We start from the raw sequence: 121,896 nt of genomic DNA on the forward strand, positions 1-121,896 counted from the left end.
GTAGATCTTGATTTGTTTTGTTCAAAACTGAAAGTAAATTAATTCTGAGATGTTCAAAGTTCAGTAGTGTTAGGCCCTGGGAAAAGATTTCCAGTGGATTTGGCACCCCATCTTTTAAGTTATCATCTTCCTGTCCAGGAGGAAAAGCTGTTGGTGTACATATTTGGGAAGATGCACAGAACTTTGGCCCAAATTACTTGATTTCCTTTTTCTATATTTGCAGAGTGGTGCCTAAGATAGGATGTTGTCTGATCTCCGAGGCAGAAAAGTGTCTTTGCCATAAATCAGGTTGGAAAGAATAAAAAGAGCTCACTCACTATGCTGCGTCAGTGCTTTGCCAAGTAGGGCTGTTCTGAGTTCCTATAAAATGTAACTTGTTCCAAACATTTAATTGCAGCTGCTCAATAATCTCAGAGTTAAAAGTTACAACTTCTTTTGTGTTCTGTGTTTTGAGCCCAACTAGTTGATTCTTGGTCTTTTTCCATGACAGGTGAAATTGCTGCTTTTTCTATCAATTAGGTAGAAATACTGGGAGAACTTGTAGGAAGTATATTACTAAGAAAGGACATTTTTATCAAATTCTGCCACCTTTGGAAGGCTTGGTATAATGTGCATAAAAAGGGGTGCAGATTTTACAGTATAGTAAAATGTGAGTGCCTTTGTGCTCCCAGGTATGTGAATGCCTCAGGGAATCATCAGCATGGATAATTTAACTTGTTTCACTGGATGGTTGCCCAAGGACATCACCTCTGACTTTTGTCATATTTTATTTAAAACAAATATACTGTAGGTATCTGAGACTTCTTGAAATAACCTAATGGAGTCTCATGCATTATTGAGATAAAGTAGGATGTCATCTTTGAAACAGCAATTTTTTTTATGTTCTTCATCAGTGCTTGTGATGCTCTGAATCTCTGAAAAATCTGATAGCTTTTACAAGAAGGTCAATGGCTAGAGCAAACAAAAGAAGTGAGTAAGGAAACTCTCTTGCTTGGTGCCACTCTTTAAAGAGAAAGTGTCTGATTGGGAGCCATTCAAATAAAGGAATGCACATGGAGAATGGTAGAACAGCTTGATGGAGGTTTTACATTGATGTCCAAAATTAAATTTATTCAGCACTACAAAAATACGGTTCCAAAAAACCCTATCAGAGATAGTTGACTTTGCCTTATATTTTGGATTAATTATACTGGTTGGTATGATACATAATCTTTAAGATTTTTTAAAAAATCTTTTATCAGAGCTATTGTACAGCTGCACTGCCTTCCTAACAGGAATCGGACAGTGTTTTCCTCTTTAAGGAAGTAGGAGAACATTTGAAATATTGACAGTACTAGGAGCTCCTAAAAAGACTGAAAGATCTTGCTGCCAAGCCCTGGAAATTAGTCATATGGAGGGTTCCTTGTAACATTTTGCATTTTGTCTGTTGACACTTCTGCTTCAAGCTCTATTTTCTATTCTTCTGTAACCTGCAGGATTTCTAAATTCTCCCAGAAATTACATATTTATTTTTTTGTAGGAATTCCTGAGGGGAAATTAAAAAAAAAATTGTAGAACTTAAAGAAAAAAAGTCTGTTCCTAGAGTTGTAATTTATTGTCCAACATCCTAATTGCAGGCATAATGGCTGAGGCATTACTGAGTTGATATTTTTTTGAAAGCATTTATTTCCAAACATAAAAAAACCAGTTGTTGGGTGCATTGAAAGAGCAGCTTGTGCCCTAAATGTGATGTCAAGTTACAACTATGCAGGAGATTTGCAAAAGCTCCAAAGGATTTAGGAACACAAGTCCCATTTAAAATCAATGGGATGTGGGCCTGTTGTACACTAGCAACTTTTGCTGGCATAGCAATGTTGGTTAAGCATGTTGGATTTTATTGCGGGGGAGGGGTTACAACACTTTTATACGCAGATGCAGTTATATTGGCAAGAGTTCTTTTTATTGTATAGTTTCTTTTTGAGAGGAATTGATATAAGCTATACTGGCAAAAGCACTTTTTTTCCAGTATAAACTGTGTTTACACTAGGAGGACTTGCCAGTTAACAGTGATACCAGCATAGCTATAGCAGCAAACCTTTTCCAGACCTTACTTTGCATTCCCAAATCCATTACACTTTAAAAAAAAAAAAAATCTTCCCCTACATTTTTTCAGCCTGAGTTTGTCTGTCTCTTGTGATCAGTTGTTGTTCATGTGATTTTTAGTTTCTTTTGCAAAGTCAAATTCTTTATTGAAAAGGCTATTTTGGTTTGTCATATATGTAATGGGTCGCCCCTCTAAAGTTTTTCTTAGAGGCTTCCCACAAAGCCTGTGTGGAGGCTATCACTGGGCATTGATCGCCATAGAATGAGTTTGACACTCCTGCTATAGAGTATGTAGAAAGTGGAGACTACACTCACTCAGACCCATTAAAAGTTAGACTGTCCGATGACTGTTACAGGATACATTCTTACTAATTAACACACAACTAGTGAGATTAAGCAATGCCATATAACTAATAAGAAAAGTAATTATCTGAATATATTTAATGCATCAAATGATGCACAGAAAGAAGTCTTAAGACTTTCTCTAAGTTTTGCAATGTTACTGCCTGTGTATTGGAAGTCTAGTGATATGTGGTGGTTTTTCCTTAAAGCCCCAAGCCCTGAAGTTGTGAGACGCTGTGAGAATTTCAGCTGTTGTTTTTTTTTAAAAAAATCAAGTTTCTAGTCCTCAATTGTGGAAAGAAGCTTGAGCACAAAAAATCATAAAATCACAGGACTGGAAGGGACATTCAGAGGTCATCTAATCCAGTCACCTGCACTCATGGCAGGAGTAAATATTATGTAGACCATCCCTGACAGATTACTTTCTCTTAAAAATCTTCGATGATGGAGATTCCATAATCTCCCAAGGCAATTTATTCCATCCTGACAGTAGGAAGTTTTTCCTAATGTCCAACCTAAACCTCCTTTGCTGCAATTTAAGTCCATTGCTTCTTGTCCTATCCTCAGAGCTTAAGAACAATTTTTCTCCCTCCTCCTTGTAATAACAATTTTCAAGTACATAAAAGGTTATCATGATCCCTCTCAGTCTTCTCTTTTCCAGACTAAACAAACCCAGTGTTTTCAATCTTCCTTCATAGGTCATTTTTTCTAGACCTTTAATCCTTTTTGTTGCTTTTCTCTGGACTTTCTTCAATTTGTCCACATCTTTCCTGAAATGTGGCACCCAGAACTGGACACAATACGCCAGTTGAGGCCTAATCAGTACAGAGAAGAGTGGAAGAATTAAATCTCGTGTCTTGCTTACTCCTGCTAATACATCCCAGAATGATATTTGGTTTTTTTGCAACAGCGTTACACTGTTGACTCGTATTTAGCTTGTGGTCCACTATGATCCCCAGATCCTTTCCCCCAGTACTCGTTCCTAAGCAGTCATTTCTCATTTTGTATGTGTGCAACTGATTGTTCCGTCCTAAGTGGAGTACTTCGCATTTGTCCTTATTGAATTTCATCCTGTTTACTTCAGACCATTTCTCCAGTTTGTCCAGATCATTTTGCCTATCTTCCAAAGCACTTGCAACCCCTCCCAGCTCAGTATTGTCCACAAACTTAAGGCTTGAAAAGGCATGAATACTTAAGGCTTGAAAACCAGAAAGCAAAGAAAGAAAATCCAAAGTTTATTATTTCTTAAATCTCATGATTTTGAAGCCAATATCTTGATGGGGTGGGGGCTTGACTCACAAATTTTGAATGCTTGGGTTGACGATATATACTACTGTAGTTTGTGTTTGTTCATTGTATCTATCTGAAATATTTCAATAGTCTCCTATTTACCATGCTCTTCATGATAGATCTGCTATCTAGGCCAATTATATATTCACATGATGCAAGGAAAAACGACAAGATCATAGCATTAATATTCCTTTGTCTTACACTGTACCTCTTTCCTGGGGACCAGACACATGTTTATCAATTCTAGTGGGAAACCATAAAAGCTATTGAGTTTCAAGCCAATATCTGATAACAAGAACAGCAATAGATTATTTATTATCAGATGGTTTCAGACCATGTTTGTGGGAGAGTCTTGCTTTCAATTTGGCGTGGATCTCAGTATGCAATTGCAAAGCACATTGGCAAAAGGCCCCATTGTTTAAACGTTCATTAAAGGGTAATGAAGCATTGCATCAATTAATGCAAATGTTGGTCAAAGTATGCTTTCAGAAACTCAGATTAAAATCTTTGGAAGAAATCTTGAAGTGGTCTGACCCAGTTGCTTACTAGAAGAGGAGAGTTCTACAGAAAATGTGGGTGGAGACTCAACAGCAGCAAAAATGAAGTTCAGTTTGATAGCATCCCTAGATAAATCTTATGTATAATATATTTGAGTTGCAGTTGTAAAAATGTGGTCTTTTAGTTTCCACGCTGCTGGGGAAAAAAATCAATTGAACTTGTTAAGTGGTCACAAGTTTCTACCAGGAAATTACTACAACTGGTATTCCCTCCCCATACCTACAGCATGGGAGTTAATTAAATAGAATTCCTGAAAATATGGCATTTTGTCCAGACACAATTTAAATAGCTATATTTCAAAGTACTCACAGGTGTGAATCTCACTTGATACTTTTAACCTCTCTACAATATGAACCAACTTCAACCCTGGTCATGAAGTCAGAGTTACACCAGGGACAAATTTGTCCCTATATGCATTTAAAAGTTCACGTTGCACATAAATAGGAATGTGTCATATAATTAAATATTGGATCGTTTTCTATAAGGACCTTTTAACAATCATTATTGCATTTTTCATTGTTGTATCATAAATAATTCTTATTTATACTCTCTGATCAACTAAATCTGATGGGTAATTCCCCAGCGTAAACTGGGAGACATCTTATTTTCAGACAAAAGGAAAAGGAGTACTTGTGGCACCTTAGAGACTAACAAATTTATTAGAGCATAAGCTTTCGTGAGCTACAGCTCACTTCATCGGATGCATTGGTGGAGACCATAATAACTTCACGAAATGAGATTAAAGCAGTGTTTCTCACATGTGGCCACCAGAGGCTTTTCTTGTGGCCACAGCTGCCAGGGCGGTGACTGGGGGGAGCGGGACGCAAAGCATTGGCCCCTCCCCTGGGTCTCCAAGTAGGAGCTACAAACACCAGAGGACCAGACAGCCAGTGTAAGTTCCCCACCTTCCCGTGGGCAGCGGGGCTCAGACTCCTGGCTTCAGCCCTGGGATGGCAGGGGGCAAGCTTCGGTGGCCACATGGTGGCAGGCTCCGGCCACTTTGCTTCAAGCTCTTCACCCCCCTCATCGACTCTGGCCCCTGCTGCCTCCCCCAGCCTCTGACCTATCCACCCCATCATCCCTAGCCCCCAATGCCTCCCTACCCACCTCCCCATCCAAGGCTTAATTTGTCCCCCAGCTTGCCAGGGCTAAGTAAGACTGTTGTGAAAAATGATATTTTTATGTTTGTTAATCACTTTTCACTGCTTCCCAGATAGCTAACAAGTCTGCTGTTGTGTAAAGAGATATTAATAAACGTACAAATATCACTTTTCACAGAAGAAGACTTACTAGCTAGCAATTCTATTTTTAAAAACAAAAACAAAAACAAAACAAAACAGAAACCAAAAAAGCAAAAGAAACAACAACAACAAAGACAAGAACATGCAAAACACCTTATTTGTGTTTCTAGTCTGTTTAGGTCCAGTAAAGAATAGAAACAACTGTATGTTGTTGTTATTGAGTCCGCAAAAAAACAACCCTACATAAATAAATTACAATTATTTGGACAGGTATATGTACATATTTATTTGTTTTTCCTAAAGTTAATTTAGTTTTTCAGAAAAATTGTCATAGTGGCCACCAGCAAGAGATGCTGGCTGCACTCTGAGGCCACCAAAGTTTTGTTGTGAGAACCCCTGAATTAAAGCAATTTTATGTGGACTCCCTTAAACCATAATTCTGTTTCCAAAACATAGCTGTTGCTCCAGTTCCCATTGTAGTCAATGGCAAAACTCTCAATGGCAAAGACTTCAATAGACACGGTTTGTTTTGTCTGCAGGGATTTTTGAGGCAAATCTCATGGAAGGTTATTCTATTAACTTTGGTGACATCACCAGGAAAGAGACTGATGAATGCAGCTTCCTAATTTGTGTGCTGTAACTGACAGTAGTAGATCACAGAAATTACCTTTGCACCTAGATTTTTCTCTACATTCACCTGGTTTTGGAATCATTAGAGTTTCATCTGTTAATGAAGAAAAGTGGCTCCTCATTCAAATAAATAATTTTTGTCTTGGAAAAGACTCTGAAGTAGAAATCGTTTCAGCGGCTCTTTTCATCCTGACAATCAAATACCAAAAGTTTTGCTTTCACCTATGTTAACTCCAGCAAATCTATATAACTACAAAACAAACAACTGTAGAAGTGTATCTCTTACATTACAATTGATTACAGGACTCTCTTGTGTAGGATGATGCATTCTTTCTCTAATAGTGTATAAAGTAAGGCACTTAATCTAGATTTGATTCTAGGGGTACAGGGAAAAGGAGGACTTGTGGCCCCTTAGAGACTAACAAATTTATTTGAGCATAAGATTTCATGAGCATCCGATGAAGTGAGCTGTAGCTCACGAAAGCTTATGCTCAAATAAATTTGTTAGTCTCTCTAAGGTGCCACAAGTTCTCCTTTTCTTTTTGCGAATACAGATTAATATGGTTGCTACTCTGAAACCTGTCATTATGGAGGAGTACAGGGTAACCCTCTTGTCTTTGTAACCCTCAAAATGTTTATCTCCTTAAAGTAATGATAAAGGTAGAATATATTCCACTTTGAAAAAGCTTTTTAATTTTTGTCATCCTACGCAGGTCTGCATACAAAATCCTTGAATGTGCACTATGAGTTCAGAGCCTTCAGAGAGCTTCTGGGATATTTATACTTTCTTCACTCAAGATAGTAGTTTTAGGTGAGTTAAAATTTGGTATGCAGGTGCTTCCATGAATAGGAAAAGTACACAACATGTCTGACATTTTCCTGTAAATGCAGATACAGTAGAACTCGGAGAGCAGCACCCAGGGGAGGCAGTAAGGCCCCTCCCATCCCCTATGCTGAGATGTGGAAGCTGGGCACATATGCAAAATTCAGTGGGTTTTTTTTTTCCATAAAGCCACAGATGCCAGCCACATCATTTTGCAAGAATCTCAGCTTTCATTTTTTAAACTAAGTTTCTAGCTTTCATGGTTGTGAAGAAAAGCTTGAAAACGTGGCTCAAGTTTATCTTAAAGGCTCAAAAAACCAAAAGGTAAATAAGAACTCAGACCGTGTTACTTTTTAAAATTTCCATGATTTTAATCCACTGGTGATTTGTAGGGCCTGACTCATGATTTTGGAATGTTTGAGGCTGGCAATCCTGCCAAACGTTAGGTAGTGGGGGTTTGTGATGAACTCCTTTAAACAGAGTGAGATGGAGTATCTTCCTGGGGGGAGGAGGGTGCAAAGAAAGGAGGATGTTTTAGGTAGGCAAGGGTTCTGAAAGAATGTAACTGGCAGCTCAGTAGAGAGGGGTGGGGGCTGGATTATTATGTGAGTGGAAAGTAGGGGAAATTGTACTGAACTTTTGACATATTACTTTTTTTGTTTGTTTCTGTTTATCTTGTTTTGTCTTGCTTTTTACATGGTAAACATTTCAGAACAGGATTATCTTCTAGTCTGTGTGTAGATACCACACACACACCTCTACCACAAGGAGGCACCAACTTCAACTAGGGTCTTTAGGTGCTGCCAGAATACAAACAGGAACTAGTTTCAGAGTAACAGCCGTGTTAGTCTGTATTCGCAAAAGAAAAGGAAAAGGAGTACTTGTGGCACCTTAGAGACTAACAAATTTATTTGAGCATAAGCTTTTGTGAGCTGCTAATTCTATTCAAAAGGAGTGGGGGACTGTGATGGGGTGTTCTCCCCACACCAGCCCTGAAAGGGTTAAGAAAGCTGAGAAAGGGCCAATTAGTGTGATAGGCTGCCCACCAGGGGATTAGGCTGGAGAAGCAACTCCTGATTGGAAGGTTAGCTGAGCAGGTGTGAGCTGGACTAGTGTAAAGCCAGAAAGCTGGCAACAGAAGGGATGCATTGAGTAAGTCTGCAGACACCCTCTGTGCATGACAGAGGAAAGGAAAGAGTAGAACCTCTAGGAGCCTGTCCCTGAGGGAAGGAGGTACTAAGAAGAGTGGAGAAGAGACCCTGTGGGAGGCAGAGTAGGAAGCAACCCAGGGAGAGAGTAGCAAGGTTGGGGATTCAGCAGACTTTTGCTGAATGTTGTAGGGTCCCTGGGCTGGAACCTGGAGTAGTGAGCATGCCTGAATTCCCCTACCCAGCACTGCTGGAGTGGCATAGCCTAGGCAGCGGCTCCAGTGAGGGCTCTGTACCCCAGAAGGGGAAACCACATAATGACCTGGCCAGAAGGCCAAGTCATACAGAGGACCTGCAGCTCATGGAGTGAGAAAAGGGCTGCAGAGAGAAAGGACAGTGAGTTGAGAGCCTGCAAGGTGAGTTGTTGGATGTGGAAGAGAGCCAATACCCAGAACAGCCAGGAAGAGGTGCTGCCTCCAGTGAATGAGTATCCCATGATATCTTGGGGTTTCCTTCCTTCCCTCTCTAATGTCCGGAGAGTGGCTGGCTACAGGCTCCCTCACTGCAGCCATTTCTGTTGCGGCTTCCTGGCTTTTTACTAGCTCAGCTCACACTTGCTCAGCTGAACTTCATCTTCCAATCAGGAGTTGCTTCTCCAGCCTAATCTTCTCATGTGTGGCGTATCACACTAAGTGGCCCTTTCTCAGCTTCCTTAACCCTTTCAGGGCTGATGTGGGGTGAACATCCCATCACAGGGACATTTAATTTACTCTACTAAACAAAGGTTTAGTTAACAGAAGGACTTCTTAATGGAAGCAATAGACATAGGAGGAAACAACCTAAATGCAGAGAATGGGGATTGTTTGCAAAATATTTAAATATCTCCATCCCATAGACACATGGATTTTCTGTATATATCCAATATGTATAATCACACACTATATTACTGTGTTAGAAGTCTAGGCTGGAATTTTTAAGAACCCAAATTCCATTGAAGTTCAATGTCATTTGTGCCTCAACCTCCCTTAGGTGCTGCTGAAAATCCCACCCCTAGTAATTATTGCCTGCAAACAGATATGCTAGCCTTGACCTGCAGCAACAAGAGAAGTAATTATTAATTATTATTGCAGTAGCTTCCAAAACTCCTGTCAGAATTGGGTCTCTATTACGCTAGCTGTTGCACAAACAGATAGGCAGACAGTCTTTGCTCTGAAGAGTGTAGAGTACTTTTGCAGTGGCTGATGCTAGTCTTTCTCTTTGCAGTACTGGAGCCCTAGCGTTTGCATATGAATATAACATATGTAATATTTAATGGATACCTGTTCTGGTTATTTTTTTAGTATACTTCCTCTTCCTTGGATCAGTTCTTTAGTGTACACAATAGTTTATTTTTGAGCTCTAAAAGGGAGAATGACAAGGCATGAATGCAATTATTTCCATCTGATAGCCACATTAATAATAAAGAACAAACTCATTTGTTATTGGATTTTCCCCTAAGAGTACAGAAAAAGAAAAGCTCCACTCATTTGTCTACTGCTCTGTTGTGGATATGGGGCCAAATATAGTCTTTATTTTTAAGTCAGTGGATTTACTCCAGGGATTAATCTGGTCCATTGAGTATATTACATAAAATAGTAATTCATGTTATTTGCACAGTCACACATGGTGCATTAAAAGAATATCAGAATCTAATTACAGATGCCTCCATATTCTTTTTTTGGTAAGACATCGACATAGCAGTGAAACAAGTTTTTGTAATACCGAATCACAGTGCAGTTAATATAATCATAATGCAATTTTATGATCTTCTGTCATGTCCCTCATGGCTCATTTACAGAGATTAATGCAATTTTTCAACATATAATTCACAGAGCAACTTCTTGGTCTAAAATTACATTGATTCCTGCACACAAAATAATTTCATTCAGATAAGACTTTTTTTTGATGAATCACATGCAAGTGTAAACCAGTTGGAGGCCCTGATTCAGGAAAGCATTTAAATACATGCTGTGACAGGGTTGGGCCAGATGCCTATAAGAGAGTAATCCTATTGGGATCCGGGAAGTGGGCGGGTGAAGCCCGTCCACTGCTAAAGGACCCCCCCAGCCTAAAAGGGGATCCACAGGACCTAGATGCCAAAAAATTCCAGGGGACAACTAATGAAATAACAGGGACAGAAGTGTGGTCAAAGGGTCAAACAAAGGGAACCGGACGGGGACACCGAGCAGAGAACCCCGTACAGCGCCCACTGCTCCTCAAAGGCATCAAGGGAGTCGGAGGACGCTGCCCAGAGGAACTCTGCCCAGATACGTGAACGGACCGAGGATCGGAAATAGGCCCCACAGTCACAGAAGACTCCATTGGCCAATCTCCTCACTCTGGTTTTATAGATGGCCATTTTAGCTAGGGCCAGGAGGAGGTTGACCAGTAGATCCTGTGACTTTGTGGGGCCATGGATAGGGAGTGCATAAATAAGAAGGTGAGGGGAAAAGTGCAGCATAATAAAATATTGGTGAGGAGCCGGAATAGGGGCTGCAGCCTGGCACACTCCAGGTATGCGTGTGCCAGGGTTTCCCTCACACTGCAAAAGAGGCAGGTGTCTGGGATTGAGGTGAACCGCACCAAGAACACGCCCATGCTCATGGCTCCATGAAGGAGCCACCAACTGACATCCCCAGCGGGCCTCGAGACTAAGGTGGAATATAGGCTGGCCCACTGGGGCTCCTCACCCTCCAAAGGTGGCGGACCTGTGCTCCACCGGATGGCCTGAAGCGCGGGTGGGAGGGAGCTCGCCTGCCACCAATCCCCTTTCACCAAGCCAGAGCTCTTGACCCAGTTGACCCATGTGGTGGAGGCTGCCGAATAGATGGCCTGGCAAGCCAACACCCGCGCCAAGGCACCCGGGTCCTGGACCACGAGGAGCACGTCATCAGCATACGCCGACAGGACCAGCCGCAGCTCCGGCTCCCGCAGCACCAAACCTTTCAACCTCCTTTGGAGAAGAGGAAGGGCTTGATCACCAGAGCGTACAGCTGGCCCGAGAGGGGGCACCCCTACCATACTCCTCGCCCGAAGCTGACCGGTTCAGTCAGGGTCCAGTTGAACCCGACCAGACACCCTGCGGAGGCGTACAGCACCCGGAGAAAACCCACAAACTGGGGTCCGAAGCCAAACACTTGCAGAGTGCTCAGGAGATACCCGTGATCCACCTTGTCGAATGCCTTCTGATCTGAGGACAGGAGGGCGAACGACAGACCATCTCTACACCCGAGTTCCAAAAGGTCCCGGACTAGATATAGGTTGTCGAAGATGCTGCGGCCCGGGACGGTGTAGGTCTGGTCTGGGTGGACCACGTCCGCCAGCACAGACCCTAGCCGCAGCGAGATTGCTTTTGCCATGACTTTGTAGTCTGAGGAGCGAGACGGGATGCCAATTTTGTAAATCACAGAGGTCTCCCTTCTTAGGCAATAAGGCAAGCACGGCTCGCCTGCACGAAAGGGGGAGGACCCCCCTCTGCAAAGACTCGGCCCAGACGGTGACTAGGTCTGGGCCAAGGACGTCCCAGAACACGTGGTAGAACTCCACCGTCAGCCTGTCCATGCTCGGAGATTTATTGGTGGGCATGCGACGGAGGGCTTCCGAGAACTCGGCCAGAGTGAGAGGCAGCTCTAGCTGGTCTCGGTCGCCCGCACGGACCGTTGGGAGCTCCTCCCAGAGCACTCTGCAAGTGTTAGAATTGGTCGGATCCGGGGAGAAAAGGCGTGCGTAAAAGGCCCTGGCCCTCCCGCACATCTCCGCCAGATCTGTGAGTGGGGTGCCATCCTCCGCGAGGAGGCAGGTGAATGCTTCTTAGCCCCCCTCTTTTTCTCCAGGGCGTAGAAGAAGCTGGAGCCGCAATCCATCTCCCAAAGGAGGCAGATGCGGGATCGAACAAAGGCACCCCGGACCTGGTGGTCCTCGAGGGTCCGGAGCTCCTCCCACCTCTCCCGGCATGCCCCGCAGAGGGATGGATCCTCTGGGCTGGCAGCCAGATGCCTCTCCAGCTCTAAGATCTCCCGTTCCAACTGCCCTCCGTCGGCTGGCACCCCGGTTGTAGTCGCGGCAGAAGAGCCGGGTGCGCACCTTCCCCAGGTCCCACCACCGCCGCGCCAAGGGAAAGGCATACCACTGCCCTCACCAGGCCAGCCAGAACTCCCGGAAGGATGCCACGAAGACTTAAGGAGCTTGGCTTGTTTAGCCTAACTAAAAGAAGGTTGAGGGGAGATATGATTCCTCTCTATAAATATATCAGAGGGATAAATATAGGAGAGGGAGAGGAATTATTTAAGCTCAGCACCAATGTGGACACAAGAACAAATGGGTATAAACTGGCCACCAGGAAGTTTAGACTTGAAATCAGACGAAGGTTTTTAACCATCAGAGGAGTGAAGTTTTGGAATAACCTTCCAAGGGAAGCAGTGGGGGCAAAAGATCAATCTGGTTTTAAGATTCTACTTGATAGGTTTATGGAGGAGATGGTATGATGGGATAATGGGATTTTGGTAAGTAATTGATCTTTAAATATTCAGGGTAAATAGGCCAAATCCCCATAGATGGGATATTAGATGGATGGGATCTGATTTACTATAGAAAACTCTTTCCTGGGTATCTGGCTGGTGAATCTTGCCCATGTGCTCAGGGTTTGGCTGATTGCCATGTTTTTTGTCGGGAGGGAGTTTTCCTCCAGGGCAGATTGGAGAGGCCCTGGAGGTTTTTTTGCCTACCTCTGTAGCATGGGGCATGGTTGACTGGAGGGAGGCTTCTCTGCTCCTTGAAGTTTTGAACCATGATTTGAGGACTTCAATAGCTCAGACATGGGTGAGGTTTTTTATAGGAGTGGTGGGTGACATTCTGTGGCCTGCGCTGTGCAGGAGGTCGGACTAGATGATCAGAGTGGTCCCTTCTGACCTTAGTATCTATGAATCTATGAAGCCCACATCCTCAAACAAGCTGTTGTTAAAGTGCCAATAGGCCGCCCGAATGCTGGAGGAGTGGGCCCGTGAAAAGTGGAAACAGGATAAGTAGATGCGATCCAACTGGGAGTGGCGCGACCGATGGACCTCCACCCGGACAAAGGTGAACGTCGAGACGTCATCCGGGTGGTGGTCGCGCCAGATGTCCCCCAGGGAGTGATGGTCGACTATCCCCCGGAGGACATCCGCGGCAGCCGGGCACCACTCCTCGAGGGTCGTATTAAAGTCCCCGCCCAGGACCAGGCACTCGCGAGGATCCAAGGCACCAAGGAAGGCGGACGCCTGCTGAAAGAAACGCAGCCGCTCCGGACCCGATGTCAGGGCATAGCCGTTGACAAGATTAACCACGAGCCCCTCCATACGGACCCGGAGATGCAGCAGGCGGCCCGGCACAGCCTCGGCGACCCCCAGCACCTTGGGCCGTAGGTCGGGGGAGAACAGGGTCACCACTCCAGCTGTGAGACGGCTAAAGTCGACCCTGTCCCCCAAATCCAGCCGCCAGCTGTCTTCGGCGGCTGGAACCGTATGGGTCTCCTGCAGGAAAACCACAGCGTACCCCCACTCGCGAAGGAAGGAGAGCACCTGGGACCTGCGGACACCCATCCTACAGCTGCGGGTGTTCAACGGTGCGATGGTAAGAGGTGTCATAAGGATGGCTGGGGGGGATCCTCGTCGGCAGGAACGCTCGCGGCTCCCAATGGGCCGCGCAACAGTCCGTGACCTACCCCATAGGTGAGTAAGGAGTCACGGAAGAGGCGGACCTGCCGGTAGGCCGCACCACCCTGCTTCCCGGTCCTTTTGCCCTCCCCCATGAGGGCCCTCGTGGCCTGGAGGATAAGATGGAAGTCCCCCCCATCGCTGAAGAACGAGCTGCACCTTGTTACGGGAGCCACGAACATCCTCGAGGAACTCTCATAGCGTATGGGGGGCCAGGGTCACTAGCCCCTGGTCTTGCTCCGGAGGGACCGCCTACACAGCCCCGTGGCCCACCGAGAAGGGGCAGGCAAGGGGCGGACCCCCGATGTGGCACCTGATGGACTGGCACCACATGGCCCCCCTCAAATCCTGGCTCAATTGGGGGTGGCGGAGGGAAGATAGCAGCCCCTGGTGAGTCGGGACTGGGAAATACAGAGGCCGCTCCCTGGGGCCTATCCTCTGGAGGCGAGGAGGTGGTGGACCCACGGCTGGCAATGATATCACGGGAGGTGGAGGGAAAGAGACGCGGTCGACAACAAGGGCAGGGCAGGGATCCAGAGTAGGAGCAGGACAGGGGCTGGAAGCAGAAGCAGGGAAATGGGCAAAGGCAGGATCCTGGGCTCCAGGAGTCAAGCAGCTGGAGATTGGCCCCCCTTGGTGGAACTCAAGGAACTGGGGGCCCTCCACGATGCCGGGCTCTGGCACTACGGCCGGCGGAATAGCCACAGCATCTCCAGTGGGGTCCCCGCCTGAGAAGGAGGTCTGTTGCCCCACGCCCACAAGGGACAGTCTGTGGGGCCCGGGTCCCAGCTGCACGGCACCGGCCGTCACCTCAATGGGCTTGGCAGCTGACAGCAGGGTGCCCCCCATGGCTGGGCAGATGGAGGAGCCCAGGAAACCCTTGGGGGCAGGAGCAGAAGCAGCAGTTAGGGAGGAGGAGCATGGAGAAGGGGGGGCCCGGGTGAGGTCACTCAGATTGAGGCCCGCTGGGAGAGGGTTGTCCTCCCCCTGGGTGACCGGAGTAAGACCCAGGGCCTCCATCTCCTCGTAGATGGAGGGGAGCTCCCCTTCCACCACCCCAGAGGTCTCCCCGCCAATGCCCGAAGTGACGCTCGCCTCGGGGCTCACAGGGGCTCCGGATGGTAACAGGGCAGGAGGGGCTCCAGCGGGGGCCTTGAAGGGAAGGGGCTCCAGTGGAGGGACGGTACTGCCCTCCCGTGCTGCCACACCCTCCCCAGCCAGCACTGGGGGATAGAATGTGCCGGTGGGCAAAGCAGAGGGCTCGGCATCGGTGCCCCCTTTTCTGGTCTTCGGGGGGGCTTCCGCATCAGTGGAAAGGAGCAGAGCTCAAGCCTTCCGCTTGCCCCGCTTCCCCAGGACTAGAGCCCAGCCCTCCATGGCATCATCAGGGGGCCGGCTAAGAGGGGTCGGGTCGGGAGGCAGGGGCGATGGCTCAGGGACTGTGGGAGACAGCGGTGGAGCAGCATGAGGGAGGAAAAATCCCCCTGGGGTGGGCCCTCTCCCATGCTCGGTGTAATCCCTGACCCACCCTCCTCTAGATGCCCTGCTGGATTGCAGGCAGCAGAGGTGGGCCCTCCCGCTCGTCTGGGCGTGCTGGGGCGGGAGCACCCCTTGGGCCCGAGCGGGAGCAGTGGTGGACTGAGTGGGAGGAGGGGCAGCTCCGGGTACCGGGCAACCAGGGGTGCCGGGGATGATGGGGCCAGTGCCCCACCAGGGCTAGGGGGTCCCGGATGCCCCTCCTTGCCAGGCCAAGAGGCAGTCCCTCTGGACGTGTCCCCCATCGCCCGGCAGAGGTAGCACTGGGCCTCCCCCGGGGAATAGTGCACCCAGTAACGGACTTCCTGGTAGGGGACCAAAAAGGACCCCTCAAGCGCCTCTCCGTCACGCGTTGCTGGCGGCAGTTGAAGTTGCACTTGCCAGCGGAACGAGAGGACGTGACGGAGGGCGGAGTCCTTGCAGGCCAGAGAGAGGGCTCAGAACGAAAAGGAGCTTCCCCAGGGTCGAGAGGGCGGGTAATAGGGCGGCATTGGGAAGGAAGGGAAGGTCTAAGGTCAGGACGAGGCGGACACCCAAGTCGTCCAGCAGCTCCAGGGGGACGAACACGCCCCCCACTGCCAGGCCCTTCTCCACCGCCTCCTGGGCGGCAGCCTCCGATGCTAAAAAGAAGACAATGACCTTTCCATACATTTTGGAGACCGCCACAATGGCTGTGGGCCCCAACGCCCGCACATAGGGCTCCACGGGGGGCGAGGCGGGCACCAGGAGGCAACGGATGCCATGCTTCCTGGTCATGGTGGGAAAGGGGCCCCGGCCGCTATAGATGGTAGTGGAGGTGGTGGGCGGGAGGGATGATGTAGCAGCAGGCGGGGGGGGCCGCCACCACCTGGGCGTACGCCCTGGGGGCCGAGGGAGCAACACCTGCAGAGCTGGTGGAGGAAGCAGCGGGAAGGGACGCGGGGGCGGGGCTGTGGCAGTGGGGGCAGTCCCTGCCATGGAGGGCCGGGTCTTTTTGGTAGGGCCCTTCCCCTTCTTCTTCCCTGGCCCTTCCTGCCAGCTGGGGGCTCCCCCAGAATCCGAGGGGGCGAGAGGCATGGCAGCAGCAGAGGTCACCCCAGTGCCCGCCACTGCTGGCGCCCCAGCGGAGACAGGTGGTGTAGCAGCGGCAGGTGAGGTAGAGGCTTGAGGTGGTGATGGAGGGGCAGGCGGGGGAAGGGTGTCTGGGGCTGCTGGAGGGGCCCCACCCGTCGTGTCCCCTGCCATAAGAAGCAGGAAGGGAGGGGAAAACACGAGAGAGAGGAGGGGAGGCAGGTCGACCACTCCTCCCCACTAGGCTGCAGGCAGGGGAGGAGGGTGCCCAAAAAGGGGGGGCCGGACGGGGGGTCTCAAGGGCTCGTAGGGGACAGTCACCGACTCAGGATAGGAATCCGGCTCCTCTAGCTGCACTAGGGGAGGGAGGTCACAAGAACATTAGGGGGGTGCCATGAAATAGGGGCAAACTCAAATGGGGGAAGAGCGCAGGGGCAGGGGGCCAATCAGGGAAGGGGTACCACGTGAGGAGGGGGGAGAACCAGGCCGGAGGCAGGACAGGGCAAACAAACAAAAGCTGCAGAGGGAAAAGGGCGGGGCAGGCAAAACAAAACTGAAGCCAGCGAAGTGCTGGAATAAAGGGGAGGGCAAAAAGGCTGCAAGGGGCAAAATGGGGCAGGTGGCAGGGGACAAAGCTGGGGCTCACTAAAGGGGTCCAGTCCAGGGGGGTGGGGGGGGCACGTGTGCCCACGTGCGCTTTCAAAGAGTCAGTTTGGGTGCTGCTTCAGGCTCAAAAAGTGGTGAAAGGGCGCGGCCAGCCAAGCAAGCAGCGGAGTCCCAGAGGCAGGAGCTGAGGCAGATGGTATACAGCCAGTGGGGGTGGTACTGGTGGGGGTTAGGGGTGACAGGGGTTAGGATGGATCGGGGTGCAGCTCCACGCCACACCCCCTGTGTCCCTGGAAACACACTCAAGACCCCCACCACAAGAGCACAGTTTGAAAATTATTCAGTCTTAAAGCCCCCTCCATGGTGGTCTGCAAAGTCTCTAGGTGCTCCCCTGCTGGTAGATGGTCCTCTCCTTCTCCTTCTCGGGACTTCAGCAGCTCCAGGCAGCAGCAGCTCCAGGAACTCCAGGTGGTAGTCAAGGCAGGCAGAAAGGACCCCTCTCAGGTGGTGGTGGTCACAGCAGCAAAGGCTGGGGTCCCTCACTCCCCCCCCCTTCTGGGGAGTGGGCCAGCAGTTGGAACAGTAGCAGCACCCGGGGATGGGGGGGCCCAGCAGCCGGCCAGCAACCAGGTAGCAGAGAACGGGGGAAGGGGTGGTGTCTGGCCCAGCAAGAGGAGCAGCAGGGGGAGCCCAGGGCCTAGCAGCAGTACCAGCGGCAGCCCCCTCCCTCCTTCTTCCTCCAGGCCAGAGGGATGCAGGAGTGTAATAGAAGGGTGAGATGTTGGTCCCAAGGTAAGCAGGTCCCTTTTCCCTGGGTAAGGTAACAGGGAAGATTCCAGAACAATCAGGAACCTTCTGGAGACAAGACAGGCTGATTAGAACACCTGCAGGCAATCAAGAAGCTGCTAGAATCAATTAAGGCAGCTAATCAGGGCACCTGGGTTTAAAAAGGAACTCACTTCAGTTTGTGGTGTGCGTGTGAGGAGCTGGGAGCAAGAGGCACTAGGAGCTGAGAGTGAGAACGCGGACTGTTGGAGGACTGAGAAGTACAAGCATTATCAGACACCAGGAGGAAGGTCCTATGGTGAGGATAAAGAAGGTGTTGGGAGGAGGCCATGGGGAAGTACCCCAGGGAGTTGTAGTTGTTGCACAGCTGTTCCAGGAGGCACTCTAGACAGCTGCATTCCACAGGGCCCTGGCCTGGACCACAGAGTAGAGGGCGTTCCCCCCCCCCCCCCCCAAATCCTCCCAACTCCTGGTCAGACATAGGAGGAGTTGACCTGGACTGTGAATTCAGAAAAACGGCCAAGTTGAGGGCTGCTGTGAAGCTCCAAGGTGAGCAAATCTGCCAATAAGTGCAAGACCCTCCAAGGTAGAGTAGGAACTTAAGCATTGTGACAAAGTTGTCCTTATTCAGAAAAGTATGTAAGCATTACTTCAGTAGGATTTAAACATATATTTTAAATTAATTGCAATTAATAGTGAGATTTAAAAAAATCACTATTAATCACACCTAAAAAAATAGAATACCAATTTAAATGTATTATAAATATTTTGGGTGGTTTTTTCTGTATTTTCAAAAATGATTTTTATTTACAATGCAGAATACAAAGTGCAGAATGCTCACTTTTTATATTATTTTTATTACAAATATCTCACTGTAAAAAAGTGCAATGTACAAGTTGAAGCCTGAGGGGGATATCTATTTAGCATATCTGGCACATAAATACCTTGCAAAACCAGCTACAACAGTGCCATGCGAATGCATGTTCTCACTTTCATTGTAGATTAGAAGCAGGCAGCATTATCTCCCTTAAATGTAAACAACATTGTTTGTCTTAGCAATTGGCTGAACAAGAAGTAGAACTGAATGGACTTGTCAGCTGTAAAGTTTTACATTTTGTTTTTGAATGCACTTATTTAAAAAATAATTCTACATTGCACTACTGTACTTGTATGAGATTAATTGAAAAATATTATCTATCTTTTTTTCTTTTTTACATTCTGAAGCAGTTCCCGATTATCATTCACATTTTTCTGTTAGAATTCTTTCTCCCAATTAATTTGACTCATACTTGTTTTCAGCTTTATGAAATTGGCCCTTTTAAAGCACCAAGTGTATATATTACTGGTTTGGACTTATTTGTAATATGCAGACAGAAATAGTAATCAAATCATGATTACTTTTGCTTTGTGCATAGAACTCCCCTATGTTGCATGCAACATTTTTTGAGTTAGAAAATTATCTATATTTAGAAATTCCAAAAACATTTTAGTACTGGCAGCATGAGACTGCCAGCATTTCACTCTTATTGAAATCCCCCATGATAACACTTTTTTACTTGAATATTATAAATAAGTCCGTCAGGAGCCAGTTATTCTCTTCTCTAGTGTGATTTGGTGGTCTGTGACAGACACTGACGAGTAATCCCATCATGTGCTTTATCTGTTGGAAGGCTGATCCATAAGCATTCACGATCATTTGCTTCTCAGCTGTCATTACTTGGAAACTGGTAATGCCATCTTTCCTTTTTGCCCACTCAATCCTTTCTAAATATGCTAAAATCACCAGTTATAACCTTCCAATCATGGGAATCTTCCTACCAGGTTTCAGTAATACCAAGTAGGTTGAACATATGTTCATAAATGGAAACTTTCAGTTCCTCTTGTTTGTTACCTAGGCTTCTAGCATAGGCAATTAAAATATTTCTCTTCTTCACATCTGTTGGTGCTTTGATTACTTTTGTTCTCAACCTCTTGATTTCTGTGCTAAATGAGTACTCATTTGTTCCCTTTGTTCATCCTTCCCTTTCGTTAACATAGTTTAGTGCTCTCCTAACTAGTTTAACCAGCCAATCCTGTAAAAGGTTGGCTTCCATTCTACTGAGATGGAGGCCATCCCATCCCCAATCTTCTACAAAACCAAGCCCTTCTACCTTACACTACTTACCTAGACATTGGTTCACCTCAAGAATCCTTTCTTTCCTTGTGGGATAGGAGGATCTCTAAGAAGATCGCTTGGACGTTCTGCTCCCTCAGCATTCTTCCAGGTTCTCTGAAGTTGTCTCCAATCTGTGAAGTATCCTGTGAAACAGTGATAGTGCCAGGGGCTGCAGAGCGCTTTTAAGCAGTGTGTGTATAGGGGCATAGATTTGCATCACCTCCTGCTTTACCCTCCTCTTCCCTTCTCAGGCACACCCCACCCCACACCAGCAGCCTGATCACCCTCCCAGCCCATGAATCTCCCTCCAAATATGGGTGGTGGTGATGAGTCCTTGTGCACCAGATCATAATTCCAGTCTTTCAAATTTGCCAGGCCAATTCTGAGTGCTGCTGTAACACCAAGCACTAGGTAGCAATGCCACTCACTCAAATTTGGCCTGGCTGCCACACCATCATGACCGAGTCCATGTAGCTGAGCCAAATTTGACTGAGTGCTGTTGCAACCTAGCACCCGGTGTTGAAGCACCATTAGGATGTGGTCAGGCTAAAAAGTGGTTGGGCTATGGTCCATTTGGTGCCCCTTGGCTCTGTGGCCTATGGTTAGTGCTGATATGTGTCATCACCAGTGGATCCTTGCCCTCCAACTTCAGAAGCCTATCCAGTCTTACAATCACATCTCGTGTCTTAGCCCTGGGAAGATAGCACTTTCCTTGGCAGGTTGGAGATTATGCCTGCAAGGGCTGGGGGGGAAGATGCCAGCGAAAGGCGGACACTCAGGCCTAAGAATAGTAAACTAAGTTTTATTGAAGGAAGGAAGAAAGAACTTGCGCTCCAATCTGCTCAGGGAGCCCCTAGGATGCGCGGAGGGGCTGCAGGGGACTCTGGCCATTAGGGACAGCTGACCAGGCAGGACTCCGCTGGGGGCGGGAGGAGGAAGTCCTCTGCGGCACTATATTCTCTGTGCTTATCTCAGGGTTACATGGGGTCAACAGCCAGTTACATTCTTACATGTATGATTTATGCTTATTACATAAATTGAATTGTTTACAGGCAAAAATATGCTGAGCTATGTTACAATATCTTTTGGCAGGGTCTGTTGGACAAAGTTCATTGAAACTGCCTGCATCCTCCGCTTACATCCAGTCACATACTCAGTCCACCACTTAGCTCCTCACCAATCTTCTACAACCTTGCCCCTACAGAGATCTTTGTGGGCATGCTTAATAGTCTTGTGCGTTGGGCTGAGCAGCCATCCATAGCTCTGTCCTGTGCACCTCTCCATCTATTTGACCAGCTGTATCTTCGGAGAGATCTTCCTCAGTTTCCATGCTCAGGCTTTGGTAACTACTGGAAACTTCGAACAGTGTGGAATCCCTCTTGATCCTCTCTGGTGGTCAGAGCCAGCCCATACTAGTCTGCCTCCAGCTGTGGAGAAAGCTGCTTTGTCCTCTTGCCTCTGATAGTTATGAACTCTGATAGTTAAAGCCTCCTCTCTGGTTTCTTTGTTTCCTTGGTGGCTCCATAGTAACAGTTCAAGCTTTTCTTCCAGCACAACCACCAACTTGCACTTCAAATCACACCTGAAAAGCAAGGCTCTCAAACTCCCTCCAGAACTCCCGTGTTTGCCATTCCTATTTGCCTAACAATCAGTGGCACCATTGCTCTTCACAGAGCATGGTGTATGTGCTGATGAGTTCTTTGATGGCTGCCGAGTCCGATGCATGAGTGACAGTCCTGTCCATAGGTAGAGCACACTCACACACTAGCAGTGCTCTGAATCCGAGCAGCAGATTCTTTCCTCCTATGACACCGGTCATCATAAAACTTGAACCAGTTTGCCTTGCTCCATCTACTAGCTGACTGTGCCAACCAGAGCGGCATTCTGCATTTTTTTTTTCCCAGTCATCCACAGAGATTCCAAAGAATACTAAATCATCTTTGCAATCATCCTGAAATCAAGGCAGCGGTCTGCCTCTCTTTCTAGACCCTTTGTGATCTACAGAATACAGCACACTCTTTGGGATCCTGTAATCCAGCATTCCGGTATTGCCTAAAAATGCCCATAAGGTAAATATCTGCCCCATTTTACATATGGGAGATCTGAGTCTCAAAGAGATTAGTGATTTACCCAGGATCAATCAGCAAGTGTCGGAACCAGGATTAGATGCTGGAAAAATTGAGACAGAGTCCCTAAATCTGATCCTTTGGTTGCACAGAAAGTGGTGGTAGTGGTGCAGTCAGTGGTCCTCTTTGTCTCTCATTTCTGAGTGTTTTTTTTTCCTGAGAGACCACAGGTCTGTGCATGTGGAGGGGGTCAGAACCAGGTATTATGTACTTTTTTACATGATAAGGCTACTGGGAATACACCGAGTACCTTCTGACTTCGCCTAGCATCTCCTAGAATAAGCTCAGCAGGATTGGACCCTTTAAGCAAAAACAATTCACAAGCTTTATATTTAAAAATCAATTGTGTTTGAACATCTTAATTAAGATTGGTTATAAAATTTGAAGTTATCAGATCAGAGGAAGAAGTCAGTTTCCTTATCATAAATTTGACCTTTAAAAAACTGCAGTTTTAAAGCAGCGCCATCTATTAGGGGAAGTAATTATCTCTTTTCTCTAATGTAGCTTTAAAGTCACAGCCGTACACTTCATATACACCAGTCCTTTTCTTTGCCACTGACTTTAGTGGGAATAGGGTTGGGAAAGTGTACAAATCTCCTAAACAGATAAAAGTATAAAATGTTGCTCCATTAAGATTAGCAGGTGTCCATTTAAAAGCACTCAGTTTTAAAAAATATTTAAATTTGGTGCACAGAAATTGTATTTATTCATTCAGCACATGCTTTCTTTCATGAAGTTAGTGCTATGTTATGTTTTACTCTTTGGGACACAGGGAGTTAATTCTTTCAGCAGCAATATTCCTTTACCAGGTATTCATTTTATGTAATACTGTATATATATTCATTAGGTTTTCAGAATGTAAAATATTAATGCCAGTCATGTCAGTTATACTCCAAAAACTGATTGTTGCTGCCATGTGGGGCAAATTCTACTTCATCTCACCTTACCATAATTGTGGAAGGCCCTGAACACAGCTGTTGTTGCTGTCAGTGAAGTTCCATTGCATAGCAGATGACAGTCAGTCAAAACTGAGGAAACTCCTTGCAGAGGGTACATATCCTCTGTGTACCATGCAGCTTTGTTCTGGGCTTCCTGCATCCTAGTACACAGGAAAGTTTTTTGCAAAGGGGAAGCAGCCCCTGAAAGGGGCCAATGGATCTGTTTCTTCTTTACCCCATTCCTCACACAAAGGGGGAACACCATAGAGATGGGGCTACTATAGCCACACGAGGCTGCTGTAGCAGCCATAGAGCAGCTCCCTTTCTGAACTCCTCCTCCACTCTAATGCCTGTGAACATTTCAAATGTCCTATGTAAATTAAGCATGGTAGAATCAAAACAATGGAAGCCCTATTCACAAACAGGAGGATCCCACAGAAAGGGAAAATCATCATGCGGTCATCCTGTCTCTTGAAACAAAGTAATTGAATTATGGAAGACATAAGCAAAAATAGAAGCCATCCTTGGTATCCATCACTAGACTGACATAAGGGAACAGAGCTCATGCAAGCTGAGAAAGGTGAGTCTTTTAACCAAGTGGGCGTCAGTCTCTGGAAACTGAATGTAGGTGAGAAACCTGCTTAGGCCAAGATTTTCCACCTAGGAAGCCAGTGCCTTATACTTCTGTGGAAGGTCCTGACTGAGAGAAAGTCAGCCGTGGCTGGGAAGAAGGAAGATTGGTGAGAGAGACATTCTTGAACAAAGCCTGTAATTTGCTAGATTAAGTTTTAGATGCATGTTTTCACTTTGATATGCTTTTAATCCTTTCTAACTTTATTCCTTTTACTTGGCATCAAGTCAAGTCAATCAACTATGTCCTATGGTTTAATTTTTTTTTTACTACAAACAAATTCAGTGGGTTGTATTTACCCCAGTTAATACTCTGATGTGCTTTTGTGTCTTCAGCTCAACAAATGAACCTTATTATTTCTCTGAACTGTCTAGGAGAGGGCTGGATGCTATAGCAAGCACAGTTTTGGAAAACTTCAGGTCTGAGAGTGCATTGGGGACATACCAGTTGTAATCAAGGTTGGTGGAAGCCAGAATGGGCATCTGGGGCTGTTGGCAGGCTGCTGGGGTCAGAGCTGCTGAACTAAGCCTGCCTGGCACACAGACGCTTCAGAGTGTGACCTGTACGCTTGTGAGTTGGTTGTGAGCATCTCAGGCTGGGAGCTACAGCATTGTAAGGCAGCCAGGGTTACAGAGCAAGCGGTGATACAACCCCTCATTGGTCTGGATTGCCTCCTGAACTGCATAAGAAATGCCTCACAATCAGGAATGGATTTTATCCTCCATAGTACCCTGGTGAGGTAGGGAAGTACTCTTTTTATTCTCACTTTACAGATGGGCAAGTCGCTGTTACTCAGCTCCCTAAGGTTACACAGGAAGTCTGTAGCAGAGCTGGGAATTGGATCCCACTCTTCCAACTCCCTAACCACTAACCATCCTTTCTCTCAATGTAAAAGTCATTTCAGAAAAGAACTGTGGTAACCTGAAGTACTGATATATTCGGAAACACAAGGTGGCTTTCTGTAGAACTCTTGAAAAATGAGTTATCAAAGTCCCAGGCCAAGAGGGACCATTGTGATCATCTCATCTGACCTCCTGTAAAACCAAGACTCTAGAACTTCCCCAAAATAATTCCTACAGCAGGTCTTTTAGAGAAATATCTAACCTTGATGTTAAAAATTGCTAGTGACGGAGAATCCACCACAACCCTTGGTAAATACCCTCACTGTTAAAAATGCACACCATTATTTCCAGTCTGATTTTTGTCGAGCTTTAGCTTCCAGCTGCTGGATCATGTTGTACCTTTCTCTGCCAGACTGAAGAGCCCATTATCAAATATTTGTTCTGTATGGAGGTACTTATAGCCAGTAATTATGTCACCTCTTAACCTTCTCTGTCAAGCTAAACAGATTGAGCTCTTTGAGGCTGTCACTATAAGGCATGTTTCAGAGTAGCAGCTGTGTTAGTCTGTATTCGCAAAAAGAAAAGGAATACTTGTGGCACCTTAGAGACTAACAAATTTATTTGAGTATAAGCTTTCATGAGCTACAGCTCACTTCATCAGATGCATCCGATGGAGTGAGCTGTAGCTCATGAAAGCTTATGCTCAAATAAATTTGTTAGTCTCTAAGGTACTATAAGGCATGGTTTCTAATCCTTTAATCATTCTTGTGGCTTTTTCTGAACCCTCTTCAATTTAGCAACATCCTTCTTAAACACTTCTAGCAGTGGTTGCACCAGTGCCAAATAACCTTTTTACTCCTATTCAAGGTTCCCCTGTTTATCCATCCAAGCATCGCATTAATCCTTTTGGCCACAGCATAGCACTGGGAACTCATGTTCAGCTGATTATATGCCACAACTCCCAAAACAATTTCAGAGTTGCTTCTTTCGAGGGATAGGGCCCCCCATCCTGTAATTATGCCTACATACTTTGATGTAACAGGCAGGATGCATCCTTCAGTTTTGGATAGAAAACCCCACTGACCTCAAAATCTTTGCTTCCCTCCTGTAAACTGAACAACAGCTGGACAGACTGGCTGTCCATCCAGGAAGCCCTTCTTTTGTTAACACTAAGATCATTTGGAAAACAGGCACAATCTTTAACTGTCTCTCTCTGGGCATGTACACTGCAATTAAAAACCCACAGCTGGACTATGCCAGCTGACTTAGGCTTGTGGGGCTAGGGCTAAGGGGCTGTTTAATTGCGATGTGGCTGTTCAGGCTTATGTGCAGCCCAGGCTCTGAGACCCTTGCAGGGTCCCACCTGCAAGCCTGATGGCATGGGCCACCACAGGTTTTATTGCAATGTAGACATACCCTTTCAGTCCATGAACAGAGAAGCCTACCTGCATTATGAGAAGACTACAGTCATTGTTACATCTTGAACTGAAGAATCTACCTATTTCTTGAAAGCCCAGCCAAACATGAACAGTCAAGAGCAGTACTGGAATCAACAAACTACTTGTTTGTTTAAATATAAGATTATCTGCAGAATCTGGGCCTTAATTTCTAATTTTAGTGTTCATTTTTGATTGTCACTGTCAGTCCATAAATACTAAATGGGATAAATTTATCTTACCTTAAAAGGAACCATGTTTGGACAAAAAAGTTTCTTCTCATGGTAGAAGAATAGAATTAAGCAAGGTTAATGCTTTGTAATCATGCCTGAATAACTATATGTACTATATTTGTTAAATTTGCTTATTAGTTTTGATAAATATTGAGCATCCCAAGTTAGACTTTAGACATTCAGTTCTTGTTGTTTCCTGTCATGAAACTATTTGTTACTTTCCATACCTTGCTTTTGTTTTTGAATTGTATTTTGGTTAATAAAACTGGTAAGTACAGAGGAAGTCTTGAGTCTTTAGATTGAGTAACATGAATTTCAGATGAACTCTTGACAAAAACATTTGGTCAAATTAAAATGTTAGTGATTGCATCTCACATCTGTATACGTCACAAACTTATTGAAGAAGTTATCTCTATAATAAAAATGGCTGTTTTTGCTTTTAGAATTACGATGCTGGCAATTTTTTTTTTAAAGTCCCTTTAAAGATCTCCTGTCCCTTTCTAACTGGAATACTGTAATCCCAGTAGACGGTCCTAATTTCAGTTTGGATAACTACATGTTGCCTATCTAAATTCTCCCTGCAATGTCAAATGGGTATGGTATTCTTCACTTCCTGTCCTAAACTTCTGTGTGTTTGATGGCCTGATCTGTGAGGCTACAGGTTATAACGTAACCTGGACCCTATTGTTCATCAGCACACACAGAGTTCTATAGAAATGCAGTGTCGGAACAGAAGCAGCTATTCTCCAAATTTATTTTAGGTACACAGAGGGATGTTGTAGGGTGGGAGATTGCAAATGGGACTAACAAGCAGTGTCTTACTTGTACTGAAACTGGGACAACAGCATTTTTGTTTCAGTATAATTGCCTGGGGCAAAATGAGGACATTCTTCCAGATCACTCTAGGGCCTCTTCAGAGTGCTCAGATACTATGATTAATATGTCATAACTGCACAGATATATCTGTGCATATAGTTGGGTCTGTGATTATTCTGCATAAATAATTGCAAAAGTTCTGTAGTGTTATTTAGCCTTACTTGTCTTGTCTCAAGTCGTCAGAAAACTGAATTTTTGTTCCACTGGAAATTGACATTCAGAATCTTTTTCATTCTGAATTGGCACCAAAAGTCAAACTCTTACAATTTTTGTTCCACGGGAAATTTTGTTTTGGGTTATTTAAATATTTAGTTTTGATGTCAAATCAGTGTTTTCAAAGCATTTTTCTTATCAATAACTATTGAAATATTAAATATAAAATCAATATCCTAAAAAGTCAAAAAATAAGCAGAATGGTGTTGTCTAAACAAATTCGCCTTATTGAAATAAACATTTCAATATTATTGAAACAGTCTAAACAATTAATTTAAAAAAAAAATTTCCACTCAAAAAGTGTCTAAATCAAAACCTTCCTATTTAGATTTCAATTAAACTGTTTTCCAATGGAAAACATGTTCTACCAGAATTTTTTTTCAACTATCTCTACTCTGAAATATTACGGTGGGTAGGTGTTTTTGCTTTGGATCCTGCTTGCTGGCATCTGTCTACAGAACTATTCTTCAGACTAAGCAACTGACTATTTTATAATACTTTTTTTTTTTTAATGTGGGCATATTTTGGAGTTGCATATAAATTCCCTCCTTCTCTTATGTGCTTTGTCACTCCTAGCCTGAAACGAAAAATCATATGCAGAAATATATTCAACTGTTATTTTGAAAGAACTTAAATTGGGTCACCTGGAATAAATTTTAAAGACTGTGCACAGACCTTGTATACAGAAATACCACTATTACATCACAGAATCAGGTCTCCTGCTTACCATATACTTAAAAATAGCATAATTAATATAAAGTACATATATCTATTGAGATGATTCTGTACCCAGCTGAGGTCAATGGCTTGTCTGAGTTTTCAAATAAAAACACTACTGATATGAAAGAGTTTTCAGAGTTATCAACAGATAGAAAATGTAATAGAATAGTCATTAATCTAAATCACACTAATTGAAGGAACAATAATTATTAGCTAGATATAAAATTAATCGTAAAGCAATTTAGTGATATGCTAATATAAGCAAAATTAAAAATGACTTTGATGGGAGGACTCAGTGTGGGAAGTTAAGTAAGTGTATGTCTTTGCAGGATTGGGACCCTAGCAATAGGGAAAGAGATGGCATGTTTGTTTGTCCTGACATGAATAAGGGCTGCAGGATGAGGACCCCAAACTTGTAAGTGTGTACCCTCCTTTACTCTGTCTAATGTTAAGAATCGGTGTTATTGCAATTTACTAACTCCATTCCCTCTACATCAGCCAAGTTCAAGGTTCCTCCCAACACTCTACAACACTTTCTTGCATAGAGCTGGAGAATTCTTAGTGGTGGGTGATGAGATAAGCAGTTTCTTTCCTGGTGGAAGAATCTATTGCAAAATTACACTAGGCCATTCCCTTAAGAAATTAAAATCAAAATATTAAGTTGAAGAGATGCCCCTAACCAGAGGTGAAAGTAAGCCGGTACAGTACCCAGCCAACATTAAAGCTTTAAGCACTGTACTGGCAGGGCCACTGAAGGGGAGGGCAAAAGGGGCAGCTGCCCCGGGATCCGGCAATTTAAAAGGCCCCTGGGCTCCCTGCAGTGGCCGGAACCCCGGGCCCTTTAAATCACTGCCAGAGCCTCGGTTGTCATGAGCTGGGCCGTGCTTACGCGCTGGCTGGGGGACTCTAGCCCCAGCCCTACCCCTTCCCCCAAGGCCCCGCCCCTTCTGGGGACCCAGAGTTGCCTCCCTCCACCTTGCCCAGGAGCCCGGTTGCCCTGTGTACTGGTAAGTCCTTTGTTACTTTCACCCATGCTCCTAACTTAAATTTACTGGGGCATTTTAAAGAAGGTATGGTCACACATCCTGTTTTACCACATTTCTCTGTATTTTGGCAATCGTTCATCTTTCTTCATCATGTGTTTTTGGCAGGTGAACAACTCAGGCTGCGGTGTGGAAAAGGCCGAGGATTTACAGGATGTGAAGTGACACCAGCGCTCTGGGAACAGTTTGAACTTGGAGCACACCCGCCAAGTCTGCGCTGCTGCAGGGCTTCTCGAGAAAGACAAGCGGCTGCTTCCAGGGAAGCACGCATTCAGAGTCAAACACCTCCCTTTTGGGAGGTCAGTAGCTGAGAGTCCAGATCAGCCAAGTGCATCTCCGCTGACGCCAATACATGCAGGCTACAGGAAAATGACCTGCAATGACCTGTGGCTCTGGCTGCACAGGCAGGCAAGTGACCCCTGCCTCACTGCTTCTTCTGCTGTCTGAAGCGCAAAGGGAGCAGGTGGGACTTGGAAGAGCAGCAGCAAGCAGAGGAGATGGAAACAGGCAAGGGGGGGCTAGTCCTAGCCAAACAGCAGCAGCCCCAGTTCCCAGCACCACAAAGCCCCATCCTGCTCCTGTTGTGCCCAGCTTCTCCCTCCAGCTGCCTCATGGGCACAGCCTCTAGCTATACCAGACCGCTACCCTGCAGGTGCCTCATCCGGGAAGCTGGGCCCTGCTGTGCTCTGCCCCAGCCACCCCCACAGCATCTCCCTCAGACATAGCCCCCAGCCCTTGCCCAGTCACCTCTACACCCCTAGCTTCCCTTGGCTGCCGCTACCCCGATTATCCCTTTCACCTGCCCAGTCACCCCGGCTTTCCTTTGTTGTCACCCCTACAACACCAGCTTTCCTTAGCTATCCCCATCATCTGCCCAGCCACTCCCACAACCTCAGCTTCCCCAAGTGAACTCAGTCCCTCTTAAAGTCTTCAGCTGTCCTGGCTGCTCTACATTACCCAGACAGCCCAGGCCCACCTACTCCCAGCATTCGGCATCCACCCAGTTGCTGTAGTAGAATCCTACTATTACACTGCCATGTTGTTTGTTTACGTCTCCTTGTCCTACCCTTGCTACTGCGTGGGGCAGAGTGTATCAAGATGAATATTATGGTATCATAAATATAAAGGGAAGGGTAAACACCTTTAAATCCCTCCTGGCCAGAGGCAAAACTCTTTCACCTGTAAAGGATTAAGAAGCTAAAACAACCTTGCTGGCACCTGACCAAAATGACCAATGAGGAGACAAGATGCTCTCAAAGCTGGAGGGGGGGGGAAAACAAAGGGTTTTCTCTGTCTGTGTGTTGCTTTTGCCGGGACCAGAGCAGGAATGCAGGTCAGAACTCCTCCTGTAAAGGGCTAATAAGCAATCTAGTTAGATATGTGTTAGATTCTGTTTTGTTTAAATGGCTGATAAAATAAGTTGTGCTGAATGGAATGTATATTCCTGTTTTTGTGTCTTTTTGTAACTTAAGGTTTTGCCTAGAGGGATTCTCTGTTTTGAATCTGATTACCCTGTAAGGTATTTACCATCCTGATTTTACAGAGGTGATTCTTTTACTTCCATTAAAATTCTTCTTTGTTCTTAAGATCCAAGGGTTTGGGGTCTGTGTTCACCAATGCAAATTGGTGAGGATTTTTATCAAGCTTTCCCCAGGAAAGAGGGTGTAGGGTTTGGGAGGATTTTGGGGGGGAAAAGACATTTCCAAGCGGGCTCTTTCTCTGTTATATATGTGTTAGATGCTTGGTGGTGGCAGCAATAAAGTCCAGGGGCAAAAGGTAAAATAGTTTGTACCTTGGAAGTTTTAACCTAAGCTGGTTAAAAATAAGCTTAGGGGGTTTTTATGCAGGTCCCCACATCTGTGCCCTAGAGTTCAGAGTGGAGAAGGAACCTTGACGTATGGTAATTTACAAACTATAGGCAAATAATTCAATGAGTTAAAGAATTAAATAAGTTCATGGAGGACAGGTCCATCAATGGGTACTAGCCAAGATGGTCAGGGACAGAACTTCATGCTCTGGGTGTCCTTAAACCTCTGACTGCCAGAAGCTGGGAGTGGGTGACAGGGGTTGAATCACTTGATAAATTGTTGTTTTGTTCATTTCCTCTGAAGCATCGGGCATCACCCACTGTCAGAGAACATAATACTGGACCATTGGTCTGACCTTGTATGGCCATTTTTATGAGTTAACTTGCATATTTGCAAATAATTTGCATGAATAATTGTCAGACACGATGCTGGGAAAAATTTAGCTGCTATAGAACCCCAGCTCTTGTGGGGTGGCAGGAGATGCAGAAATTCATTGTAATATGTTAAACACCTCTTCATTCTTTCCCTCCCAAAAATGGTGGGTGCTAGTGCAGAACAGGCTTTATCTAAAATGTTCTTGCTGGAGTCTTGCCAAATTGCATGGCAGGGGGAATACACACCACCACTACCCAGTATACTATTGCATGACTGATATGGTGTCTCATCCCCTCCTCTCTGAAAATGCTTTTTTGGATACTGCATCCCCAAAATACTATTTTGGCAGGATTCCCTTCCTTCCCCCAAATGCTGTAGGTTCTCCCACACACAGAATACTGTTTGACAGTGATGGAAAGAAAAGCAAATCTAATATCCTTATTTTTTCCACTTCTCTAATGCATTAGTGCAGCAGCTCTCCTCATACACAGGCTTCTTGGGGAGTGCGTATGTGGTTTCCAGAGCAATGAATGCTGATGTCGTCATGCTGGTGCGTGTCAGCAGCAAGTCCCAGGATGTATAAGCACACTCTGTCTGTATAGGAATTAGCATATGAAAAGAAACCGTAAAACTGGTGAATTACAAATTGGATTTAAAAACAAATTTCACTTTTGAGATTTCTAAGTAACAAAACTAAGGGGGAAAACATTTTTAAAAATATGGTTTTAAAATCTATCTCCCTTTAACAAAAATAAAACTCTTCAGAATAATTACTAAATGCCTGATTCCTAATAATAAACACATCTATACCATTGGGAGCAATAGTACATTGTAAGCTGTAAAAGTGTTGGTTGGTATTTAAAAAAATAAATAATCCCCCTGCATACATTTTTCCTCCTTTTACACCACAAGTGCAATTTATCCTCTGAAAACTGTCTGCTTAGGCAATATTCCTACATCACCATGCAAACTTAACACCATCCCTGTCTGCAGTGGTTTTGAAGATATGGGGTAAAATCCTGGCTCCAGTGAGGGCAGTTGGAGAGTGGTGCAAGATCAGGGAACTGGTACTGCAAAAATCCTTCTACCCTCTGCTATGCAGGTGAGCTTAATTAGGGGCTATGACTCCTGCTTGAGCTGTTGAACCAGGACATGATCTGCAAGAGTAGATTTCCAGCTGCTCGAGGGCCTCAGGGGGAGGGATTCTCTTTCCACCCCCCCCCCCACTTCCATTTAACTCTTGTGTATATATAACCAGTGCCCAACATGCCTGCTTGGACTGACTGCTGGGCAGAGGATTCAGAGTCTTAATGAGAACTTTGGGAGATATACAGGCTTGTTACATGTGCATATGTATGCAGCCCAGTTAACATCCTCTGGAAACTTGGTGGTTCATTGTCTTAAAAAAAAAAATTAAAACCAAAACATAGTCAGCGTATGCAAATCCTCGTATCTCAGCCAGTGTTTGCCAGCACACTCAAACCCCTCCTCATTTAGAAAATTAAGAAAAAAAATTTCAAAACAATGACATTATTCTATTTTCCACTTTTGGAAGCTTGCCAAATACCTTATCCTGTTTGTAAACTGTGGCAGTTTACCTTTTAACGTAAGCATCAGATGTTTTTTGCACTTGTATAACAAAAAATGCCTTAAATTTAGAAATTCAAACCTGGCATATTGTTGCTTCCAAGTAAGTATGGAAAACTTTACTGCACTAGTTCAAACATGGCTTGAAATAGTCATTAATGTTTGAAAATGACATACTGAATGTGCACAATATTTCTTTCCTTAACAAAAAGAACCTTGCACCATACTGAGTTCAGCTGGAAAAGTTTGAAAACAGATGAAAAGGGCGCAGATGGCAAGTTGTCCTTCTCACACCTAACTAGAGCCTCACTGCCCCATCCCTTATTGGTATAAATTATGTGATTTTTAATGTATGAACATTGGATTCCACACTTAGTTTAAAACCTGAGTAATATGCTCTCCAAAGAACCTTATACATATCCTCTTTAATGCACCCAGTTGTGAAAAGGACAGGAAGAGCTTGTGCAGTTGCCATTGGATGAAGAATTCCTTCCGTTAGAAAGGTGTCTGTTTTAGGTCTCTTGGGTTATGTCTATGCTGAAGTTCTGTAGGCTTAGCTATGCTGGTTAGAGGCTGATTTTTTTTTTAAATGACATGCCTATGCTGCCAAAAGCCCTAGTGTGGACGTGGTTCTACTAGCAAAAAATGTTTTTGCTGTTATAGTTTGAGCTCACCAAACCAACATAAGCTATACTACCAAAGCACTGTTTGGTCAGTATAACTGCATGTACACTAGGAGGATTTTGCCAGCATAGCTATACTGGCAAAGCTTTTAAGTCTAGACAAGGTCTTCGTTCGTGTGAAAATTAAAGTTGGTGTGAGGAGAAGAGTGAATTGGTCAACATTTTAGATTGATTGATTGGCTGGTACCTACCCCAGGCCCTAAAAAGGTTCTGGACCCCTCATTGCTTATTGAAAGAAATGATCAATACATAGGTCAACTTTCCTCCAACAGTTAACGGTGTCCCTTTTGGGCACCAGTTCCGTGAGACCAGTAGGACAGTTCTGAGGACTACTGATTGGTGGGTCTCAGAGTTCACTCCAATATCTGCACCAGGACTCCTATTTGGCAGTGAGCCATAGACCAGGTATTACAGATTATTTCTGGGCGCTCACTGTTACTTGGGCAATATACCGGTCACAGAAACTAATGAAGAATAGCACCTTGCAAACCTCCCGAAGACACTGATGAGGCTGTCTGACTGTGGTCTTAGAGCAACTAAGGAAAAAGTGAATTTTTCAATGATTCAGTTATGGCCATACTATTAATATAATTTGCAAAACACGAAGACAAAGTTGAAGCTATCCTTAAATCACCCCAACCTCAAAATGTGTCACAATGACATGCCTTTCTGAAGCTGACACATTTTTACTACAGATTCTTGTCTAACATAGTGAAATCGTTACATCCTGTAAACAAACTATTAAACAGTGGACAGAAATGTACCCTGCACCAACGCTTTTGATGAGACCAAGAAGTTTTTTAGCATCTGAAAGTATCCTTACATACTACAACATCTCTTTCCCCTGGGGAGTAGGTGCAGTAATTTCACATGTGATGGAAGATCATACTGAAGACCAACTATTTAAAAGTTTTCTTTTTAGGGCTGTGAAGCAATTAAAATTAAAGTGATTAACTGTACAATTAATCGCCCTGTTAAACAATACCATTTATATAAATATTTTGATGTTTTCCACATTTTCAAATATTGATTTCAATTACAACATAGAATACAAAGTGTACAGTGCTCACTTCATATTTATTTATGATTACAACTATTTGAATACAAATATTACTGTAAAAATAGTATTTTTCAATTCACCCAATACAAATACTGTAGTGCAATCTCTTTATCATGAAAGTTGAACTTACAAATCTAGAATTATGTACAAAAAATAACTGCGTTTGAAAATAAAACAAATGTAAAACTTTAAAGCCTACAAATCCACTCAGACTTGCTTTTTGTTCAGCCAATTGCTCGGACAAATAAGCTTGTTTACATATGCATAAGATAATGCTGCCCGCTTCATGTTTACAATGTCACCTGAAAGTGAGAACGGGTGATCATGTGGTACTCTTGTAGCTGGCGTTGCAAGATATTTGTGCCAGATGTGCTAAAGATTCAAATGTCCCTTCATGCTTTAATCATTCCAGGGGACATGCATCTATGCTGCTGCTGATGTGTTCTGCTCGATAACTATCCAAAGCAGTTAAGACCGATGCATGTTCATTTTCATCATTTGAGTCAGATGCCACCAGCAGAAGAATGATTTTCTTTTTTGGTGGTTTGGGTTCATCTCTCTCAGATTTTGGAAGTCACTTCAGATTCTTAAATCTTGGGTTGAGGGCTGTAGCTATCTTTAGAAATTTCACAAATTTAGAAATTGGTACCTTCTTGGCATTTTGTGAAATGTGCAGGGAAGTGTTCTTAAAACGAACAACGTGCTGGGTCATTATCCAAGACTGCTATTACATGAAATATATGGCAGAATGCGGGTAAAACACTGAGCAGGAGACCTACAATTCTTCCCTCAAGGAGTTCAGTCACAAGTTTAATTAACTCATTGTTTTTTTAATTAGTGTCATCAGCATGGAAGCATGTCCTCTGGAATGGTGGCCAAGGCATGAAGGGGCATAAGACTGTTTAGCATATCTGGCACGTATATACCTGGCAATGCTGGCTACAAAAGTGCCATGTGAACATCTGTTTTCACTTTCAGGTGACATTGTAAACAAGAAGTGGGCAGCATTATCTCCCATAAATGTAAAGAAACTTGTTTCTCTTAGCGATTGCCTGAACAAGAAGTACGACTGAGTAGAATTGCAGGCACTAAAGTTTTGCATTGTTTTGTTTTTGAGTGCAGTTATGTAACAACCAAAAAACTACATTTGTAAGTTGCGATTTCACTATAAAGAGATTGTGCTACAATGCTTGTATGAGGTGAATTTGAAATCTAATATTTTTATTACAAATATTTGCACTGTAAAAATAAGAAATAGTAAAGTGAGCACTCTATACTTTGTGTTGTAATTGAAAGCAATATATTTGAAAATGTAGAAAAACATCCAAAATATGTCAAATTTGAATTGGTATTCTATTGTTTAACAGTATGATTAAAACTGCTATTAATCACAATTAATTTTTTTAATCGTGATTCAGTTTTTTTAGTTAATCGTGCGAGTTAACTGAGATTAATCGACAGCCCTAAAAATCATATATCTGCAAATGGCTTTTTTGTGTCTCTCTGCATGTGTATTATTAATTTTGTGTTTCTATATGTGTGTACTTGTACTGATTGCATTTGATATTCAAATGGGCCCTGTGTTTGTTTGGAAAATTGGTAAACCTCTTTGGTAACACCTGTATACGCTAACTTTTGCACAATGATTCTCCTGCAGTTTTCCCCTAGACTTGTGAGATGTTAATTCTATCTGAACTTTGTATAAAGAGAGGGGTGGGAGAGGAAAGTGGTCTGCAAATCTGTGTACCTTGATCAAAGACTATTGGGCTATAACTTTGGTATTATCTACATAGGAATATTTACCAGTATAATTATATCAGTATAGTTATACCAGTATAACTCCCTGGGTGGAGACTCTTATGTTGCTTTAGACGTGGTATAAAATAAAGTGGAAAAAGGCATTCTGACTCCAGAATGTGTGTGTCTAGGGAGGGAGATATGGCGATATAAATTATAGCAGTATAGTTATTCCAATAAATTTCCCCATTCAAGCCCTGAATCTTTGATTCATTGTCTGCAGACAAAAAGTGTTAGGCTAGATACAACTTGCAGTTTTCCCTATTACTGTGAGGCATTTTTCAAAAGTCCCTGTCAGTGGAGGGCAGTGAGAACTTGTATACAGAACTTGGCTTTTCAAGCATTTAACTCCATCTGATATTAAATATTTTTTCCTGCCCACTTCCTCCCCCTGTACCACTCTCACCCAGCTATCAAATTTCCCTTTATTTTCTCCAGTGACAAGTCCAGTCCCCACCTTCTCCCAAGACTACAAGCTATAGAATATGCAAATACTCTATGTATATTTCACTGTGTTATTAGATAAGTCGAACATATGGTTAGATGAATATTCATGCACCTGCACTGAATACACTATGTGATCACAATCATGGGTGGTGTGTATAAGAGGTCAGAGGAGACTAAGTCTCCCGAAAAGCCTGTCTATGCAGGGGGGAAATGCAGCAAAAGCAGCACGGGTCACCCCTCCGGAGGCACACCGGCCAACTGCCACCTTCAGAGCACCAGAAGCAAAGCTCCATAGATGTGGTGGGAGGTGGCCACCAGCTCCCAGACCATGGCCCTGTCTGTGCTCTGCCTCCATTGTGCCTCTTCCCCTGAAGCCGCCCCCCACCCACTTCTTCCTCTTCTCCAACTCTGCCTCCCCCCAGTTGCTCATCTAAGGCAGGAAAAAGTGATTGGGGCCATGGCAGAGTGAGGGCGGGGCCTCAGGGGGAAGAGGCTGAGCAGGGGTGTGGACTCCGGGACAGAACCATGGTCCAGGTGCAGGTGGTCCCCCTCCCACTTCTAGGGAGCTTCCAGCATTCGTGTGTGAGACTCCCCAAAGAAAGACTCATGTGCCGCCTATGATCACAATATACATTTGTATGTATATTGAGCCATTTAGCCCTGGGAGGAGATTGTCAGACTGAAATGTTGTTCATCAGGCAGGGGATATCGAGGGATATTTGTGTAGCTCCCCCTCTTCGCCTGGTTACCTCCTTTAACCGGTAGCAGGTTTAGATGGATAGGTCTGGATTCTTTTGGATCCTGCCGCCCACTCAGTGGGGTGTATTTTCTTTCTTTTTTTCCCTATGAAATTATTTGGCGGTGCCTCCACCCCCTTCGCTCCTTCCTGGCAGAGTCACCAGGGCAGCTTGGGCAGAAAATTCTAACTCCAGAGTAATCCCCACTTACTTGCCAGATAGTTGGAGACTTCCGAGAAATAACACAAACAAACACAATTATATTAAACAGGAGACAAATACAACATAACAGGGTAAAACAGCTGATCTCTGCTGGCAGGGATCCTCCTCAGGCCGGAATCAGGCTGCGTAAGTCCCAGGATGTCCCCTCACCACAAAGGGGTGCAGGGCTCAAGGTGTAGGTTACACAGCTACACTAACATCCAAACGGTAGCCTCCTAGACCAGCCTCCAGTCCCGCACTCAGCAGGCAGCTTCCCTGGACTAGCAGACAGAGCAGAGCTGACCATGTGGTGACTGATGACCTAGGGAGCTGGAGGGCGAACTCAGCCTGGCTGGGAAGTTTTCCAGCAAATGCTACAAATTAGGAATCATCAGTGGGGAAGGAAAAAACCCAGCTGAGGGATCTGCTGTCAGGTCCCTAGAGGCCTGTTCTCAGAGGGAACCCTGCATGCAGGCCTGGGACTCATCAACTCCCTACACAGCCAGTCCTTCCCTTTCACTCGCTGGCTCCAAGATGACTCCAAAATGGCTTCTCCCTGGGAGGGCCTCTCAGTCCCAACTGGTTAATGGGTGGACTCTGAGTCTGCCTTGGGTCCCCCTCCCTACCAGGGACAGTGCGCCTATCCCTGAGCCGCCAGGAGACGGGCCCAAGAATCTAAGTAATCTTTTCTTTCTCTTCCTCTTCATTTTTTAAAAAAATATGGTTTATCATTTGTATTGCAGTAGTACACAAAACCCTCAGTCAGGGATAAGGGCCCGTTATAATAGGTATTGTACACACATATAATAGAGATGTTCCCGCCTCCGAGTTTACCCTTCCAAGGTCCCCCATCCTGCAAACACTTACGCAACTTACACTGACACAACTTTACCCTGACTTTTCAAAGTGGAAAAATTAAACACATGAATAAATGTTCATAGGACTGGGTCTTAAGTATGAGATGAGACCCAACTCTTGGATACAACAAACCGATGAGAAGAGTGCAAGCTCATAGTAAGTTGATTATGATTAGCGTAAAAGTACAGGTCAAAAGCAGCAGTCACAACTATCTATTGCCAAAAGTTCTGTAGGGATTATAAGAGAGGTGATTTTGGAAGTGTAATCAGAAGGTAGGTGGTGTGACAAAACTCTGTCCTTGCCTCTGTGGGTCCCGCGTTTCCTGGCAGATTTTGCTAGCCTCAGAGGCTCACTGTGACCCTCCACGTAACCCTTCTTTCTCTAGAAACAAGGGTCACAGTCTACTGAACCATTTTCATCATAAGCCAGCGAGGGAGGTGAGGAGAAGTTATCCTTCCTTCCACAGTCTCTGTTGTCTCCCAGTCTCAGTGATTAATCGGGGGCAAAGGGAGGGAGGGGGAGCCCGGGCCCACCCTCTACTCCGGGCTCCAGCCCAGGGACCCTAATAGTATCAGCTATGGTAGCTGATCTTTTAGAAACATGACATGTACAATTCTCTGGGCTACTTCCCCCACAGCAGCCCTCACTTCCTCAAGCTCCACTTCACCCTTACCTCAGGGCCTCCTTCCTTGTGCCTGATATGGTGTGTACTACTCAGCCTCTCCAACCGCGCAACTTCTTCCCACAGCCCCTGACATGCACACCCACCTGACTGACTGGGAGGTTTTTAACTAGTTTCAGCCAGCCCCTGATTGGCTTCAGGTGTCCCAATCAACCTAGCCTTCTCCCTGCCTTCTGGAAAGATCTTAATTGGCCCCAGGTGTCTTAACTGACCTGGAGCAACTGCCATTTCACTTATCCTGGTACCAGGGATTTGTTTAGCCTGGAGCGAATCTCTCTCTCTCCCATGACTCTTCCATAGCCTTCTAGCTTGGAGGGAGGTGGGAAGCTGCTACTCCTGCTGCTGGGCCCTAAGCTCTCCCTGCTGCTCCAGCTGCTCCCCTGGCTGGGCCAGACACCCACCCCCACCCCGTTCTCTGCTACCTGGTTGCTGGACCCCCCACTCTTGGGTGCTGCTACTGCTGCAACTGCAGCCCCGGGGGGGGGGGGCTGCTAGCCCACTCCCCAGAGAGGAGTGAGGGACCCCAGCCACTGCTGTTGTGGACACCGCCACCATCACCACCATCTGAGAGGAGTCCTTTCTGCCTGCCTGGACCACCACCTGGAGTTCCTGGAGCTGCTGCTGTGGAGTCTGTTGCCTGGAGCTGCTGGAGCCCGAGGAGGAGAAGAAGAGGACCATCTGCCAGTGGGGGAGCACCTAGAGACTTTGCAGACCACCGTGGAGGGGGCCCTAAGACTGAGTAATTTTCAAACTGTGCTCTTGTGGTGTGGGTTTTGACTGTGTTTGTAGGGACACGGGGTGTGGTGTGGAGCTGCCCCCCATCCATCTGTGTGTGTCCCCCAACCCCCACCACTACTACCACCACCGCTGCCCCCTCCACCACCCCCACTGGCTGTATACCATCTGCCTCAGCTCCTGCCTCTGGACTCAGCTGCTTGCTTGGCTTGCCACACCCTATTTCCACCCTTTGGGCCAGAAACAGCAGCCAGCCTAAAGAGACATTGTGCAAGCGCACATGGGCACATGTGCCCCCCCCGGACTGTCTACCCCCCAGCTTTGCCCTTGCAACCTACCCCATTTGCCCTTTGCAGCTTTTGCCCCCCCTTTTGCCCCAGCCCCTGCTTACTACCTTCAGTTCGTATGCCTGCCCCACCCATTTCCTCCTGCAGCCTTTGTTTGTTTGCCCCGCCCCAGCCTCTGAAGCTAGCCCCTTGGTTTCCCTGTTCTACCTCCAGACTGCTTAGCCCCTCGCTCCATGTGCCCATGTCCCCTCCCATGCGCTTGTGCAATTCCCCATTTTAGTTTCAACCTTTTTCACTGCACCCCGAATGTTGTTGTATCCCCCCCTCCCCTAGTGCAGCAAGAGGAGCCGGAATTCCACCTTGTGTTGGTGACTGACCGCAACCCTGATTGCCCCCCGTCCAGCCCACCCATTTTGGCGCCCTCCTCCCCTGCCTGCAGCCTAGCGGGGAGGAGTGGTCGACCTGCTTCCTCTCTCCCCTCCTCCTGGTGTCCCTCCTTCCCTCCCTGCTCATGATGGCGGGGGATGAGACGGGTGGGGCCCCTCCAGCAGCCCGAGCTGTCCCTACTCCGCCTGCCCCTCTGTCACCCCCCCCAAGCTTCTACCTCCGCTGCCGAACCATATGCCATCACCCCTGCTGGGGCACCAGCAGTGACGGACACCGGGGTGACCTCCACTGCTGCCGCATCTCTCACCCCCTCAGATTTGGGGGGAGCCCCGCCAGCCGGCGGGAAGGGCCACGGGAAGAAGAAGGGGAAGGGCCCCGCTAAAAAGACCAGGCCCTCCATGCAGGGGCTTCCCCCAATGCCCAGACCCCATCACAGGCTGGGGCGTCCCTCCCCGCTGTTCCCTCCACCAGCTCTGCGGGTGTCCCTCCCCCGGCCCCCAGGTTGTACGCCCAGGTGGCGACAGCCCTCCCGCCTGCCGCTATGTCATCTCTCCTGCCCACCGCCTCCACTACCATCTATAGCGGCTGGGGCCCCTTTCCCACCATGACCAGGAAGCATGGCGTCCGTTGCCTCCTGGTGCCCGCCTCGCCCCACGTGGAGACCTATGTGCGGGCGTTGGAGAGGGTGGTGGGGCCCATGGCCATTGTGGCGGCCTCCAAAATGTATGGCAAGGTCGTCTTCTTCTTAACATCGGAGGCCACCGCCCAGGAGGTGGTGGAGAAGGGCTTGGCAATAGGGGGCGTGTTTGTTCCTTTAGAGCCGCTAGAGGACCTGGGCGTCCGACTGGTCCTGATCTCCGTCCCTCCCTTTCTTCCCAATGCCGCCCTGTTACCCGCCCTCTCTACCTTGGGGAATCCCATCTCTGTCATCAGCCCTCTCCCGTTGGGCTGAAAAGACCCCGCCCTCCGTCACGTCCTCTCGTTCCGCCGGCAAGTGCAGCTTCAACTGCTGCCGGCGGCGCGTGACGGAGAGGCGCTGGAGGGGTCCTTCCTAGTCCCCTACCAGGGGGCCCATTACTGGGTTCATTATTCCACGGGGGAGGCCCGGTGCTACTTCTGCCGGGCGATGGGGCACGTCCGGAGGGACTGCCCCTTGGCCCGGCAAAGAGGGGCATCCGGGACCCCCGAGCCCCGGCAGGGCACTGGCCCCGTCATCGCCGGCGCCCCGGCTGCCTGGTGCCCGAAACCACCCCTCCTCCTTCCCAGTCCACCATTGCTCCCGCTCGAGCCCAAGGGGCACCTCCCCAACTATGCCCAGATGAGCGGGAGAGCCCCGCCCCCGCTGCTTGCAATCTGGTGGGGCCTGTGGAGGAGGGTGCAGCAGGGACACCGCTGGGCATGGGAGAGGGCCCGCCCCAAGGGGAATCTTCCCTCCCTTGTGCTGCTCCACCATTATTCCCTCGAGTCCCTGAGCCATCGCCTCTGCCCCCTGACACAACCCCTGCTAGCCAGCCCCTGGATGATGCCATGGAGGGCTGGGCCTTAGTCCAGGGGAAGCGGGGCAAGCGGAAGGCTCGAGCTCCGCTTCTTCCATCTGATGCGGAAGCCCCCCCGGAAGACCAGGAAGGGGGGCACCGATGCCGAGCCTTCCGCTCTACCCACGGGTGTGTTCCATCCACCAGAGCCAGCTGGGGATGACGTGGCAGCACTGGAAAGAAGTATCTCCCCTCCACGGGAGTCCCTCCCCTCCAAGACCCCCACGGCGCCATCTGAAACTCAAGTGTGCCCTGAAGCAATCGTCGCGTCAGGTGCCAGCGGGGAGCATCCCAGGGTGGCGGAAAAGGATTTCCCCTCCATATACAAGGAGGTCGAGGCCCTGGGTCTGACCCCGGTTACCCAGGGGGAGGACGACCCTATGCCAGCGGGCCTCGATCTGGATGATTTCACTACAGCCCCCCTTTCCCCATGTTCCCTCCCCCTAACTGTTGCTTCCGCTCCCACCTCCGAGGAGCCCCTGGATGCGGAAGGAGAAGGGAAGGAGACAGCCCCTCGGTGCGGCGGTGGTGGGACCTAGGGAAGGTGCAGAGGGCACCTTGCTGAGAGCCACCGAGCCTATTGAGGCGACGGCCAGTGCCACGCAGCTGGGACCTGAGCCACCAGGGGCACCCCTCGTTGGCAAGGAGCATTCGACCTCCTTCCCGGGAGAGGGCCCTACAGAAGAGAGTCCACCTCCTGATGCCGTGGCTGCCAAATCCAGCATAGAGCTTGTGCCCGGCATCACTGAGAGCCCTCTCCCCGCCCAGACTCTCACCTCTAACCCTGTCCCTGCCCCTATCCCGTCCACCTCCCGAGATGTTATTGCCTCCCCTAGGGCTGTCTCCTTCCCTTTTCCAACAGATGACTCCCAGGGAGCGGCCTTTGTGTTTACCCATCCCGAACCACCAGGGGCTGCTATCCTCCCTCCGCCGCCCCCTATTACCCCAGCGTTCAGGCCAAACCATCAGGAGCCCCGTCGGGGGTCCGCACCCTGTCTGCCCGTCTTGGTGGGCCACGGGGCTGTAGCAAGGGCCCCGTCGGGGATAACCAGACTGTAACCCCAGCCCCCCATGCGCTGCAAGAGGAGTTGCGGGAGTTTCTAGAAGACGTCCGTGGCTCCCCAACAAAGTACAGCTTGCTCTCCAGCGATGGGGGGACTTTAATCAAATCTTCCGGGCCACAAGGGCCCTCATGGGGGAGGGTAAAAGGACCGGGAGGCAGGGCGCTGTGGCCTACCAGCGGGTCCGCCTCTTCTGTGACTCCTTACTCACCTACGGGGTGGGTCACAGACTGCTGCGCGGCCTGTCAGGAGCCACGAGCGTCCCTGCCGGCGAGGATCCCCCCCAGCCCTCCTCATGGCACCCTTTACCATCGCAACATTGAACACCCGCGGCTGTAGGATGGGTCTCTTTAGGTCCCAGGTGCTCTCCTTCCTTCGGGAGGAGAGGTACTCTGTGGTTTTCCTGCAGGAGACCCATATGGATCCGACCGCCGAAGACAGCTGGCGGCTGGATTGGGGGGACAGGGTCTACTTTAGCCATCTCACAGTTCGTACAGCTGGAGTGGCAACCCTGTTCTCCCCCGACCTACGGCCCGAGGTGCTGGGGGTCACCGAGGCTGTGCCGGGCCGCCTGCTGCACCTCCGGGTCCACATGGAAGGGCTCGTAGTCAACCTCGTCAACATCTATGCCCCAGCAGCGAGCCTGGAGCGGCTGCAATTCTATCAGCAGGCGTCCGCCTTCCTCGGCATCTTGGATCCTCATGAGTGCCTAGTCCTGGGAGGGGACTTTAACATCACCCTTGAGGAGCGGGACCGCTCGGGGACTGAGCAGAGCCCGGCTGCCGTCGCAGTCCTCCAGGAGATAGTCAAACACCACTCCCTGGTGGACGTCTGGTGCGACCACCACCCAGATGACACTTCCACGTTCACCTTTGTCTGGGTGGAGGTCCATCGGTCGAGCCACTCCTGGTTGGACCGCATTTATTTATCACGCTTTCATCTTTCACAAGCCCACTCCTCCAGCCTCCGGCCGGCCCCATTTTCTGACCATCATATAGCCACCGTGACAGCCTCCCTCTGCGCGGAGAGGCCGGGGCTGGCCTTTTGGCATTTTAACAACAGCTTGCTGGAGGATGCGGGCTTTGTGGCATCCTTCCGGGAGTTCTGGCTGGCCTGGCGAGGGCAGCGGCGTGCCTTTCCCTCGGCGCGGTGGTGGTGGGACCTAGGGAAGGTGCGCGCCCGGCTCTTCTGCCGTGACTACACCCGGGGCGCCAGCCGACGGAGGGATGCGGTGATAGAGCAGTTGGAACGGGAGATCTTAGAGCTGGAGAGGCGTCTGGCCGCCAGCCCCGAGGATCCGCCCCTCTGCGGAGCGTGCTGGGAGAAGCGGGAGGAGCTCCGGACCCTCGAGGACCATCGGGCCCGGGGTGCCTTTGTTCGATCCCGCATCCGTCTCCTTCGGGAGATGGATCATGGCTCCCGCTTCTTCTACGCCCTGGAGAAAAAGAGGCGGGGGCTAAAAAACATGTCATCTGCCTACTGGCAGAAGATGGCATCCCCCTCACGGATCCGGTGAAGATGTGTGGGAGGGTGAGAGCCTTCTACGCAAGCCTTTTCTCCCTGGATCTGACCGATCCTAACACTTGCAGAGTGCTCTGGGAGGAGCTCCCGATGGTCAGCGCGGGTGATCGAGACCGGCTAGAGCTGCCTCTCACTCTGGCCGAGTTCTCGGAAGCCCTCCGTAGCATGCCCACCAATAAATCTCCGGGCATGGATGGGCTGACGGTGGAGTTCTACCGTGTGTTCTGGGACGTCCTTGGCCCAGACCTAGTCACAGTCTGGGCCGAGTCTTTGCAGAGCGGGGTCCTCCCTCTTTCGTGCAGGCGAGCCATGCTCGCCTTATTGCCGAAGAAGGGGGACCTCCGCGATTTACGAAATTGGCGTCCCGTCTCGCTCCTCAGCACGGACTACAAAGTCGTGGCAAAAGCCATCTTGCTGCAGCTAGGGTCCGTGCTGGCGGACGTGGTCCACCCAGACCAGACCTACACCGTCCCGGAGCGCAGCATCTTCGACAACCTATATCTGGTCCGGGACCTATTGGAACTTGGGTGTAGGGATGGTCTGTCGTTTGCCCTCCTGTCCTTAGATCAGGAGAAGGCGTTCAACAAGGTGGATCATGGGTATCTCTTGAGCACTCTGCAAGCGTTTGGCTTCGGACCCAAGTTTGTGAGTTTTCTCCGGGTGCTGTACGCCTCCACAGAGTGTTTGGTCAGGCTCAACTGGACCCTGACTGAACCGGTCAGCTTCGGGTGAGGAATACGGCAGGGATGCCCCCTCTCGGGCCAGCTGTACGCTCTGGCGATCGAGCCCTCTGTCTCCTCCGAAGGAGGTTGACAGGGTTGGTGCTGCGGGAGCCGGAGCTGCGGCTGGTCCTGTCAGCATACGCTGATGACGTGCTCCTCGTGGTCCAGGACCCGGGCGACTTGGCGCTGGTGGAGGCTTGCCAGGCCATCTATTCGGCAGCATCCTCCGCACGGGTCAACTGGGTCAAGAGCTCGGCTTGGTGGTAGGTGACTGGCGGCAGGCGAGCTCCCTCCCACCCACGCTTCAGGCCATCCGGTGGAGCACGGGTCCACTGCTCTATCTGGGCGATTACCTTTCTGCCACGCATCCCTCTCTGCCGGAGAACTGGCAGAATTTAGAGGGCGGGGTGATAGAGCAGCTCCGGAAATGGGCAGGACTACTTCAGTGCCTCTCCCTTCGAGGGAGAGCGCTAGTGCTTAATCAACTAGTCCTGTCCATGCTCTGGTACCAGCTCAACACCCTGGTCCTGGCTCCGGGTTTCCTGGCCAACCTCCGGACATCGATTCTGGAGTTCTTTTAGTCAGGACTGCACTGGATCCCTGCAGGGGTTCTCCATCTACCTCTGGAGGAGGGAGGGCAGGGTGTGAAATGTCCGCTTACTCAGGTCCATGTCTTCCGCCTCCAAGCCCTGCAGAGGCTCCTTTATGGTGCAGGTAGTCCGGTGTGGAGCATACTGGCGCACGCCTTCCTGCGCTGCTTCCGAGGGCTCCGATACGACCAGCAGCTCCTTTATCTCCATCCGAGAGGTCTTCCGCGAGACATCTCAGGGCTGCCGGTCTTCTACCAGGACCTCCTCCGGACCTGGAAACTCTTTTCAACGACCAGCTCCGTGGCAGCCACCAAGGGGGCAGATCTCCTCGCGGAGCCCCTGCTACACAACCCCCAGCTCCATGTGCAGGTGGCGGAGTCCCGCTCAGTGTGCCAGAGGTTGATCCTGGCAGAGGTCACAAGAGTCGGAGACCTCCTGGACTATGACCGGGGAGACTGGCTGGATCCCCTGAAGCTCGCTCAGCACATGGGACTTTCCAGACCTTGTACTCCCCGGCGCATACTTCAGGAGGTGAAGGCCACTTTACCGCCCGCTGCTCGGGTTTATCTCGACCGGATAAACCTGCCCCTTTTGCGGCGTGAGGGAAACCCTGGCACACATATACCTGGAGAGTGCCAGGCTGCAGCTCCTATTCCAGCTCCTCACCAATATTTTATTATGCTTTTGGTTGCACTTCTCCCCTCATCTTCTTATTTATGCACCCCCTATCTATGACCCCACAAAGTCACGGGATCTCCTGGTCATCCTCCTCCTGGCCCTAGCTAAAATGGCCATCTATAAAACCAGAGAGAGGAGGTTGGCCGATGGAGTCTCCTGTGACTGTGGGGCCTATTTCCGATCCTCGGTCCGTTCACGCATCCAGGCAGAGTTCCTCTGGGTGGCGTCCTCTGACTCCCTTGATGCCTTTCAGGACCAGTGGGCACTGTCCGGGGTTCTCTGCTCGGTGTCCCCATCCAGTTCCCTTCGTTTGACCCTTTAACCACAGCCCGTCCCTGTTATTTCATTAGTTGTCCCCCGGAATTTTTTGGGTATCTAGGTCCTGTGGATCCCCCTTTTAGGCTGGGGGCTATCCTTTAGCAGTGGACGGGCTTCACCCACCCACTTCCCGGATCCCAAAAGGACTTCTTTTCTATAGCCATCTGGTCTTGCCCCATCACAGTGGATAACATGATGCCTTTGTGAATTTTTACTGGGAGCAATCTTCATGAATGAGGGACAGCACAGAAACAAAATGAAAAAAACAAGGAGAGAATTAAATGCAAAACTATTTCAATACAACATTGAAGATGATCTGCAATGAAAGTAAATGTTTGAGGATTATGGTCTCTTTATAATGTAGAAAGAGGGCCTGAAATGTTTGCTTTTTTCTTGCTTTATATTTATCTCTCCCCATTCATTAGAAATTCAGGTCATAACTATCTCTTTGCTTCCCTGGAAAACTGGCTGGAACTCTGACATTAAAAGGGCCAAGAGAGAGAATGCTGAGTAACTGAAAGGTGGACGTATTTTTAGTTAGTAAAGCTCTTGTTTTGTTAATGTCTTTTTAATTCAAATACTTAATAAATATTTGTAATAAAAGATTCTTTATACACATCCCCATCCATTCTACTGAGGGATAAGGAAGGTTTTGCTCCCCTTCCCTCATCTTCCAGGAGTCATCCAGCAAAAACTAGGAAGAAAACATTTTATATTCCTGGTAATCCTAAACAAATAATAAAACAAACAAATTAAAAACAAACAAACAAAAACTAGTATCAGGTCTTCCTTATACTTCTAGAGAAACAAAAATATAGCTTCAGTCATTTCCTCCCTGCTCTCCCATTTAAGAATTTAAATCCATGAAAGTCAGGATGTTCAAATTTTCAGGACAGTGTAGCTGCCATATTGCACACAGAAAATATGGAGTATTTCAGTCACTGTTCATGCCGTTAGATGTGTGCTTTACTTATAAGTACCACTGGTAGTATCATCTCTTAAGGTAGCCCAACACTTCCTACTATAAGACCCTGTTTTCAGTTGCTTATAACTTTGCAAAACTATAGCCATTTGGGCTTTAATTTTTCATGCCAGGTGTCTGCCTTAGGCTGAATTTTTTTTTTTGAATGTTCCATCATAAACTGTTCAGCCATTTCCAAGAATGAGGCTAGGGAAAAATACATTGTTTTGCCTCTTTCCTTTTCTTTGAGAAGCTTTGGTTGCCCCTCCTGGAGTAAGGACTTGAACGTTGGCAGGGGTTGGCCTTTGGTTAGGAAATGTGCTTTTTTTCTTCACCTGTTAGAAGCCTTTGAAAAAATTTTTGTTTGCACATGCTCAGACTTCTTAAGAGGTTTTAGCAGCTAAAATCTCTGATGATTGCATCCTCCCTGAGTAGGCTTCAGCTGCTCACAGCAATTAGTGCTGATCAGGTTGCATGTGTAGCATCCCCACACTGATCAAGCAGGCTCCAGCGTGCGGCAACAAGGGCTAAAATGGATTTTCTCTATAATTCCTGCTCTGGGAAAGGGTGGGTCTGGGCACCAAAACTGAGCAGGGAACCTGTCTATCCTGTGTTCTCTGGGTATGTCTACTTTGCAGCTGTGTCCAGGGACTCTGGAACCGGAGGGCCAGGGGGCCACAGCCTCATCATTTTTTACCTGCCTTAAGGGCAAGTCAGCGGGGGCGGGGCCTCAGGCAAAAGGCAAAGCGAGGGTGAGGCCTTAGATGTGGGTCTTTGCCAGAGGGCCAGGGCAGGGATGGTCAAGGAACCAGTGACCGCCCCCCCCCCCTGCTTCTAGGGAGCTTCTGCTGCTCCTGGCTGGGTGTGTGATTCACAGCGCTAGCAAAGAGACTCATGTTAGCTCAGCTTAAGCTAGTGCACTAAAAAGCAATTTGGACATTGTGGCGTTTGTAGTAGCTCAGGCTAGTCACCTACGTCCAAGCCAGCTCAATATCCTGGGCCTGAGGTTGGGCAGCTAACCTGAGCTGCCTGACTTGAATGCAGGGAGACAAGAGCTGGACCAGAAGGGAGGGAAAGGAGTAGTTTTGGGAGCCTGGTGAGACTGGGACTGGAGTGGGGAAGGGAAGTAGAGAAACTGTGACTAGGAGTTGTGAGGGGACGCAAGGACTAGTTGGGCAAGGAGAGTGGGAACTGGGGAGGGGGAGTGGAGGCTGGGACTGAGCCTGGGATGGAGAACAGGCCAGGGGAGATTGGAAGCCAGTGGTGAAGTTGGATGAGAAGCCTGAAAGAGAACAGAACTGGCTGGATAAGGAGACTGGGACTTGGAGGCTAGGACTGGCTGGGCAAGATGACTGGGACTGGAATGAGGAGCCAGGAGTGGGGAAGAGATAGGACTGGGACAGGTTGGAGGAGACAGGGTTGTTGTTAAATTGTACAGTAGAATCTCATAGTTATGAACACCTCGGGAATGGAGGTTGTTCTTAACTCCAAAATGTTCATAACTGAACAAAATATTGTGGCTATTCTTTCAAAAGTTTACTACTGAACATTGACTTAATACAGCTTTGAACCTTTACTATGCAGAAGAAAAATGCTTCTTTTAACCATCTTAATGTAAATGAAACAAGCACAGAAACGGTTTCCTTACTTTGCTAAATCCTTTTTTTAAACTTTCCCTTTATTTTTTTAGTAGTTTACATTTAACACAGTATTGTACTGTGTTTATTTTTTTCTTTTCCCCTCTGCTGCTGCCTGATTGTGTACTTCCGGTTTCAAATGAGGTATGTGGTTGACCGGTCAGTTTGTAACTCTGGTGTTCATAACTCTGAGGTTCTACTGCATATTAAATTGCTTGATCACACTTTGATTCATTATGAAATATATTCAAGAGGCCAATTAACCAATATCCATCAGGTTTATTACTGTAAGCCAATAATAATATAGTACACGGGAAAGGTTCAATAAAATACCAGTCTCTGTCTGTGATCAGGTGCTGGGGGGGGTTGCCCGGGACCCCCACTGGTGCCAGGGCAGCACATTGCTGGTGCTGGGGCGAGGAGGGGAGATTGGCGGGGCTCACAGGCTTCCCACTGGGCTCCGCCTATCCCTGCAGCTCCAGCCAGGGGATAGCTGAAACAATGGAAAACCTCTGCCCAAGGACTAGACCACATGCAAGCCTGGGCAGTGGCTGGGCCATGCAGTCCAAGGGGTTTCCTGGGAGTTTGATAAATGCAAAGGTGGGGGATTAAATAGATTTCAAGTGTAAGAGAGGGAAGGAGCAGAACACTAGAGAAGCACATAGCGAAATCAGCAAGGAAACCCTGGATACATCCAGAGAAGGACTTGTATCTTGACCTTGAGAAAAAGCTAAGACAGAAAGCTTCTGGGCAGACTGCTGGCTGAAAAGAAGCATGGAACTGAGAGCAAAGAAACGGTCTACTGTTGTTTGATTCCTATTGAGTTCAGAGACGCAGGACTTTATGTACAAGACTCATCAAATTCTTCTCCTAATAGAAACAACCCAAAGACCCCACATTTTGGCTAACTGCTCTGGTCAAAAGGGGAAACATATCCACACCTCTGTGAGGTGAAGGGATAATATTATCCCCCCCTTTTTTTTTTAAACAGATGAGGAGCTCATGCACAAAGAAATTCAGATAAAAAAAGTTTACTAATTTTGGATGCCCAATTTGAGATGCCTTGGCCCTGATTTTGTTCAGAGTTCTTAACAGTACGTAGCACTTTATATATTCAAAGCACACCTCCCTGTGACCTATTTGCAACTGAGTGCTCAGCAGTCCTCCAAATCAGTCCGAAACTGGGCACCGAGAAAATGAGGAATACACAATTAGCAACTACCTCTGTAAAATTTGGTTTAATTGACTTGCCTAGCATCATACAGGAACTCTGTGCTGGAGTAAGGGACAGAATCCAGTTCTCCAGGGCACCATTCACCATGAAACTGTATTTTCTCTTCTTGCAGGTCCCTGCCTCATTCACACCTGCCAGGGGGGAGTCTCACGCAACAGGGATGAGGATTTTAGGGATGAGGAAGATGAGGAGGAGGAGGATAGCGCACAACAGTCAAGCGGAGAAACCGTTCTCCCTGACAGCCAGGAACTGTTTATCACCCTGGAGCCAATACCGTCCCAAGACGGGCTCCTGGACTATGAAGCCGGAGAAGGCACCTCTGGTGAGTGTACCTTTGTAAATATAATATTTGGTTTAAAAGCATGTGTGTTTAATGATTGATTTGCCCTGAAGACTTGGGATGCATTTGCGGCCAGTAAAGCTACTGGAAAAGTCTGTTAACGTCTCCTGGGGATGGAGTGGGAATCATAGAATCTCAGGGTTGGAAGGGACCTCAGGAGGTCATCTAGTCCAACTCCCTGCTCAAAGCAGGACCAATCCCCAACTAAATCATCCCAGCCAGGGCTTTGTCAAGCCTCACCTTAAAAATTTCTAAGGAAGGAGATTCCACCACCTCCCTAGGTATCACATTCCAGTGTTTCAACACCCTCTTAGTGAAAAAGTTTTTCCTAATATCCAACCTAAACCTCCCCCACTGCAACTTGAGACCATTACTCCTTGTTCTGTCATCTGCTACCACTGAGATCAGTCTAGGTCCATCCTCTTTGGAACCCCCTTTCAGGTAGTTTAAAGCCGCTATCAAATCCCCCCTCATTCTTCTCTTCCGCAGACTAAACAATCCCAGTTCCCTCAGCCTCTCCTCATAAGTCATGTGTTCCAGTCCCCTAATCATTTTTGTTGCCCTCTGCAGGACTCTTTCCAATTTTTCCACATCCTTCTTGTAGTGTGGGTCCCAAAACTGGACACAGTACTCTAGATGAGGCCTCACCAATGTCGAATAGAGGGGAATGATCACGTCCCTCAATCTGCTGGCAATACCCCTACTTATACATACCAAAATGCCATTGGCCTTCTTGGCAACAAGGGCACACTGTTGACTCACATCCAGCTTCTCATCCACTGTAACCCCTAGGTCCTTTTCTGCAGAACTGTTGCCTAGTCATTCGGTCCCTAGTCTGTAGTGGTGCATGGGATTCTTCCTTCCTAAGTGCAGGACTTTGCACTTGTCCTTGTTGAACCTCATCAGATTTCTTTTGGCCCAATCCTCTAATTTGTCTAGGTCCCTCTGTACCCTATCCCTATCCTCCAGCATATCTACCTCTCCTCCCAGTTTAGTGTCATCTGCAAACTTGATGAGGGTGCAATCCAACCATCCTCCAGATTATTTATGAAGATATTGAATAAAACAGGCCGGAGGACCGACCCTTGGGGCACTCAACTTGATACCGGCTGCCAACTAGACATGGAGCCATTGATCACTACCTGTGATCCTCCAGGGACATTATTAAGGGGACATTCAGAAGGGGCTGTTCCTGCTGGTCTGTTTGCCTGTGATTGAAAAGAAATCATCCCTGCTTTCAGCCACGCGGTGGCGGGCTGTTCACGCTGAGCTTTTCGCGTTTGGCTGACAGGGATCTTCCCTGATACTAGTTCACGCGGGGCAGGAGGGGTGAAGCGATCATCCCAGAGAATTGGGTGTGGGGGGGGTTAGTTGGGTTTGTGCTGCATGTTAACCCGAAAACCACAGCCCCTCTTTTGAAATGGCCAACCCAACGGGTGCTTGGTATGGGAAAGGAGAGCGCTGCTCTTTGAAACCATTCCCACGTGTTATGAAGGTTGAAGAAGCTGAAAGACTGTGGCTTACCATGGCTGCCTGCAAGCCGAATTCTGTTGCCCGGCGCATGTGTATGATCTCTCACACCAAATCAGCAGGCCCTCAATATAAGAGGCAAAATGCGATCTTGTACCAAAAGCACCTGTGCTATGTAATGTTAACAGCTTGGTTCACTGTGAAAAAGTCTACCCATTGTTCTCTAAAATGTCTTTTTAAATACTACTCTGCCTATTTTTCCTCCCGCAGCTGCAAATATTTCAACACTCCTCCTAGCATCTCCGTCCTAGAGGTTAGCACAGATAAGAAGGCAAAAAAACCCTCATTCGCGATTAAATGTTCTCTGAGCTCATACAGTTCTCCCGCACTGAAAGAGCCCAGCAGAATGCATGGAGGCAGACAATGGCAGAGTCCAGGAAAGCAGAAAATGAATGCGAGGACAGGAGGGACGAGCAAGATGAGAGGTTGTGGAACAAGAGGAGAGGTGACGTCAGCGTGATGAGAGGAGGCAGGATGCAATGCTGAGGCTACTGGGGGATCAAACTGATATGCTCCAGCATCTGGTGGAGCTTCAGGAAAGGCAGCAGGAACACAGACTGCTGCTTCAGTCCCTGTGTAACCACCTGCCCTCCTCCCCAAGTTCCATAGCCTCCTCACCCAGATGCCCAAAAACATTGGGAGGGGGCCCCCCTCCGAGCATCCAACCATTCCACCCCAGAGGACTGCCCAAGCAACAGAAGGCTGGCATTCAATAAGTTTTGAAGTGCAGTGTGGTATTGTCCTTCTCATCCCCTCATTCACCACCCCACACGGTGCTTCCTTCCTCTCCCACCCCTACCGGGCTACCTTGGCAGTTATTCCCCCTATTTGTGTGATAAATTAATGAAGAATGCATGATTTTGAAACAACAATGACTTTATTGCCTCTGCAAGCGGTGTTCAAAGTGGGGAGGGAAGTAGAGTGAACCAAGGGGGCGGGTTTTCATCAAGAAGAAACCAACAGAACGGTCACACCGTAGCCTGGCCAGTCATGAAACTGGTTTTGAAAGCTTCTCTGATGCGCAGTGCGCCCTGCTGTGCTCTTCTAATTGCCCTAGTGTCTGGCTGCGTGTAATCAGCGGCCAGGCAGTTTGTCTCAACCTCCCACACCACCATAAATGTCTTCCCCTTTACTCTCACAGTTATTGTGGAGCACACAACAAGCAGCAATAACAATGGGAATATTGGTTTTGCTGAGGTCTTACCGCGTCAGTAAACTGCGCCAACTCGCTTTTAAACGTCCAAATGCACCTTTTACCACCATTCTGCACTTGCTCAGCCTGTAATTGAACAGCTCCTGACTACTGTCCGGGCTGCCTGTGTATGGCTTCGTGGGCCATGGCACCGGGGGGTGGGCTGAGTCCCCAGGGATGACTGTGGGCATTTCAACATCCCCAACAGTTATTTTCTGGTCTGGGAGGTTTTTCGTCGGAGTGGGTGGGTGAGATTCTGTGGCCTGCATTATGCAGGAGGTCAGACTAGATTATCAGAATGGTCCCTTCTGACCTTAGTATCTATGAATCTATGACACATCTTCCAACTTGTGCAACAAATGAGGTAGGGATTTCATAAACAGCTTCCTTCACTACATAAGCCTGATTCATCACCACAAGAGGTTGATCCCCCACACTAAATCAGACAGGGATCCTGTGGAAAAAATAGTATGTGATCATGTAATTAAAGATCATATAATGCATACACATAAGGGGACTGAATTTAGGTTTCACAGGCAATCTTAATACTGGTATTTTGAATGCTTGACTTTGTAACATTAATGTTCTTTTAACATAGTTCTTGTGCTGAATATATGCATATTGTGCATGTATATCATTGTGCACACATCTGTACAACACAGGCGAATTAACATTTATGTGAAACTTTTGAATTTTCTTACTTGTGGCTTTAAATCCACAATCTTAATAGCGCAGTCTTACCTTGTATTATTATATAAAGCAGCATATTTTCCAATTTCCCGGTGCAGGAGTAACAAACATCAGCAACCAACACACAAGGATAAAAGACAGTAAAGATCAAGTCCTGATCTTGCGAGCAGAGCTGTGTGGGTGGATCTTTGAATCCACAAGGAGTCCCATTGGAGCCAATGGGTTTCTGTATGGTTCAAGATTTTACCTATTTGAATCTACTTGCAGGATCAAAAGGCCACAGTCTCGACAAAGCCTGAATACAAGTAGCTCTTTGTTTAAGACAATCCCTATATTTTTTAAAGGAGAATTTTCCATTCCACCTCTTAGATTTCAGTCGCGTTACAGCACTTGGGAAATACAACTGCTATAAAGTGATAAATACCACTGTGTATGTGCCCTTCTCTTCCTGTTATTGTAATAATATGTATCTTCATAACACATTACTGCATTCAGCAGTAAGAGGGGTGACCACTTGCCCCTTATTTTAAGGGATGCCTCCAATTAGCTGTTTACCATCCAACCTCCCATCTATGTCAATTTAGAATGCGTCTTATTTGCAATATCTCTGCCAAGGCTTGCATCGTGCCACAACCGTTTAGTTTTGTACCATCAGCAGGGCTGGCCCTGACAATAAGCGTGGTCCTGCTTTTCTCTGTGGCTGCTGTTTATTTCCCTGAAACGCAGGCGCTCACGCGGACAGTCAGGGCAGCGCACGCCATCCCCGAGAGCGTGCTCAAGTGGGAGTATTTGCATGCGTTATCGCAGGATCCTGCGGTGTCTTTTGGAGAGAGAAAAAAACCTAGACACGGAGAAGTCTGTTACTCCAGTATTGCCGCTCACCCGCCCTGCCCCGTGCTCGGTAAAGAAGGCAGGCTCAGCCCGGTGCCGCTGTGCGAAGGCGGCTTGCTTTAGTCCCGAGGTCTCGCTGTCTTGCGGGCGGGGAGAGAGGCGGCTGCACTGGGTACCCCGCGCGCCGGGGAGCCGAGGGTGGGCGATGCTCGAGGCGTTGCGGAGCCAGTGCGTCAGAGGGGAGGGAGCCGGAGCGGGAGCGGGAGCGGGAGCGGGGGGAGGCGGCCGGGACGAGCTGCTCAGGCGCCGGGCAGCGGCGCGGAGGGAGGCAGAAGGTGGGACGCGGGACGCTGCTGGGGAAGCCGGGCGCTGCAGCCTCCATTCATTCCCCGACCCGCCCGCCCAGCCCCGCCGCCGCCGCCGCCGCCGCGCTCCCAGCGGCAAGGGCCGGCAGAGGTGAGCGAGCAGCGACTGCCGGGGGGCTCGCGCTAACCTGGCGGCCGCGGTGGCCTCCCAGCCTCATCCGGGCCTGCCGCGGAGGGTTGAGCCGCGAGGCGGCCGCCCGGCCTCCTCCGCGGCCGGCCGGCAGCCGGGGGCGCCGCGTCTCCCCGCCAGGCAGGTGGGCGGCAAGGCGCTGGCCGGGGCACGGGGGAGGCTGCGCTGCTGGTCTTCCCGTCCCCCAGGGTGGGCCATCGCAGCACGTGTGTGCGGGCCTCCCTGCCCGGGCCCCCCAAGGGCTCTCGGCCCTGCTCTTCGGCCTGTTCCTCCTCTGGCTCGCCCCCCCCCCCCCCCCGCCTGGGCTGCAGCCGCTCGCTGAAATCCGGGGCACGGGGACAAGGGGTGCTGCTGCGTGGAGCCCTCTCCCCAGCGGTATGTGAATTAAAGGCTTAGGGTTAGGCAAAGGCAGCGGCTTCAAGGTGTCGTAGTAAAAATCAGTGGAGGTCATTTTTGGATGGGTGGGAATAAACAAGGGTGACTGTGAAGGCCTTAGTCAAACACAGCAGAATCCTTCATTGTAAAGAGGGCTCTACCCCCTGCTTTAAAACCCTCCCCCTCCCCACGGAAACTTCCTAACCTAGATGAGGGAGGTGTGCTAGGTTTGTCAGCTGCTGCACTACAGCTTGTTATTTTTGCACAGGACTTGGATCCACCCTAACACCTGGGGGGAGGGGGGGGTGGATGTTGCATACTGCTAAAGTTTTATGTAAGTTTATCTTTGCTCCAAGGAAATGGCCACATCTCTGGCCCAAACTGTTTGATGCAGCCAGACGGTTTTTGTGAAGAGTATATATTGCACAGTGGACCTTTGAGGGATGTGTTTTGTTTGCCCTGCAGCAAAGTGTTTTACTTTGTCATGAGCCATCATTGATAAAGCAAAGAGAGGTCTTGGCTAGAACTTATGCTGGTCTGGCCTTATTGTCCTCTTGTAGAGGGCCAAATCAGCTTGAGGAAAAGTGCATGACTCCATGGAAGCCAGATTTAGAGCAATGACTTTTACCAACCTTAAAGGAAATATCAGGTGTAATATACATTATACTTATTTTTAATTACTATATCTGAAGAGTAAAGTGCTCAATAAAACCTGTCTTTATAAATAACACCAAATAGGAAACTGCCATTTTGGAAGTCTTATGAGCTTTGATTCCTTTTCCTCTGTCCCTCCTTAGCCATGTGCACCCTGATAAAAATGAGTCAACCGTGGGAGGTAATATTATCTAGTTGATACTGCTTGTTCTTTCTGTTTTTGTGTCCAACTTTTTTTCCCCTTCTTACCTACTGGCTATCTGTTCAGTAAATACAGGAGTTCACTTTGGTATATTATACATCACTGTTTGCTGAAGTGTGGTATATCTATTCCAGTTTTTAATTGGTGTATTTGTCATGGTAGGATGATCAGCATAATGAAATCAGTGTTGCTCCACTGAATGATTGTAAAGGGTTACTGGAGATCACTGTAGTCTGTATCTTTCCCCCCCCACAACCTTTTAATACAGAAACTGAGTACATTGTCAGTTTGTTATTCCAAGCCTTGACTGTACCAACACGCTTTTCTGGGTTGCTTCATCAGCTTCTGTATAATTTAAACTTTCAGTTAAAATAATTTCTGGTTTATTAATTTAATGGTTACAACAAAAACTTCATGAATGTGAATTTATCCATTATCTCAATTAGTTGGAAACAGTATGTCTGAAAGAGGTGTAAACTCTTCAGTTAATCTCAAACTGTGTTAACTCTGAAGCTTAATGATAGCTATTTGTTTGAACAATAATTATTTTATTGCTGATCATTTTTGTAGAAACCTCCTGATACTTTGGAACTGTGGGCATTACTTGTGTTTAATATTACATTTTCCCCCAATGTGACCCTACCTAGTCTCCACTGTTGAGGGAAGCAAAAGTACCAAAGTCATTTAGTTACACAGGGAGCCCATATGTATCTGACAGAATAGTGAGCAGTTTTCAAAATGTACCTTCTCCACTTAATCCCCTTAATCTCTCCAACAAATAGTCAAATGTGGTTCAAAGGTTGCCTTTAGAGCTCTTGTTAACGACTTCTACACAGAGAAGTTCTCCTTTCAAAAGTATGTAAACTGGCAATTAATCTGCTTCAAGTGTGTATTGAGTCATATTTGCTATCTTTTTACTCCTGTTAGCACTCTAAAGAATATACAACTCAGAAAGAGTAAGCTTCTCTCTTCTTGCTTGTCTGTCAACAGAATTGATTATCCAGTCTCATTTGTGCAAGCTAATGTAAGGTAATGGGGGGTTGCACAGGTATTTCTGAGGGCAGAATTTGGGCTGCAGAATTTTTATTACTAGCGAGTTGCAAATTGGAAAGAACCTACTTGAGTATACCGGCATTTAGTTATATATATGTGTGTGTGTGTGTGTGTGTGTATGTATGTAGAGAGAGAGAGAGAGAGAGAGAATATAACTGATCTGGAATCATTGAGAAACAAGTATGGAGTCTCATGGTGACACTTTTACAGAGTAATTCTTCAGAGTACAACCACACTTTATTTGCATCACTTCTTAAATGTAATAGGGTTTGGTATAATAGGAGTGTCTACTTTATACAAAGCTGTGGTGATCGCTCACAGGTATTACTGACTATAGTGACAAGTATTTTAAAATATTAATAGTTTTGGATCTAAAATGAAACAGACTTTAACTTGACTGTATTTTGAGCTCCTTTGCTTGTATATATTTTGAGAAGCTTGGTAATTTGACTGTGTGCGTGCCCGGTACCTTCACCCTGGTATAGAGAAGTGCTTTCTCCCCTCCTCCCAAAGTTGTAACCTAATCATCAAATCTTATCAGTCAGTAAATTCCAAAAAGTATTAGTCATCCTGTTGTCTGTGAAATGTAAAATTTGGGGCAGATAATAGCTTGCGTGCTTTTAATAATGTGAGGTACATACTCATCTCTGGTACTTTTTATTATCCGTGCATGGCCCTTGGTGTGTTCACATTGTAACACTGAGTTGGTAATTTACAAACAACTTTATTAAGAAAACAAAAACCAAACTCTTGCTCTGAGAAATGTCATTATGGGTATAAGCCATTCTCAGTGCAAAGGGACTGGATAACTTCTCCCCCCTTACACCCTTTTAAAAACTACTGAAGTGGAAGGCACAAAAGGATAGTTATGCCTGGGTAACTATTGTCTGGCATCCTTGCAGTTTTGTTTGTGCATACTAACTTTTTTTTTTAAATGCCAGAATACACCCAACACTTACTTAGTGACTACAAATAATAAAGTTAACATTTTGTTGTATTTGGAGCTCTCAAACAGAGAGTCATTTTCAGCAAGAGAGGTTTTAAATATCTCCCTGGAATTGTATTCCTTCAGTCTTCTCAAAAGTAAGAGACTTTCAAGGCTGCCTTAAAATTATTCCAGAATTAGTGAGAACAGACAGGACTAACTTATTTTTTTCTTTATTTTGAAAATAATTGGGAATTTTATTTTTTATAAATAAAAATTGAACCCCTTGTGCTATGAGTCTAGTGAGTGGACTTTATAGTGAACTGTCATTTAGTATTCTATGTCTTTGCTTATACTACCAAATAGTGTAGTTTTATCTGTCTTCTTTATGGCTGCTATGTCGTTTTAATAGTAAAATGAGACTTTAATAAGAGGTTCATATTGTAGGAACATGGGACCAGATCCTCCAGTTACATCCATGTGGGCAGACCCCTGTGCTTGCATGGCTACAATTGCCAGCTCTGGGTAAGGATGAACAGAACTTGACACTGCTGTTGATATTTGCTAGCTTTCACGAAGTTAAATAAAATAAAGGTGACAGATACGCTTCATTAACATGTTTTATCAAGTTTCTTTAATCCTGTGCAATTGTTGGGGGAAAAAAATTACATAACTAGGAAGAGTGGAGCCTTCATCAAATCAGTAGCCCCTAGAGCAATGCTAGAAGAATGTCTTATTTGAAAACGTCACATAGAAGTGATTATTTACCATTATAACTTCAGTGGTCAGTATCGAATGCTGTACTAACCATAGTTAGTTTATACTTTTGTACACAGGCTGTCACATGTGACAGGTGTTTTATTAGTACATTCTGATGTGTTACTAGAAGACAAATCAGTTGTCTGGCTCTTTGTAATTCTACACACACTCAGCAAGGGAGTTTAGAGGATAAACACTTTCTGGTGAATGGCAGTTCTCAAAGCTTTGGTGGAAATTAACCAATAAACTTACTCTTCTCTTGGAACTTGGGTGATTTCTAAATTGATTTAAAAAAAAAAACTTCATCAGAGAGCCTCAAGGGCATATTAGTTGTTCATCACAGCAGCAGCAGCATAACCACTGCCATATTGCAGCATTGCCAGCCCAAAGGAGGGCTCAAAAATTCTGAGATTGGCTTAGAAATCACGAAATTCCAAAAATACAGGATTTTTTTTTTTGGCGTTATGGTATTGGCATTTTAGGGTTCATGATATCCAGCTTCTCTCTGAAGGCTTAAGGGCTAAAAACTTTTAACTTTTTTAATGAAAGCAAAGATTCTCTGGTTAAAAACCTGATTCCAGAAAGTGGAGCTTTAATAAAAATACCAAATAATCACAAGACTGGAGAGAAAATCATGAGAGTTGGCAACGCTGATATTGGAACAGACTGATAGTCTGTGTACTACAGTATCTTATTTTGAGCAGCGGTTTATGCAGCATGCTTCAGTTGCTTAAAGACATCTCCTAAGTGCAAATGAGCAGCTGTAGCCTTGCAGGGAAGGGCGTCTCAGCTCTGCTCTAACTTAAACCGTTCAGTCATTTTTGAATTTCTGAGGATACTTTGTAGCTTGAGAGCCCATCTTCACTCTGGAATGGGACCAGGAGAGGTTAAACAATTAGGAAATTTTGGGGTAGCTTGAAGAAGTGATAAGACACAGGCTTGGGAAAGGTAGCATCGGACACCCACAAAGGAGTGTGGGACTCTAGTAGGGTTCCAGGATGAATAATGAAGAGAAAGTTGGGATATAGTAGGGAGAGGATTGTACATGAATTCCTTTCACCTACCAAATAAACAAATTATCACCAGTCTTGTCTAGAGTTTTTGTTTGTGTTGTAACATGTTAAATGGCTGGCAGTTAATAAGTGTTAATTAACATTTTTGTAAACACTAGTATAGACACTTCATGAGTGTTTGTTCCTACTCATGTTTCACCTCTACCTTTCTTACATTGTGATTCTTGAAACAAAAGGACAACAACACAATACAGCATTAAAGGTGCAAATGTACAATAGAACCTCAGAGTTATGAATACCTCAGGAATGGAGGTTGTCTGTAACTCTGAAATCTTTGTAACTCAGAACAAAACGTTATGGTTGTTCTTCAAAAGTTTACAACTGAACATTGACTTAATAGGGCTTTACTATGCAGAAGAAAAATGCTGTTTTAAGCATCTTAATTTAAATGAAACAAGCATAGAAACAGTTTCCTTACCTTGTCAAATTTTTTTAAACTTTTCCTTTATTTTCTTAGTAGTTTACATTTAACATTTTACATTTACAGTTTACATTACAATACTTTACTGTATTTGCTTTTTTAAATGTTTTTTTTTACCGCTGCTGTCTGATTGTATACTTCTGGTTCCAAATGAAGGGTGTGGTTGATCCATCAGCTTGTAACTTTGAGGATCTACTGTATCTTACATATTCAATAATGTAAAAAGAGGTCATTATAGACTTTGGTGAGAGTGGTTTCAGAGCAGGGCAAATGGTGGAAGCTGGATTGGAGAAGGTCTAGGATGGAATTGGAGGGGAGGAAGTCCAGACAGCTATTGTACACTATGCATTTAATGGGCTTAGAGGTGAAAGGGAGAAGGGAGTGGTTGGAGAGGCAAGTGGGTACAAGTGTGGGGTTTTTTTAAGATGGCAGAGACTAAGGCATGCTTGAATTGAGAAGGGAAAAGAGCCAGAAGAGAGAGAGAGAGAAGTTAAGAAAAAGAATAAGGGTGGGGATGAGTAGATGCAAGGCAGATCAGGAGAACGTTACAGGAAGAATACGGACTATGAAGTAAAATTTCTTTTGCTCCAGTTAGTCATAGCTCTCTGTCATTTAGGTGTGAAATATTAGCAAAGACGTACTACGTGTTAGATTGTTTTTGTGAAATACTGCATTAACTGGTAGCTTGAGTGACCGAGATGGAAGATGGCTGAAATAATTTTCAGATTGTTGAACTCTTCATTTAGATTTAATTATTAACTGTGCCTACTTCAAAGGCTCTCAAACACAGACTTTTAATCAATTAATTTAGAAGGCTTCTGGCCCATTCTCATTATAGAAAGGTGCCCTGGAGGTTAATTGGCAAAAATTGTATAGATTGGAGACTACTGTTTAAGAAACCTGGTGATTTTCTTGTTACAACAGGAATACATGGGACAGAACATGTAAATTCAAGACAGCTCATAAATATTGTCTACCTGAATCATCACTAAGGAAACTTAGCCTCTTATTCAGCATGATACTTAATCACATGCCTAACTTTGATCACTTGAATCAAACATGGGGTTACATGTTTAAAATTAGGCACACATGCTTAAATACTTTATTTAATTGGGCCCTTAAAGTGCAATTACAGAACATGCTTCTCTTAACTGAACTCTACCACATCTGCATTTATAATAATTAATTGTGGTCCCAAAGATGCTCCCATTGAGGTCATTGATTTTTGCCATTGACTTCAACAGGAGCAATATTGAACCCTAATATTAGTCAGTATTGATAAAGCACTTAAAAGATGTAAAGAGCTGTATAAGTGGTATTCTTACATATTCAATAATGTATTTGTTTGTCTCCAGGGGTTGTTTTTTCTCAGGCTGTGAATCCAGGGTAGGAGAAATTCTGAATTATATTAATAGAAAAAGTAATATATAAATTGTTATACTGACAACATAAAGGTGTTTTTAACATCCAGTTCTATTTTTAATGACTATCAGTTAAAAAAATATTTGGCAGTGGTGACTGTATGTCATTTAGTAATAATCACATGGTAAAAGTGGGCGTCTTCTTGGGGTATTAAATGGTGGTGATCTTCCATCTTAATACTAAAAATTAACCTTTTAATCCTTTCTCAGAGCTAGACTTCTGCTTCAGAACAATGTAGTTTAATGTAGATATTCATATTTCTGTTGTGATTTAGAATGAAAAAAATTTGTGATGTAGTATTTTACAAGCTGATGACTTTCTCTTGCAGAATCCAGTGTTTACATTCACACTTAAAAAAAAAAAAGACACACTTTCAGCTCAATTATTTAGGCCTTGCATGAGCAAAATTCTCACTGATTTCCACTCCACTCTCACTGAAGTTCTGCTTATGTGAGGATTGTTGAGTTTGAATCCTTTATCTACATAAGGATTCCATATCCATGTGGTGCAAGAATGTTAACATTAATGATTGTCAAATTAGCATAGTACTGGCAAGGACAAAAAAAAAAAAAAGTACGGTGATTTCTGTTTTTCAAATCAGCAGCTCGGATTTGTTTCTCTGGTACTAACCTGGAACATTGTAAGAAGCTTGAAACAGATTACAAATAATGTGGTTGGCGCATTAATCTGAAGGATTTGTTGGATGTTGACAGTGTTTTCTAGACAAGAGATTTTATTCTCTCCCATCAGCATAATGCTGGATGTATTAAAAACCAGAGAAGTTATTTGTCTTCATGTGGACTCTTATCTTAAAGAGAGTGATAAAGTACAGGTCTCAGTTAATTTCACTATGTTATCAAGAAGGTATTATGAAGAAAATTCTGTAATCAAGGTAGGTTTGTGTATTTTTAAAAATAGGAATACAATTAAACTTGCCTCAAAGAATCATTACATTTCAACTTACAAATAGAGATGACCTGTATCTATTCCACGGATTAACAAAACCTCAGGGATACTTTTGGGAAACTTCTTGTTCAGTTCAGACTTGAGGTGATCTTTAATGGAGGTTTCATTGTTTATATTCTTGTTTGGTTTGATATCCTGTTATAAGGCCTTTTCTCTTTTAGTTTTTAAATCTCCAAATCCACAAGTTACATAAACCTGTGGTCCCATTGTTTGTATTCTTTTAGTAGTTGTATGTGAGAAAAGCACCCCTAATATAATATGGAGAATGTGCAAGACAAGGAGTCAGGAGACCTAATTGTATTTTGGGCTTTGCCACAGATCCCCTTTGTAGTCTTGGTAAAGTCATGGGGATATTGAGGCTAAATTCATTAATATTAGAAGAGTGTTTTGAGAACCTCTGATAAAAGGCATTATAGAAATGAAAAGTATTATTCATTTATCAGTTTCTTTTGAATCCATTGTTTTCATTTTGTTCAAACGTTTGATATTTTCACAATTTCGTTGTTTCCATTTCTTTGGGGCCTTTAAAAATGCTTTGTAACGCAAGCTAGCTGTTCACTTTCTGCTGTGTTACATAGGAAGAGATGATCAAATTTTAATGTTGAAAGGAATTAGTGATAAACAAGGATTAAATAATCCAAAATCTTAAAAACAAAAACAACCCCAAACAACAAAAACACAACCCTAACTGGATTTTGCATATTTATAAACATAGCCTTTCTCCTTTTTATAAATATGATGCTTTGCTTGTCTATCTAATTTTTTGAAGCTTCTGCTTGGATTTGTATACAGTACATTTCAAAATCAATGTTACAGGGTTTTTTTTTGGTTCTTATTTTAAGTTTGTGTAGCATACTGAGAGATTTGTCAAGGAAATGTAAATGCTAAACACGGTAGTGAAAATAGCTAAAAAGAGTTGTATTTATATCATGGGTTCTCAAACTGGAGATTGGGACCTCTCAGGGGGTCACGAGGTTATTACATGGGAGGGTGTGACCTGTCAACCACCCAAACCCGGCTTTTCCTGCAGCAGTTATGATGGTGTTAAATATATAAAAATGTGTTTTTAATTTATAAGAGGGGGTCACACTCAGAGGCTTGCTATGTGAAAGGGGTCACTAGTACAAAAGTTTGAGAGCGACTGATTTATGTGTTGTAGGTTTTTTGAACAGAAACTCATCTGAATTGGTTTGGAGTCCTACAGCTATTCTGAAATGTTGATATTGTGTAAAAATGAATAAACTCCATTATTATCTGAAATGTGGAATTTTTGCTCACTTTAGTGACGTGATGTGGTTCATAATAATTTGAAATACTGTAAGGAATGTGCAAAACAAGTATTTTTGAATGAATTTTTAAAAACCAGATATTTAGTTCTTAAAATTTGGGGATTTTCCAGCCTTGTCTTATTTTCATCTCTTAAGCCCCTGCAATTATCAAGAAATGCAGATATGTACTCTAGTCAATAGGAAGAGCTATGTTTGTGTGGTTTCTGGGGGAGTGAGGAGGAGGGGGTTAAAAGACCTGCTGATGCCTTGATGTGCAGCCTTGCTGGGCTGCACTACATGACATATATTTTGAGCAGAGAGTGGTAACTGTACCAGTTATTTTTTTTATTCTAAAGTTTTTTGGTAGGTTTTTTATAATATTACAAGCTAGTGATGTATTTAAATACTTACATGGCCTCATTACCATAGTCTCACAATCTAATGAATTTATCCTCACAATACCGCTGCAAGATAGGGATTGTCTCCATTTTACAGAGGGGGAACTGAGGCACGCAGAAATTAAGTAACTTGCCCAGGGTCACTCAGGAAGTCTGTGGTGGAGCAGGGAACTGAACCTCTGTCTCTTGAGTCCCATGTTAGTACCCTGACCACTAGACTGCCCTTCCCCTCATATTCCTAACAAGGACCCATAAAAATAGTTTTAAGCACTATACAATTGTGACTCACAGAGTATGTAACAATATAACATTTTTTTAGATTTAAATTATTCATCCTTCATTTTTTTTTGTGCAGGGCACTCTGTACTCTAGGGTTTATACTGCACGTGAATGAAAGCTGAATTTGTTGAGTGCATGTTAAGCATCAGATTTTGGGGGATATTTTTTTTTAAATCAGCATAGGTTGGTGTGGCTTTGCAGCCACACAATCCTCACAGAATAGCTTGCTTAGCGTTTGGCCTGGAATAATGTGGCTGCTGTAGCTTGAAATATTTTCCTTACAAGGAGTGAAGTTTTTGTACTTTCCTAAAAATCTAGGGATTAGTTTAGGTGCGGGAAAATTCCCTTTTTATAGAAATGTAAACTGGCTTCCCTGCAAATGTATTTTTTTCTTTGTCTGGCTGGTCTGATAGTTTTGAAAATGAGAGGGTCAGTCCATATCTGATTCTTCTCTTCAGGATGGGCACTTTCTTGTGCATGTGATAGATGCTGCTTTGTATAATTCACATTTAGCGCCTAACTTGGCTCTGAGCATACTGGCCTGGAACTGCTATTCATTGCAATGAGAGTTCCATGTGCATAACTGACTTTCTGTATTAAAAAAGTAGCATGTATACAAAGATGTCAACAATTGAATTAGAGCACTTGATGCTGGACATGACTAACTGCTCACTTTACATTGAGTAAAGTTAGGCATAGGTTTGTCCTGTTTCTGCAAATAAAAGTTATTAACAAATATTTTAAATAATATAAAGGCTTGAAACTTATCAGTTAAGGTTTATGAATATTCTCAAAAAAACCCTGAATCTCTTCTTCACCTATCTATTACAATCAAAGGTTGCTAGTATTACGTATCTTAGGCTACGTAGTGTATTGGCTAAAAACTCACTCTCCCACAGCATGCCTGCCTGCCTTCCTTCCTTCTCTCCTTATTGTCTGTTTGTATATATTAGAACACTGCACATCTTGACCTCCATCTATGTATGTACTTCTGTGGTGATCATCACTATAAACTTTAAATATCCTAGAGCTATCTCCCTCTTTCATCCCCTTTGTGAACTGAACTGAAATTATCCCCAAGATTTTTCCTAGTACTACAGAGTACCTCCTTTTCTGTCCCAGTGCAGTTACTAAAATACAGTAAACCTTTGATTCAGAAGGGGAAAGTTTGATGGAAACCTAACAAATATTATCATCTGGTCAGTCAGTGTGAATCTTTGTGATGATTTTATGCAGTGTGCGCACACACACACACATGTTGGTGGACAGGAATACAAGGATGGAGGTTATGGTGCTTTTTCAGAAATAAGACTGAGAATATGTGTGTCAGTTAATATTCAGATTCACAACTTGAATGGATTTTCAACCTTGTCTGCATTAGTATTTTTTTAAATAAATAAAGGTTTTGTGTGTGGGAATTAGAATATGATGGAAAGTCACACAGTAACATCATGTTCACTCATCTTCTTAAATGTCAGGTTTCAGAGTAGCAGCAGTGTAAGTCTGTATCCACAAAAAGAAAAAGAGTACTTGTGGAACCTTAGAGACTAACAAATTTATTTGAGAATAAGCTTTCGTGAGCTACAGCTCACTTCATCGGATGCATGAAGTGGAAAATACAGTGGGAAGATTTATATACACAGAGAACATGAAACAATGGGTGTTACCATGCACACTATAACGAGAGTGATCAGGTAAGGTGAGCTATAGCCAGCAGAAGAGCCTGGGGGGGGAAACCTTTGTAATGATAATCAAGGTGGGCCATTTCCAGCAGTTGACAAGAATGTCGGGGTGGGGTGGGGAGGGGGAATAACACAGGAAAATAGTTTTACTTTGTGTAATGACCCATCCACTCCCAGTCTTTATTCAAGCCTAAGTTAATTGTATCCCGTTTGCAAATTAATTCCAATTCAGCAGTCTCTCGTTGGAGTCTGTTTTTGAAGTTTTTTTTGTTGAAGAATTGCCACTTTTAGGTCTGTAATCGAGTGACCAAAGAGATTGAAGTGTTCTCCAACTGGTTTCTGAATGTTATAATTCTTTTACATAGAGACTGTCCAGTTTGGCCAATGTTCATGGCAGAGGGGAATTGCTGGCACATGATGGCATATATCACATTGATAGATGCGCAGGTGAACGAGCCTCTGATAGTGTGGCTGATGTGATTAGGCCCTATGATGATGTCCCCTGAATAGATATGTGGACACAGTTGGCAATGGGTTTTGTTGCAAGGATAGGTTCCTGGGTTATTTTTATAATAATGTTGTGTGGTGTGTGGTTGCTGGTGAGTATTTGCTTCAGGTTGGGGGACTGTCTGTAAGCAAGGACTGGCCTGTCTCCCAAGATCTGTGAGAGTGATGGGTTGTCCTTCAGGATAGGTTGTAGATTCTTGATGATGCGTTGGAGAGGTTTTAGTTGTGGGCTGAAGGTGATGGCTAGTGGCGTTCTGTTATTTTCTTTGTTGGGCCTGTCTTGTAGTAGGTAACTTCTGGGTACTCTTCTGGCTCTGTCCATCTGTTTCTTCACTTCAGCAGGTGGGTATTGTAGTTGTAAGAATGCTTGATAGAGATCTTGTAGGTGTTTGTCACACAACAGAACCACTAACCCAGGAACCTATCCTTGCAACAAAGCCCGTTGCCAACTGTGTCCACACATCTATTCAGGGGACACCATCATAGGGCCTAATCACATCAGCCACACTATCAGAGGCTCCTTCACCTGTATATTTACCAATGTGATATATGCCATCCCATGTTCTCCCGCCCCCCCGCACTGTTCCTCAGACATTCTTGTCAACTACTGGAAATGGCCCACCTTGATTATCACTACAAAAGGTTCCCCACCCCAGCCCACTCTCCTGCTGGTTATAGCTCACCTTACCTGATCACTCTCGTTACAGTGTGTATGGTAACACCCATTGTTTCACGTTCTCTGTGTATATAAATCTCCCTGCTGTATTTTCCACTGAATGCATCCGATGAAGTGAGCTGTAGCTCACGAAAGCTTATGCTCAAATAAATTTGTTAGTCTCTAAGGTGCCCCAAGTACTCTTTTTCTTGTTAAATGTGTTATTTCAAAGGGCTCCTTGAATTGATCTCAGACACTTTCTGGTTCCACAGCTGTTTCTAAAAGAGGTTGTGCCATTCTAGAATAGTAATTTATGGGGGAGGATGAAAAGTCTCATTCTATTCCACGCTGAAGCGAGTGTAGCATGTGTGACTTTAATACCATCAATTTTTATTATCTTATGCAAGATGGTGCACTTACAGTGAGATAAAGTGACATTTGGCTTTTGTTTTAATGAAAGAATTACATTTTTTGCCTAATTAAAAAAACAAATTATTTGGACATTCTTTCCCCTTTAATATCTGTTTTGCATGAATGCTCGTGATAAGTTAGGTTGCTTAAGGTTACATCAAATTTGCTCATTTAGCCAGAATATTTCCTGGCCAATTGGAGAGTTTTCTCATGAATGGAGCACAATCCCACAGGACGTGACAAGGATTTGACATGACAGTTTTACAGTCATGCAACACACAGAAGCTTAAAGAAACAAGAAAGAGGAGTGATAGGCTTCACGATGAGGACCTGCTTTGTTTCTGGTTCCCCTTCGCTCCCCAAATCCCTCCTCAAAAAAAGTCTAAAACCTAGAATTGTGAAAATATGCAAGGCACTCTCACCTGAAAAATTGAACAGTAATTCACACAAATATGGATTATATAAGCAACTTCTTTCAGGAGATGAAAACCTTCATGGTTTTTGCTTTCTGGAGTTCAAAAGAATCTTAAAAATGTGAAATTTCAAATTGTCAAATTAGGTGGGAATGGAATTGGTTTAGTGCTGGGATCAATGAGTTGCTTTGCCTCCAATAGCTTAATCTCTCCTTTAAAATAGATTCTTAAATGTTGGTTTGTGGGGCTACTTGTTGGTCTGCAGAGAGCTGGCTAGTGACATGTTGCTGGCCCTTCTTGTTTCCAGCTGCTGAACTGAGCCAAGGGACGTACGTGCTGGCCGCCCTTCCTGCAGCCCCCATTGGCCTGAAGCGGTGAACCGCGACCAGTGGGAGCTGTGATCGGCGGAACCTGCGGACGTGGCAGGTAAACAAACCGGTCTGGCCCACCAGGGGCTTTCCCTGAACAAGCAGCAGACCGGCTTTGAGAACCACTGCTCTAGAAGACAGCAAAAAATCCATTAGATGCTTCTCTATGTAAGCAATTACTGTGATTTCCTCAGTAATACTATGATTTTTAATGAGAGGGGAGGTAGTCCCCAAGGCAGACTCTATGATATAAATTACATCATGAACATGCTTGAGAACTTGCTTTAAAAGATGTGTAATCTGCAGAACATTCAAAATTTATGGATGATGAATAACAATGATGGGCAAGCTTTCTGCTGTTGTGTGTTATGGTAGATATGTATGAACAACGTTTTTATACAAACTCTGTAGGAATACTACTGAGTTGGAAATTCATTAGTTTAATGGAGGAGAAAGGTGGGAGGGAATAAAATTAAAAAGTTTGCTTTTTTTTTAAACAGTGATAAATAATTTGCTTCTGTTTTTCTTGCTGTTTAGTGTGGTTAAAAATTTAAAGTTAAAAGTTAAAAAAACAGAAACAGCAGGGATCAGGACTCATTAAATAATCATCAGTTCTTGCTGAATAGAAGAAATTCTCTTTTAGAATGTTAAAGGAATTTTCTGCATATTAATATGTTCCTAAAACATGAACTGATTATTCTTTTCCATTTTTAGATGTAAATAAATATATTTGTGTTTTTTGTTTTCACAATGGCTTAGCAATAAAAAAAAATTCATTCAGTAAGCCAGCTGTTGCTACATGTTTTCTGCTTTAATTCTGCCTTTTTTTAATTCAAAAAATGCCAAGAATGATGGCCTAGAGTAGAGGCTTTTAGCAATAGCCTGTGGCTTGCATTTCTCATACTGTCATGTAGCTTGAAGTGAACCTCTATCATTCCTTATTGTTCTCATACTAGTTCAGTTACTTGGGTGTTTATTGGGTAGTTTTTTTTTCTGCCAATATAAGGAAAACCAAAATCTTAGTGGTTTAGGTGATTTTAATTTCCTTAAAGCAGAATTTACTGGCTTAAGATTCTCAGCTTCACCTCTTCCTTAGCAGCTGGAACTAGCTTTAGCTTGAGGTGAAATTTCTGCTTTTATCCTAGGGTCTTTATTTACCTTAAAGCAGCTAAGATCCCACTCTAAAGCGTCTTCCAATTAGTCTTTTCCAGCGACATGTGATCTCACACATTTCCTCCTTAGTTCCTGCCCTGAATGTAGGCCTTACAAAAGTAGTAGACTGACAGGAAGTCTGTATGTTAACAAGCAGTTTCAACCTCATCCTTTATTACAATGAAGACTAGCTTTTGTCCTAGTCTCTTTAATCTCCTGTGCAAACTAGTCCCTTGTACTCTGCTCCCTAATTCCACTAGGCAGGGAAGGGTGAAATTATAGTGGCATGGATGGGCCATCAGAGTGTGTGTGAATGTAATGTGGAAGGGGCTGGGAAGCCAGAAAAAGATAGGGGCGTAGATGATGAGGTTCCCAGAACTGTGGGACAGGAGGATAATTCCAGCTCTTTAGCTTTTTTGCACACTAGAATAAAAGGTGGGCTTTAAAGTGTTTTAAAAACTCTAGCATAGACAGTGCAAAGTGTATTTTAGTGTGCGATCTGGCAGAGGTGAGGAAAAATTCTTAGGGTTGAACAAAAAGAAAAGGAGTACTTGTGGCATCTTAGAGACTAACAAATTTATTAGAGCATAAGCTTTCGTGAGCTACAGCTCACTTAATCGGATGCATTTGGTGGAAAAAACAGGAGAGATTTATATATACACACACACACAGACACACAGAGAGAGAACATGAAACAATGGGTTTATCATGCACACTGTAAGGAGAGTGATCACTTAAGATAAGCCATCACCAGCAGCAGGGGGGGGAAAGGAGGAAAACCTTTCATGGTGACAAGCAAGGTAGGCTAATTCCAGCAGTTAACAAGAATATCAGAGGAACAGTGGGGAGTGGGGTGGGAGGGAGAAATACCATGGGGAAATAGGTTTCAGAGTAGCAGCCGTGTTAGTCTGTATTCGCAAAAAGAAAAGGAGTACTTGTGGCACCTTAGAGACTAACAAATTTATTAGAGCATAAGCTTTCCGATGAAGTGAGCTGTAGCTCACGAAAGCTTATGCTCTAATAAATTTGTTAGTCTCTAAGGTGCCACAAGTACTCCTTTTCTTCATGGGGAAATAGTTTTACTTTGTGTAATGACTCATCCATTCCCAGTCTCTATTCAAGCCTAAGTTAATTGTATCCAGTTCGCAAATTAATTCCAATTCAGCAATCTCTCGTTGGAGTCTGTTTTTGAAGCTTTTTTGTTGAAGTATAGCCACTCTTAGGTCTGTGATCGAGTGACCAGAGAGATTGAAGTGTTCTCCAACTGGTTTTTGAATAGGAGTACTTGTGGCACCTTAGAGACTAACTCTGAAACCTGGTTTTTGAATGTTATAATTCTTGATGTCTGATTTGTGTCCATTCATTCTTTTACGTAGAGACTGTCCAGTTTGGCCAATGTACATGGCAGAGGGGCATTGCTGGCACATGATGGCATATATCACATTGGTAGATGCGCAGGTGAACGAGCCTCTGATAGTGTGGCTGATGTGATTTGGCCCTATGATGGTATCCCCTGAATAGATATGTGGACAGAGTTGGCAACGGGCTTTGTTGCAAGGATAGGTTCCTGGGTTAGTGGTTCTGTTGTGTGGTGTGTGGTTGCTGGTGAGTATTTGCTTCAGATTGGGGGGCTGTCTGTAAGCAAGGACTGGTCTGTCTCCCAAGATCTGTGAGAGTGATGGGTCGTCCTTCAGGATAGGTTGTAGATCCTTGATGATGCATTGGAGAGGTTTTAGTTGGGGGCTGAAGGTGATGGCTAGTGGCGTTCTGTTGTTTTCTTTGTTGGGCCTGTCCTGTAGTAGGTGACTTCTGGGTACTCTTCTGGCTCTGTCAATCTGTTTCTTCACTTCAGCAGGTGGGTATTGTAGTTGTAGGAATGCATGATAGAGATCTTGTAGGTGTTTGTCTCTGTCTGAGGGGTTGGAGCAAATGCGGTTATATCGTAGCGCTTGGCTGTAGACAATGGATCGAGTGGTATGGTCTGGATGAAAGCTAGAGGCATGTAGGTAGGAATAGCGGTCAGTAGGTTTCCGATATAGGGTGGTGTTTATGTGACCATCGCTTATTAGCACCGTCCAGGAAGTGGATCTCTTGTGTGGACTGGTCCAGGCTGAGGTTGATGGTGGGATGGAAATTGTTGAAATCATGGTGGAATTCCTCAAGAGCTTCTTTTCCATGGGTCCAGATGATGAAGATGTCATCGATGTAGCGCAAGTAGAGTAGGGGCATTAGGGGACGAGAGCTGAGGAAGCGTTGTTCTAAGTCAGCCATAAAAATGATGGCATACTGTGGGGCCATGCGGGTACCCATCGCAGTGCTGCTGATTTGAAGGTATACATTGTCACCAAATGTGAAATAGTTATGGGTCAGGACAAAGTCACAAAGTTCAGCCACCAGGTTAGCCGTGACAGTATCGGGGATACTGTTCCTGATGGCTTGTAGTCCATCTTTGTGTGGAATGTTGGTGTAGAGGGCTTCTACATCCATAGTGGCTAGGATGGTGTTTTTAGGAAGATCACCAATGGACTGTAGTTTCCTCAGGAAGTCAGTGGTGTCTCGAAGATAGCTGGGAGTGCTGGTAACGAAGGGCCTGAGGAGGGAGTCTACATAGCCAGACAATCCTGCTGTCAGGTTGCCAATGCCTGAGATGATGGGGCGTCCAGGATTTCCAGGTTTATGGATCTTGGGTAGCAGATAGAATACCCCAGGTCGGGGCTCCAGGGGTGTGTCTGTGCGGATTTGTTCTTGTGCTTTTTCAGGGAGTTTCTTGAGCAAATGCTGTAGTTTCTTTTGGTAACTCTCAGTGGGATCAGAGGGTAATGGCTTGTGGAAAGTGGTGTTGGAGAGCTGCCTAGTAGCCTCTTGTTCATACTCCGACCTATTCATGATGACGACAGCACCTCCTTTGTCAGCCTTTTTGATTATGATGTCAGAGTTGTTTCTGAGGCTGTGGATGGCACTGTGTTCTGCATGGCTGAGGTTATGGGGTAAGCGATGCTGCTTTTCCACAATTTCAGCTCGTGCACGTCGGCGGAAGCAGTCTATGTAGAAATCCAGGCTGCTGTTTCGACCTTCAGGAGGAGTCCACCCAGAATCCTTCTTTTTGTAGTGTTGGCAGAAAGGTCTCTGTGGGTTAATATGTTGGTCAGAGGTGTGTTGGAAATATTCCTTGAGTCTGAGACGTCGAAAATAGGATTCTAGGCCACCACAGAACTGTATCATGTTCGTGGGGCTGGAGGGGCAAAAGGACAGGCCCCGAGATAGGACAGATTCTTCTGCTGGGCTAAGAGTATAGTTGGATAGATTAACAATATTGCTGGGTGGGTTACGGGAACCATTGTTGTGGCCCCTTGTGGCATATAGTAGTTTAGATAGCTTAGTGTCCTTTTTCTTTTGTAGAGAAGCAAAGTGTGTTTTGTAAATGGCTTGTCTAGTTTTTGTAAAGTCCAGCCACGAGGAAGTTTGTGTGGAAGGTTGGCTCTTTATGAGAGTATCCAGTTTTGAGAGCTCATTCTTAATCTTTCCCTGTTTGCTGTAGAGGATGTTGATCAGGTGGTTCCGCAGTTTCTTTGAGTGTGTGTGGCACAAGCTGTCAGCATAGTCTGTGTGGTATGTAGATTGTAATGGATTTTTTACCTTCAGTCCTTTCGGTATGATGTCCATCTGTTTGCATTTGGAGAGGAAGATGATGTCTGTCTGTATCTGTGCGAGTTTTTTCATGAAGTTGACAGATTTCCACTCTATACGGCTAAATTCAGTGCCTTGCATAATGACAGGTTTCAGAGTAGCAGCCGTGTTAGTCTGTATTCGCAAAAAGAAAAGGAGTACTTGTGGCACCTTGGAGACTAACAAATTTATTAGAGCATAAGCTTTCGTGAGCTACAGCTCACTTCATCGGATGCATTTGGTGGAAAAAACAGAGGAGAGATTTATATACACACACACACAGAGAACATGAAACAATGGGTTGAACAGTTTTTGCTTGCAGTTCCTGCTTTGGTCACTCTGTGGCACTGTGGCAGCTGCAGGCAGACAAAGTTGTCTCTTTTGCCTCTTTATTGTCCCTTGCTGCCTGCTTGCATATTTTACCTTTCACTCTCTGCTGTAGGGCAGGAGGAGGGAAATTGCCATTGTCAGATGTCTCACTTGCCTGCTACTATTACTTCAAAAATAGTGGCATCCATGAGTATCTTTCTGGAGTGAGGAGAGACCGATTTAGAGGGGAATAAGATCACTGAGTGCAGGGGGTGGATGGTGAATAATAGTATGGGGGATAGAGAGATAGTAATGGGGAGAGGGAGTAAATATGAAGGGGTGATCTGGAAGTGGAGAAGGAACTGAGGGAGAAAAGGGAAGGTAAGAGAAAATACTAACACCAAAAATCAGTGAAGGGAAGAAGTGGGCTGAATCAGAAAAGGACAAACCCTTTGATAAGAGATTTGATTTAAGAAGAGATGGAAAAACAGAAAAGCAATTGAAAAGCAGAAATTTTTAAAAAAGTGAAAAGACCAAGATACAAACAATAGTGAAGGGCAGGTAGATAAAATGGAAAGTAAAATGAGGGAGCCATATGTTAATTTCTTATAAATGTTCCTGGAAATCTAGCTTTGACAGCAATTTTAATCTGTGACTAAATCATGGCTGTGTTTTTAAAAAAGGAAGACAATTCTGCCCTTTGGCTGTGAAAGAGGTGACTCTATCCCTTTTCCTGGATCCTAGTGTCTATAGGTACTAGATATCACCCTTACCTACTTTTTGTAAAGCTTGATTTATAGATTACCTTTGAGTCTCCTGGGGGGGAAAAGAAGGGGTCTTGTCATTTCACATACCTTTCCAAGTGAAAGCACAGGAGTGTGCATGAGACCAGAAATGGATGGGGAGAAATTTGAGACTTAAACCAGGAATTTTGTCAGCGAAAAGTTCTCAGACTTGATTGCTCATATCTGAAAGTCATATAAAGAAGCCATACAACTTGGTAGGTATGGACAAGGTCAATTCAACCCCTCATCCTTCCAAGAGAGATAAATTGGTTAGCTGTGGTAGTTCACTGCCTGTGGAAGCTCTGGATGAAACCTTAAAAATGAGGTCCTCTCTGTCCTATGTGGTGCTCTTTTGGGGGTGTAACTTCTGGCCCTATGGTATCTTGAGCAGGAGGTATAAGTCGACACTGCTTTCACTGGGGGCAGTTGAATCAAAGATTCTCCCAAGTGTTGAGAAGCTGCTGCTGCCACTAATGCCAGCAGAGTTGCCAATTTTCACGCAGTAAACAAGCACCCTGACTTTCACAATAAGCCAAAAATCAAGCTAATCCCATTTCAAAACAAGCCAATCCCTTAGAACCCCAACACTCTATGTGACTAGATCCCCCTGGCATGCAGTCTGGGACTGTGGTGGGCCTGCTGTGAAACCCTGACTCTCTCCCTCCCTAGCCCCTGCTTGCCAGGAGCAGATTTAAAAAAAAAAAAAAAAAAAAAAAAGCAACAAGCCAAACAAGCTACAAGCCAAAAACTAGCCAACAAGCAATTCAAAAGCCAGTTAAGCCATAAACGAGCCCAATTTCTGCTTTTTTTTTCCCCATGGGTTTGGCATGTCTGACTGCCAGCAGTGCTTCAGACGCCGGGTGATTTGTTAGTCTTTTTCCCCCCTCACCCAGTTGCCTCTTAGGTCCAGTTTATGGTAACTGTAAGCTGGTGGGCTCCCTCACTATTAGTGCATCCCAGCTTCAGAATTTCAGATCCTTTTCTTAGAGATGGGTTAATTTTTTAAAATCAAAAGTCTTATGTAAATTAAACAGTTAAACCAGATTCTGTTTCCTGCAGGTCTCTCTCTAACTGAACTGTTCTTTGACGTTTTAGCTTTTAGGTTACCTGATCCCTGGTCTCAAACTCATCATCTGGGAGGCAGATAACTAGACAACTCCCTTAAAGGACCAGCTGACTCTATGACACTACTATAAAGTAATAGTATCAGCAGCAGCTGTGAGCTGTCTATTATTTGCTATTGCCATTTCCACAATTAAGAAAAAAAATCCTTTGTATTTTGTGGTTATTTTGTAAATATCTGGATTGAAGTTTTTATGGTCCCATTGAAAGGACCTTTTGCTGTGTTGCCAGTATCTTGTGTTGTAAAGGTTGTGTGAGTACCAATAAAGGAAATCAATCCCATCATCTGGGATGCAGATAATTAGGCACAGGTGGGGCTAAACCCGACTCCCTTATGTGGTGGGATGACTCTTTGACAGTAACCGTAGAGGTCTTGGGTAGCACATGATTGCTAGGCTCGCAAGGGTGCTTGTACTGAGGAGGAGGGAGGGAGGAGGGGATAGAGGGTGTTTGTGTGACATTGAGAGTACGGTGCATGTGTTGGAGTGGAGAGCAGAGGGAATGGTGGGCACAGGCAACAGAGTAATTGAAGGAACATATTAAGTACCAATGCAGATCAAACCAATGGTCTGTCCTATTGTGTGTGTATATTTTTAAAAGTCTGGTAGGTTTGTGTGGTAGTCAGGTTTCATTGTTGTTAACTTAAACCTGGAAAACCTAATTATGAGAGATGCCTGCTGAAGGATGCTGGATTTTATTAGTATTTGAGAATGGTGCGAATGTGAGACTAGTGGAAATGAATGCATAAAGCTATAATTCCTGTGATGCATGGACACTGAGATATAGGTGTCCTCTCTCTCACTCTTCAGGAGGAACCATGGTCTTTCATTTTTCTCTTCTTTTTTTGAATTGTGGAAATGCTCAAAGATCCTTACTAAATTAAAGTCTCTTTATGAGAGGCACAGTACAAATACACAGGACGGACACAATTCTTGATCTGAAGAACAGTATCAGACTACCTGACACATTAGATATCCACCAGATGTGGAGAAACCTGAAAGATAATGAATATTTATTTAGGCAAACTGAGTTTGCCATGAGTTCTTGGGAAGAACCTTGGAGAGCCCTGGTGAGTGCTCTTGGGCTAGTGGAGGGAGTGTTAAGAAGTGTTTTTTGCCTTCCTATGTAGCATGAGGCATGGGTCACTTGAGGGAGGATTCTCTGCTCCTTGAAGTCTTTAAACCATGATTTGAGGACTTCAGTAGCTCAGACATAGGTGAGGTTTTTCGTAGGAGTGGGTGGGTGAGATTCTGTGGCCTGTGTTGTGCAGGAGGTCAGACTAGATGATCAGAATGGTCCCTTCTGACCTCAGTATCTATGAGTGAGAAGGAGCTCCTCTCCTCTCCTCTCCTCTCCTCTCTTCTAAAAATTCTTACTGTAGGTGCTGTTGCTGTCAGTTTGGTGAACCATCCGCTCTAAATGCAGGGCTTCCCATTGACAATTGGCAAGGAAGCATGCTGCTACCTGTAGTGCTGATTCACCATAGTTGGGGGACTAGCGGAAAAGTTCAGGCAATGGCAATTTCAGGAAGAGGACTTCAAAAGAAAACACACAGACCCGTAGGAAGTGAAGTTGAGTGCACCAATGGTGCAGTCAGTGGAACAGCTGGGTGAAAACAGGCAAGGAAGTCCCCCCGATATCTGTGCATGTCCTTTAGTCCATGGATGGATGTCTACATGGATCCTTTGGCCAATCCCCTTCTCCCTGCTTCCCCCGTGCATAGGTGGGATACATAGGCCATATTGTGGGAGGCTAAAGCAATGGATGGGTGTGTGGAGAAAATTCTGTTCTCTTCAACATCCATGCAGCACCCCCTGTACAACTATTTTACTCTGGTTAGGTGAAGTGATGAAAGATTTGGCTCTATATGCATCCTTTGTACTTTATGCAACCGCAAGTCTGTAAACATTGTATAGAAAAAGAAAGCAAGCATGTATTAAATTAACCAAATTGTGCTGGAACACGTCACCTTATTCTGGCCAAATAACATTTGGAAATAATTGTTTGGGGTGATTGTGACAAATTGACATGAGGCTGTGATTCATGCTCCTTGCTGCCAATAAAATTGAACAGCTTCCCTGTAGAGAAGAAGAGATGCTAGTTAATAAACTCATTTTAATTTTATGTTTAGTAGGACAAGATAACTTCAGGCATATACTGTATGGTATCTCTACAAAAATATACGTGTGTTCAATTTTTCAAGGGGATGGCATTCCCTGTGGATATGTTGGATAATTACAGTCATGAAGACTTGGAGAGTTCTGCAGAAGACTACATGTCTGATCTTCGATGTGGGGATCCGGAGAATCCAGAGTTCTTGTCTCTAGTCAGCAACATCAAAGTAAGAATCCAGAAATAAATCAATTCAGATTTTCCTCTTTATTTGCAATTGAACTTAGAGTAAAAATGCAGATAAATCCAGCGTGTGTCTATTGTGTTAAAATAACTATTTAAATAAGTATTATATTTTCTATATGTTCCTATCCTTTTTAAACTGTATTTTTTATTGTACTTTGGAACACCAAAAAACACATTGTACCAAGTGGGATGTGTGTGTCAGCCACTCAGATTGTTGGATGATGAATCTAAGTATATTGAACAATTTTCTTTCATTTTAAATCTCAACTGGTGAGTCAGACAAACTCTTTGCTAGAATTAATCACAGAAACTCGCATGCATAAGTTATGCTAGCAGTTACTGCATCTAATTGGTCATATATGCCTCAGTTTTGCAAAGTGATCTGCTTGAGTGGACCTTTAATCCCATAGGTGTCTCACTGATATCCAAAATGGTGTCTATGTTGGATGATTTGTCCTAAAACTTTTCTTGTTGCCATCACAGCAGCTGTACTGGTGGAGGTACTAATAGAGACTGGATGCTGGAATTTTGTAATCTGACCCACCTTATCGCTTAGCCTGTCTCTGTGATGTAGTAGTCAAAATCAGGCCTGCCCATGCAGACACTCCCACTTGCTAGTATCAGTGGTAATAATGGTGTGAAATTTTAACTAAAGAGTCTAGAGTAAGCGAGGTCAGTGGGACTCTAAGTGTGAGTAGGGTCCTCACTTGCAGATCCCTTTCCAGGAACAGAGTTTTAAGCACTTTTCTCTAATTATGGTAAGTGCCGTGTGCGTTTAAAAAAAAAAAAATTCTGAGCCATAGCGTACCATAAGCTTTAAACTGTTTTATAAGCAAGCAAATCTTTCTCATAGTCTGAACGCCTAGTCATTTGTTCACCACACAATCAGTGCTAATATATACATATATATTTTCTCAAATATCTTCATTAAATATTGAAATACTTGAATTTAAATAACTTCAAAATCCTTTTGATGAAGATATTGAACTTTCTAAAACTAAGTGGTCCCAGTTTTCATATGTTGGTACCTTAATGCCACATTTTGGTGCTCAATTGAGCATTTGGACACTGAAGTGCCTATTTTAGCAACAAAACGTGGGAAGTGTACCCCTATTTTAAAGGTGACCTGGCCTGCAAGGGAAGACAATTTGGGTCTGTATATCAGGCATGTCAAGTCTTTTCTTTCCTGTTTCCTGGAAGTCTTTGTTAGAAGCATCTACAAAATGTATTTGTGGCTTTCTTAGCCCTTAATTGAGGACAAGATGTTGAATCTTTATTAAAGACAGCTTGTCTTCCAGTTGTTCATACAGCTTTTGAGTCGAATAGATATGAACAGAACTAAAAATGGCTTCCCCTCTCAGTAGAGATTCACTTTCTTGGGGTTAGATCATAATGTTAGACTGAGCTTTGTTCAGTGCAAAGCCTAACGGTGGGGAGAAAAGAGGAACATAGGGGCTATATGCCAGCTTTGCATTCCACTGTTCCCTGGCACAAGTTACAGCAGCCAGAGATCACCCCATCATGCTCCTGAACAGAGGCAATGAACGGTGTTAACCAGTGGAATCCCCAGCTGGTCACTTACAGTATGTCTGTGCTGCAAAATAAATAAAATAAATATATATTTATATCCAGTGGGAGAGAGTCTCAGAGCCCGGGTCTACAGACTCAGGCTCACAAAACTCATGCTATGGTGCTAAAAACAGCAGTGTAGATGTTACTGCTCAAGCTCTGAAAACCAATGTATATGTACCCTGAGGCCAACTTTAAGGCTGGCCTATTAAAATTGAGCAAATGGCCCAGTGTATCTGATGTCATAAACTTAATAGTTCCTCAGTCATAGATAGAATCATCCAGGAAAAATAAGATAGACGAAATGTGAATTCCTTTGTTTTTGTTTTAACAGAGGAAAAACTTTTTAACCCTCCTCCCTCTGACATGCACACACCTTAGGGGTCATCTTTATAAAGAAGATTTGTATTATAAAGAGGCAAAACAGGGCCAAACTCCAGTGGTGGGGGTTTGTTTTTGCAGGTCACCTTTAAGCACCCAAGTTTGAAAACTGGGTTTGCTTGTCCTCTTTAGCATGCTCTATATATTTTACTAATGCTATATTAGCAAGAGTCCATTGAACCATTCTAAACTCTTGTTTCAGATTCCTATTAGCTTGTCAACTATAGGCTTCGTTCCTCTTTACGGTGGCGATCAGACACACAAAGTTCTTGCTTTATTTGCACCTGAGGACTCGCTCACAGGTTTCATTTTAAAATTCTAATCTAAATGTTGTAGCATTTTGTGGCAAATGCATGTAACCAATCCTTTACTCATTCCATGCTATCTTGCAATAACGAATTACCTTTTTCAGCTTGAATGCGGTGTCCATTACCTCCACTTTCATATTATTGTTAATTTCTGTTTTAGATTCTTATTCACATCTCAATAAGTGTGAAATTACTGTACCAATTGGAGCGGAACCCGCTAGATTAATTTGGAAAATGTGTAACAAAATGAAAGACAGTGCCTTCCTGATTTAATGTGCATGATAATTAAATGCACCATGAACTTTCTCTTGAATTTTCTCCTCTCTGGCTTCTTTGATACCCAGCCATCCTCCCCAGTCCATCCAAAATGAGGCTACTAAATTTATCTTCCTCTTCTGTCAAGCAGGAATTGAGTCTCTCCACTGATCTGCCTACCTCTTCAGGCCCCCTTTAGTCTACCACATCAAGTTCAGGCTCATTATATTTGCCTGCAAGACCCTGCGTTGCTTAGCTGCAGCTGACATCTCCTATTGCATTTACCTTCCAGTCCTCCATTGTGCCCCTCTCAATGCTATGCTTGTCTCCTTCTCCCAACTCTGTCTCTGAATTTGTCCATGCCACCCCAAGTACAGAATGCCTCCCTCATGCTGATCACCATCTGCCCACCCTCTCCACATTCATCTCCCTTGTTGAGATTCAGTTTTTCTGTGATGCCCACAATTGAACCAAAATTTTTAAAAAATAACTCCTCTAGGTCCTGAGCATATCCCGTCTCTTCACTTACTGTCCCTTTAAATTATCATCTCTTCAGAGCAGGGAGTGTCTCGTTTTATGGCTGTACAGCACTGAGCACATTGTTTGCACTAAAGAAAATAACTGCATTAATGTGCTTCTTACTACAGCTTATTTAAGATGTCTCTTATAACTTGGTAACTATAGTTGTAAAACTAATAACTTTAGTGAATATCTTAAATTTCAAAACGTCAAGACCACTAACTTTTTTTTCCCCATCTTTTACCTTTCAAGCCGTAGCCCTGTATCTTGCTGACCAATGGTGGGCCATCAATGATATTGTGAGAACATCTATCCCTTCTAGAGAAGGTCTTCAGCAGGTAAAGAGCTCCAGCATTTATATCTGAACAGTTTTAATCTTGTAAGGACAACTTTATATAGATTTAATGGGGATAGTTAATGATCTGATGTATGTTGTACATTTTGATTTGATTTGGAAATGAATCTGATGATGTAAATAAATAGGTAGGCCATCTTGCGTAGTGGAAGCATCAGCAGAGATCGAGGAGCTGGGGTTCTTTTCACATCTTAGTTTTCCATTTAGGTGATCTCTTCAAAACAACATTGCCCTTGTGCAGCACTCTCATGTGAAATATACTTTACCACTAATGGTTTAAGGGCTACCATCTGAGACTCCTGATGTCTGGGCCCCTGGCAGTTATGCACATCATGGGAGTTGTGCATTGTACTACTGGAGAAGCTTGCTGGCCTCACCTCTCTCTCTCTCTCTCCTTTAAGTTTGTTAATTGTTAGAGTACCTTTCTGAGGGAGAAGGTTGGGGATGAGTTAAGTGAAATACAGGGATGGTAGCCAGGAAATCCAGATAAAGGACATGCCCTACTATCTATTATCATTAAGGCTACGTTTTAGTCATGGGTACTTTTACTAAAAGTCGTGGACAGGTCACGGGCAGAGGTGTGGCCAGGCAGCTCTGCACGCTGCCTCCGCCCTGAGTGCTGGCTTCGCAGCTCCCATTGGCTGGGAACTGTGGCCAAGGGGAGCTGCAGGGTTGGCGCCTGCAGATGGAGGCAGTGTGCAGAGCTGTCTGGCTGTGCCTCCGACTAGGAGCTGAAGGATGTCGCCACTTCTTGGGAGTCCCCCCACCAAGGTAAACACTGCCCAGAGCCCTCATCCCCTCCCGCTCCACAACTCCCAGCCCTGAGCCCCCTCCCACAGCTAAACTCCTGCTACTGCTGGGGCAGCAGGGCAGAGGCCTGAGACTGCCCCAGCAGCGGCCGCTGCGACTGGCCCAGGGGCTGCCCGAGCTGCTCAGTCGGCCCCTGGGTCAGCTGTACTGGCTGCTGCAGAAGTCCCGGAGATCCCGGAAAGTCATGGAATCCGTGACCTCTCTGAGAAACTCGCAGCCTTAATTATCATTCATCATCAAGCTTGTATAACTTTTGTTAAACCATAGCTAAAGCCTGTGTCTTCTGAAGCACATTAGACACATTAGATTTTGCAGCAGGGAGTCCAGAATATTTCAGCATTTCCACACAAGCTTCTTCCTCTTTGCTGCCCCCATGTGCAGTAGAATCAATGCAGAGTTGTTGTTGTTGTATTTTTTTATATTTAAACTGATTTTATGTGATGCAGCTCCCCCCACCTCACCATCTCTTTCAGTGTGAAGCATAATTGCAATGTGTGTGGAGAAATGAGGGAAGCTTGGTTAGGATGCCAGAGACTTTTGGCATGGTGGAGAGGGGATGTGTCTCTTCTTTTGGGGCGGGACGGTGATGACTCTGGATTTTCAGTGTAAAGGGGGGTTGAATTCCTTGTTTCCCATCACAGAAAATCTTGACGATAACTAGCTCTGCCATACTGTACCACATCCCAAAATCTGCCAATGTTACACTCCAAGACCAGAGACAGTTTTAAAACTGGAGTTTCATTAAGCTTGGTATATAAAAAACCAACCAAACAAAAACTGCGTGCATACATCCCATTGCAGTCGTTTTAGACTATACACAACTTAGCTCTGGTTGAAGCAGCAATCTCCTTTGATCCCTTGAGCAGCAGACCTTCAATCCTTAAAGGGACAGGGCACAAGTAAATCTAACCCCGATATTTCCTTATGAAAGCTGTATTCACCCTTCTCTTCCCCGCCTCCCCGACCCCCGCATAAATGTAATGTTGTCCCAACATTTCTATTAACAAAATTTAAAATATGTTCATCCATTTGACTTATTAGAAGTCATGCACAAGATCATAACAGGCATTCTTAAGTGATTCTTTGAGTCATTCCTCTGTCACAAGTTCTGATACTGATGGTGGAAGCTTCTGTATCTTTCTTCAGTTTATTTCACATTAAACAGAAAACATTTGCAGCAATTTTAGTTCCACTATCCAACTGAATAATCAGTTCTGAACACCTTAAATCCCCAAAGATGCGCAGACCTTATGAAATAACAGTTCTTAAACGATCAGTGGTATAACCATATAACTCCAAGTTTTTCTTTGAGTGATGGTCCCTATGTGTATTCCTCTGTGCCTGAGTTTGGAATTTTTTGCAAGCCGTATCTGTTGGCCTGCATGTGTGCCATTTCTCTCCTCATGCTCCAAGCCAAGGGCATAAAATGTGGGGTGAGCCGATGCTTCTCCAGTTCCTTCTTACCACCTCATATTCTGAGTCAGAATCTTCAGTATTCCTCAGCTCCTTTTTTTGTTACTGCGTCATTGCGGTAAGATATTGTATATAGTTATTTTAGTAGTCTTTATACTATAGTCTACATAATGTAGTTAGATTGTATTTTTCCCCATTTTCTTCCCTCCCGATGACTTTTTCCCCTCAAGAAATCGGGGATTATGCCCACAGTCCAGGAGTTCAAAAAGTGTTTCCTGCCTTCTTTTTCGGCGAGCAACGAACATCTACACTGCCTCACTGCTCGCAGTTGTGCGAAGTGCGGAGTCTGCCTCTCTCTTTGCCCCAGAACTTATGAGGGTCTGGAACTGAGACTCAGAAAAGATCTCATGGAGATGGATATCTGGGCCAGGAACCACCCTCTGTTCATCGCTCTCAGCAAGTGTTTGGTTTGAGCATGAGTTTACGGACAAAAGCTAAGGGTGTTAAGCCTAAGGAGAAGGCTTCACATGAGCAAAGGGTACTCTCATAGACATAAGGACAAGCCATCTACAGCTGCCCCAAAGAGAAAGGATCCTTCCCCAACTCCATCAAAGTTGGGAGAGCCAGGGTGCACAGGCACTAAGAACTTAGGCCTGAGTAAATATTCTTGACAGGAGAAGGAGGTGTGCAAGTTTATGTATCTCAAGGGTAGGCAACCTATGGCACGCATGCCAGAGGCGGCACGTGAGCTGATTTTCAGTGGCACTCACACTGCCTGGGTCCTGGCCACTAGTCCCAGGCGCTCTGCTGCTGGCCCGGGGTACTGGCCCCCCCGCCAGCTGTGGTTCTGTCCGCCGGCCCCGCTCAGCCCGCTGTTGGCTCTGCATCATGGTCACCAGTCCCAGGAGCTCCGCTGCTTGCTTGGGGTACTGGCTGCTGGCCCCCTGCCAGCCGGGGTTCCATCCGCCGGCCCTGCTCAGCCCACTGCTGGCCCTGGGTCCCGGTCACCGGTCTGGGGAGTTCTGCTGCTGGCCTGGGGTCCTGGCTGCCGGCCTGGGGCTCTGCAGCTGCCCCCACTGGCCCTAGCCTGGGGCTCTGAGGGATGCAGACAGGGGCAAGAGAGAGTGCAGCTCAGCACCCCCACCTTAAAAATTGTTCCAGCGCCACTGTGCTGGGATATTTTTAAGTCCTGATTTGCTGCTTACTTCACTCTCACGCCACGTGGAACAGTGCACTGCATTTGATGTGGAGATTAGAGTGTACATGCAAGAACTGGAATCAATTTTCTGGCAGATTTCAATATTTCCAGCAATTTGGCCCAATGCTTGCTTTTCTAATTAAACCTGAAAAGTTCAACGAAAGCAACTTGGATTTGTTTGTATTTCAGTGGATGGGTGTTGAAGATTTTGAAATGCAGCTCATTCAATTAAAAAGCTCAGAATTGTGGGCATCAAAGTTTGGAAATCTGCGGAGTGCACTTAAAGCTACCGAGAGAGATCATGGGGCCTCTATTCTGACCTGCTGGACATCCCTGCCAGTGAAATTTAACTGTTTGAAGAAAATTGCGTTTGCAATGCTTTCAGCATTTGGATCTACATACCTGTGTGAACAGGTATTTTCACACATGAAATCTGTCCTCTGTCCCTCTCCGAGCCTATTAACAACTAATCACTCAGAAGCCTGTGTGCAGCTTAAAGTATCCAAATGCATGCCAGACATTGGAAAATTTAGCAAGGAAAAGCAATGATCACACTGAACTGTTAAAAAGAACAAGGAGTACTTGTGGCATCTTAGAGACAAACAAATTTATCCTTAGTCTCTAAGGTACCACAAGTACTCCTCGTTCTTTTTGCTGATACAGACTAACACAGCTGTCACTAAACTGATAAGATCTGCATTTATTTAATTTTAAATGAAGCTTCTTAAACATTTTAAAAACATTATTTACTTTACATACAACAATAGTTTTGTTATATATTATAGACTTATAGAAAGACTTTCTAAAAACGTTAATGTATTACTGGCGTGCGGAACCTTAAATTAGAGTGAATAAATGAAGACTCGGCATACCACTTCTGAAAGGATGCCGACCCCTGATATATCTGATGGTGAAGGCTTGGGATAAACAGCTCCTGGTGCTCCCATCCACTTCTAAAGCCGATATGATAACGGTAGTGATGTGGCCCTGGTGGGAGCTGACCACCCTGGTGACCAGGGAAGCTCAAGTTCTGAAGGCTCTGCCAATGGACTTTCCTCGTACCCCAGGGCGATCAGAAACCTACGTCACTCCAGAGACATCTTTGCTCTTCCCTATCTGCATTCTTCCTTCCTATCCGGACTGTCTCTATTCCAGGACATTCATATACTAAGGAAAAGACTACCCCAATGAGGCAGAGTGTTCGCCCATCCCATCTTTCTGCCTTGAGGTGCACCCATTGGTACTGTCAGTTATTACAGATACAAGGAATCAGTCTCTCTTCAGATGAATCTGAGGCCCCACAGGAGTCTCTGCAGCACTGGGCAGAGGTGGCACAAGATAGGAGTTCCAGAAGATTGGGGTTCTGGCCTCTGACCAGATCTGACTGGTCAAGAGAATGGTGGTACCCTATGCCATTGGGTCCTCCTTTGCTAATTGATCCATCCTACTGGCTATATTGGGGAGCATCAGACTCCTACCCTAGACACCCGGGATCATCATAGGAGTCCTGTTTGCCATCGCTCAGACACCCAGAACTGGTCCCATTGGAATGTTCGGAAGGGGAAGGTGAGCCAGATCCACAGAGTCCAATGGTACTGGGAGCAATCTCATCATCTTCACTGATTGAAGCAGTTACTCCATCTCCACCAGACCACTTGAAACAGTATCAAGACCTCATGCAGAGCTACAGATTCAGCTCGAGGAAGTCCAGGAGCCTCAGCATAGTTTACAAGACATTCTGCAGCTTTCTGGTCCCAGTTGAGTGGCCCACCCCAACAAGGCCATCATGGACTGGCAGAGATGATTTGGCGCACACCTGCTTCTTGTGCCCCTACCACTCAGAGGGAAGTGTTCCGTCCAAGGGGGGAGAGGTGTTTTTTTTTTTTCCCTTCACCCACAGCCTAACTCTTTAGTGGTGCGGGAGGCTGCAGCACCCAAGCAACAGCACCCAAAGGCTACTCCTTAAGGGACACAAGCCACTCAACCTTCTAGGGAGAAAGGTCTTCTCTTCCACTTCTCTCTGGTTCAGGATCTCAAATTATTAGGCCATCTTAGTCAAATATGATTTTACTACAGATTTCTGAAGGAGATTCTCAAATCCTGTACACCATTGGTGAAGTTCGCACCTCAATGGAATATCAGTTTTGTTCCGTCATCTCTCACTAACCTGCCCCTCCTTGGAGCCTCTAGCCACATGCTCTGTGGCCCATCTGTCCTTGAAGGTGGCCTTTCTAATAACCATAATGTCCGCCAGAAGAGTCGGTGAGCTGAGTGTGTTCGTGGTGGACCTACCATATACTACTGCCTTCTATAAAGAAAAGGTCTCTCGAAAGATGGATTAACTTCACTAACAGGAGGTTCTCTCCCATCGAATTAGAGCGTCTTCATTAAAGTTCTACAGTGGAGCAGCTGTGCCGATGCAGCATTTTTAAGTGTGGACTTGCCCTTAGTCCTTGATACCACTGTCTCTCTCTTTTGACACTGGTGTCTCTAGTAAGGATTTTATCTGCTGAGTATCCACTGGAATTTCAGATTTAATCTGCTCTAAATTACCCAGCAGTTCGTCTTTTCAAAATGATATCATAGTTTGATAGGTTACTCCCAAGATATTTATCTGGCAAAGTGATCCTTTTGGTGATTAGTATTTCCTTTATGTCCAAATCTTCAGGCCACTGAGCAGCAGCATCTGGCTCAAATATTGCTATTAAACTTTCAGTATCTAGGCTTGCATGAGCCCAATATGTTACATTAGTGATTACATCCCTTCTCCCCATTTTAGCCATGTACAGATTGTCTGAACTGTTTCTGATGAAGTTCACAAGAGCTTCCACTTTTGCCATGCCAACATGAGACAAATTCCCAGGTCATATGTCAATTCCCAGGTCATATGCTGGTGCCTCATTAACTGCAGGGGAACTGCAGCATTGGCATTTGATTGTCTCCTCAATAACATTGTAGCCCCTGATGAAGTTCTCTAATTTGTGTGGACTGACCAGCACAGGAACAGTTAAGATGTCATCATCCTTGCTTAATTGGAAGTGGAGTTCATCCTTTGTAAGGGATTTGAGTTCCATTGGTAGCTTTAAAATCAAGCCCATCTTCTATTTCCAATAACTCTTCAAGCTTGAGGTTTGTCTCTGGGAGATGATCTCAAGTCAGTGAGTAGAAGACAATGCATACCTGTGTTCCAGTATACTTTTATTGAAGAAACATCAAACCATACATCTCTTTCCAACTAAATTAGCTACTCTGGTTTGCTGCTTGGGTGTTAGATAACAAAGGTAGACCGCCTGCTCCCATGTTGTGTCAGCTTTGTCTCTGCTCTCTTGTGATTTTTCTGCATGACATCCTGACTGGTAGTGTTCTTTACTCCTACATCTGTAAAAGCGGCCACAGGTACTGCCTGTGCCAGATTGCCTGCAGCTAGCACATTCTCTTCTCTGAGATTGCTTGTCTGCTTATACCGTTCGTTGTATGCAGGGTTGTTGTAGCTGGGTCGGTCCCAGGATATTTATTAGAGAGACAATGTGGGTGAGGTAATATCTCTTATTGGACCAACTTCTGTGTGAGAGAGAATCAAGCTTTTGAGCTGTGTGAGCGGAAAGTTTGTCTCTCTCAGCAACAGCAGTTGGGTCTAAGGAAAGATTATCTCACACCCCTACCCCAATGACATTATCGGTTATTTTGTCCCACTCCTGGGCAGGTTACTTTAATATGTTAATTTTGGCTTTCACACCTTTGATTTAATCAATATTAGCCTAAAGTTCCTTTTTCTGATTTGTAAATGGGTCATGTTTGGAGACTCCTTGTCCCCAAGGAGGAGGTGCTACTTTACTCTGTGACTGGTGGTCTGTGTAGGGTGATTGCACAGAATTACATGCTACTGCCGTAGTACATGCTCCTGTGCTGTTTCTCTACCTCATCAGTGTTTTCTCTGCCTTGCAGCAGTGTGCAGCTTCTCAAACAAGGTCTCATCTGCAGCCTGATTATTTTTTAAATAAGGCTGCATCACAATCCAAATGGTGACATTCTGCAATCCTGTCAGGGATTGACAGGGATTGTCTGAATAGAGAAACTTGTGTTGTATAAGAATAAGGTGATATCTTAGGTCAGAGTCAGATTCTTGTGAAGCAAACTATATTTCCTGTCTCAAATCAAGTGCTCGGACTAGAAAATACTGAGATCTCTTCGGCATCGGCCTGAAATTGTGGAAAAGCAGCACCACTTGCCCCATAACCTCAGCCATGCAGAACACAGTGCCATCCACAGTCTCAGAAACAACTCTGACATCATGATCAAAAAGGCTGACTAAGGAGGTGCTGTCGTCATCCTGAATAGGTCAGAATATGAACTAGAGTCTGCTAGGCAGCTCTCCAACACCACATTCTGCAAGGCATTACCCTCTGATCCCACTGAGGGTTACCAAAAGAAACTACACCATCTACTCAAGAAACTCCCTGAAAAAAGCACAAGAGTAAATCCGCACAGACACACGCCTAGAACCTTGAGCAGGGGTATTCTATCTGCTACCCAAGATCCATAAACCTGGAAATCCTGGATGCCCCATCATCTCAGGCATTGGCACCTTGACAACAGGATTGTCTGGCTATGGAGACTCCCTCCTCGGGCCCTATGCTACCAGCAGTCCTAGCTATGTTAGAGACACCACTGACTTCCTGAGGAAACTACAATCCATCGGTGATCTTCCTGAAAACACCATCCTAGCCACTATGGATGTAGAAGCACTCTACACCAACATTCCACACAAAGATGGACTACAAGCCATCAAGAACAGTATCACCGATAATGTCACAGCAAACCTGGTTGCTGAACTTTGTGACTTTGTCCTTACCCATAACTATTTCACATTTGGGGACAACATATACCTTCAAATCAGCGGCACTGCTATGGGTACATGCATGGCCCCACAGTATGCCAACATTTTTACGGCTGACTTAGAACAACGCTTCCTCAACTCTCGTCCCCTAATGCCCCTACTCTACTTGCGCTACATTGATGACATCTTCATCATCTGGACCCATGGAAAAGAAGCTCTTGAGGAATCCCACCATGATTTCAACAATTTCCATCCCACCATCAACCTCAGCCTGGACCAGTCCACACAAGAGATCCACTTCCTGGACACTACGGTGCTAATAAGCGATGGTCACAAACTCCACCCTATACCGGAAACCTACTGAGTGCTATACTTACCTATATGCCTCCAGCTTTCATGCAGACCACGCCACATGATCCATTGTCTACAGCCAAGCTCTACGATACAACCACATTTGCTCCAACCCCTCAAACAGAGACAAACACTTACAAGATCTCTATCAAGCGTTCTTACAACTACAATACCCACCTGCTGAAGTGAAAAAACAGATTGACAGAGCCAGAAGAGTACCCAGAAGTTACCTACTACAGGACAGGACCAACAAAGAAAATAACAGAACACCACTAGCCGTCACCTTCAGCCCCCAACTAAAACCTCTCGAGTGCATCATCAAGGATCTACAACCTATCTTGAAGGATGACCCATCACTCTCACAGATCTTGGGAGACAGTACAGTCCCCCAACCTGAAGCAAATACCAGCAACCACACAACAAAAACACAAACCCAGAAACCTATCCTTGCAAAAAGGCCGTTGCCAACTGTGTCCACACATCTATTCAGGGGACACCATCATAGGGCCTAATCGCATCAGCCACACTATCAGAGGCTCATTCACCTGCACATCTACCAATGTGATATGTCATCATGTGCCAGCAATGCCCCTCTGACATGTACATTGTCCAAACCGGACAGTCTCGACGTAAAAGAATAAATGGACACAAATCAGACGTCAAGAACTATAACATTCAAAACCAGTCTGAGAACACTTCAGTCTCTCTGGTCACTCGATTACAGACCTAAAAGTGGCAATTCTTCAACAAAAATAGTCAAAAAAAGACTCCAACAAGAGACTGCTGAATTGGAATTAATTTGCAAACTGGACACCATTAACTTAGGTTTGAATAAAGCCTGGGAGTGGATGGGTCATTACACAAAGTAAAACTATTTCCCATGTTCTTTCTCCCCCCACCCAACCCCCACTGTTCCTCAGACATTCGTGTCAACTGCTGGAAATGGCCCACCTTGATTATCACTACAAAAGATTCTCCCCCCCCCCACTTACTGCTGGTAATAGCTCATCTTACCTGATCACTTTTGTTACAGTGTGTATGATAACACCCATTGTTTCATATTCTCTGTGTATATAAAATCCCCCTACTGTATTTTCCACTTCATGCTGTAGCTCACGAAAACTTATGCTCAAATAAATTTGTTAGTCACTAAGGTGCCACAAGTACTCCTTTTCTTTTTAGGTAAAGCTCAGTTGCACCTTTTTTCTGGTAATAGGATTTTAAGATACACCTCCATTTTGGGAGGCTCAGATTAGCTGAGGCTCAATCCTGGTCAAACTGCCCTGATTACAGCTTTTGTGATCTTTGCGTCACTGTACCCCCTTTTGAATCCCACTTTCCATTTAATAAACCAGACTAGTTAGGTTTAAACCTGCCCTTTTGGTGGGAGTTCCCACTCTGTCCTGTTGTTTTAAAGTCTTTTTTTAAAATTGGGTCTGTTTTCTGAGTTGGGAGTGACAGATTTTCCATAGAGGTTTGGCTTTTAATTTTTCACACAGCTTGAAATACAGTTTCAGAAATATCTTCATTTTTTAGCATACTGGTTCTGAACTCTCTCTAGTTCAAATGTTCCAGTTTGCTTCTTTGCTATAGCAATGAGATATAAAAGCTTATCTTTTAATCCCAGCAGTGTATACAATCCTGGATCTTTCAACTCTTCCTGTGCATTTAAATAGCTTCTTATAGATTTGATTAAAGCAAAATTAGGGTGACTGTATTTCCCAAAGTGAAAAGGGGATATGGCTTGAGGCTAGCCTGAGTCCTTCCTGTCCCCACCCCCAAAGCCACTCGCCTGAGCCCCCCTACCTGCATAGGGCTGATGTCAGCATTGCAGCTCACCTGAGACCTGCCTGACCCCTGTGCAAGGTTGGGGCTGGTATCACTGCTTGCCCCCTTGCATGTTCCTCTGCACCCCACTTTTTTTGAAAAAACTGGGCATTTGTCCCATTTGCTCTTAAGATTAATTAAGAGCAAAAAAATTTTTGCCAAAAAAATTGGGACGATCTGGACAGACCTTAAAAAAGGGTGTGTGCTGGCCAAAATGGGAACTATGGTTACCCTAAGCAAAATTTTTTTTTGCTGCATTTTCACAGTAAATTGTCCCAGAAATGCTCAAAGAGTCACAAACTTCTTTTAAATGCTCATCCTTTGGCTGGTATAAAAGTCTACCTCCCTGTGAAGGTCCTCTAATTCTTTGCCAGCCATAATGCTCGCAAACAATTAAATCTTCCCTGGCAGCTTTTTCTGGAATAGTCTACAGCAGTTTCCAGTAGGTTCATCTCTCAGGCCTGGTCTATTCTACGAGTTTGTCGAATTTAGGAGTGTTAAATCGAATTAACCCTACACCCGTCCACACAATGAAGCCATTTTTGTCAACATAAAGGGCTCTTAAAATCGATTTCTGTACTCCTCCCCAACGAGGGGATTAGCGCTGAAATTGATATCGCCGTTCCAAATTAGGGTAGTGTGGATGCAATTTGATGGTATTGGCCTCCGGGAGCTAACCTACAGTGCACCATTGTGACCACTCTGGACAGCGCTCTGAACTCTGGACAGCGCTCTGAACTCTGATGCATTGGCCAGGTGTACAGGAAAAGCCCCGGGAACTTTTGAATCTCATTTCCTGTTTTGGCCAGGCGAGCTCATCAGCACAGGTGACCATGCAGAGCTCATCAGCACAGGTAACCTTGCAGTCCCAGAATCGAAAAAGAGCTCCAGCATGGACCAAATGGGAGGTACTGGATCTGATCGCTGTATGGGGAGACGAATTCATACTATCAAAACTATGTTCCAAAAGACGAAATGCCAAAACATTTCAAAAAATCTCCAAGGCCATGAGGGACAGAGGCTACAGCAGGGACGCAACACTGTGCTGCGTGACACTTAAGGAGCTCAGACAAGCATACCAGAAAACCCAAGAATCAAATGCATGCTCGGGGACAGAGCCCCAGACATGCCATTTCTATGCTGAGCTGCATGCAATTCTAGGGGGGCCCACCACTCTACCCCACCCCTGTCTGTGGACTCTGACGATGGGCAGTAGCGTAGCTGGGGGGGGGGGAGTGGGGCAGCGGCTGCTCTCCCACCGAGCAGAAGTGGCACCTTTTTAATTTTTTGGTGCCATTTTAATTTTTACTCACCTGGCAGTACTCCAGGTCTTCAGCGGCGGGGCAGGCAGCGCTCCGGGTTTTCGACGGCACTTCAGCGTTGGGTCATTCACTCGCTCCGGTCTTTGGCGGCATTTCGACGGTGGGGGGGGTCCAAGCGGGTAGTGCCTTTTTTTTTTTATATTTCTGCTCCCCCCATTTTCTCCACCTGGCTATGTCACTGATGATGGGGTACTCTCCACCATGCCTGAGGATTTTGAGGACAGAGAAGATGAGGAGGATGAGCTTGAGAAGAGCACACAGCACACCGTTCTTCCCGACAGCCAGGATCTTTTTATCACCCTCCCAAACCAACCAAGCTGGAGAAAGGACCTCTGGTGAGTGTACCTTTTTAAACATAATACATGTTTTAAAAGCATGCGTTTTTTAATGATTAATTTGCCTTGAGGACTTGGGATGCATTTGTGGCCAGTACAGCTACTGGAAAAGTCTGTTAATGTGTCTGGGGATGGAGTGGAAATCCTCCAGGGACATCTCCATGAAGCTCTCCTGGAGGTACTCTAAAAGCCTTTGCAGAAGGTTTCTGGGGAGAACAGCCTTATTCCGTCCTCCATGGTAGGACACTTTACCACGCCATGCTAGTAGCATGTAATCTGATATCATTACATGACAAAGCCTGGCAGCATATGGTCCCGGTGTTTGCTGGCATTCCAGCAACGTCCGTTCTTTATCTCTGTGTTATCCTCAGGAGAGTGATATCATTCATGGTAACCTGGTTGAAATAGGGGAATTTGATTAAGGGGACATTCAGAGGTGGCCAGTCTTACTAGGCTGTTTGCCTGTGGTTGAAAAGAAATCCTCCCTGCAGTTAGCCAAGTGGTAGTGGGGGGGAGGGGCGCCATTGGTGCTGAGCTGTTTGCATTTGGCTAGCAGTGATCTTTCCTGATACCAGCCATGTGGTGGGGGGGAGGGGTAAAGCGATCATCCCAGAGAATTGGATTGGGGGAGTTAGTTTGGTTTCTGCTGCTTCATGAAAACTGCAGAACTAAATTGTCAACTCAACGGGCTTTGCTTGGTATGGGAAAGGGGGGCACTGCTGTTATGAAGGTTGCAGAAGCCGAAAGACTGTGGCTTACCATGGCCGCCTGCAAGCTGAATTCTGTCGCCTGGCACTGCGTGTGTGATCTCTAACACCAAAGCCGCAGGCACTCAATATAAGATGCAAAATGCGACCTTGTACCGAAATCACATGTGCTATGTAATGTGAATAGTGTTCACTGTGAAAGAGTATAGCCATTGTTCTGTAAAATGTGTCTTTTTAAATACTTCACTCCTTTTTTTTCCTCCCGCAGCTGCAAATGTTTCAAGCTTCCCTCCTCCGTCCCAAAGGCTATCTCAGATAAGGCGGTGGAAAAAAAAGACACACGTGTGATGAAATGTTCTCTGAGCTCATGCAGCTGTCCGGCACTGACAGAGCTTAGAATGTGTGGAGGGACAGAGTAGCACAGTACAGGAAAGCGGCCAATGAACGTGAGGACAGGAGGGATGATAGAGATGAGAGGTGGCGGCAGGAAGATTAGAGGAGGAAGGATGCAATGCTGGGGCTACTGTGGGATCAAACGGACATGCTCCGGCGTCTGGTGGAGGTTTATGAACGGCAGCAGGATCACAGACTCCACTGCAGTCCCTGTTTAACTGCCTTTCCTCCTCCCCAAGTTCCATAGCCTCCTCACCCAGACACCCAAGAATGTGGGGGCGGGGGAGGCTCTGGGCACCCAACCACTCCACCCCAGTGTACAGCCCAAGGAACAGAAGGCTGTCATTCATCAGGTTTTGAAGTGACCTTTTCCTTCCCTCCTCCCACACTCCACGGGCTACCTTGTGAGTTATCTCCCTATTTTTATAATCAATTAATAAAGAATATATAGTTTAAATGATAGTGACTTTATTTCCTTTGCAGGCAAGCTGTGATCGAAGGGGGGAGGGCGGGTGGCTTACTGGGAATTAGAGACAATCAAGGTGGCAGGTTTTCATCAAGGAGAAACAAACAGAAGTGTCACACGGTACCCTGGCCAGTCATGAAACTGGTTTTCAAAGCTTCTTTGATGCACAGGCTTCCTGTTGTGCTCTTCTAATTGCCCTGGTGTCTGACTGTGCGTATTCAGCGGCCAGGTGATTTGCCTCAACCTCCCATCCCGCCATAAACGTCTCCCCCTTACTCTCACAGATCTTGTGGAGCACACAGCAAGCAGCAATAACAATGGAAATATTGGTTTTGCTGAGGGCTGAGTGAGTCAGTAAACTGCGCCAGCGACCCTTTAAACATCCAAATGCACACACTGCCACAATTCTGCACTTGCTTACCCTATAGTTGAACAGCTCCTTACTACTGTCCAGGGAACCTTTGTATGGCTTCATGAGCCATGGCATTAAGGGGTAGGTTGGGTCCCCAAGGATAACTATAGGCATTTCAACATCCCCAACAGTTATTTTCTGGTCTGGGAAGTAAATCCCTTCCTGCAGCCATTTAAACAGACCAGAGTTCCTGAAGATGTGAGTGTCATGAACCTTTCCCGGCCATCCCACGTTGATATTGGTGAAATGTCCCTTGGGATCTACCAGTGCTTGCAGCACCATTGAAAAATATCCCTTGCGGTTTATGTACTGGCTGCCCTGGTGATCTGGTCCCAAGATAGGGGTATGCGTTCCATCTATAGCCCCACCACAGTTAGGGAATCCCATTGCAGCAAAGCCATCTATTATGACCTGCACATTTCCCAGAGTCACTACATTTGATAGCAGCAGCTCCATGATTCCATTGGCTACTTGCATCACAGCAACCCTCACAGTAGATTTGCCCACTCCAAACTGATTACTGACTGACCGGTAGCTGTCTGGTGTTGCAAGCTTCCACAGGGCTATTGCCACTGCCTTCTCAACTGTGAGGGCTGCTCATCTTGGTATTCTTGCACTTCAGGGCAGGGGAAAGCAAGTCAAAGTTCCATGGAAGTGCCCTTATGCATGCGAAAGTTTCGCAGCCACTGGGAATCGTCCCAAACCTGCAACGCTATGCGGTCCCACCATTCTGTGCTTGTTTCCCAGGCCCAGAATCGGCGTTCCACGGCATGAGCCTGCCCCATTAACACCATGATCTCCAAATTGCAGGGACTGCGATTTTATAGAGAAACCTGTGTCCATGTCTTCATCACTCTCATCATTGCGCTGCCGTTGCCTCCTTGCCTGGTTTTTCAGGTTCTGGTTCTGCATAAACTGCACAAGGTGTTTACAATGGCCATAACTACTGTGGTGAGCTGAACGGGATCCATGCTTGCTGTGCTATGGTGTCTGCTCGGGCAATCCAGGGAAAAGGGCACAAAATGATTGTCTGCCATTGCTTTCACAGAGGGAGGGTTGACTGACAACATTTACCCATAACCACCTGCAACAAATTTTTGGCCCCATCAGGCATTGGGAGCTCAGCCCAGAATTCCAATGGGCAGCGGGGACTGTGGGAATTGTGGAATTAGCTATCCACAGTGCACCGCTCGGAATGTCGACGCTTGCCACGGTACTGTGGACGCACACTGCCGAATTAATGTGCTTAGTGTGGACGCATGCACTCTACTTTATATGATCTGTTCCCAAAAATCGACTTCTGTAAAATCGGAGTAATTTCATAGTGTAGACAAGGCCTCAAAGAGGTCAGATCATTGCATTCAGCTTCTCCTGTCTGTGCTGGTTAAGTATTACATTCAGAGACTGTTCCAAACTGGAGTTTAATGAAACTTAGTTAAAAAACAAAGAAACATAGCTTGCAGAAGCCCCATTGCTGCTCAGTCCTTTTAGTGCACACACAACTTTACTACTGCAACCAGTGCTATCCCCTTTGACTCCTTCAGCAGACCTTCAGTCCTTAATGGGAGAGAGGCAGGGCACAGGTAAATCTAACTCTGACATTTCTGTGTGAGTGCGATACCTCTACATCCAATAATGATGGAGAAGTATGTTATGCGGGCCTTCCCAGAAGATCTGAGCACATGTTCTTTGTAGCACTCCAAACTCCAGCTAGCCTGGGAAGACTTAGACTAATTGACACGGTGCTGTTGTATTTGGCGAATGTTTCTTAAAATCCCAAAATACTGTGTTCATTTAAATTTTAAAAAACAAAAATAAAGCCTTTAAGTCATCAGAACATGTTTTTAATATTAAAGGTGTGCAGTGCATTTTATCTAATTTCTGATTTTATACACTGTCACCATGGCATCTGAGCTCTCTTCACCCCTCAAAAAACATTAGGCCTGATCTTTCAGAAGTGCTGATCATTCGCAGCTCCTGCTGACATCAGCTGGAGTTGTGGATAGTCAGCACCTCGGAAAATAAGCCCCCTAACATCTAAGCTTCAACTAAATTGATGTTTGCCTTTTAACTGTTGCATATTTAAATGTACTTGTGTGTTTCCATAGGTGAAGACTCTTGGAGAGAGGGTGGTTCTGTATGTTCTGAATCGAATTATTTATCGCAAACAAGAAATAGAGCGAAATGAGATCCCCTTCCTCTGTCACAGCAGCAATGACTATGCTAAGATTCTGTGGAAAAAAGGAGAGGCCATTGGGTTCTATTCTGTTAAACCTGCAGGTAAAAATTTTTTTTTTTTTTTAAATAAAGCAATGGAAAACCAAAACTCCTTTATCAGAACTTTTAAGGTGCACTAATGTGTGTGATTGAGACATCAACCTTTTCTTGAATTCTTAGAGCAGGCAAGGTTTTGGGTAAAGTTTTCAAAAGTGACTTTAGACTCTGAAGTCACTTATGTGTGTGGTTTTTTTTTAAATTTTGCCCATAGTCTTTTTAGTAGCCATTATGGGTACTGCACTATGCCCAGGACTCCAGGCTTCAAAATTTTTGCTTCCTGCACACAATCCTTCTCAGTTAGCAATGACCACTGTGATAGGGTCGGGCCAGATGGCTATAGGAGAGTAATAGAAGGCAGATCTATTAGCCCCAGGCTAAGTAGGTCCCTTTCCCCGGGTAAGGTAACAGGGAAGGTTCCAGAACAATCAGGAATCTTCTGGAGACAATTAAGACAGGCTGATTAGAACACCTGCAGCCAATCAAGAAGAATAGAATCAATTAAGGCAAGCTAGTCAGGGCATCTGGGTTTTAAAAAGGAGCTCACTTCAGTTTGTGGTGTGCGTGTGAGAAGCTGGGAGCAAGAGGCACGAGGAGCTGAGAGTGACTTGGACTGTTGGAGGACTGAGGTGTACAAGCATTATCAGACACCAGGAGGAAGTTCCTATGGTGAGGATAAAGAAGGTGTTGGGAGGAGGCCATGGGGAAGTAGCCCAGGGAGTTGTAGCTGTCACACAGCTGTTCCAGGAGGCACTCTAGACAGCTGCATTCCACAGGGCCCAGGTTCCCCCCAAATCCTCCCAACTCCTGGTCAGACACAGGAGGAGTTGACCTGAACTGTGGGTTCAGAAAAATAGCCAAGCTGAAGGCTGCAGAGAAGCTCCCAGGCGAGCAAATCTGCCAATAAGCGCAAGACCCACCAAGGTAGAGCAGGAACTTTGTCACACCAACACTGCCTGTAGAGCCACGGCGAAACCCATATTGTGGAAAGGTGCAGTATCTGCTGCTTGTTCCCCAAGAAGGGTGAGAACTTCATCTTAAGAAGTACCTAATGGAAAAAGCCTTGAGGCTGCAGTTGTACCTAGGCCAGGTGACAACTCCCATACTTCAGCCTGACTTAAGGTGTGTGTCTCATGCCACTGGGGCCAACTCAGGAGCGAGGGAGTCTACCCCCACAGATCTCTTGGTGACATCTTGTCAGGAGGACAGAGCGTTTTCATAAATAAATATAAGAGTAAATTCTCCAAATCCACTTAGAAGTTGAATAGAGCCCTGCCTACATTGAGCAAGTCTTCTAGCTCAATCCAAGAGAATTTAGAATGTCCTAAGTTTTAGGGGCATGACAAGAAAGCTCACAAGTCTAGGGCTCTGTCGGTACCAGACCACAATTTGGCTACAGTAGTGTCTCCAGTATCATCCATTGTCGGTTGGTCTGGAAGCGTGGCTTCGAACAGCGTGCTCACCAAATCAACATCCATGAACACAGTAGTAACTTCCCACCAAATTAATAGCATTTCTGCTGTGGTGGAAGACTCCATGCCAAGAATGCATAGGCATGCCATTCCTTTCCTCCTTGCTGGATAGGATGATCATTACACATACCTCCTTGTTAGATTAGGTAGCTCATATTGGCAACCACACAGCACAAGGCATTCGATATCTCGAGAGTCCAATCAGAAATCTCCTAAACTGTCTGTCACCGTAGCAGAAAGTGTTCAGGGTCAAGCTATAACCTCTCAAAGAATCTCGAAATATAGCTCAGGCAATATTTTGTTCTCTCTCCCTCTCACTCATGGGGTGAGGGTTCATTCCACAAGAGCACAATTGATGTCTATGGCATCGCTTCAAAAAGTACCTCTATATGATATATGCAAAGCAGCTACATGGCGTTCCATCAACACGTCTGCAAGGCGTTATGTTTAGTACAAGACTCCTCTGCTGATGCATCCTTTTGGAAGGGCAGTCCTTAGTCTACTCTGCCACCTGTATCCTCACACTCTCGTTCTACTTGAGTACTGTTTGCATTCACCCATATTGGAATATATATAGGAACCAGTACTCAAAGAGGAAGTTACTTACCTTCGTAACTAGAGGTTCTTCAAGATATTTGGTCCCGATCTGTATGTCACTACCCGCCGTTCTTCTCCGCTGCTTCAAATCATCTTTTGATTCATGGTAGAGAAGGAACTGGAGAGGCAATCTGTCTGCCCCACTCCAATCTCTTCTGTTGGAGACTGAGGAGAGTGAAGGTGCATGCCAGACTGACAGGTACTGCTTTCAGAATTCTCCGGCTCTGGGTGCATGGAGCACATGCCTACTTCTCAGTGGAATACAGATAGGGACCACAAGAACCTCCAGTTACAAAGGTTTCTTCTTATATCTCCATAACTCAAGGGGCAAAAATCTTGTCCAGTGTTCTACCCTTTTAACACTGAAGATGTATGGTAGTGCCTCAAAGACATATGTGGGTCATAGGGGACAATATTTTGTGCACAGTTTAATATATTTTGGATATGGTCAAACCAATTTGGTGAGGGTGAAATTCACCCAGACTGTGGAAGTTACAAACATTAATGCTATATTGTGCACATTTAGGGTCTGATCCTGCAATTCCCCTGTGTGCAGAACCCCAGTTGATCTCAGGGTGGCTGCAGGGTCAGGTCTCATTACTGCTGTTCTTTATTTGTGTGTATTGCGCTAGTGCCTAGGACCCCAGTCACAGACCATGACTCCATTTGCTAGGCGCTGTACAAACATAGAACAAAATGATTGGTCCAAGGAGCTTACAATTTAAGTAGCATGTTTCCATGTCATTAACATTGCTTTATAGATAGTTCTCTCATTTTTTCCTCACTGCTTAAATATACATTATAAATTCTGATTGTTACAAAACTTGATTGAATTTTTCAACTTTTGCTGGATTAAATCTAACTTAATTGTAAATAATTTGTTGATCACACTGACAGCTCTCTTTAAATAATAGAATATCTAATTTTGGGCCAAAGTGGTATGATCTGACATCCTAACTTTATCCTCATCTCAGAAGAAGGTTTTTGGATTAACTTCAGGGAAATTTGTGGTGAATTGTTGTACAGCTAAGTGCACCAGAAGGGTTTGATGCCTTCCTCTGAAGCATCTGGCCTTGTCCACTGTCAGAAACAGGATATTGGGCCAGATGGGCCATTGATCTGTTCCAGTATGGTAATTCCTGTGGGGAAGGTAATTGGCAGATGGCATGTCTTTGTTTTGTTTATCAATATTGTGTCTGTGAACATAGCTATGAAACTGCTCAGGTCCTAATGGAGCAATATTCATGCTAAAATTTAAGCCACCACAATGATCACAAAAATGACTTCTGGGTTGAAATGTTAATACTTTATTCTAGTTTCTATTACATTCTGAGTGAGGGAGGAGTGTTTATAATATTTGTTCCATATATGTTGTGACAATTAGATCATGCAAGTACACTTATTTTTCATGTTCTACCATTTACTAATCTGGAGATAATAAACATCCAAGACTATTTGTATGTGAAACACTGTTATACTTCATGGGGTTTTTTCCCCCCTCTTTCTGTGGCGATAGACTGAGATGTAGTCCAGTGGTCGGACCACAGGACTGGGTTTTTTTTCTAATTTCATCTTGGATGTGGATTTACTGCGTAACCTTAGACAAAGACTTAATCTCTCTTGCCTGAATTTTTCTTGCTTGGCAAATGAGAATAGCAATTGACCTCACAAAAGTATTGTGAGGACTGATTAGTTAATGTCTGTGATGAGTGCTATATATGAAATGTATATTATTATTTTACTTGGATTGTAAACTCTTTAGGGTAGGGGCTATTTTTTCTTTGTGTGCACAGGGCCTAGTACCGTGGAGTTCCAATCCCACCTTGGGACCAGTATTTACCACTGTAATACAAATCCAGATAAATAACATTTATTACTCTATGTAACCGGGCACAGACTCACCGGCAGCACCTCCTGCTGGTCATCTCAGGGAATTAGCGTTCCAGCCTCCGGAGGACCCTCTTCAGGCTCGTGTCTCGCCTTGCTGCTGGCTCCTACATCCCTCCCAGGACCCTGGTGCCCCTTTCACTGGGTGCTGACCCCTGGTAGTACCCCACAGTTCTGGATCTCCTCCTCCCGGGGGAACCCTCCACCCACTATCCCTACCTCACCTCAGTCATAGGCTCCTGCCAGTCACCCACTAGCCCCCGCACCCTGGGGCAGACAGCAGTATGAGCCACTCATCATAGGTAAAGTTGGGTTTGGACCTGCTGCCTCTGTCTAACCCTGGGCTGTCCCCTGCAACCCCAGTACCTGTTGGGCCTAATGCTAGGCCACAGCCTGGGGCTTTCCTGGCTGGAGCTCCTCAGGCCCTTCCCCAGCCCCACGCCAATCTAGGTACTCTGCTTAGGTCCCTGCAGCCAGGTCCCTCCCTCTCAGAGCGAGAGAGAGAGAGCCTTTCTGCTCCTGGCTTCCCTGGCTTTTATAAGGCCCACTGGGTCTGTTTGGGGCGAGGCCCCCATCTGCAGCTGCTCTGCCAATCAGCCCAGCTCTTCCCCTGCCCCAGTCCTCTCCCAGGGCTATCTTAAACCCTTTTGGGCTGGAGCGGGTGTCCATCCACTACACTCTACCAGTGAGTTCATGGTTACCATTCAAGAATTCTTCAATACTTAAATTGCTGTGTTGTGTCACAGTGCACCTGTTTTTAATTAGAATTATTATTATTTGTAATCCATGCTATGCTATGAATGGAAAAATCCCTTCTTGTAAAATTTTGCCTTGACTTCAGTTTGATTGATGTTCCGTAAAAACCTGGGGGGGATAATGATTTGTGTTTCAGTTCCTAAATGAGAGCTGACTTCCATACTTATGGGTTTAAACAGTTTTTTTTAATCTATATAAAGAGAATATATTTGGATTGAGCCTTTTGGCTTTTTCTTGCATCTTTTCACTGCATTCTCTTTTCCAGATTTCCTCAAGAAATTCCCCCCACTACCTTCTCATCTGTAGCCTTCCATTCTTTATCGTGTAGCAGTAGGCCACTATACCAGACAAGCTTTCTTACATCTGTAAAGCTGCAAAAATACAAAGTTTGCCTAGCGAGCCAGTGAGTGACTGAATGTGGCTACTATGTGTACAGTACATCTATTATCAGAATACAGTAAAAGCCAACCCACTAAATGTTGTTGTTGATCTAAAACTGTGACAAATCAATGATGAAATACTGATGTATGGTTTTTCCATGATTTCAGGAAGCATATGTAGCTCCTATCTTACCCAAAGCTACCAGCTTCCAGTGCTGGACACAATGTTTGTGAGAAAGAGACATCGTGGGAAAGATTTTGGGTTAATGATGTTGGAGGATTTTGTGGATTCCTTTACTGAAGACACACTTGGTCTTCGCTACCCACTGTCATCTTTCATATATACAGGTAAACTCTGTAATTTTTTTCCTGTCTTCTCCACTCTGACTTTCTTTAAACTTTGAAATAAATACTCCCATCTCAGTTGAACATGGAAGGAAGAGATTAAATTTCTTAAAGTTCATGACAAACTTTAAATTTAAATAAATATAAAATATGCTGTTAAAAAGTCAGATGGAGAATGTGCATGCTGCTTTATTTTCTTGTAATCCTTGAATTTCTATTGGTTAATATTATATCTAGGGCTGTCGATTAATCGCGGTTAACTCGCGCAATTAACTCAAAAAAAAATTAATCACAATTAATCGTAGTTTTAATCGCACTGTTAAACAATAGAATACCAATTGAAATTTATTAAATATTTTGGATGTTTTTCTACATTTTCATATGGTATTCTGTGTTGTAATTGAAATCAGTTTATATTGTTGTTTACAAATATTTGCACTGTAAAAATGATAAACAAAAGAAATAGTATTTTTCAATTCACCTCATACAAGTACTGTAGTGCTATCTTTGTCGTGAAAGTGCAATTTACAAATGTAGATTTTGTTGTTACATAACTGCACTCAAAAACAAAACAATGTAAAACTTCAGAGCCTGCAAGTCCACTCAGTCCTACTTCTTATTCAGCCAATCAGTCAGACAAACAAGTTTGTTTACATTTACAGGAGATAATGCTGCTCACTTCTTATTTACAATGTCAACAGAAAGTGAGAACAGTCATTCACATGGCACTTTTGTAACCGGCATTGCAAGGTATTTACGTGCCAGATGTGCTAAACATTCGTAGGCCCCTTCATGCTTTGGCCACCATTCCAGAGGACATACTTCCATGCTGATGACACTTCTTTGCAAAAATAATGTTTTAATTAAATTTGTGACTGAACTCCTTGGGAGTTCCTAGGTTCCATTTTACCTGCATTCTGCCACATATTTCATATTTTTGTGGGCATCAGAAAAATCCTGCTCTCTCTGACTCTGCTACTTTTGGAATTGCAGATGTACTTGGCTGAAAGTGCTCTGCCCAAAATAAATCCATAATGCTTTTCCCCTTTAGTTTTAAAAGTTTAAAATATTAGTTTATTTTAATTGTAACATTAGTTAGTATTAAATAAGGGGAGGGGGGGATTGCTGTCTCTCTGTGCTGGCTTGCTGAGATCTTGCCACAGAGCTGAACAAGAATCCAAACTGGTGAAATAACTGAAGTGTTCATAGGTGAGATACAAATATTGACAAGCTCTGAGGGCAAACGTTACCCCAGAATGTGTGTGGAGTAGGGAGAGAAGGTTGCTGGTTCCTGAGGCTGTGGTATGTCCCAAGCCAAAATATAAGGGCAGTTTAATAATGTATGGAGGCCCTTCCTGCACTCCCACAATGAGTATGAGAAGCATACTGGCAGTGGGAGTCCTCTGTGGTTCCTGTCTACTCTCTACTGCGGGGCAATTTCCAGAGATGGTGCAGGAACCAGAACACACACTCTGTCTCCTGCCTCTACAGAGTGGGGGACGGGATGGGACATGATAGGGCTCGGGATGGAAGGAGCTTGCTGGCAGTAGCTGCTGTCTCAACTGGCTGATCTATTTAAAAGGGCAATGTACTTAGAGTGGGACCAGCATACTTAAAGGGGAAATGTGCGTGTCTCTCACACACACACACACACACACACTCTGTGTGTGTGTGTGTCTGTCTCTCTCTGCCATGCTGTGTCTCCTCCCTTCATTCGTGCTGCCTTGAAGAGTGTGAGGCTCCATTAACAAAATGTGTTAACCCTTGAGGGCTCAGCCGAGTGCTAGTTCATCATTTAGCAGCAAGGCATTCCCTGGGAAATATCCTACCCTCCACCACGTCAACCAAGCTTCACAATCATCATTGCTGTGTACAGTATTAAATTGTTTGTTTAAAACTTGTACTGTGTATATGTGTGTGTGTATCTATATATCTAACTATATAGTCTTCTATATATAGATATCTTATATAGTCTTTTGTCTGGCACAAAAAATGTCCCTGGAACCTAACCCCTGCTATTTACATTAATTCTTATGGGGAAATTGGATTCGCTTAACATCGTTTTGCTTGAAGTCTCATTTTTCAGGAACATAACTACAATGTTAAGCAAGGAGTTACTGTAACTATTTTTAATACCCAAAAATGCTTCCTAGAAGACAGGAAAAAAACCCTACAGTCCCTGCCCCCTTAAGATTACAATCTAAATTTAAGACATAGTACAATGATGGAAGGTGCTAAATAAGAGGATGGGACTGGTTCTAGATGGATGAGGATTACAGAAATGTTATCATATAGTTACTCAGGTTAGACATGTGTACATCTTGGTGGCTCAGTTCCATTTTGTTGTGATGTATTATAAATATGATAAAGTAGAAGGTCAGATTATAATTGACTCAATAGGATAGTGTCTGAATAATTTCTTAAGATGAGTTACAGATGTGCATACTGTGTGGTGTGGGTTTGTTTTATTTATGTTTCTTCAGCTTGTAAGCAATATTTTGAAAAGTACCCAGGGGATCATGATCTTCTATGGGAAGTTGAAGGAGCAGGACACTGGTTCCAGAGAACACTTATTACCAGTGTATTGCAGAGAGAAACACTCAAAACTACAGGTAAGGATGCTTTGGAAGCAAGGCCAAGAAACTATTGAAACTTGAAAAGTAAAGTTACATTGTACAGTGTCTACAACAATTTTTGTAGACAGTCCCACTGTGAACAATCCCCAGAGAAATCATTAGAAAGATGCCAGTTAACTTCATTATTTAAATTGTATCTGCACTTTTTTTCCTGTTGAATTTTTCTAAGAGCAGGAGCCTCTCAAAAAGAAAACAACAGTTCCCAGACTGAGGAGTGTTTTCTGCCGTCTGCAATGGAATCTGAAACAGGAAGTGAACAAAGCACAGAGATTGAAATGCAGCTAAGGGTAGGTACAAACAGTGTTTTCTGTATACATAAAAGCCAAGAGTTTTTACAGAATTGTATAATTTATATTTACATATTCTTCTGGCTTCCTTAATTATTTGTTCCGTAAAATCTTTTACTGAAGAGAAAGAGATGGGTCTCCATATAGGAAGTTATATATTTTTTAATAATCCATTTTTAAACTTTTAATTAGAGAGCAATGATACTAGATAAACTTTTGGGAAAAATATAGATGATTCCTAGGAAATAAATTATAAAGTCCATGAATTTAATAAAAATGTGTGCCCTCCTTGTTCAATACTCCAGCTTTAGCCTCCATTTTCCTGTGCTTCTCTCCCTCAGTAAGTCCTTTCAGCAGTCCAGCTTGAACTTTCAGTATCTCTTCTGTGTTCTCTGGGCCTGTGAGCCTGGACTATAGCCTTTCTTTTAAATTATCCAGTCTATCAAAAACCATGATTTTTTATCAGATTACACTTGAAGACATAGTTGTGGCTTCAATGAGAAAGCCAGAAACATACTTATTGTGAAATTTTGTTGTGGTTGAACTAAATTGACATGGGTGTCAGGATCTATGAAAGACAGATGCTTTTGTTACACTTGGTTTAATGTTACCTTTTTCAGCAAAGCAGCACCAGCTTGTTGTTTAGACATTGCAAATTCACCTAGTGTTAATAGAACACTAGGATACATCTTGTACTATAATTTTTTTCAACCAGTGCTCTCTTCGTATGCTGTAGGATATGAGATGACCTTAGTAGTGTCTAGTAACTTGCACTGGTAGATTGTTATAGGTTTGGAGGGGAGGGTATTTCAACTGATTTCCTCCCCCACCCTGCACTCGTGGGATGTGTGAATATCCAGATTATGACACTTAGAAGCACTGTACTCACAAACAGTGCAAAGGCTGCATTTCTCTGGCATCAGATGGAAGCATCAAATGCATAAGTCTAAGAAGACAGTGTCTTAGAGTGCATAATCGCATTGTAGATGATCATGATGTAAAGTGTACAGCCTGCATTCAAGTTTATTCAGTTCTACCACAGAAGGAGTGCGAGTCTCTTTGTGCATATTTGAAACCTCAGCCAAATTTCACCTGCATATGGATATGCAGTTGAATATTTTTGTTTGTTGACTATTATGCAGCTGTTAAGAGATGGAAAATTCTGCAAGATTGCATACAGTGAATACTGATGAATGTTAATGAGGTATTAATTTGCATTGTACAAACCAGGCAAAATTCAGTTGGGAGTAAAATTTAATTATGCAAGACCAGTGCCTTAGGCATAAAACCTAGCTACTAAAATTTAAACTTTGTATTCAAAGTAAAATGTAAGTGTCTAGCATGGTTGAGAAGGTTACTTCCCAATGGTAAACTAAATGCAAACAGGTTTCAGAGTAGCAGCCGTGTTAGTCTGTATTCGCAAAAAGAAAAGGAGTACTTGTGGCACCTTAGAGACTTACAAATTTATTTGAGCATAAGCTTTCGTGAGCTACAGCTCACTTCATCAGATGCATGCTCACGAAAGCTTATGCTCAAATAAATTTGTTAGTCTCTAAGGTGCCACAAGTACTCCTTTTCTTTTTGTGAATGCAAACAGATATAGTATTTTCTTCTTGAGTTTTAAACAAGCCTGAAACAACAACTCTGAGAGCTGTCATTCATAACAGTAAGTTTCTGACTCTCAAACTTGATTATGATTATTTAAATGTCATCTCCATTGGTAATCGTTTTAGCAGAAACAACTGATTAATGCACTTATATAAGGTTGTTGCATGCAGTCACGTATTATGGGGGAAGGAGCAGTGGAACATTTAGTTGCTGTTAAGGTTTGCTGTGGTGGTGAATTAGGAATTCAAGCCCTACCAAAAAAGTCAAATCACCTGTGCCTCTGCCCAAAAGTTGGAGGGGAAAAAAGAAATGCGTCCCATGCCAAAGCCTCAAATATCTTCTGGAGGCCAGAATCCCAAATCCCAGAATCCCTTCCAAAATACTAGAACTGGCTTTCTCCCTGATGACTGCATTATCTGTACAAAATTGTGCAGCACACTGAAGATTTAGGAGTGGTGTAAAATATTAATGTGGAAATCGATTCCCACATGTACCCGTGTATTACATTATTTTTGTCTATAAAAACACAAGGAATACTGAAATGGTTGTAACACTAATATATAATTAAACAAACACCTATATTTAAATTTACTTGACGTTATCGCAAATATTAATGTATTACAGAACTGATTTCAACCCACTGGGTCTTGCAGCAGAGGTCTGTGGGGTGGGTTGGAATTGCAGCAGAGCAGGTGGACATGGCCTCTTTTTAGTGCTAGTTTACCTAAAATAGCTAATCTAGGGCAATTAATCATAGCTGTTTTAAAAACAAGAAGTTTATACTCTGAGAAATGATTGTAAAAATAGATTTGTGGGGTTGGACGCTTGTCTCTCAATGACTGCAGATCTAGTTTGGTCATGAATAAAAAGACCTGGTACCTGCTGGCTCTGCAGACTACACCTAGAATCTAAGGCTGAAGTTCTGTTTTACCCAGCTTGCCACATCATCACCAGTAATAAAGATTTATTAATTTAGTTGATTTTTCTTTTAATAATCCCAAGCTAGATGTTTTGGGATAGTAAAAATGTGTATTAGTCAGTCAGAGAGTAGATCTGATTCTAAACATACCCCATGAGCCAATCTCTTTGTTGAGAAGATACCATTTTTTCACGTATTCCTTCATCTGAATGTAGTCAGTCTCCCAAAGAGTGACTTGAATTAATACTCCAGAATGTAACTGGGGGTTGAGAGATGAAGGCATTTCAATCAGGAGAATAGAATCTCCAGTGGTTCAGACTTTTAAAGTACAGTATGTTTTTCTGCTTTAGGTTGATTCTCAAAAAGGCAAAGACATCTTAGATGCCCATGCAAGCACTTCTGAAGGTAAAAATCATGTTGAACATCAATATTATGGTTCTTAAATTTTAGAAGGGTAATGGCCCATTTTCACCTTTACTTTTAACTTCTCTGTGCCTTGATTTAGTCTTCCGCAAAATGGATAAATTATAATACCTCTTTTAGAGGTGTTTTGAAGCCTAAGCAATGTTTGTAAAGTACTTTAAGATCCTTGGATGAATGCTAGTATTGTAAATTTATTTTGGTGTGTTTAAAAAAAAATCCTATAACGAAATGCTTTTTCAATTAGGCTCTGTATATGCCTACTTTTATGAAAAATACTAAAGTTATTCTCTTACAATATGCAGATCTATTAGGTATGTGTATTCTTTCAGTTACATTCATTTTTTGTGTCTTTAAGAGCTTGAGCTTACACCCGTTTCCACTCGAACACGAAGCAGTCATTTAAAACGTCCCAGGATAGGAAAGAGGAGCCAGGAATCTGAAACTGAAATTCCTTCAGGAGAGGATGAAAACCTTCTTTGGATATCAGGAAGCAGGTAATGTGTCACTTTTCATTTTGCAGTTTCAGTGGTGTCATAGCTGTGGTGTACCTACTCATGTGGTACATGCTATTTCCTATCCCATTAGAAAGCAAAATTGATATATCCTACCTTCCCCTGCTTTAGTCTGATTTGCTGATTACTTTTAAAAATAAAACTCTAGCGGGGAAAAAGCAAGCTGCCAACTCTGAAGTGATCGCACCAAAGCAATGGTTTGTGTTTCCTATAAACTCAGCAGATTTTGGGAACCATATGAACAACACTGCAGCGCTTTAACATGGCTTGTGTAGTCGCAGCATAGTCTGGGAGAGAGCTCTCCCAGCGCTCTAAAAAACCACCTCCACGAGGGGAATATGATACTAAACTGGGAGGAGTGGTAGATACGCTGGAGGGGAGGGATAGGATACAGAAGGACCTAGACAAATTGGAGGATTGGGCCAAAAGAAATCTAATGAGGTTCAATAAGGATAAGTGCAGGGTCCTGCACTTAGGATGGAAGAATCCAATGCACCGCTACAGACTAGGGACCGAATGGCTCGGCAGCAGTTCTGCGGAAAAGGACCTAGGGGTGACAGTGGACGAGAAGCTGGATATGAGTCAGCAGTGTGCCCTTGTTGCCAAGAAGGCCAATGGCATTTTGGGATGTATAAGTAGGGGCATAGCGAGCAGATCGAGGGACGTGATCGTTCCCCTCTATTCGACACTGGTGAGGCCTCATCTGGAGTACTGTGTCCAGTTTTGGGCCCCACACTACAGGAAGGATGTGGATAAATTGGAAAGAGTACAACGAAGGGCAACGAAAATGATTAGGGGTCTAGAGCACATGACTTATGAGGAGAGGCTGAGGGAGCTGGGATTGTTTAGTCTGCAGAAGAGAAGAATGAGGGGGGATTTGATAGCTGCTTTCAACTACCTGAAAGGGGGTTTCAAAGAGGATGGCTCTAGACTGTTCTCAATGGTAGCAGATGACAGAACGAGGAGTAATGGTCTCAAGTTGCAATGGGGGAGGTTTAGATTGGATATTAGGAAAAACTTTTTCACTAAGAGGGTGGTGAAACACTGGAATGCGTTACCTAGGGAGGTGGTAGAATCTCCTTCCTTAGAGGTTTTTAAGGTCAGGCTTGACAAAGCCCTGGCTGGGATGATTTAACTGGGACTTGGTCCTGCTTTGAGCAGGGGGTTGGACTAGATGACCTTCTGGGGTCCCTTCCAACCCTGATATTCTATGATTCTATGATTCTATGAATAGCTACCAGTGCTGGGAGCTAGCTACTACTGCTGAAAGCACTGTCTACACTAGCACTTTACAGCACTGCAAGTGTAGACAAGCCCTAAGTGGCTTCACATGTCCTACACTATCCAGGGTCAGTGGCATAGCTAGGTGGAGCGAACAGGGGGAGCAGACATTAAAAAAAGGTGCCAACCGCTTGTACTCACTGGGCAGTGCACCGGGTCCTCGGCAACACTGAAGGCCCTCACCGCCAAAATGCCCCCGAGGACCGAGAGTGCGTGAAGTCCCCCGCTGCCGAAGGGCCGGACCCGCCGGCGAAGACCCAGAGTGCCGCCGGGTGAGTACAAATTAAAAAAGGTGCCAAAAAATTAAAAAGGCACCACTTGTGCTCAGTGGGGGAGCGGTCTAGCTACGCTACTGTCCAGGGTCTGCTTTTTACTTTCCAGGTGAATAGCTAAATGGAACCAGAGATGATATGCTGCTATTATGCACTTCTAGACAATGTGCTGCTGTAAAATGGACAGTGTTTGGAATATATGAAATTTATTCAGTGATTTCTAACCACCTGTCCCACAGATTGGCAATCAGTGCTTCGAGACTTGTAGCCACAGATAATTGGCTAGTTGGATACTTGGAAAGCTGATGACTGTTCTTGAAAATCAGGGTATTAGGGCTTGTGGTAAAAATTTTGTGGCACCACTGCCATAATCCATCTTGAGTAACTGTGGTGTGTAGTTATAGAATGCTGGTGAAACAATTGTATACAAGTCAGCTGTGCACCCTAAGTGCACTTAAAGATGAAAAATTCCATCATCCCAAAAATAAAAAATGAACATTTCTGAGACCTCATTACCTTTTGGCTACATCAAAGCTTTACTTTTCCAACCAATCTGCATGCTGTCTGCTATCTTGAATTCTAATCCAGTTAGACATTTTGTAAACTGTATGAAATTAATGATCATTTTAGCTCTATAAGGCTACTCAAACAATTATGTCATATAAGACTGATACTGATATACCTGGGTTGGGAGAAGCTGGGTCTCTTTTCGCAGGGTCCAAATTTTTCTTTTACAGTTAAGGGATTAACGTTTTATTACTTCAAAAGCTTGCAGCCCTCATGAAGGTGTTCCTGATTTCTAGCTTTGAATTTAATGGATGCAACATAGAGGCTTCTTTATGTATTGGTGCAGCAACAATCTAGTTGCATAGCTATCTAGTTAGGAGTTGTCCATTTTCAACATATAATTTTATTTATTTAGCTGGGTTCCACACTCCTATATGATGAATGTGTATTATACTAATTAACTTGCTGTGGGAGAAAGTTCTCATTATTAAATGGTGTCACTGAGATTATTAACCTAAAAAAATTAAGAGTGTTTCATTTTCTGTTGCAGGTTGGAACCTGTAGCACATACATCTGAAAGCTCAGAAGAGTTAGTAGAAGAAATTGAAGAAAATGTAGTTGAAAATGAAGAGGAAACAGTAGCTGAAAATGAGGACCAGTCAGTATTGGAAACACAAGAGTTATGTACATCACCACCTGAAAAACAAGATGAGAAAGAGGTAAGAGCTGAGTCTGGTTGAGGTTCCATGTAAATAAGGCCCAGGTGGTGGTGATAGGCTTGAGGAAGCTTTCCATCCACATCTGAGCAGGAAATTGCTACCTTTTGTATCAAATGTCTTTGCTACCATCTTGTGTGTGTTTGCCAAATCTATATGAAATTATTGCAATGCACTTTATGTGGGACTACATCTTAAATCCATTTGGAAGATGAAGCTGGTACAGAATTAAGGTTAGGGAAATGTCCTCTATACTTATTGTGAACATTAGAGTCCACAAGAGCTTCCGTAACGTGAATCCCCAGCTAGCCTGTTAACTCTGGCAGCACAAAGTAGGGGAGCAGAGGCCAGAATCTGGTCTAGTATCTCTGAAGAAAATTAGATGATCCTCAAGGAACCAATGGCTTGCTGTGTATCAGAAACTCCTTAAATTTTGAAAATGCGTGCTTTAATTTTTATGCTTGAAAAAAGCCAAAAAAAAATAATAAATATAACTGTTTGCACAACAGTTTTACTCTGCAACAGAAGTTATGAAGTTAAAGCTAGAAGTAACATTGGTGTCTTGGTAGAATCTCACACCCTGCTGATCAATGTCTGTATGCAAAAGTTCTGCCTCTGAGGTTTTTTACGCTGAAGTTTTGAACAATCGCTGTGCTCTAGCTTGACTTATGAATGTCACTTTAGGAAACTGAATCAGAGCCTCTCAATGGTGAGCTAACAGAAGAGACTATCAAACCATCACTCATGACTGAAGAGGAAACAGCTAGTGAAATACTAGATGGTGAATCAAAATTACAGTCTGACAATCCAGAAGAAGAATCTTTAACTCTGTTTGTTCCATTAATCCTTGATTCTTCAGCAAAATCTTCTGAAGACACTGCATCAGATAAGGTGAGGGAAGTGCAACAAAATGATATTTTTTCTGCAGTGCATATATTACGTTTATTTATTTAATAGGTATAGGCCATGAATTACTTGCAAAAGCAGTTGTCAGAACATATGGCAAAATCCATAAATAAAATAAGACTAGTGTTTTAGTAATATGCAATAACAATGAATCTGTGTTCATTAAAACTAAGGAAAAAAATGCTCTAGTCCAATCTCCCTTAGTAATACTCAAATACGTCTCTAGTATCTTCGGGGAAAATAGCGACATTCAATAGCCATCCCTCTGTTGTGGCTAGTAATTTCTCTCAATAGTTAGATTTGATAAAATGAGTAGGGCAAAATAAAATATATTGCACCAATTGATTGCTGGTGAAGTATAAGAAACTTATTATTTATTTGTAATAACATAGCACCTAAGAGCCCCAGTCCTGGGCCAGGACCTCATTGTGCTAGGTCAGTGGTTCCCAAACTTTTTGGCATCAGGCCCCCTTTTTAATTTTCAAGAAACCCTCACGCCCCCCCCCTCCTTTACCCACATCCAACCCCCACCCTGCTCCTTGTCCCCTGACCACCTCGTCCCGGGACCCCACTGCTGATCCAACTCCCCCTGCTCCCTGTCTCCTGACTGCCTCCCAGAACCTCCGCCCCATCCAACCGCTCCCTGTCCCCTGACTGCCCCCCCTCCGGGACCTCCTGCCCCTTATCCAACCTCCCACCCCCTTACCAGGCTGCTCAGAGCGGCAGGACTGGCTTATTGGAAAGCCTGGGAGGTTGGCGGGTGCAAGCCATGCTCCCGGTGTGGCTGTGGGGGAGGGTGGACAGGAGGGGAGGAGCTGGGGGCTAGCCTCCCCAGCAGGGAAGTCAAGGACTGGGTAGCCTTGCCCCCCCCTTGGAATTTCTTCATGCCCCCCAGTTTGGGAACCAGTGTGCTAGGTGCTGTACAAACACAGAACAGAAAGATGGTCCCTGCCCCCAAAGAGCTTTATCATCTATCTGAGACCAGAGATGATACAGACAGACAGGAGAACAAGGAAATGAGACAATATTGGTCACCATGATACAGTGGTCTCAGCACTGTAGCAACTGAACTGTTGTCAAGTTTTTTATGGGCAAAAGAGTTTTAAGGAGGTTAATGTAGTTTTGTGGATATGTACAAGGAGCTGCTCCCAATAATGGGGAGCAGTATGGGAGAAAGCACAAAGATGCTTGTTTGAAAATTGAACAGTGGGCTGGCATCATGGGGCGATCAGCGGTGGGAGTCAATCTTCATTACACAAAGTAAAACTATTTCCCCATGGTATTTCTCCCTCCCACCCCACCCCCCACTGTTCCTCTGATATTCTTGTTAACTGCTGGAATTAGCCTACCTGCTTGTCACCATGAAAGGTTTTCCTCCTTCCCCCCCCTGCTGTTGGTGATGGCTTATCTTAAGTGATCACTCTCCTTACAGTGTGTATGATAAACCCATTGTTTCATGTTCTCTGTGTGTGTGTATATAAATCTCTCCTCTGTTTTTTCCACCAAATGCATCCGATGAAGTGAGCTGTAGCTCACGAAAGCTTATGCTCTAATAAATTTGTTAGTCTCTAAGGTGCCACAAGTACTCCTTTTCTTTTTGCGAATCTTTTGATACTGAATGAGAGATTATCGGTAGGGTGTGGATAGGTCTTGAAGGGCCTTGACAGCGAAGACAAGTAATTTATGTTTGATACAATAGAGAGGGAGATCCACATCCCAAGGAATTTACAATCTAAAGGCACAGTCAGTTATAGGCACCAAGCAGAATGCTAACTATTGGAACAAGTACAGACAAGCCAATATCCATATGTTTACTCTGCACTACTTTTGAAGTGTGCCCCATTGTGCCTGAGTGATCCTCTGAATTTTTGTATTTCAACGTTTTAGGAAACATCAGATAATGTCAAGGCCCTAAGCCAGGAAGATGGCTTGTGTGAGGGGAAGGAGAGGATTGTTAATGGGTGCACTCAATGCTATAAATTGCTGGGTGCTTTAACTCCCACTGTGAGCTGAGGGTGTTCAGCACCTTGCAGGGGAAGACCCAGAGTCTGTACCATCTCCAGAACATGTGAATTGTCCCCTTGATTGTTTTGACTGTTACTTTTTCCTCAGGTTCTGAACACTACTGATTCAGAAATACTGACAGAGGAAAGTATATCTATGGAAAAAGAGGGCATTGAAGAGGAACAGCAAACAGCCCAAAGGAAGAAATCATCTGATGAAAGTACAGATACTGTAGCTTCAGTTCCAAAAGAAGAACCATCCGATAATGGCCTTTCAAACTCTGTGGTAACTGAAGCACTAGAAGAATCAATTTCTGAAAATGTGTCACCCAACGCATCTTCTTCCTTGGAGGAGCAAAATGAGGAAGCAGGGCATGACTCACAAGAAACCCCTGTTGTCCTCGGTCAGAGTTCTTTGATAGTGGTTGAACTTGAGGATGTGTCGTTCCAGCAACATTCAGAAGGACAAAAGAACCAATCAGAAGAGCAGTCTGAGGAGTCTTCTGAACAGATGGATCAATACACGCAGACAGCAGCAGAGAGAACTGCTGACAGCAGCTCAGAAGAAACAGAAATTGAGGTACCAATAGTAGATCGGAGGAACTTACGAAGAAAGGCCAAAGGATACAAAGGACCACCCAAGAAGAAAGGAAAGCCAGCTTAACAATGAAGTCGCTTGTTAATCCAGCTATTTGTAAGATATTATTTCATTTAAAATAGGGTATTATTGAATCGCATGGGACACAGGATACACATGTATTCAGAAGTTTGGGTTAGACTTCCCTTCGGGATTCACCACCTTTCCTCAACTTTTCTCGAATTTTTAACCACTATACAATGAGCTTCATCGGAGTATGGAAGTAAATGGCCAGTCTCCCCCTTTATAAAGGATAAATGCTGAATAAATGGAACAGTTGTGCTAGCAAAGCAACAGAATTTACATTTAAGATTAGAATTGTTAGAAGAAAATACCATCTGTGAAATCCTAAACCCATTGACTTCAATGAGGCCAGGATTTCACACCAGATGTTTATAAAATTGTGTTCTCCACTTGAGAGAAAAACAGGACAGATGGGGAAAAACCCACATAGACTACCAGAGAATAGAATAGAGAAAAAGAATATATGGCATAAATATTGATCTCAAGATGAGGGGAGTATACACAAGAACTTACTCTTACAACTTAATGGTCCAAAATAACATGAACGGTACTATCTATTTTTTCTCTAGTATTGTTTTAGGTGAACTGATTTTCCACCCCTACTTCCAAATCCCATTTACTATTCATTTGAAAGAAAAACAGCTGAGTCCATGATCTGAAGCACTGTCAAAACAATGTCTAGCATTGTACAATACAATAATGAAGCTTTTTAGTGGAGCATTAATGATGCTTATATGGTAAGTTATACATTTATCATTTCATAATTCAACGTTAAGCATACTTTTATAGCATCTGCTTTTACTTGTGTGTTGAGCCGCCCATACATTTACAGAACTGTTTGGACTGCCACTCCATGTACATGTGCTGATTTGGTTCTTTGTGTCACAGTGCAGAAAATAACTTAAAATAACCCTTCAGCTGGAAATGGGCTGAATAGGGAATGCTACCTGGTATCTTCTAAATACTTAGCTGGCACATTTAGCAGCCGGTAGATGTGATGGCTATCAGGTGCAAGACTTCTGTGGGCCCAAAAATTCCAGGTATACCATGACATTTCATTAGTGTAAAGTAAACATTAATCAGAGTTGCAGCAAACCTCCGTGTATGCCAAATTCTTGTCTTTGTGTAACTACCAGGAGATTGTTGCAGTTAGATGAAAAAGTGAAGTAGCCCTGACTCTGATATAATTTCTGGGATAACAGCTTTTCAGTTTGGTTACTTGGCTAGTAACACCCAAGTTTGCAGCATTCAGACAGACAGACAGAGAGTTGGCAGTAAAAAAAAAAAAAACTAGACCATTCATCCATGTTTCTGAATAGTCCCTTTTACCCCATCTTCAGTGATACCTCTAACACATTGGACTCAAATTGCAGTGTCATCATCAATTTATATATTTTTAAATCGCCGTTTATTTCTGTCCAATAATGAAGCTCCTGCAATAATGGGTAAAAACTCAGGAATAAGTAAGAACAGTGGTGCATGCACAGAAAGGAAGAAATGTGACTATTTGTACTCTTACATATTTTATAAGATAGATGAGCAAAAGTTGGCACCTAAATGTCTCAAAATTGGAGGTACCTACTTATTTCTCTTTAGGGTTTATAAATAAAAGGTTCACTTGAATAACATCAATGATCTTTTAATTTTTATCCTCTATGAAACAAGTATAAGAATCTGCTTTGATTTTATGAATGTACAGTTTAACTTTTTAGACATTTTCTTATCTTATTTAGCTGGTGAAACACCCTTGTTCTTTTAAACTGTTTTCACTCACTTTAAAATGAGGGTGCAGGTTTTTTTAGAGGCTTGTATTGCATATACTCTGGAATTGGGGTGCATAGAATCATTGAGTTATATTTGGATTTCTTAAAATGTTGCAACTTTTCCTGTCAATGTACATTTGGTGTATATTAACATTGTGGATGAGAGGTATAAGCAGAACTTTTCTTGATTGCTTATAAATATTCAAGTGAACCTTCAGCCTTTCTAAAAACCAATTAAACATTTTCTATAAAGCACACAAGAAAAACCTGTTATGTATGCTGTGGCTTCTCTTTTAGCGCTAAGATTAGTTGTAAAAATAGTTGGAAAACACTACATTTTGTTGTTGCAAGAATTGAACTTGTTAGGGGCAGGGGCTTGACCTAAAAATATGTTTTTTGTGTACAGTAAATTTTAAAAAGTGGAAGATATGAATGTTAGGCTGTTAGTTGCAAAGAATTAAGCTTTGGGAAAGAGAAATAGACTCGTGTACTTCAGTAGATACTTACAAAAATATCTACTTTTAATTAAAACTCACTTTCATTTTCAATTGTGTTGAACAACAGCATGTTTCAGACCATGCACCCTGGCTTGCTGCATTTAAGGTCAGTTCACTTGCGTGTTTTTTCCCCCTTGTATGGATAACTCAGAACTAACTTATGCTAACATATCCTGTTTCAGATATTTCCTGTTCATTGCACATTTACATTTGCATTCGCACAGTTAGCACCAATTATTATTTCAACAGTAAAACTCCACTTGACTTACGTGGCAGCAAGAGCAGAGTCTTAGGAGTTGAATCTGATGTCACTTAAACTGGTGTAAACTGAGTTACTCATTGATGTCCAAAGGAGTTACACTTGTGTAAAACTAGCAAAACTGAGATCAGAATCAGGCCCCTGATTATTAGGAAGAACTGAATATGGAGAACACGTGCATAATTAAGAACTCTTACAGCCACTCTGCTGCTAACAGGGATATCCTACTACTAGAGAAGGATTACACCAGTCATTTGAGCTAAATGTCATATTTGTATCAGCTATCTTAACAATTAATAGCTGGTGAAATTAAGCTATTCACACAAAAGAATTAATTTTGATTTCAGTGTTGAAAGTCTAATTACGACATAGCATAATCTCAAATATACCTTCTGCTATGCTATTGCAAAGAGAACATCTCCATTTATAACTAAGCATGTCAATGAAGAGTTCTTTACAATGAAAGAATTGTATTTGGGAAATACAATTACCCTTTTTTAGGCTTAACAAGTAAAATACTGTCTTTCTTGTTTCGGATTACCATTGAACTGTTAGAACTTTTTAAGGTCTTACCACACCAGCAATCCAAAATCAGAATAGTGTTTGATTTTTATACAGTTTGTACTAAATGTTACTAAAACATGATTTGGAACAATATATGGACAACTAAAGCAAGCAGTATTATTCTTGAGCCTTATTTAGTCTAGGATCAGAGCTTAAAGAACACTAACTTTTGATTACACCTCACCCTTAGATGATAAATGGCTTTGTATTTGAACCTGACATCTGTTCATGTCTTATTTGTATTGCTCACTAATTTTCATGAAGATTGGCTCTGCTTCCCACAAATTTGTATTCTTTTCTTTGTAAAGGCCATGTTCATTTCATGCAGAAATATTGTTTGCTGTTCTCATCCTGTTTCCCAGAACCCATCATATTAAACTTACATTCATATCTTCTTTCAGAAATGGAATTTTATTTTTAGCTTGATAAATGCTATGTGGCTTATTCTTTGCTGTGTCTCCCTCCCCCCCCATCACAATATTCCCTGGACTTCAGTAATTAGATCTCATTTGCAATGACATCAACACCACTACCTAAGTTATACATACGCTAGAAATAAATAGTCCTAGTGTCAGCTTATGTGCTCCATTCTGATTAATGATACACCATTTTCAAACTTTAGTTCCAAGGAGATACATTTTAAATTTATTTTCATAAATGTGGTGTTGGATGTTTTCTAAACATGTGGTACTATGTTTATAAATCTCTTATGGAAGATGTACTGCTATTCTGGATTACTGTGTTAAGTCTTGTTATAGTATTTTTAGTTTTTCCTTTGGTATTGTCTTAATGGCTTTTGAGATGTTTCAAAGTAGTAATTAAACTTATATTTTGTGACTTTTCTTTCTTGGTTTCAGTATTTGAGTCCCCTCTGCTAAACAGCAAACATTTTCAATAACTCTAGCTTACTAAAGTACAATTTATAGCTCTCCAAATGTCAGTATTTAACTATGTTAGCTTTAGTCCATAATTTAAATACTACCATAGAACTTTGCTTTAGAAATCTGAACTTTTCACCTAATGAAAAATACTGTTCAATAAACCCTAGGATTGCAGTCTTAAAATGTGAACTGCAAGACAAAACTGATTTCCCCCCTCACTCCCCACTTTATAGCTTCATATGTCCGCATTTAATTTTCTTATTAATGACTTCAGACTAAACCCTGGAGGTATAAGGTACAACTAATAATTTATCCAGTCAATGCAGTATATTTCAAACATATCATAAACAGGTCTTCCAGAGTTAAAGTTTCTTAAACATTAAGTTTAAAATAGTAACAAAATACAAATTGCAACATGATCCTCCACAGATTGGAGGAACAAAAACATAAGTTGAGAGAAGGTAGAGGTCGTATATGTAGGTCCTGATCCTGCAACTGCATCCATGCAGGTGGACCTATGTGAACCCCCCAAGTGAGACCAATATGGCTCTATAAGGTGCCATGAAGACACAATTGCAGGAATAAGTCCTTATTGGCAACAGCTGTATTATGTAGCTAACAGTGGATTGTGTTTATAGCATGAATACAAGTTAAGTTAAAACATATATTTAAGATTGTGTTTTCATAAACAGAGACCACAGTTAGATGAAAACGTCCCTCTAATTGTCTATCACTTACTGTATGTGAAGATTTTAACAAATTCAACTGGTATTTCAGACATGAGACGTGGGAGGGA

At 44.3% G+C, this 121,896-nt stretch overlaps 1 protein-coding gene across 10 annotated transcripts; it reads left to right on the top strand.

The window, feature by feature from the left end:
• The first annotated feature begins 55,366 nt into the window (after positions 1-55,366).
• On the top strand, positions 55,367-121,062 carry FAM169A (family with sequence similarity 169 member A). Of its 10 annotated transcripts, none has more exons than XM_038403613.2 (13): positions 55,367-55,588; positions 79,082-79,219; positions 81,389-81,488; positions 82,521-82,606; positions 98,803-98,974; positions 104,229-104,408; positions 106,889-107,017; positions 107,216-107,328; positions 110,206-110,260; positions 110,634-110,772; positions 113,401-113,569; positions 114,251-114,457; positions 116,585-121,062. In XM_038403613.2, exons 1-13 carry the CDS (start codon positions 55,481-55,483, stop codon positions 117,137-117,139), a joined length of 2,151 nt encoding a protein of 716 aa, XP_038259541.1. In that variant the 5' UTR covers positions 55,367-55,480; the 3' UTR covers positions 117,140-121,062. The 10 variants fall into 10 exon arrangements, with proteins under 10 accessions (XP_038259541.1, XP_038259548.1, XP_038259544.1 ...); XM_038403616.2 differs by lacking the exon at positions 55,367-55,588 and adding an exon at positions 55,726-55,974; XM_043515333.1 differs by lacking the exon at positions 55,367-55,588 and adding an exon at positions 57,203-57,223.
• The last annotated feature ends 834 nt before the right edge of the window (positions 121,063-121,896 follow it).

This window comes from Dermochelys coriacea, chromosome 5 (genome assembly GCF_009764565.3).
Source record: "Dermochelys coriacea isolate rDerCor1 chromosome 5, rDerCor1.pri.v4, whole genome shotgun sequence".
Classification (NCBI taxonomy): Eukaryota; Metazoa; Chordata; order Testudines; family Dermochelyidae; genus Dermochelys; species Dermochelys coriacea.

Bases quoted from the DNA above. Each gene is read 5' to 3' on its own strand.
- FAM169A (XM_038403613.2), top strand. From the start codon at position 55,481: ATGCGTTATCGCAGGATCCTGCGGTGTCTTTTGGAGAGAGAAAAAAAC. The intron at 107,018-107,215 runs GTAAGGATGCTT...TTCTAAGAGCAG, and splicing joins AGAAACACTCAAAACTACAG to GAGCCTCTCAAAAAGAAAAC. The intron at 110,773-113,400 runs GTAATGTGTCAC...TTTCTGTTGCAG, and splicing joins CTTTGGATATCAGGAAGCAG to GTTGGAACCTGTAGCACATA.